General features: G+C 45.7%; 5 protein-coding genes and 3 long non-coding RNA genes across 9 annotated transcripts in view; 7 read left to right on the top strand and 1 right to left on the bottom strand.

Annotated features, from left to right (window-relative positions):
* Ms4a8 (membrane spanning 4-domains A8) overlaps positions 1-5365 on the top strand; it is a 15145-nt gene extending 9780 nt beyond the window's left edge. Inside the window, exons 4-7 of the mRNA XM_076560007.1 lie at positions 659-718; positions 1522-1659; positions 4215-4328; positions 4920-5365. Coding sequence (XP_076416122.1) covers positions 659-718; positions 1522-1659; positions 4215-4328; positions 4920-5027 — 420 coding nt within the window. The 3' untranslated portion in view covers positions 5028-5365. The remainder of the gene's footprint in view (positions 1-658; positions 719-1521; positions 1660-4214; positions 4329-4919) is intronic.
* A 6076-nt stretch (positions 5366-11441) lies between these two features.
* LOC102916998 (uncharacterized) lies at positions 11442-14093 on the top strand. The gene is made up of 3 exons (XR_443174.4): positions 11442-11587; positions 13292-13399; positions 13594-14093. It is a non-coding gene; the product is annotated as an uncharacterized LOC102916998 (long non-coding RNA).
* A 5256-nt stretch (positions 14094-19349) lies between these two features.
* LOC102917301 (uncharacterized) lies at positions 19350-22702 on the top strand. Its single transcript, XR_443175.4, has 3 exons — positions 19350-19567; positions 21992-22086; positions 22224-22702. It is a non-coding gene; the product is annotated as an uncharacterized LOC102917301 (long non-coding RNA).
* Positions 22703-31233: 8531 nt separating this feature from the next.
* Ms4a18 (membrane spanning 4-domains A18) lies at positions 31234-82157 on the top strand. Of its 2 annotated transcripts, none has more exons than XM_042261020.2 (8): positions 31234-31407; positions 53091-53143; positions 57701-58105; positions 60391-60504; positions 64279-64335; positions 77495-77605; positions 78825-78938; positions 81534-82157. In XM_042261020.2, exons 3-8 carry the CDS (start codon positions 57713-57715, stop codon positions 81957-81959), a joined length of 1215 nt encoding a protein of 404 aa, XP_042116954.1. In that variant the 5' UTR covers positions 31234-31407; positions 53091-53143; positions 57701-57712; the 3' UTR covers positions 81960-82157. The 2 variants fall into 2 exon arrangements, with proteins under 2 accessions (XP_042116954.1, XP_076416099.1); XM_076559984.1 differs by having other exon boundaries at positions 31269-31407; positions 57704-58105.
* A 10333-nt stretch (positions 82158-92490) lies between these two features.
* Positions 92491-94603, bottom strand: LOC121822434 (uncharacterized). The gene is made up of 3 exons (XR_013047478.1): positions 94170-94603; positions 93803-94081; positions 92491-93082 (listed from the first exon to the last, which is right to left on the bottom strand). It is a non-coding gene; the product is annotated as an uncharacterized LOC121822434 (long non-coding RNA).
* On the top strand, positions 94339-101433 carry Ms4a15 (membrane spanning 4-domains A15). Its single transcript, XM_015987306.3, has 7 exons — positions 94339-94575; positions 96363-96485; positions 98363-98419; positions 99038-99130; positions 99479-99592; positions 100407-100547; positions 101169-101433. The coding sequence occupies exons 1-6, from the start codon at positions 94351-94353 to the stop codon at positions 100521-100523; spliced, it is 729 nt and encodes a 242-aa protein (XP_015842792.3). The 5' UTR covers positions 94339-94350; the 3' UTR covers positions 100524-100547; positions 101169-101433.
* A 2782-nt stretch (positions 101434-104215) lies between these two features.
* Positions 104216-125882, top strand: Ms4a10 (membrane spanning 4-domains A10). The gene is made up of 8 exons (XM_076559950.1): positions 104216-104329; positions 118059-118275; positions 118593-118712; positions 119680-119736; positions 121261-121392; positions 122388-122498; positions 123063-123156; positions 125772-125882. Exons 2-8 carry the CDS (start codon positions 118099-118101, stop codon positions 125780-125782), a joined length of 702 nt encoding a protein of 233 aa, XP_076416065.1. The 5' UTR covers positions 104216-104329; positions 118059-118098; the 3' UTR covers positions 125783-125882.
* A 16608-nt stretch (positions 125883-142490) lies between these two features.
* The window catches only part of Ccdc86 (coiled-coil domain containing 86), a 5454-nt gene continuing 4593 nt past the window's right edge, over positions 142491-143351 (top strand). Inside the window, exon 1 of the mRNA XM_006993827.4 lies at positions 142491-143260. Coding sequence (XP_006993889.1) covers positions 142545-143260 — 716 coding nt within the window. The 5' untranslated portion in view covers positions 142491-142544. The remainder of the gene's footprint in view (positions 143261-143351) is intronic.

Genomic DNA, 143351 nt, shown 5'->3' with positions numbered 1-143351 from the left:
TTATCACACTGGGCAAACAATGGCAAGTGATCCCTCAGCCACATTGCCTGCAGAGCACCAATATTGGCAAGAAATTCTCCCTTTGTGTGATGCTCAGCATCTGAGACTCGCATTCATTATCATCTACATGACTGAACAGAGCCCATTCAGGCATGCAACAGGAAAGACTAATGCTGAACTCCTACCTGAACACCCAGAGAAGTCAGCACCCTTTTCCTCTTCCCTCCATGAATCCTGATATAGACCCTGGAAAGTCACAGATGGTGAAGATGTGTAAACAAACAGCAGGAGATGGGGTAACATCAATTGAGTACTATGAACAAGACACAGTACATATGAGGCATAAGTTACAACAATGATACCTAAAAAGATATGAATGTCCACATTTTTTCAGATGAGGCAACAAAGACTTGGGTTATTAACTCACCAAAGATCATGTAAGTTTCAAACTAGACTTTAAAACGTGTTCGGGTGAATCCTAAAGTCCTGATTATCCTATCACTGTCCCTTAGCCAGTCAGCACACACACGTTTTCTACCGTTGTAGAGCTGGGGTCCCCATAAGTAAGTCTGTATGTGAGAGACTATCTGTTCTCAGAATCAGATTCCTAAGGAATATGATGCCTAACTCATGGTAAGTTCCCAATCTTGTGTACAAGTTTATCATTTCAGGATCTCTTTCCGTGGCGGCAGAGAATCAGCCCAATTCTTCTTGCCTGGTAAGTCACATTCTGAAGCTGTCTGTCCCAGCTCGGGACCTATAGTGTTGCAGTGAGGAATAAGACTGACAAGCAATCCTTCCCTTAGTCTTGCACCACCAAGACAGACCTAGGGCACTCGCCTGCACACTATCCCTTGTATACAGGCACAGACTACACACACACACACACACACACACACACACACACACACACACACACACACGGGTGTGGGGGGTAGGACAATGTCAGGATGGGAAGAAAGATGGAGGGAGAGAGGACTAGCTTGCATAGGAGGCCTTCACAGGAGGAGACACAAAGCTCCCATTGTCTCAGGACACACTACACAGAGTATGCCCATAGCACATAGAGCAGGTTTCCAGCCATTCCTGCAGGGGCCAGTAAAGGTCCTAGCGCCTGCTTCACTAAGAAATCTAGAAACGGAACTCTGAAGAGCCATGTGGAAAGAGCTTTTGTGCTTTGTCCCTAGCAATGGACCAGTGTACTAGCTCTGCTTCCTTGATGAGCAGGTTACCCAGCGTAACTGTCTCCTAGTGATCAGGATCCTACAGTCAGATGAGCTGTATTGGAAAACATTCAGAAAGGAAAGTTTAACATATCTAGACATACCTTTCTGTACATTGTCCAGACTCATAAAGTGCTTCTGGCCACTAAACTATGACTTTGATAAATGATTACCATGGTGAAGAGGATGTGCGGTCTAATTCAGCACGGTACAAATGGGGGAGGGTTGCTGGCTGAATCTGCACGCCTCAGCTATACTCAACGTCCTCTCCCACCTTGACCCTGTGTGTCTCCTCCAGTTGAATGGCAGCGTGGGCTTGAACATCTTCAGCGCCATCTGTTCAGCAGTGGGCATCATACTCCTCATCACAGATATGAGTATCTCGGGAACATATGTTTACCCCAATGACTACCCTTACTACTACTACAGCAGCACGGTGAGTGTCCTCAACCACTGAGCTATGTTCAGACCATGCCAGAAAGAGCCTGGCAAACCAAGACTTCCCGCTGAGCACTGGAAGAAAAGGAAATGCTTTTAGTGTCAGGACAGGGTTTAAAGCCCTCCGCTGTAGCCTTTCCTCAGCTTTCACTGCCTTTGTAAAACAGTGCCTGCCTTGTAGCACTGGAAAAACTCAACGTGATGATGCACAAAACTTTAGTAGCCCTCCACAGTTCCAGCCTTCCTGCCTGCTGTGTAGACCAGGGTTCGACAAACATTTTTTTCCTCCTTTGAAAACTCCTTTCTGTTTAGTTTAGTTTTTTAGTTTTCTATTCAAAGTGCTGGGTTTCATCATTATGCATACCTGTCATCCTCCTTTGTCCTCAGTTGTTCCCTTCCCTACTGTCCCTTTCCGCCCCCCTCCACCTCCAGCTGGTTCACTCTCTTCCCCTCAGTTAGTCCAAGCTCTGCCTGCTTTTCTCTTTTTTTAATTGTTTAAAGACTTATTTATTTTATTCTATGTGTACAAATGTTTTGCCTACATGTATGTCTGTGTACCACATGTATGCCTGGTACCCACTGAGGTCAAAAGAGGGCCTTGGATGCCCTGGAGCTGAAGTTACAGATAGTTATGAGCCACCATGTGGATGATAGGAACTGAACCCAAGTCCTCAGCAAAAGCAGCCAGTAATGTTAACCACTGAAACATCTCTCCATCCCCCACCTCCCTTATGATGTTTTCCTCCCTTCTCAGGATCCCCCACTTCTAGTGTTATGGCCTACAAAACACACACACACACACACACACACACACACACACACACACACATTAAAATCTAGATTCCACATATGAGAGAAAACATGAAGCATTCATCTTTCTGAACCTGCTTATTTCTCTTATCATAATGCCTTACAGTTGCATCCATTTTCTTGCAAATATCAGGATGTTAACAAGATTGGGCCCTGTGACAGCGTCATAAGGGGAACCTAGGATTGCCAAACCCTAACAAACGTTTTCGGCAGAGCCAGATGGGCTTTTAGGCTTTGCAGGACATACAAGTCCTGTCACAATACAGCAGGCCTTTAGCATCCACAGAAAACAGCACATGAACAAGCATGGCCAGACAAGAGCAGAATCAGCTCTGACAACTGTCACCTGCCCGCCTGCACTAGCAACCAGCACCGTCTAACAGAAATAGAATGTGGGCTGCATATGTAATTCTTTGCCACACTGAAAACTGCGACTATTTTTATTAAATTTTTCGGTAGCATACACTACTGAAAGACAAAGTTATGGCTGGAGGAGGGACTACAGAGACAGGCACTGAGGCGGGTTCTTTGTTTACTCCAGCCACTCCAGGGGGACTCAGCTCCAGGTCTCAGTAGATGAGGGAGTCCAGAAAGAGTGGTTATTGCACTGGCAGACAGACAGACAGACAGACAGACAGGCGGCAGCATGGTAAAGACTTTGGGGATAGTTCAGGCCCACACAGCAGAGTAGAGGTCCAGTCTTATAGGTCGAGGAAGGGAGGAGGCTGTGGTCCACAGCACAGGCCTGCCACAAAAGGAGCTGGGGGGGGGGGGGGGGGTTGCATTGCCAAGGAGGAGGAAGGATTCTTCTAATGTGGGACTTGGATGTGGGAAAAATGAGGGGCATTTAGTTAAGGTGCAGTAAGGGTCGGGCTATTTTCTTTTTGCGTAGTGACCCTTTGAAGTCCAGGTTGTTTTACGCTAATAACACATCTCAGTTTGGGCCTCAGCACTAATCTAGTACTCCGCAGCCACAGGGACTGTGTGACCGAACTAAATGGGCAGATTCGGGCACGTTCTGTCAAGCTGCCAATGGACCACAGCCTCACCCAGCAGACCAAGTCCTCCCCGCTCCCTCTCCCCCCTCCTCTCTTCTACACTATGTCCTCCGTTTTCTTAGAGGTTTTCTATCAGCACAAAAGCACGCTTTTGTTTTTCCCATCTCATAAAGTAGCTCCATCCTTCAGTTGCTGGAGACAAAACCATGAAGGAGCCATTGACCCCTCTCTCACACCTCGCAGCTGGTTTCTTAAGGAATCCAGGTGGTTCTTTGGGAATGCATCCAGAATCCAGCCATGTTTCCCACATTGTTTCCCACTGTAGAGGGGGTCCTAGCCACCGCATCTCTCATCTCAGTCTGTGCCCCTGCCCCTGTTCCTGCCCCCCACCCCCTGACACCCTGGCTTCCTCAAAGCTCTCTTTGGCATGGCATCCAGCCTGATGCCTTTGGCACACAAGGTCATGTGTATTCTTGACTCAACTCATTTTATTAAGAAATTACCCCGATGCAATCTTTTTTGGCATTTCCTTAACCAATAACCCTTCTTCCCCTAAAGGCTGCTACATTGGATGATAAAATAACCATTTTCTACCCACAGTTTAGCCTCACAAAGACCTAGGAGACATTGGTCCCTATAAGGCTAGGGGAGGGAGACTTTGCCAAGGCCACCCAGATGCTCCATTGCAGAATCTTGTCAAACTCATAGCCCAGCCCTGATGCCCTCAGATTTCTTCTGATTGCAGACAATAGGCATGGCTCTTTCTGGTGTACTGCTCATCTTCTGCATCTTGGAGCTCTCCATCGCAAGTGTGTCTTCCCACTTTGGCTGCCAAGTGGCCTGCTGTCAGTCCAACAATGTGAGTCCTGGGGCTCCTTTGTGGGTGGAACTATACCCTGAGATGATAGAAAACTCACAGGGTCTCTGTGAATTTTGTTCCTGCTCAAGAGGAAGAAGTGGAAGAATATCTACAAGTCCCAATGTTTGTCTTTAACTTGCCTTTATTACTGAGGCACCTGAGTCTACTCTCTGTTGTTATCGCTAGGCTGGGTAATTTGTAAAATAAAGAGGTTTACTTGCCTCTCAATTCCAGTGGCCGGAGTATCTAAACAGCATTGCCCTAGAGTACTTCTGAGTACTCTCTGCCTGGTTATAACACAGCAGAGAAGGAAAAGAAGAGTGGCCTAGTTGAGAAAGATTTAAGCATGTGTGGTGGCCTTGCTTTATCACAACATCCTCTGGTGAAAACTAGCCCTCTCCCTGAGTCAAGAATAAACCCATTCATGAAAGTGGTACCCACAGCCTGATCGCCACCCCTCAGACCTCACCTCTTACCGGCCCCACCACCTCAGCCACTCAGTGCTGGAGTGTAGGCTTCCAGCAATGAACCTCCAGAGGACTGCTCTAGCACTGGTGAAGTGTGCATCTGCTGTATGCCTTTGTTTTTCAGGTGGATGTGGTCATTCCAAATGTCTACACAACAAACCCAGTGGTCTTCCCAGAACCTTCGAACCCAATACCAAGTTATTCCAGTGCAGTTCAAGACTCAAATAGGTGAAGCTGAAGATTCTAGAAGAATCTTTCACTGAGACCAAGTGACATCCTCCCTTGCCTAGGCTCCTATAAAACCAGGTTCTGCCTTTTCTGACAAACTGAGCGAAATGTCTCTCTTACTGCTTACACTGTGGACTTGTGCTTCACCTCACTCCAGCAAGTCCTGATGGCTATCTACTAGAGTAAGGTGGGAGATTGAAATGGATTAAACAAAGATGTCCTCCCAAGACAGGTGCATCTGTATGGTGACAGCCATCTCTACGCCAGTCTTGGTGTGCACACATCCATGTACTCCCTGCCTAAAATAGTTTTCATAATAGAGAAATAGTTATCTCATCACTCAAACTTCCCTCTGTCAATCATTCAATCATTTAATAAATATATATTGAGCATCAGAAATGCCCAAGGTATGAACATGACATAGTTCTTGACCTCATGGATAAGCAAACTGCTGGCCTCAGAAGAAAATTAAATAACTCTGAGCTGGGCAGTGGTGGCTTAGGAGGCAGAGGCAGGCAGATCTCTGTGAGTTTGAGGCCAGCCCAGGCTACAGAGTGAATTCCAGGAAAGGCTCCAAAGCTATACAGAGAAACCCTGTCTCAAAAAAAGGAAAAGAAAAGAAAAGAAAACAACTCTATTTTTTGCTAATCTAGAGCAGTATGCAGGGGGAGAAAACACAAAAAAAACACAGAGGTGGATATGATTTATTCTGTCGGTGATGCAACAAGGAATGAGGAAGCAAAGAATTGGGAGACCTCTATAGAGGGTCAGCCCCTAAAATTGCTGGTGTCTTTGTATACTGGCACCACTGAGTTCAGTAAGTTGAGTTTCATATGACTTTTAGGGGTACAATATTTAGCCTATAAGATAGACCATGTAAAGTCTGCTAATATGATTTCAGATATCATTTATAAGAAACCAGCACATAAGTTGGGGGTTTCAGTTTCCAATAATGAGGGATGGGATCAGCAATATTAAAAGATGAGTTGTGAAAATTGCCAGCAGCAGGGGGGTTACTATAGCATCTGCTAGGTAGGAACCAGGGGTGATGCTAAACACCCAGCAACCACAGGACATCCCCAGAGCAAAGAAGGCTCTGGCCCAAAATGGCAACCATGCTAAGATTGAGAAATAAAACTCATTTTTTGAGGAGAAAACAACAACAACAATTATCTCAAAGGGCCGTGAAAGACTAGTTCTTCCAAACACACAATTTTTTTTTAGTTCCATAAGTATTTATTCCACTACTTAGGTTTCTGAGAGATAGTTACACAGAAGGTCTATTAATCCCTGGGCTCCTGGAGGACCGGCATGGATTGCTAGCGTGCCCTCCTAGTATGTTAAAAATTAAGGGCAATGAAGATAACAGTGGTGATTAGATTCAGTGCTCTGGCCTGGAACTAGTCCCTTAACTTCTCTGCAGGAAGTGCCTTCCTTTGTTAAATCAGGATAATGAGACTCCCCTGCTGTTGTGTGGTGAGACCAATTAGCTACTGTCTTGGAAGGATTCAGACCCATAAACACATTGTAATCTATTCAGAGCTGAAAAGCTGGTTGATGAGGACTTTGTGAATGTCAGTCCATAAAACCAAAAAGAAAGCAAGCATGTAAGTTTGCCTACAAACACACAATTTTACAGACCCAGGTTTCCTTCCTATATCCACAACAAAAACAATTAAAACCGAACAGATGGGAGAATCTACATTTCTTCAGTTGGGCCAGGCATGAAAGATATACATAAACCTGATGAGGTTCAGGATGCACCACCCCAAAATGTGTCATCAGGCACTTGAGAAAACCTGTAAGCAGGAAGAAGGTCATCCTCACCTTCCCTTGTCCATCCCCCTGAACATGGAGCTCACTCAAGGACCCTGTGGACCCCTAGAGGAAAGGCATCCTGCTGTCTGAAGACAGAGAGAAGACATTAGGCAAACAGGCCATGCTAAGCTCACCTGTTCATCACCTTAGATCACCCTTTTTTAATTGTTTTAAGATGTTATTTATTTTTATTTACGGGGTGTTTTGTCTTTATGTGTGTGCAGCATATGCATACCATGCCTGCAGATACCACAAGAGGGCATTAGATCTCCTAGAACTGGAGTTACAGCTGGTTATGAGCCACCATGTGGGCATTGGGAGTTGATTCTTAGTCCTCTGGAAGAGCAGCCAATGCTCTTATCCACTGAGCCATCGCACCAGCCCCCAGAAGGTTTTTTTTTTTTTCAAACCCAGTTCATGACTATCCACATCTCCAACACACCAGGCACAGAAATAGCCACAAATTCTCCCATCATCTTGTCTTTGCTTCCCTACAAAGGTCAAGAGAAAGAATCATAGTAAGTAGATACATATGCTTTTCCCTTGTTCTGTCTTATTTCAGAGGCTTCATCCATGAACCTAGTGATGGGACATGCAAAGATATTTGTTGATGTAACCAACCGTCTTATTAAATAAGAAACACAGAAACAATGTAAAAGAGAGAGCCGAGAAGTCAGAGCTCAGAGCTAAAATCTCACCCTTCCTCCTGCTGTCCCAGCTTCGCGAAAAGAGACCTACTTCCTGTCGGTTCGTTTTTTTAAAGTATGTTGTTCTGCCTTCTCATTGGTTGTAAACCCAAACACATGACTGCCTCGTCACTGTCTGAATGTACAGCCCCCTAGGTCTTAAAGGCATATGTCTCCAATGCTGGCTGTATCCCTGAACACACAGAGATCTTATGGGATTAAAGGCGTGTGCCACCACCGCCACACTCTTGCTATGGCTCTAATAGCTCTGACCCTGAACACACAGATATCTATGGGATTAAAGGCGTGTGCCACCACCGCCACACTCTTGCTATGGCTCTAATAGCTCTGACTCCCAGACAACTTTATTTATTAACATACAATCAAAATAATAATTCAGTACAATTAGATTATCACCACAGATATTTCTCCTCCCACCAACTGATAAAAACTAATTATCTTCTTACTAAATTTTTATTTTGGAAAATGGCTATTTTTCACTAAAGACGCTTATCTACACTGACAGGAAGTGTTTTTAATTCAACAGCTAACAAACATATCATAGACATCTCTGCTTCATTTATTAAATGGTAAATATTAACAGATAGAATCCTCATAAGCTCTTTTAGAGTCTTTCATTGATTTCCTCCAATGCAAAGACGTCCTGAGTTCCTAGAGTTAGAATACACTCACCTGCTGTGTAATCCCTATCTCAGGGACCCATGAGAGCCCCCAGTACCCAAAGAACGAGTCTCCATTCAGAAGCCCCACAATCCTGTCTAAGAGCCATTCACTCCTTCTCCCCACAGCACGCAACCTTGGTCCTCCAGCCAGACTCAACAGCTCATGGGTAAAGTCCACTAGACTTGGTCATTTGCTCACTCATTACACAATCACCAAATACCTGTGTGGGAGGCCGGCCTCCCACCTTTTAAAGGGTTCCTATGAGGAGGAAAGAGGGATAAGAAACTTTTAGATAGAAAGATAGTTAAGAGGAGAAAGACAGAAATACAGGATAGCTTCAGGAGGACCTGGATCAAAACCCAGCAGTCCCTTCTGCCTCTTCCAAAGGGATTTTTTATAACAATGCCAAGGGGCAGAGCAAAAGACCTCCCCCTTGCTAGATCAAAGCACACTGCACAGCCAAGTGTAGACCCTTTCAAACACCTGGTGACCGTGTTCATGGTCAAATCATACCCTTAAGCAACCCTTCTAGGTAAAGCAAGCTCAGATTCTCTGACCCTGAGGAAGTTCTCACTAGGAAACCTCTGTGGGTCTCTACATACCTGTCCATGCAGATGGCAACCAGGCCCCACTCCTAAGTGCTCAAAGGCTGATAAGAAGGAGTAACATGTATGGCAGCTGTGGTTTGAGGACACAGGACAGGTCAAAGACCTTAGGACAGAATATGTGGAGGGAACAAGATTATGGGAAATGCACCCTCCTCTGATCCCAGTGACTGGCCGGAGTGTAGAGGGTGGAAGTGAAAGCTGACTGTTCTCCATAATCATGCGGGAAGAACGTGGGAAGCAGCTCTGCAGAGGCACCACTGAGACCACAAGTGGGAAAACAAAGCAAGTCAGAGAAAAGGCCACAAGCATGCGAGGAGACCAGGTTACCGAGAAGAGAAAGCCTGCTCCAGTTCTCTGTGACAGAAACAGGCAAGGGACCAAGATCTGTGTTGAGTGACAGCTGTGTTGATTTGCCACCTGTCAACTTGGTGACCTCCACCTGTCTTGGTTTTTGTTGTTGTTGTTGTTGTTTTTTTTGTCCTGTTGCACTGAAGAGACACCACGACCAAAGCAGCTTAAATAAATAAATAAATAAATAAATAAATAAATAAATAAATAAATAAATAAAAGCGTTTAATTTGGGGGTTCACAGGTTCATAGAGTTATACTCTGTGATCATCATAGTGGGGAGCATGGCAGCAAACAGGCAGACATGGCACTGGAGCAGTAGTTAAGAGTGTACATCCTGACTCAAAAGTTGGAAGCAGAGAGAAGAGAAAGAGAGGCAGAGAGAGAGAGAGAGAGAGAGAGAGAGAGAGAGAGAGAGAGAGAGAGAGAGCAGGGAATGCTGTGGTTTTGAAACCACAAAGGCTACCCCCCAGTGACACACCTCCTCCAACAAGGACAAACCCCTTAATCCTTCCCAAACAGTTCTACCAACCAAGGACCAAAAATTCAATTCAAATATATGAACCTGTGGGGGAGGACATTCTCATTCAAACCACCACACCCTCTGGACAGTTTTGCTTTGCTGAGTAAAACTTTAGAAAAATCAGGAAGGAAATCTCCAAAGTCAAATCAAAAAAAAAAAATTGAGATATGACTTTCTAATTTTAAATTTATTTATGAATAAATAAAAAGCAGAATTACAATTTGGGACACACTTGTGCAGCCCATGGTAGCCTAGGATGTTGGTAATGAAGATATTTTATGAGAACAGAGAAGTCTATCCTAGTTCTAGTAGGGGGGAAAAAGGTCACTGGAATTTTTGGTACTTTCCTCAAGCTGGTGAGCTAAAAATAAAAATAAGTATGTGCCGGGCGGTGGTGGCGCACACCTTTAATCCCAGCACTCGGGAGGCAGAGGCAGGCGGATCTCTGTGAGTTCGAGGCCAGCCTGGTCTCCAAAACGAGTTCCAGGAAAGGCCAAAGCTACAAAAAAAAAAAAAAAAAAAAAAAAAAGTATGGACAAATACAATGTAAATCTGCTCTTGTATCCCTGGGAAGCACTAATGACCTAAGAGCTGAGAAACTCCTCACAGGAACATTGACATGTTGATAACATCTGACAATTAGGAGCCTGAAAGCTCCGGGCAAGGCCAACAGACCAATCTCCACTGTTGTTGACAAGAGCTCCCCAATGCCCCGCCCCATAGAATCTTCCACCCTAGAAGTCCCTTCTCTGCCCTTTAAAAACGCCCAAACCCTCTGTGCCTCAGTGCACAGGCTCCACACCTGGAGAGTCTGACGGCCTCCATTGTTCCGATGAGAGCACAGTCTGCCTCTGCTGAGGGTTGCCTCTGCTCCCTTTTAACCTCCGTCAACCCCGATCTAACATGTCAGGTGGATGTGCCAGCAGTGGCTGCTGCCCTGTCACTAAGTGACCAGGATTTTCACAAACTCTCTCTGAGCTTTCAAGGGCCACAGTAACAAAGTGACAAGAAAAGGATAGCTTACTAAATGGATGGCCCCTCAGTTCCGGAGGTTGGAAGTCTGATCTCAGGCAAGTCTGATCTTGTATCAGCAAGGCTGGGTCCTTCCGAGGACTGTGAGGAGACTCTCCTCTGGGCTTCTCCTAGCCTCCGGCTCATGGCAATATCTAGTGTGTTCCAGCACTACTCCAGTTCTCCCCTGCACCTTCAAATGGTATACCCTCCCTGTGCTCACCTCTGCAAGTTCTTTAACTTCGACCCACAATGCAAACACAGGTGATGCACATGTGAGAATAAGCCTGAAGCCACACCCTAGAAAGCCCTGGAGAATATCCACTGACATGTGTAGTCATGTTACTTGTACAATAAATTGGTATGTGGATTAAAGAATTTAAATATGGCCGGGCGGTGGTGGCGCACGCCTTTAATCCCAGCACTCGGGAGGCAGAGTCAGGCGGATCTCTGTGAGTTTGAGGCCAGCCTGGACTACCAAGTGAGTCCCAGGAAAGGCACAAAGCTACACAGAGAAACCCTGTCTCAAAAAGTCAAAAAAAAAAAAAAAGAATTTAAATATGTCTATTTATTTCTATAGCCAAAGATGAAGCAAATTGTCTCAGGTTAGCACTGTACTCTTTACCAAGCAAGAAATTCCTTAGGTGGGAAACAGCTATTTGAGAATGTGTTCGGGGATTTTTCTGTTTGCTTATGGGATAAGCCAACTAACTGCACAGACTGTTCTCAGACCGGGGATATTTTGGTCCATGTTAACTTAACAAATGATTGTTCCAAAGCAGTTCAAAGGGAAAGGGAAAGTGAAAGTGACTTTCTCAAATATATATAGAAACCCAAGAAGACCAGCAACAGTCTGGCTGTCAACCAAGGCTGCAAGATGACGGTGGTAAGTACCTCTTGATCTATAAGGGGAAATCTATAGTGGGTGAGCTGGCCGGTTTACTGGTCTTGGAGGGAATGAGTATCAGCTTCCATTTTTGAAAGCTTGTATGAAGTTTATTATTTCTGTGTCTGCTTTTCCAGGAAAAGAGTTCTTGTGGGGTAGGTATGTCCCAACTGAGTCCACAGAGCTTGAACCCAAGCCTGTGATATAGGGAAGAAAAGGCACTAGATTGGCATATGAAGCTCCTGATCCCCCAGGAGCTGTGAGATTCTCTCTCTCTCTCTCTCTCTCTCTCTCTCTCTCTCTCTGTCTCTCTCTCTCTCTGTCTCTCTCTCTCTTTCTCTCTCTCTGTCTCTCTCTCTTTCTCTCTCTGTCTCTCTCTCTCTCTCTGTCTCTCTCTCTCTCTTTCTCTCTCTCTGTCTCTCTCTCTCTTTCTCTCTCTCTGTCTCTCTCTCTCTTTCTCTCTCTCTGTCTCTCTCTTTCTCTCTCTCTCTCTGTCTCTCTCTCTGTCTCTCTCTCTCTTTCTCTCTCTCTCTGTCTCTCTCTCTCTGTCTCTCTCTCTCTGTCTCTCTCTCTCTTTCTCTCTCTCTCTCTCTCTCTCTCTCTCTCATTGGAATTTCTGGAGAGAACTGAGCAAAGGACTTAAGCATAGGTTGCTCCTGGTTCCTCTTCTTTGGGGATCACTTCACTGACTCTTTTTCTCAATCCAAAGAGAGGCCTCACTTCCTTCCCCTTTTCAAAATATCTCTGTGGGATAGACTTGTAAACGATCTAGGTTTCTCTAGATGCTCAGAGCAACGGCAGAGGCTTGTATTTGAGCCAGAAAACTCCCCTCTGCTGAAGCCGAGGTGCCCTGTCTGGAGCTGAAATCATCCTCTCCCCGGGGAGGTGTTTGGTGAAGGTCCTGCTCTCTCTGTGTTCTCTTCATGTTGGCCTTGCTTCCCCCAATGTTGCTCATGGAACCTCTTTCCTCTAACCACCTCGCTTTCTGTCTGTTCTTGTCCATAGCCTCACATCCTACTCACTCTTACCCAGAGAAGCCACTCTGTTTCACTCTAGAAACGAGAGCTGTCGGGCTCTAAACGTCTAGATTTGCCTACCAGTCCCAAATAGACCAACTAAACAAAGTAATAGTGAAAGGTAGAAAAGGTGTATTCATTGTGACCTGACTAAGAAGCAGAGCAAAGGATGACTGGCCCCCATCCAGATCTATCTCTCAGTTCCTAACATGTTAGGTTTAACTGGAAAGCCAGAGGTATACATAGCTAAGCATTTCTAATCAAGTTGTGGCCCCACCCACCATCACTGCCTCAGCTCTGGGCCTTCTGCAAGGCAGTCTGAAAAGTTGTCAGTAGGCGACCTCCTTCTGGATGGCATCACCTTTCCAGCCTTTTCCTTTTCTGTGAGTACAAGACCACACCCTCAGGCCTCCCTCTCTATCTGAGCAACCTGCCAAGGTGCTTGCCTCACATAAAGATGGTTCCTCTTCTTTACAGAGGCACTAGATATAAGGGAGTAAGTAGCTGTTCCTTTTCATTTGTCCTGGAGACTCTCAAAGACCCAGAGAGACTTTTACCTATGGGCCTGAGAGAGGATGTGAGAGTTCCCAAAGCCATAGAGGTGACCCATTGCAAAGTCACAGTTTATGCTCAGACATTCCTGCATCCAGATCAGCCTTCATGTCCTCTCCATTCACTCTATTTCCAGGTCTCTGGGATAATGGTTTTTGGTGGTTTACTCCTCTTATGCTTAGTGCTGTTTGTTCAGAGCTCTTCTAGGAATGGCTGTTCATTCACCTACAATCAAACCACTGAAGTGAGTCCTGAGGCTCTCTGGGGAGGGGGGAAGGGGAGAAAGATACTCCTTAAGAGGGTGGTCTCTAGAAGGGACTTCCTGTTTCTGGCTCTCTGTCCAGAGGCAGGAAGAGTCATACAGTGTCTGAGTCCTACAAGTTTGCACATCCTTCTTGCATCTTTATTACTAAAGCTCTCTGTGCCTGTGTTTCCTAGGTACATATTTCCCGGTCCCCAATCACCATAGCAAACATGGAGGACAACTCAAATGAAGAGAGATACCAACAGGATCATTCCAGAGAGATCGAGCATTCTAAGCAAGACTAAAGATTAAAATGAATCATCTCCCTTCCAGATGTACATCATTCCGCTTCTTCCTTTCCTAAAACCCTAGGGAGATATCTCTCACAGTAAGTGCATTCAAGGGTACAGGTGAAGCTCAGAAGTAGACCCTTGCCTTGCCTGTATTAGGGTAAATGAACCCTAACAACATGATATTCTTTAGCTCAGCCCTGCCAGTCTTCACTAAGAAGATGAAAATTCAGCTGGTATTCATGCATTATGTATTGTCAGCATCCATGTGCATGGTTTCATATATATACCATGTATTTGGCTTTCTGCTTGTGAACTTGTAAAACAGAAAAACAACTACCTAGTCATCCAATTTTATTCTTGTTATCATTCATTCACCTAATAAATATGGATTGAGCACCTGATATGTGTGAGGCTCTGTTCATAGAAGAGAAGAGGGTGATACTAGGTGCTGTGATGTAGTCCTCGACTTCCAGAAACTTGTGGCTTCTGCAGAGATACTTTGTAAACAGTTCTCTCTTACACAAAACAGCATGGGGGAGGGAAAGAATGAACACAGTGACAGTGACGGATGTGGCTTCTTCTGGTGTTGATACAGTAGGGGATGAGGAAAGCACAGAGCCAAGCTAGCCAGCTAAAGAAGCAGCATTTGAGTGAGTCATTTAAGGCCAGGGATGGGAACTTCCCTGGAGCTTCACATTTGGAAGGGCTCTAGGGAGAGAAAGCATCAGAATGATCACTTAAACGTTATTCTTGTGAAGTCTGTGAGCGATCTGGACCGCTAGAGCAGCACTGAGGTCAAAGAACAAAGCTTCACTGAAACGGGAACTGCCAGGCTATCTCCAAGAGAAGGAAGAGCAGCCCCACCAAAAGGGAGTTTGGATTGTTACAGGATGCTTTAAATTGAGTGGGAGGATGGCAGGAGAACATTGGGGGAAAGAAACTTCTGTAAACAAAAGAAGAAAAGGAACTGTCCAAAGCGGAAATGTTTAGAGGAGCTCTCCGGTCATGAAGATAGCAGGATGCAACTCCAGCCAGGGAAGCAGGTGGACTAACTACAGCCCTTCACTTCTTCCTCAGCTCCTCCAAAACCCTAGTCTTATCCCCAGTTCCTAGCAGAACACCTGCTGAAGCCTCCCTCCCCCAACCCACCCCTTTTGAATAGATCACACTGATCTGCCTCTCCAAACTCCCTTCCCCCTACTTTATCCCAGCCTCCAACTCCAACCCGCATTCCTTGGGCCCCAGCATGCCACTGCAGCCAGCTAAGCAGGTAGTCTGACTGTAGATCTTCACCTCTCCCTCCATCCTCCAAATCCAGCTCCTCCACCCCCCCCACCCCCTCCCAGTCTCATCCTAGCTCTGTAGCAGACCACCTGCTTGGGCCTCTCCTCACTCTCTGCTCCCATTCCTAGGAAACCCCTGCTTCCTCCCTCCAGTGGACCCCCTCATTCCCACCCCTCCTAACCCATACCCATTTCTAAGTATCAGCTTGCAATACTTAGAAACACATTTTACCTGGAGCCCCTGGTGGGCAAACCTATCAGGATCCCAAAACAATTTCCTATCAGGAAACACATAGTCACCACACTCTCCTAAGAACCAGAGAGGGCAAAGAAACCGAGGAGCAAAACACCCACTTACAAAGACAAAACTAGATTTCGGCACCTAAAACTATAATCCTCCCAAACCCAGACACCTAGATGTCAACATGTATTGAGAGCCACTGGTAGCAAAAGTCCATGAGAGTATACAGCAGTGACAACTAGTGTTCAGAAGGTCAACCTATCAGAACTAAGGGTTCTGTTAGAGGAAACCATCACGCAAGGCGTTTTGGAATTACTGCCTTTTGAATGAACTGGCTGTCTCTTGTTGTAAACTTCTTGTGCAATAACAGCTATGATTCTCCCCATTTACTGTGCATATCCATGTTATGTGTATATGTACTCTCACGATTGCATCTCAATCTTGGGCACAGCTTTCCCTATACATTGGAGTAATTGGACAACTGTCCCCAGCTGCGTTTATTTTTCATTAACATAAATCTGTCCAGGGCCATTCTCCAGACAAAAGTATTTCAGCAAAGATACCTTTTTCCAAGGACAAAACTGCATCTCTAATCTTTCAGCATTTACACCATATCTGGCTCCAGTTTTTTTGTTTGTTTGTTTGTTTGTTTGTTTGTTTGTTTTTTTAAGACCTTTAGAAATTCGAGCAACACAAGTCCACCACCAGCTTCCCCTTGTTCAAGCCCAGTGATACTGTCTGGGTCAAACAGATAGCCAAAGGGGCTCTGAAACCAACTTGGAAAGGACCCTACATGCTAATTCCCTCCACTTCTATGGTCATGAAGGCAGTGGCATTATGTTACAGCCCACCACACCCAGGAAGGCAGTGGCATTATGTCACAGACCCGATGATAGATTCACAACACGCCCCCACAGTTGGGCATGTCCGGTGGACCTAGACACTTCCACCTAGCCAGTTCCAAGTCAAAATAGCCAGTTCCAAGTTAAAATAGCCAGTTCCAAGTCAAAATAGCCATTTCCAGGTCAAGGCGTCTCGCGTGACCAGGACCCTGTGGCTTTGCATGGTTGCATAAGAGCATGCAACGCAACCATGTGATCTATGTGCATGCGTGGAGTAGCCACACGGACCTGTGTACACCTGCACTACCCAGCCTTTAAAAGCCGGCACCATATTCCCGGCTTCCTTCTTCTTCCCCATGCACATATCTCTTTAACAGGCCTGAGTATCCCTGTCTTTCTCTCTTATCTTAATAAAACTCTTGTTAGTGGATTCTGTTGTGTTTCGTGACATTTCCTCACAGGGTAAGAGTGCCGCCAAATAACTAACACCCACCACACCCAGGATGTCAGTGGCATTATTTCACAGTCCACCACACCCAGGTCAACAAAGCAGAAGCCACTGATGATGATGATGCCAAACGGACTATCTCCAGACTGTGGCCATCAAAATGAGGGTTTCCCTGGGCCCTGGCCCTGCACTCCCTGCCTCTGCCTCCTCCCGAGTCTTGTGTACAAGAGTACAGGGTCATAGCCCAACCCCCACCACCCTCAGGTCCAGACCTGGGAACCAAGGAGGAAGACAGACACGGGAGGTGACAGCTAGTGTGACTGCAGACCAGCAACCCATATTCCATCTTGACCATTGCTCGCTGATGCCCGCTTAAATGTCTGATTGTATTGGAGAAAGATGTGAGAGTTTGTCTTTTGAGAAAAGAATTCAGAGTTTAAAATTCTACCCATGCCCTGAGCCTGGGCTCCCTAGTTGCCAAGAACAAGGGAGTGTTCCCATTGCAAAAACTGGGATTGTGTCCAGGAAAGGCACAAAGCTACGCAGAGAAACCCTGTCTCGAAAAAACAAAAACAAAAAAAAAAAAAAAAAAAAACTGGGATTGTGAAATAGAGACTTCCTGGAAACACACAGATGAATACATAGAAAGAGAGAGAGAAAACTCCCTCCCAAGAAATACACAATAGGAAAATGTAATCCAATGGCCATAAAATTAGAGGTCTAGAAATCCTTAAGAAAGATGGGGCAGAACGCAGAATGTTTTTCTCACAAGGTGGCCCTCTAGAAAGAATTGCATAAACTATGATAAGTGAAAGCACTTGAAAGCGAGAACGTGAAGGTCATGCCCTAGCAAGTTCCCATCATCTCATGGTAAAAACAAAGGCCTGGGAAGAATATTCTTGGCTCTTTTCCCATGACCAAAGACGGTAGGTCATAACACCATGTGAAGTCCCTCACTGTACCTGTATTTTCTTAAGCTAACTGTAAACGACAAGCGTTGTCTTGTTCGTGGTGTCTCTTCACAATAGAATGGTGACTAGGACTGCATCTGGGATGGTTAATCTTTGTTTTCAGTTCGACAGGATTTAGACTCAGCTAGCAGATAGTTATTCCTCCAGCGGAGTCTGTGCAAGTGTTTCCAAAAAGGGTTTAAGTAAGGAAGAAAATACAGTGTAATTCTGGGTAGAGTCATCCCATGGGATTGGAGGCCTAGATGGACTAAAAGAAGAAAAAGACGAGCAGCAGAGTGCCAGCACACACCCTCTGCATCCTGAGCCACCCACATGTGAGCACTAAACTGACCGTTGGCTACACTAACTTAAAAGATTAACCTGTACCTGCGCTCGAGAATCAATAATGGAATTCAAATACTCATTTCTCTGCTTCACTAACCAGAGGTAAAACTGATACAGGATGAAGTGGGAAGACAAGAAAATGTCCCTGGAGTAATGTTTATTTTGCATGATTTATCGTCCTTGATCCATATAAAATAAACATATATCTTGTCACTATTGAAATGGGCTCATTTTTCTACTGGTATAAATTGCTGATACATAATACATTTTCTTGTCAACACTGTTATACATTTTGGTATTATAACATTAACTGTGTTACAGGGAATGGCAAGTGATGAGGACACTAGGAAAGGCAACTATTCAGTTGCTTGACTTTTAAAATGTCTAGTAAGTGCATATGGTGGCTATTTATTTTAACTTATGTGTGTACTCTGTACAGTATTTGTCTTTTGAGAAAATTACAAGACAACCTGAACCCATAAATTGCTTCCTGTCATCTTCTGACGTTTTAACTTAAATATGTGACTTAACTGATACCGTTCCATCTTCCTGTACTTAAGTGGAGAATTTTGTTTTTAACCACAGATTTATACCAAGACTGAGATATTTTGCTAAAATATACACAGATATGTATTTGTTTCCTGTTGTTTATATTTCAGGCTTTTGCTAACTTAGCCTGCCGTTTGGACAGTCTTGCCATTTGGAACCTTGGTCTTATGATTATTGGTCTTGATTAAATGGTTAATTTATTATTGTATATATGCTTGTATATCAGAATAGCTGTAATAACTAGCACTATTCAACAAATTTATTTTTTTAATTCAACAAATTTATTAAAGGTCTAAAATTTTTATTTTTGTCAATGTTATAGATTTATCCTTCTGAGTTAAAGCTTCTAAATTTTGCTTTAAAAGTAGAAGCTGGGGCTGGAACAATGGCTCAGTGGTTAAGAGCACTAGCTGGCCTTCCAGAGGGGTTTGAGTCCCAGCATCCACATGGCAACTCACAATAGCCTGTAACTCCAGTTCCAGGAGGACCCAATGCCTTCTTCTAACCTCCAAGAGCACTGCATGCACATGGTGCACAGACATACAGTCAAGCAAATGCTTGTACACACACACTCACAAAGAATTAAATAATGTTTATTCGTGTAGTTTCTGTGTTGCACCCATGTGTACACATGTACACTTTATCTACTTTGTATGCAAAGGGGACTATTTGCCATGGCGCATGTGTGAATGTCAAAAGACCATTTTTGAGAGTCAGTTATGTCCTTCAATCATGCAGATCCCAGGGATCAAATCCAAGTTGTCAGGCCTAGCGAGGAGTAGTTTTACCCACTAAGTCAGCTCAGGAAAGGCTGAAAATTTCATGAGTAAACAAAACCAATGAAGCAAGTAGCTTTGAGCTGATATAAACAGGAAAGAATGAAACCAAACCACAGCTATTTCCTTTAAATGCTTCTATTAGAGAAAAACAAAACTGAAACTCAGAGCCAAAAAGAAATTGGAGATGAGCCAAAAATGTCAGTCCTCCACATGCAACCGAGCAAGTGGTTTCACTTTGCCTTCATGTTCTTTATATATATAAAGACTTCCCTTGGTCTGGTATCATCAGCACTTTCTACTTTTTAGTTTGGTGTTCTACAATTCAGGAATTGATTCTATTCAGTTAAACTTCTTCAAAATCTTGCTTTATCCTAAATTCTTCAGAACGTAAAAGAGCCAAGCAGGAGATCAGTGGGTGCCACCTTCAGGATGCTTTCTGTAAGTCTCTTGATTTACAAGGGGAAGTCTCAGTGGAATGGCTGCCCTTGGGAGGGATTCAGTCCAGTTTGCTGTTCTTAGGAAGAGAGAATGCATGCATACGATTTCAAAACTTGTATGAAAATGCAGCTACTGTGCAGAGGTGAGATTCCCTTGGGAGACAATGATGTTTTTGCAGAGTGGCTATCTCCCTGTGTCCACAGAGCTGGATTATGGTCTGGGGTATAGGAAGGGGAGACACTGATGGCTCAAGGGGGGCTGGGTCTTGCTCTAGAAGTTGTACCTGTCGTTGAACTCTCTGTGTCCCCTGGAATGGCAATGTACAGCCAGCCACAGCCTCTTCCTGGTCCATCCTGGTCCCTCTTCTGTGTCGCTGCTCCCCACACTTCCTGAAGCTTGCCCTGCCACACAGAAACACACTCACACACCACAATCCTCTCCACACACATAAGAACACCACACACACACACACACACACACACACACAATTTTAAAACAGATTCAGATGAGAACTTTGGAGACAAGAGAAATTTACCAACATTAGAAAAAAAAGAACACAAGGCAGGAAGGCAAGCTGAAGATCTTGGTAGCTGCTGAGACAAAGGGTGTGGAAAAAGAGAAAGGGACATGATACACTTGATAAAGTACATTAGAAACACACCTGGAAAACAGAAGCAGGTACCCAGGGCCTCTGGTCTTTACATTTACACTTATGTACAGATTTGACCTCCTCTCAAGTCACATCATAGTTTTAGGGTACAAGCCTGGGCCCAGGTAGTCCTGACAAGTTAAGCTGGACTACTGTCTTCAAGATGTCAGTTAAAGAGACAATTGTGAAATGAAGAGAAAGATTTCTTCAACATGGCTACACTGAGTAGAAGAACAAATAAAGAGATCCAGCAGCTGCTGCCACCACCACTACCACCACCACCAAGTCCGTCTTTCAATTTCACTTGAGATTTATATTTAAATAGAGTATCTCTCTTTGGAATATTTTCACTCCTTCCAGGCAGATGCCTTGGGCACATAAATGACACTCCAGCTTTTCGGGCCAATCAAAGAGGAAATTAATAATCTTTTTTTTTTTTTTTTTTTTGCTTTGTTTTGTTTTGTTTTGTTTTGAACTTGTAGTAGCCTAAAAGTTTCACTGTGTAGCCTAGAACTCAGAATTGTGTTTGGGACAGACTAATCATTACTCATTGCAGTCCGTTTACCTTTCAGTTTTGTTAGCTTTCAGCCAGGAGAGAATAACTGAACAGCATCGATTACTATCAGTTTACCTTACAGCTTTGTTGACCTCTGCCATTAATTCATCTTTACCTTGCGTTAGTAACAAACAGCCTTCAGCTCTTTAGTACTTGCTGAGATCCAGTTCGGGTGTATTTCTAATCTAGCCGTGGAAGCCCAGTGCTTGAATATGCCTCATAAACAACTTGGAGAGCTTTCATTATTGCACTTGAAATCTGCTCTCTCTCATTTTCTTCTAGTTCCCTATCTAGCAGGGTATTGCCGGTAACTGGTCATGCCATTTGTCTCCAAGGAAACTGACATATCGTCAGTGGTTCCTGTGGCTTCAAAGAGCACCTCCCTTGCCTTCCTGCCTGCCTAGATTCAGGGCCACACCCCTGGCTCCCTCCTCTGCTGAGTTAGTTCAATTTAGGAATCACTTCACTGGATGTTTTTCACCAGCCAAAGAGAAGCCTCGCTTCTTCCTGCTCTCCCCACCAAAATGTCACTGTCCTAGGGAAGCAGACGGCCTCAGGACCTGGCTTTATCTGGAGGCTCAGAGCAACAGTAGAGGTTTACATCAGGACCAGAAAACCACACACCACTGAAGATGTGGCACTTAACTGTAGTTGGAAGTCTCCCCTCCCCCAGGACACTTTTTCTGCTGGCCTTTTTCCCTTGTGATGCTCATACCTCCTTTTCCCTGTATCTCACTTTTCTCTGTTCTTTTTTTAAATATTCATTTATTATTATGTATACAGTGTTCTGCCTGCACCAGATCTCATTAGAGATGGTTGTGAGACACCACAGAGTTGCTGGAAACTGAATTCAGGACCTCTGGAAGGGCAGCCAGTGCTCTTAACCTCTGAGCCATCTCACACAGCACAAATACTATTCACTTCCTACACAGAGCACTTTCACTGTCTCACTGACGGCAGACTACACCTCTCCACCTGATCAAACTACCAAACTATGTGCCTGAGCAGTGGCTCCTCTTCCTTAGAACACCCCTGATACTGAGAGGTAAAATAAAAACTCTTTTCCACCCACACTGGATCCTCTTAAAGACTCAGACATTTTCCCCAATGCAACTGAGAAATAATGGAGGACTTCCCAAAGCTATAGAGACAGATTCAAAACTAAATTTGTTGGTGTCCAAACTTGCTTTCATGTCTTCTCTGCTCATTCTGCTTCCAGGGCACAGGAATACTTGGGGGTGGACTGACGTATATCTTCGTAGCTGCTGTTTACTTTCTGTTCAAGTCCCTGGCCAGGACTGGTGATACCCCTAGGTGAGTGTAGTTTAAAGGGGGGTCTTCCTGTTTCTCTACTCTGTACAGAAGCAGATAGAGTCACACGGTGGCTAATCCCTCTGAGCATAACCTTCCTCCTGTCACTCAATGTTCCTTCTGGTGTCTGTGTTTTCCAGGGAAACAGGTCCTGACCATGGCTCACATGGAGCCCAGAAGACATATGGAAGACATTCAAAGAAAAATTAAGTAAAAACTACCACATAATTAAACAAGTCTAAAGATTCTAGAAGCATCTCTCACTGGAACCCAGAGCAGTCCTCCTCCTTCTGGGCTTTCCTAGCCCAGGATCTCCCTTCCTTACAAATGAGGAAATAACTTACCCACTGCCTGCACCTTGAATCTTGTAATATGATTCACTTTGATAAATCACTTGACCAAATAAATAGGAATTTAATATGTATTTTAACCAACAGGTCTTCCCAAGGCATTTATTTTTTTCCCAATATATTTATAAATTGGTGGTGTGGAGCCTATAAATTAGCCTTAGTGTACACATAAACATGTATATATGAGATTTTGTGGGTTGGAAGAATAAATATCTAGAAATGTGATCTGTAATCACTTATTTACTTAATAAATATTTATTGAAAGCTTATTTCATATGTTAAAAGCTCTTTTCATGTCAGGAGTTGGGTAAATATTGTGAAGAAGATGACATTGGGGGTGGCTTGGGAAAGAGGGCTGGGGTGGGAGGAGGGAAGAGGGGGTTCTGTGGATAGCATGAGGAGTGAGTAGAGAATTTCTTAATAAAGAAAAATAAAATAAAATAAAAGATGACATTGTCCTGGATCTCAAGGAATATGGGCCTCTGCAAAGGGGACACGACATGTATAGTCAGCTGTTCATCACCATAACAAAACTCATGACATAGCCTAGTTATGAGGAAGAGAAATCTACTTCACACACAATTTGGAGATTCAAAAGTATGGCACCTCTATCTACTCAGCTCTAAGGAAGACATTTCAGCAAATGGAAGACAGTAGTGGTGGAAGCTCTCATTCAGGTGCACCCCAACTTGTCAGTCCAGGAGCAGAGGAGGGCCGGCGGGACCAGACTAGCTCTTTTCATAACTACCTTGAAGTGTTAGAGCTTTGGAGGGAAAGGCTTCCCCAGTGGATGTGTTACAGCTCTGAGTGGGAAGGTTTCCCCAACGGAAGTGTGACAACCCTAAAGAGAAAGGTATTCTGGAAGTCAGCAGCCAAGGAATATAATGCCACACAACAAACCTCACACAAGAGATTTGGGAGAGACACGAAAGGGTGGCTGCCTCTGCTCAGGGGAGAAGCAGCAAAGAACCAAGCAGGAGGCAGGCTTTGAATGGGGTGTCTTGGGGAGCAGAGTTGTCCAGGGTGGCCTAGGAATAGAGGGATTTTGTGGCTTGATTTTAGGGCAGACTCAGGGATTGGTGGGATTTTATGGCCTGATCTTGAGCTTTTTTTTTTTTCCCCTGTAGGGTAAGGCCTGGCCACTCTCCCACCTCAGGGTCTGGAAACCACTGCTATGGCCATTAGAGAAGTCTAAGCTAAGAGGGTGGGGCATAGCTATTTTCACCTCGAGGGGTTAATACTACCCTCTTGTACAACTACCAAAGGAGTCACACGAAGAATACCTAATGCCATAAAGGACCTAAAGACCTTCCACCAAGCCATTAGACCCAAAGATTCCACACTTTCCTCCAGGACAGGGCTACAAGACTAAAGTTTGAGGGAAAATCTAGCATATCCATTTTTACAAATAGTTTTATTACACAGCAGCTGCAGCCATTGATTTTTCCCTGGCTCCTTTCTTAATACAACAGCAGAGTCCAACACCAGGCATCCTCTTTCATTTCTGTTAGGTGATAAAAATACCTGACAAAAACTACTTAGATCTCCCTATCTCAATTAGTCTATGAGATAATACTCCACAGACATGCCCAGAGGCCAGTCTCCCAGGAGATTCCAGATCTCATCAAGCTTGCAACTGAGACAAACAATCACACTATCTTATTACCACCTGATAGAAAATTGTTTATCAAGTCTTCTGTTGCATAGTTTAAGATGACATTTCATAATAAGCCAGATTTTTTAATTAATTATTTTTGAGATAATAATATAATTATATCACTGTCCCCTTCTCTGCCTCCAAACCCTCCCATATTTCCCTCCTTGCTCTCTTTCAAACTCCTCTTTTGGAGGAAGGGAACTGAGCAGAAGCGTACATCACTCTATGCTTCCTGACAGTAGATGTGATGCGACCAGCCACCTCAAGCTCCTGCTGCCTTGACATCCCTGCCATAATGGACTGTACCCTGGAACTTTAATCCAGAATAATCCCTTGTCCCTTGGGGGAAGAAAACTACTTAGGGAGAGAAATGTTATTTTAGCCCCCAATTCCAGGCTACAGTCCATCACTGCAGAGAAATCAAGGCAGCAGGAACTTGAAGCAGCTGATCACAGAACATCCACAGTAGTCAAGAGCAGAGAGAAACTATCGCACCATGCTCATGCCTTCGTTTGCTTGTTTGTTTTCAGCACAGTTTCTTCACTTTTGTACAGTTCAGGAACTACTGCCTAGGGAATGCTACTGCCCACAGTGTCTGGGTCTTCTCATGTCAATTAACTAATTGAGACAATTATCCACAGACATGCCCATAAGCCACCCAATGAAGACAACTCTTCACTGAAATTCTCCTCTCAGGTGATTCTAGGTTGTGTCAAGTTGACATTTTTAAAGCTAAAATCACAGCAGGACAGAGACTATACAACCCAAAAAAGCCTAGAATGTTTATTATTGGACTGTTTCCAGAAAAAACTCCCCTAACATGGAAGATCAATGCCAACAATGTTGATGGTAACATCCCTATCCTTCTATACCAGGGTCATGTTGCTCCAATTTCACTCATTCTCAGTGCAAAGGGGAGGTCTATGATCCACACCTGCCCCAATCCCTGCTCTTCCCCTGATGATCATGCAGAGGTTTCCTCCTAGAGACATTAAGACATACAGTCATGGTACAGGGATGCCACAAGAATGATGATGCTCAGAAGGCTTCTGTTGAATGTCTGGACTAAGTGATGGCAAGGGGAAACACAGGAAGAGTTGAGGCATGGTTCAACTCATGAGGTAAGAGCTTTGAGACTTAATAGGTACATTAAGCTCTATAGAAAGACCTGAGGAAGGCATTGAGCACAATGTCAAGGTGAGAGTCATTTACCTAAGTGGTGTTGCTAAAATTCTTTCCCATTGATGGAGAGACAAATTTGAAATTAAGAGCACTTACTGCTCTTGAAGAGGACCCTGGTTCAATTCCCAGCATCCACATAGCTCACAACCATCTGTAACTCCTCCATAGGCTCCTGCCTGCATGTGATGTATATATACATATATTCAGGCACACACACACACACATACACACACACACACACACTTCTCACATAAAATAAACTCTTTTTTTTAATAAAATTCCTTACCTGGCAGAAATGTAAACAATGTCTACCTCCCCTTCTAATGTCCTAATGATAAACTAAGGTAAAATTCCATGAATGCCCATTCTGGGTAACTAATGAGTTTACTGGGCTTACTAATAGAGCAATGAGTAAGGGATTACTAACAGGACTATGTGTAGCTTTAAAGCAGCCACACTGGAAGGTCTGCACCAAGATAGATGCTGATTCCCCATGGCCTCATACACCTGCTTTCTAGCCATTCCCAGCCTATATGCTGCTGTGGGTGTCGCTCTACATAAATAAAACACTGATGGCCAGTGACCAGACAGGATGTATAGGCAGGACAAGGAGAGAGGAGAATTGGGGAAACAGGAAGAAGGAGGGAGAGACTGCAGCCACCGCCAGGGCAAGCAGCATGTAAAGATGCCGGTAAGCCACCAGCCACGTGGCAAGGTATAGATTTATAGAAATGGGTTAATTTAAGATATAAGAACAGTTAGCAAGAAGCCTGCCACAGCCATACAGTTTATAAGTAATATAAGCGTCTGAGTGATTATTTTATACGTGGATTGTGGGACTGCGGGACTTGGTGGAACCTGGAGAGAAGCCCTCCAGCAACAATATACCCTATCCTCTCCCCAAGGCCAAAGGTAATAAGGGTATATTTGCATACAAGTGATTCAGAAATAGTGGCTGGATACTCAGGTAAGGGTCCTATGACCCTCCCTGTCCCTTCTTCTAAGAAGGAAGTTCTACAGTCAACAAGCCCAACTGCAATGATCTTTTGTGAGCAGGCCCAGATGAACCCCTGAAGATGATGTGTAGTGGGTAGCTGTTCTGTCTATGACCTTGAAGCACCAGCTCTAGAGATGCAGCAGGTAACTGCTCTACCTGCCTATGACCTTGAAGTCCATGCCCCTGGGGTGTGGCCTCTTGATGACCCTTAAGACCTGAGATGCACATAAGCAATCTCCTCCTCGCTCTCTTAGTGGGATTTGGATGTGGGACTGACTCAAGTGGCTAGAAGAGCGTGAGATTTTGCCCCAGCATTTCAGAACCTGAGACAATTATGTTCTGTACAGTGAGTTTTTCTCCCCTAATAAATTCCTTTGCCCTTTAAGCAGACTCTATGGATTTCTCACTTTATCTGGCAATTTATAATTTACCATTATATGGATGGTATCTTATTAACTGATCCGAAATCAGATACTTTAGAAAGCATGTTTGAAGAAGTAAAGAGTGTTTTACCTTTCTGGGGATTATAAATTGCTCCTGATATACTTAGGATATATAAGATAGATCTACAAAAAAATTAGACTCCAAAAGGTACAACTCAGGAGAGATCAATTGCAGAATCTTAATGATTTTCAAAAATTGTTAGGAAGCATTTCCAACTTACAGACTATCTTTGGAATACCTGAAGATGGACTAGTAAATTTGGCCAATACCCTAAAAGGGGACAAGGACGTAAATAGTCCAAGAGAATTATCAAATGAAGCTGAGAAGGAATTGGCTCGAATAAAAAAGAAAATACGAGAGGTACATGTGGATCATGTGAATCCAGAACTTAACTGCATTCTGGTCATATACCCCTCCAGACACTTCCCCACAGGGATTTTGATGCAGAGGGAAGATATTATATTGGAATGGATATTTCTACCATATAAACCTAGTAAGAAGTTAAAGGTTTATGTGGAAAAGATCTCTGATTTGATTCTAATAGGAAAATTAAGACTTCATCAATTGACAGGAATGGACCCAGCAGAAATTGTAGTACCTTTAACTAAAGAGGAAATCTCCTCTTTATGGAAAGATAATGAATATTGGCAAAGAGCCTACAGTAACTTTTTGGTAGAGATTAACAATTGTTATCCCAAAACAAGAAAATAGAATTCATAAAAAGAACTGAATGGGTCGTTCCTCACATTGTATGGCAAATAACAATCTCTGGAGTCCCCATATTCTATTCTGATGCAAATAAACCAGGCAGGATATAAATCAGGAGATTTAAATAAAATGGTTCAAAGTCCCTACAGTTCTGTATAAATGGCAGAACTGTATGACGTTCTTATGGTACTAATGGACTTCACGGAACCTCTCAATATAGTTACTGACTCTTAATATTCAGAGAGTTGTTTTACATATCAAAACTGCTGAATTTATTCCTGATAATACAGAATTAACTTCACTATTTATACAATTTCAGAAAATCATCAGAAATAGGGAACATTATATATATATATATATATATATATATATATATATATATATCACATATCAGATTCCATATGGGTCTGCCAGGTCCTCTAGCACAAGATAATGATGAGAGTGATTGGTTATTAATAGGTATTGTGCTAGAAGCCTCAGAATTTCATAAGAAACACAATGTAAATAGCAAAGGTTTAAAAAGGGACTTTTCCATAACTTGGCAACAAGCCAAGAAAATTGTAAAAAAATAAAAAAAAAATCCTACTTTTTCTTTCTATAACCAAATTCTATTCCCTGCAAGAAGCTATCCTAAAGGTCTACAAAGAAATGAAATTTGGCAGATGAGTGTGTTTCATTTTGCAGAATTTGGAAGATTAAAATATGTGCACCACTTCCACTGCTTTCCCCTCCCTCCCTGTTCTAGCTTAACCATCCCGTTCCCTTATGTATGGGGATAGAGAGAAACCCGGTGCTAGGGAAGTTGCCAGGAATCCCCAAGGATGACCCCAGCCTGGACTACTAGAAATAGTGGAGAGGGTGTCTGAACTGAACTGGCTTACCCCAGCGATCAAATCGGTGAATACCCTAACTGTCATCACAGAGCTTTTTTCCAATGATTCGTGGAAGCAGATGCAGAGATCCACAGCCAATCACTAGACAGAGCTCCAGGAGTCCAATCAAAGAGAAAGAAGAGGGATTCTATGAGCAAGTGCATCAGGATCATGATGGGGAAACATGCAGGGATGACCAAAACCACACTAGAGGGAACTCATGAAAGTTGGATCAATGGCTGTAGAGTCTGCATGGGACTGGACTAGGCCCTCTGCGTGGCAAGATAGTTATGTAGCTTGATCTGCTTGGGAGGCCCCCTGGCAGTAGGATTAGAATCCATCTCTAGTGCATGAGAAAGCTTTGTGGAGCCCACTACCTATGATGGGACACCTCATGAAGCCTTGAAGCAGGGGGAAGGGCTTGGACTTGCCTCTACTGGATGTGCCTCTCCATGGGAGGCCTTGCCTTATTGTGGGGGGAGTGGGGCTGGGTTAAGAGGGAGAGGCTGGGGGGCAGGAGGAGGGAAGAGGGGGATCTTTGATTGGTGTGTAAAATAAATGAAAAAGTTTTCTTTGACAACTATTCAGGATTTCAATGGGCAACTCATGAGTTCTGAAAAGGCTGATTCTGTAATTACACACCTATTAGAAGTTATGGCCATCATGGGAATACCTATACAAATTAAGACTGGCAATGGTCCAGCATATGTCTCAATAAAATGAGACAGTTTGTTGCTTGTTACAATATAAAGCATATTATAGGTATACCACACACTCCCACAGGCCAAGCAGTCATAGAAAGATCTGCTCAAACTTTAAAGGATATGCTAAATCAACAAAAAGAGGTAACAATGACCCCTAGAAATAGAGTACATAATGCTTTATTAACCTTGAATTTTCTCAATGCTAATGAGAAAGGAATAACAGCTATGGAAAGACATTGGACAAGAGAAAAAAAAACTCCTGAGCTAAACCAACTAGTTTACTTCAAAGATGTATTGATTTTGGAATGGAAATCAGGATATGTCATATGTTGGGAAAGAAGTTTTGCTTTTGTTTCTGCAGAAGAGGAAAAGCTATGGATACCAACAAAATAATAAAAATTCTATTTGAACAGAAAAAAACCCTTGATGAGGAGAAGTAACAGCTCATCCACTGTGGTGACAACTCTACAAGCTGTAAGAAAAACTCAACAAACAAGGGTCAGGGCAGGGTTATGTTTTTTGTCTTTACAGGATAATAGAAATACCTGTCTACAAGAAATCATAAGGCTTTGGACACCTAGACATCTACAACAGAAGGAAAGGACCTATTGGCACCAATAGTCTCTATAGTGTAATATCTTAATGCCTAACTTCTATGTCTCTTTAACTCTAGAATAGTTGTGGTCCTGATTCAATTATAAATCAAGCTAGCTTTGGAGTTGGAATATGGCTCTCTCCTTCTCTAAATACAAGCAATCTCTGAAGTTCCCAGGAAAAAGATGGGACCCCATAACAACAATTATACCTGGTCCAAAATGATGCCATTGTACCTAAGAATGTTACTCAATGATTGGCTTTGGACTACAAACTCTTCAGGACAGTTCCAAGATGAGATGGACCATCATATTACACTTCTAGCCAGAACCTCAGATAACTTTACCCATTACTCTGAGACTGGCTACAAACATTACAGCTAGTCCTATTAAGATTTAACCATTTAGCTTTCTTACAGGATCCCACAGAGATACTGTCACCCCCTAAACAGCAGGAAGCAATTTTTTTAAAAAAAAATGATGTCCCCCTCTCCCAAAAGTTTTCATTTCCCTCGGGGTTATGGATAAGTTGTTATAGGGTTGGGGGTAGAACAACAAAAATTAGAAGCCAGGCGGTAGTGGTGCATGCCTTTAATCCCAGCACTTGGGAGGCAGAACCAGGCAGATCTCTGTGAGTTCAAGACCAGCCTAGTCTACAGAGTGAGATCCAGGACAGGCACTAAAGCTACACAGAGAAACCTTGTCTCAAAAAAACAAAAAAAAAAAAGAATAAATAAAAAAAATAAAAAATAAAAATTAGACTCAGGATTCTTTTTTGGAAAAGAAAAAAGGGGAGTAGATAGGAATAGTTTATTAGGGTAGATTTTTTTTTTTTTTTTTTTTTTTGGTTTTTCGAGACAGGGTTTCTCTGTGTAGCTTTGCGCCTTTCCTGGAACTCACTTGGTAGCCCAGGCTGGCCTCGAACTCACAGAGATCCGCCTGGCTCTGCCTCCCGAGTGCTGGGATTAAAGGCGTGCGCCACCACCGCCCGGCTAGGGTAGATTTTTTTATCTACTAGTAAACTAATTTAGCAAACTCTCAGCCTTAGATAATTTACACTGATATGGATTCTTATATATTGATACAAATGTAAACCATTTCATATTCATATTTAAGATAATTTGTATATTGATACAAATTCAAAACTATAATCATATTGTACATATGTTCCTACTATTTGAAATATTTTATATATGATACAAGTGTAAAATTATATCTATCATACTGTATTATGTTCTACCTCTGTTTGGGATATTTTATATATTGATACATATTAAGGATATTGTTATCAAATTGTACTATATATTTAATACTCTGTTTAAGGTATTTTGTATATTGTCACAATTTTGAGGTCCTTGTCCTTATACTGTACATCTGTTTACAGATTGGTTACCTTGTTAATGTGAAGCCTTAGTCCTTAGGTTATTTAGGTAGATAAGACTTATAGAACTATAGTCACCAATGTTTATAATATCTATAGTTATGTTAGTTAGGTTTTCCAGATTTACAGAAACATATGTCAGATGGATAGGTAAACTTCAAACACTTCATAGACCTAGAGAATATGGCATCTAAATGTTTTGATAACTCAGAATTCTGTTAACATGAGACACAATTGCTCCTGGCAACACCAATCTACTCCTGAGAGAATGTTGGGCTTCTAAGACACTCCATTTGGAAGTTTGTCTTCTTATTGGCACAAAATGGCCTGCTGGGCAAAGAACCACCCTTACCTCAACTGCTGACAGTATGAATGCTGTCCTTTCCAGACGAGCAGGACACAAGGAAAAGTGACTACTGAACCTTGCCAAGACACAGTAAGATGGTCTTTCAAAATTCCTGCTTCTGAAAATGGTCTGACAGATATTCTAGGTCATAGCCAAACTGGATGCCCCAATGGTGTTGAGAAACTTTAGGTGATTGTCCAGGGTGCCAGCTGTCTTTGTCTATTCTTGCAAAATTTTTGGAAATTGTTTGCTTGCATTTTCTGTTTTCTCAGGTATTTTATGTTCCTTCTCAGTTCTTTGATGGGGTTAAAGACTAGATAGTTACAGTTATGATCCTCTCATATCTTAGCTAAGATCATTTCAGATACGAAAGTTATATTTTTTACAGATAGGCCAGCTATTGGAGTTATCTCTGTAACATGCCATTTACCTATGTTCTGGATATCTCTGGATTTTAGTATGTGTCTCTTGTTTGATGTTTTTCTTGCTGGTTGTGTTTCTATTTTTGATTACGTTATTACCTTTACCCTTTCCTGGGCAATACTTGATAATTGTTCCTATTGTATATAGTTTTATATTAGGTTAGAACTTTCTTATTTAGACAAAAGGGGGAGATGTAGTGGATAGCTGTTCTGTCTATGACCTTGAAGCACCACCCCTAGAGAAGCAGCAGCTCTGCCTGCCTTATGACCTTGAAGTCCATGCCCCTGGGGCGTGGCCTCTCGGCAACCCTTAAGATCTGGGATGCACATAGGCAGTCTCCTCTTCACTCCCTCATGGGACTTGCATGCAGGACTGATTCAAACAGCTAGAACAGCGTGAGACTTTGCCCTAGCATTCTAGAACCTGAGACAATTCTGTTCTGTACAGTGAGTTTTTCTCCCCTAATAAATTCCCTTGCCCTTTAAGCAGATGCTGTGGATTTCTCACTTTGATGATGGCTCAGATAGTCTTGTACAATATAGATGGGGGAGGATGGAGTAAAAAGATTTCAGGAGAAAAGCCCAAGACTTAGTAATATTTCCCTCAAGAACTTACAGAAGCACAGAATTCAGAGTATTTCCAGATCTTAAAGGTAGCATAGTCTAGATATTTGTTCTTAAATATCCTTGAAAACTAGTCCTGAATTTACCATTTCAGCACCACCTCGCAGGCTGTTAGACGTGAAAAGTCATTGGCCTCACCCAGGCCTACAGACACAGGAATGTGGAGGGTCCATTTGACCAGGAACTGAGGCTAACAATTGGTATGTAGGACCTCATAAAACTAAAAAGCTCCACACGACTAAGGAATCAACTGAAGAAGAGGAAGGCCACAGAATGGAAGAGAATCTCTGCCAGCTATACATCTGACAGAGGATTAATATAAATATATTTATATTATAATAATGTAAATTATTATAATACAAATATAAATTATATTATATTTCAAATAATTAAACTAAAGAGCCAAAAAAAAAAAACCAACAAACTCTTTTTTAAAAAATGAGCTTGGAATCTGAACAGAGAGTTCTCAAAAGAAGAAATAAAATGACTGAGAAATATTTCAAAAACTGTTCATCATCCCTAGCAATCAGGGAAATGCAAATCAAAACAACTTTGAAATTTCATCTTATCCCAGTCATGCCAAGAATCAAGAAGACAACTGACAGTAAATAAATAAATAAACAAATAAATAAATAAGTATTGGAAGGGATTTGGGAACAAAGGAACCCTTGTTTACTATTGGTAGGATTGAAAATTGGTCTAGCAAATCAGTATAGGGAACCCTCAAAAAGCCAAAACATAAGTCTACCAAATGATCCAGCAATATAGCTCTTTGGTATATGCTCCAAGTACTTACTCCACATCCTACTCCACAGATACTCAGCCATGTTCATTGCTGCTCTGTTCACAATAGCTAGGAAATGGAAACAACCTAAATGCCCTTCAAGTGAAAAGTGGACAATGAAAATGTGGTGGGTATACCCTATGGAATCCTGTTTAGCTTTAAATAAAAACGAAACCATGAACTTTGCAGGTAAATGGATAGAACTAGAAAAGATCAGAGTGAGTGAGGTGACCCAGACCCAGAGAGACGAACGTTTCATGTCCTCACTCATCTGAGGTTCCTAGGCCCAGCTCTTCAGATGTGAATACACAGCCTGGATTAACTGTAGAAACCAGGACAGTGAAAAGGGACCACTGCCAGAGTAAGGAGGTGGTATCACAAGTGGTCTGACTGGGGAGATGGGGTAAGCTAGGGAAGTCTAACAAGATCTAATAAGGGAAAGATAAATACCAAGGAAGAAGGAAGGAAAAATAACTAAGGATGTCTAAAAAGTCATAAGGGATCATATAATCTATTCACTTAAAATTGCATATAATACGATACTCTCTGTGTGTGTGTGTGTGTGTGTGTGTGTGTGTGTGTGTGTGTGTGTGTGTGTGTGTGTAGTTTAAATGAAGTTTTTCTCATCTGGGCTGACATTGCCTCCCCCAAGAGCCATAGGTATGAGAGACCACCTTTTGAATTGCCAGTCAGGGTTATCCAAGAGACTCCCAAAACATAGGCTATTGATGTTGCCCTTGACTGCCTCCCAGGGGTGAAAGGTAAATCCTTACTGCTGAAGACACCATATTCTTCAGACATAGGACCCAAAGAATTTAAGCTGAATCTAACCTAAAATTTTCCTCCCTTAAGACTATCTTTCATGGTAGCCAGGTGGTGGTGGCACATACCTTTAATCCCAGCTCTTGAGAGGCAGAGACAGGCAGATCTCTGTGAGTTTGAGGCCAGCCTGGTCTACAAAGTAAGTTCCAGGGCAGCCAGAGCTACATAGAGAAACCCTTCCTTGAAAAACAAACAAACAAACAAAAAAAAAGACTGTCTTTCATGGACCAAAAGGTTCCATGCAAGTTTCCTAGGAAGAGAAGCAACTAATAGTTCTACCCAGCTAAGATGCCTACAAAGTACAACAATGATCTATAGCTGGAGTTTTCTCCAGTCCTGCCTGGCCCATGGTCAGGACAAATCTCTCTCACCCGCCAGTCTCGCAGCCGCTTAGACCCAACCAAGTAAACACACAGACTTATATTGCTTACAAACTATATGGCCGCAGCAGGCTTCTTGTTATCTAGTTCTTTTTTTTTTTTAAGATTTATTTGTTTTTATATGATTGCTGTATCTGCATGTACACTTTTATGCCAGAAGAGGGCATCAGATCCCAATAGAGATGGTTGTGAGACACTAAGTGCTTGCTGGGAATTGAACTCAGCACCTCTGGAAGAGCAGCCAGTGCTCTTAACCTCTGAGCCATCTCTCCAGCCCATTATCTAGTTCTTATATCTTAATTTAACCCATATCTATTAGTCTATAAGTTGCCACGTGGCTTGTGGCTTACTGGTACCTTACATCTCACTTTTCATGGTGGCAGCTGGCAGTGTCTCCTGACTCAGCCTTCCTGTTCCCAGAATTCTCCTCTCTGCTTGTCCCGCCTGTACTTACTGCCTGGCTATTAGTCAATCAGCATTTTATTTATACAGAGCAATATCCACAGCAATGATCAACATGGCACGACAACCCTGAGTGTAACAGGGGTGCACAATGATGCCTACAAACCACAACAAAAACCAACATGGCACCACAACCCTAAGAGTGTAACAGGGGTACACTATGATGCCTATAAACCACAACAAAGACCAACATGGCACCACAACCCTAAGAGTGTAACAGGGGTACACATACCTTGGCGGTAACCAAGAACCCTCCCTCTAAGTGGACTTATGACCCACTCAATAAGAGGGAAATCATGCTGGCACAGGAAACCTAGTCAACTACCCAAAGCTACTGAAGTGTGGATCTTAAAGGAGAATCTACAACCACCAATTTACTAAACCAGCACAATTTCTAGCTACATTCTAAATATCTGTCCTTAGACCCATAGGTAAGTATAGGTGTCCCCTCATCAAAGAAATGTTTCCTTTTGGCAGATAGAGACTACTGCAGAAAACCACAATCAAAATGCACAGAGCAAGTGATTTGTGTGCTGCCCAGCCTCAACTGATACATCTGCAACATGATTCTTATGCCTGAGGCTCAGGGGTCATTGTGGAAGAACCAAATGAACTTTTTTCTGTAATAGTATGTCTCCTAGAAATGTCAGGGAAGATACACCCATGCAGTCTCACTAACATGGCTGCCTAAACAAGACCTGAACAGGTATCACACCAACAGACAGGCTAGCATGGAAAGGGGAAAGCTCATAGGGCCTCAACCCTACACAAAAACTATAAAGCAGCTAAGGAGAGCTCAGAGTGGGAGAAATAGTCTTCCCCAGGGAAGAGAATGCCAATTGATTATCCAGTACCAAGTTATCAAGCCTGAAATCATATGTGTACAAGTAATACTATATGGACTGAGCAGGTGTGTGTGTGTGTGTGTGTGTGTGTGTGTGTGTGTGTGTGTGTGTGTGTGTGAGAGACAATATAACAATTTGAGAAAAGAAGGCCATGAATTTGAGAGAGATCCAGGGGTTGGGGAATACATGGGAAAGATTAGAGGGAGGAAAGGGAAGGGAGGAAAATGATGTATTTGTCTTAGTTACTGTTCTATTGCTGAAAGGAAACACCATGATCAAGGCAACTTATAAAAGAAATCATTTAATTAGGGGCTTGCTTACAGTTTCAGAGGGCTAGGCCATGATCATAGTGGTGAGAAACATGGCAGCAGGCAGGCAGGCATAGCACTGGAGCAGTAACTGAGAGCTAATTTGCAGACGGGGGGGGGGGGGGGGGGGGGCCGGCCCCGGGGGGGGGGGGGGGGCTGGGTCTGATGTGGCCTTTTGAAACCTCAAAGCCTACCTCCAGTTAAACGCCTCCTCCAACAAGGCCATTCCTTCTAATTCTTCCTAAACAGTTCCGCTAACTGGGATCAAACATTCAAACATATGAACCTACAGGAGCCATTCTAGCTCAAACCACAACAGTAATTATACTTTATTTTCAAAAATGAAACTCCAGGAATGGGGCCCCACCATCTGTCCTGTGCCAAGCCTCCTGGCTATTCTACTGCAACTCAAGTTTAGGAACCATTGCTAGAACTTGTGGAAGTGGCCAACCATTGACTGGTCTAACCTGAGGCCCATGATACAAGAGGGAGCCCATGCCTGATACCGTGTGGATGGCCAGGAGCCAGAGTCAGGGCAGCCCAGGATGGATCCAAATACAACTGGCAAAAAAAAAAGTCAATGAAATGATTCCTAATGATATTCTGCTATACTCGGAGACTGGTGCCTAGCCCAACTGTCTTCAGAGAGGCTTCACCCAGCAACTAATGGGAGTAAGTGCAGAGATTCACAACCAAACAGTAGGCAAATCCAGAGGAACCCCACAGAAGAGGAGGAGGAAGGATTGTAAGAGCCAGATGGATTGAGGGCACTGGGAGAACACCACCCACAGAATCAACTAAGCAGGACTCATAGGGACTCACAGAGACTGAAGTGACAATCATGGACCCTAAGCTAGGTCCCCTGCATATAAGTTATGGCTGTGTAGCTGGGTGTTCTTGTGGGACTCCTAACAGTCGGAGTAGGAGTGTCTCTCACTGTTTTGCCTGTTCTTGGGACCCTTTTCCTCCTACTGGGTCACTTCATCCAGCTTGATATGAGGGTTTGTCTTATTATAATTTGTTGTACCATGTTCAGTGGATATCCCTGGGAGGTCTGCTCTTCTTCTTTTTTTCTTTCTTTTTTCTTTTTGGGAAAGAGAGGAGGAGCGATCTGGTGGAGAGAAAATGGGTGGATGAGAGGAGTGGGGAGGGAGAGGAAATTGCAGCTGGGTTGTAATATATGTAAAAAAATTAAAATAAAAAACCACTGCTAAGCCATTTTATTTCATTTTAAGCACATGTATCATTTGGGTACCTTAAAAGTACATAAGTCTTCAAAGACTTAGTCCTCAGGTTGACACTGTCAGGAGAGTCTGAACCTTTGAGATCGCAGCCTTGTAAAAGATCCTTATATCACTGGTGGTATGACCTCAAAGAGGATTTGGAGGCCCTGGCCCCTTCTTCCTCCTTTGCTTCATAGAACCACCACATGCTCTCCACCACTGCAGTGTGGCATGCCCATCAAATGCCTGAGTGAATGCTCCCACCCAGTCTTGAACTGGAATCTCCAAAACTGTAAGTGAACAATCTTTATCTTTCTATAATTAGTTACCTCAGGAACTTCATTGACTAGCACAAACACCTCCCAATACAATGCCGTATGCTGTACTGTGTGTCAGCCTTCACCATCCTGTGGTGACTCTGCTGAGAAGCTCTTCCTAAGAATGGACTAACTCAAAAAGAACATCCAGAGGAGACATTTCTCAAGGTGTCAAATGGTAGTGCATTAGTCTACTTTTGTTGGTGTTATTACTTTCACCAAATACCTACAGCAGAATAGTTAATTTAAAAGAAGAAAGGAATTTATCTTTACTGTACTGCATAATGGCAGAAATGTATGCATGCGTGTGTGTGTGTGTGTGTGTGTGTGTGTGTGTGTGTGTGTGTGTGCGCGCGCGTGCGCGCGCGCGCATTCTCTCTGCTGTTCCATATAAGGCTACAAGAATTGAAGCATAAGAGCCCCACCCTAATGACCTAACAAACCATTTTCTAATCTTTCCACCTTTATACTCTGCAGACACTCCTGGCACCTCTAAACTCTCACATCAATTCGGGGGACAAATCAAATTCAAACCTTAGTAGAGAAATTTTAAAATGGCCCTTCACCTTTAGACTTGAAGAATTGGGATGTTGGATAAGAGTCTGGCACAGCCCATCTGTTTCCTATCAGCCTCTGTTAGACTCAGTCCATCAACTTTCCTTTGATTGGTCTTTCTCTCACATGCTAGTGTCAAGTACGTTTTTATGTCTCATAAAGTTAAATCAACAACCAGGAGTCAATAGAGGCTATACAACTGCAGAGAGCAATAAAGGCTGGAGAAGTAAGGTTAAAGTTCACTTGGATAAGAGGAAAATAAAATGGCATGAAGGACATCTCTGTGTCAGTCAAAACTGCTAGATGCATCACACATGATCTACTAATGCTGTCCTCCTGGTGTGTTTAGTGCAGACATCTGTATGTTTGTTTTAATGTTTATGTGGTTTATAAGAAAATACCCACAAGCCAGGTGTGGCAGAACACACCTTTAATCCCAGCAACTCAGGAGGCAGGCGGATCTCTGAGAGCAAGGCTAGCCTTGTCTACAGAGCGAGTTCTAAGACATCCAGAACAACATTTGAGACTTTGTCTCAAAAAAAAATAAATTTTTTAAATGACTGCAAATGAGTATTTTAATGTATTAGAGAGAGAGAGTGTGTGTGTGTGTGTGTGTGTTTATTTGGCTCCTGATTCTGACAGCTGGAAGATTTAGACAGGAGCATCTGGTGAGAGTCCCCTGTGTTCATCACACTCTAACATCATGAGAAAAGAGAGAAAGTAAACCACTAGGAGATGCAGTCTCAAGCCTTTATATCAAGCTACTTTCTCAGGAGCTTGTCCATCCCCACGATATCTAAGCAACTCCAAAAGACTAGCACTAAATCCTTCACAAAGGGGGCCACGACCCAGTCACGTTCTACAAGCCACACCTCTCAAAGGTCTCACCACCGCTCAATATCACAACAGTGGATGCAAGCTTCCAGCACGCGAACCTTTAGGGGGAAATCATATCTACACCATAGCAGTTTCCAATAAGTACCTGATCAATTAACTCAATGCTCTAGAAAACCAAGTAATTAACATTTTTTGATTCACTACCTACCATGTTATTTCTATTCAGTGTACTTTTGCCTGTTATATCACTTCATATTAAACACAGAGGAGAATTATCAATTCTGTAAGGACAAGAAATAGGAAAAAATCAGGGATCATCAAGGTTTAGTGATTTGCCATAGTGCACCTGCCAGTAATTCGTGTGTTCTAGTTCGCTTTTTTGTTACTGAAATAAAATGCTGGTCAAAAGCAACTTGGAAGCAGCCAGTTACAAGTCTAACTTCCCCTGAGGCATCAGAGGCCACTGGAGGCACAGATACCACATGCACAGATTGGAGAAAGAATCAACATCTGTATTTTTAATTACCTCAACCCAGATGAGTAGACAGCAGTGGAAGAATACATTAAACAATATAAAAAGCAATATGACACCACCAGAACCTAGCAGTTCTACAACAGCATGACCTGAACACCCCAACACAGATGAAGCACAAGAAAATGACCTAAAAAACAACTTTATGGAGATGATAGAGGCCCTTAAAGAGGAAATTTAAAATTCCCTTAAATAAATGGAGTAAAAGACAATCAAAAAATTAGAAAAAATCAATAAATCTGCTAAAGAGAGCCAAGAAAAAACAATAAAACAGGTAAAGGAAACAGTTCAAGACTTGAAAATTGAAATAGAGGCAATAAAAAAAACACAAACTGAGGGAATTCTGGAAATGGAAAATCTGGGTAAATGAACAGGAACTACAGATGCAAGCATAATCAACAGAATAAAAGAGATGGAAAAAAGAATCTCAGGCATTGAAGATACTATAGAGGAAATGGATTCATTGGTCAAAGAAAATGTTAAATCCAACAAATTCTTAACACAAAACATCCACAAAATCTGGAACACCATGAAAAGACCAAATCTAAGAATAATAGGGATAAAAGAAGAATTCCAGCTCAAAGGTACAGAGAATATTCAACAAAATCATAGGAAAAAACTTTCCCAACCTAAGGAAGGACATGACTATGAAGATACAAGAAGCTTACAGAACACCAAATAGACTGGACAGAAAAAAAAAGCCCCTTGCAACATAATAATCAAAACACTAAACATACAGAATAAAGAAAAATATTAACAGCTGCACAGCTGCAAAGGAAAAAAAACAAGTTGCATATAAATGCAGACTTATCAGAATTACACCTGACTTCTCAATAGAGATTATGAAATCCAGAAGGTCCTAAACAGACATTTTGCAGACACTAAGAGACCACAGATGCCAGCTGAGATTACTATGCCCAGCAAAACTTTCAATCACTTTAGATAGAGAAAACAAAATGTTCCATGACAAAACCAGATTTAAACAATACCTATCACAAAACCAGCCCTTCAGAAAAGTACTAGAAGGAAAGCTCTAACCCAAGGAAGTTAGCTACACCCACGAAAACACAGGCAATAGATAATGCCACACCAGCAAAACCCAAAGGCCAGGCGGTGGTGGTGGTGGTGGTGGTGGTGGTGGTGGTGGTGGTGGTGGTGGTGGTGGTGCACGCCTTTAATCCCAGCACTTGGGAGACAGAGGCAGGCGGATCTTTGTGAGTTCGAGGCCAGCCTGGTCTACAGAGCGAGATCCAGGAAAGGCACAAAACTACACAGAGAAACCCTGTCTCAAATAACCAAAACCAAAAACAAACAAAAAACAAAAGCAAACCCCAAAGAAGGGAAACATACACACACTACCAAAACAACAAAAACAAAAACAAAAAATAAGAGGAATTAACATTCATTGGTCACTAATATCTCTTAATATCAGTGGACTCAATTCACCTATAAAAAGACACATGCTAGCAGAATGAGTACAAAAACAGAATGCATCCTTCTGCTGCATACAAGAAACACACCTCAACTTCAAAGACAGACATTACCTCAGAGTAAAGGGTTGGGAAAAGATTTCCAATCAAATGGACTTAAGAAACAAGCTGGTGTAACTATCCTAATATCTAAAAAATAGATTTCAAACTAAAATTAATCAAAAGAGATGGAGAAAGACATTTTATATTCGTCACAGGAAAAATCCATCAAGATGATGTCTCAATTCTGAACATTTATGCCCAAATACAAGAACACTCACATTTGTAAAAGCAACATTACTAAAGCTTAGATCACACATCAAACCTCACACACTAATAGTGGGAGACTTCAACATCCTACTCTCATCAATGGACAGATCTGCCACACAGAAACATTACAGAGAAATAAGGGAACTAACAGATGTTATGACTCAAATGGACTTAAAAGACATCTATAGAATATTTCACCTAAACACAAAAGAATATACTTTCTTCTCAGGACCTCATGGAACCTTTTCTCAAATTGACCACATACTCAGTCACAAAACAAATCTTAACAGATACAAAAAAAAATTGTAATAACTCCCTGTATCTTATCAGATCACCATGGCTTAAAGTTAGAATTCAACAAGTACACAAATTACAGAAAGCCTACTCTTGTATAATATTAGAGGAACCAATCTCAATATTATACATCCCAGGGGCTCAGGAGAGAGAACTACTGACGGCGAGGACTATTATCAGGAAATATAATCTCAGCACACCGAGTTCTATAGTCCACTTGCTTTAATTCCTCTGGCATAACATCCTTTATACACAGCTTCAGTTCTGTTCTCATGTCTAGCTCCTTTCTTGCCTGATTTCTCTCTATATTTATCTACTGTCCCCTCTATGTTCTATCTTAATTCCTTTGTCTAGTTCTGCCCCTTCTAGGTTCTCATCCATCTTGTTCCTTCCCATATCATCTCCTCTCCCGTCTCCTTCTCTCTCATCTGGCTCTTCCTCATCTTCCATCTCGTTCCTCTAGTACTCTGCTGTAGCCCTTCAATCTACTTCTCTCCCATCTCAGTTTGTTCCTCTCAAGTTCTTACCCATCTAGTTCTTCCATTCTCTTCTCTCCTCTCTGTCCTCTGCTTTACAGTTATATATCTCTCCAAAATCACAATCCTCCCCTCCACCCAGGATACTCAGCCTGAACTTCCTCAGGCAGTGATTGTCCACTATCAGGATCAAATGGAGGGTTGATAAGAATTACAAAGAGGGGCACGAGTTGTTAATTACCATTTGTGACCCAAAGGGGAAGTGACTAATGAATTAGCTAAAGGCTAAATATGGGTAATATCTAAGAAGAGGGATCTTACGTGCACAACTATAATCTTAAATGTGTTTGGTAAAGGATGTTAAAAATCTATAAATTGCCGGGCGTGGTGGCACACGCCTTTAATCCCAGCACTTGGGAGGCAGAGGCAGGCGGATCTCTGTGAGTTCGAGGCCAGCCTGGGCTACCAAGTGAGCTCCAGGAAAGGCGCAAAGCTACACAGAGAAACCCTGTCTCAAAAAAAAAAAAAAAAAACCCAAAAAAAAAATCTATAAGTTGCTAGGTCAATGGGAGAAAATAAAACTGTCTTCTTTTTTCCTGTGGCTCCTATCTGTCCAAGCTGTCTGCCGTTTTTCTGCAGGGTGGGGGAAAGTGTGCTCAGTCTCTAGGCAACCTGTGTACAGCTAGATGCCCCTGGTGATAGTTAAAGGGAAATCTGGAACTGGAGGTAAGATTTTAGAAAGGAGGAAGTTAAGTTTAATTAGCACATCCACCAGGCCTTCTCAAACAGGTAGCCTGGATGCTTAAGTCTGTTCTTAGAGAGTACAGAGGTATCTCTGATAAGGTACTTTCCTCCATCCGGTGATGGACCTGGCCGGATGCTACCAATAATGATAATTACAGGGAGGCTTGAACTGGGAGTTCTGGCTGAGCATAGCTGTTAGCACAGAAGTTTATCTAAATATTCCTAGAAGTGGTTAGGTAAGTAGTTAGAGGTCTATAAAGTTAGTAAGGCTGTAAGAAAGGAGGGGTCTGAGCTAAATTGTGTAAAGCTATTACTTAATGTCTACCTGACCTAGGCGGTGTCCCCTTGTGGAATTTACCTTAAGTCAGGAGACTCGCCTGTGGGTTGTTATCACTGTTAATCCTCGGAAATTGGGTGACCACCTGGGTGATGTCTCCTTTAGTCCTTGAAAGTGGCTAGGGGAGATATCTGATTCCAGAGAAAGCCTTTCCTGAGGCTGTTCTCCAAATGCCTGGAATGTGTATGTCTAGAGAGTGATCAGTCCACATTGTTAGCCCTTCTTAGGGAAAAATCAATTGGGAAAACTATGAAGGAACACATGATTTTCATAACAGAATACAGCTGATATATAACAAGCCAAGTAACACCAAAAACTCCTTGGGATTTGGCTTCCTCTGGAGGAATTCCCTGATTCCTCCAGGTAGTGACTTTGTCATAACCAGCTGAGTTCTTATGATATTCCTGCGGCCCACAGCAGCCTACAAACTCATGGAAACTGAACAACTCTCAACTGACTCACCACTGGATCAAGGAAGAAATAAAGAAAGAAATTAAAAACTTCCTAGAACTCAATGAAAATGAATACCCAAATTTATGGGACATTTTTAAAGCAGTGCTAAGAGGAAAGTTCATAGCACTAAATGCCCACATAAAGAATTTGGAGAAATCTCACACTAGCAACTTAACAGCATATCTGAAGCACTAGAACAAAAAAGAAAGAAAGAGAGAAAGAAAGATCACTCAGGAGGAATAGACAACAGGAAAAATCAAATTGAAGGCTGAAATCAATAAAATAGAAACAAACAAAATAATACAAAGAATCAATGAAACAAAGAGTTGGTTCTTTGACAAAAATCAGCAAGATAGACAAACCCTTATCCAAACTAACCAAAAGGTAGAGAGAAAGAATATCAAAATTAACAAAATCAGAAATGAAAAGGGGGACATAACAACAGACACTGAGGAAATCCAGAGAATCATCAGGTCATACTTCAAAAACTGTACTCCACAAAACTGGAAAATCTGAAGGAAATGGACAGTTTTCTGGATAGGTACCATATACTAAAATCAAGACCAGATAAACAATTTACATATACCTATAACCCCTAAAGAAATAGAAGCAGTCATTAAAAGTCTCCAAACCAAAAAAAGCCTAGAACCAGATGGTTTCAGCATAGAATTCTACCAGAATTTCAAAGAAGAGCTACTACCAATACTCTTCAAATTGTTCCACGCAATAGAAACAGAAGGAACATTACCAAACTCTTTTAATGAGGCTACAGTTACCCTGATACCAAAACTACACAAAGATGCAACAAAGAAATAGAACTACAGACCAATCTCCCTCATGAACATTGATGCAAAATTACTCAATAAAATACTGGCAAACCAAATCCAAGAATACATCAAAAAATTCATCCACCATAATCAAGTAGGCTTCATCCCAGAGATACAGGGATGGTTCAACATATGAAAATCTGTCAATGTAATCCACCATATAAGCAAACTGAAAGAAAAAAAAAACAAACACATGATCATCTCACTAGATGCTGAAAAAGCCTTCAACAAAATCCAACACCCCTTCATGATAATGGTCTTGGAGAGATCAGGAATACAAGGAACACACCTAAACATCATAAAGGCAATTTACAGCAAGCCAACAGCCATCATCAAATGGAGAGAAACTCAAAGTGATACCACTAAAATCAGAAACAAGACAAGGCTGTTCACTATCTCCATATTTATTCAATATGGTACTCCAAGTTCTAACTAGAGCAATAAGACAACAAAAGGAGATCAAGGGGATACACATTGGAAAGGAAGATGTCAAACTTTCACTATTTGCAGACGATATGATAGTATACATAAGTGACCCAAAAATTCTACCAGGGAACCCTACAGCTGACAGCAGTTGATCTTCAGTCAAGATCATGATGGGGAAACCCACAGAGACAGCTGACCCAAGCTAGGGGAAGCTCATGGACTCTGATTGGACAGCTGGGGAGCCTGCAGGGAACCGAACCAGACCCTCTGAATGTGGGGACAGTTGCTTGGTCTGCTTGTGACGCTCCTGGCAGTGGGACTTGGATTTATCCCTGGTGCAGGAACTGGCTTTTTGGAGCCCACTCCCTATGGTGGCATTACCCAGCCTTGATGCAGCAGGGAGGGGCTTGGGCCTGCCTCAGCTTGATATTCCAGACCTTGTTGACTCCCCATGGGAGGCCTTACCCTCTCTGAGGAATGGATGGGGGGATGTGGGGGGTGGAGTGAAAGGAGGGAAGGGTGGGAGAACTGTGGTTGGTATGCAAAATGAAAAAAAATTAAAATAAAATAATATATTTTTTTAAAAAGCAACTTGGAGAGAAAGAGATTTATTTGACTTACAGTTTATAACCCATCAATGAGGGAAGGCCAGGCAGGAACTTAAAGAAGGAACCACAAAGGAACACTGCTTACTGAGTTGATTCCTCTGGTTTTCTAGGCCACTTTTCTTGTACAGCCCAGGCCCACCTGCCTAGGGATGGCACTGCCCACAGTGGGCTGGGCCCTCCTGTATCAATTAGCAATGAAGAACTGTCCCCCTCCACCACCACCACCACCACCACCACCACCACCACCACCACCCCCTCCAACATGTCCACACACTACTCTGATGGAAGCAATTCCTCAGTGGAGATTCCCTCTTTCCCACATGACCTATTTGTGTCAAGCTGGCAAAAACTAGCCAGCACATGGTGAAACTGTATTTGAATTCACATCTTCTTCCTCTACAGTCCAGGCTGTGTGACTCATGTGTCCTGTCACTTCTACAGTGCTGATCGATCACAAGGGAAAAACATGACAGCAATGATGATAATAAGGTCATTCATTAAGAAATTTTAGCAACTTTACATTCAAAACATTTTCAGGATAATCACTCCACATCTACTCCCCCTAGGCCTAGACTACCTACTTTTCCAACTTAGGTTATTTCAGCAGCCTCAAATAGTCTCCCAGACTTTTTTGCTTTTCCCTTCATAAACCCAGAAGTCACCTACATTTATTCTTTGCCTCCCCTAAGATTCCATCTTAAATAAATCCATCAATGGAGAGATGATTTGGTGGTTAAAAGTACTTGTTGCTCTTGCAGAAGAGCCAAGTTAAATTTTCAGCACCTACATGATGGCTCACAACCATGTGTAACTCCAGTTCCAGAGGATCTGATGCCCTCTTCTGACCTCTGCAGGCACTAGGCATACATGCAGTGCACAAACATATCTGCAGGCAAAACATTCATACACATAAAATGAATATATCTTTTAAACATGTAAAAAAATCATTGATTTACATCTAATCGTGTCAGTCCCTAATTCAGTAGCCTCCTATAGATCTTTCTAATTCATAGTCATAAAAACCAAAGACCCTCCAATGATAGCCAGACCCCTGCAGTCAGACCTCCCTGGGCTCCTCCAGTCAGTTCTGTTCTCCTCTGCTGAGCCTGACTTCCATCTTGCTAGCTGCTCCACCTCAGGGAAACCTTCCCACTGCCATTTCCTTCTGCCAAGAATGTTCCTCCATACTCACCCACAGACTTCCCTCCATACACTATTATTAGCACATACTCATTGTACAAAGTCATGGGTTTCATAATGACATTTTTATTCAAGTATATTGTGTACTCTGGCCATATTCATCCCCATTACCCTCTCCTGTCCTACCTCCCTCTAATTATATTCTTTTCCCAAAGTCCACATTCTACTTTTATGTCATCTATATGATATATAAAATACAGATTTGAATATGTAAGACAATGTATTTAATATAAATTCCAACTATAAAAGAAAATGTGACATTTAGCTTTCTGAGTTTGGCTTATTCCACTTAGTGCAACAATCTCTAGTTCCATCCATTTTCCTTCAGATGACATAGTTTCTTTCTTCCTTAAGGCTGAATTGTGTACACACCATATTTTATTTATTCATTCATCTGTTGATGAGAACTAGCCTGGTTAGCTTAGATTGTCAATCTGACAAAGCCTAGAGTCATCTGAGAGGATAGACTCAATTGAGAAATTGCCGTATTGACCTGTGGATATATCTGTCTTAGTCAGTGCCCTATTGCTGTGAAAAGACACCATGACCAAAAAAACTCGTATAACTGAAAGCATTTAGTGGGTCTTGTTTACAGTTTCAGAGGTTTAGTCCATTATCATCATGGCAGGAAGCATGGTGGCATGCTGGCAGACATGGTGCTGGAGAAGGAGCAGAGAGTTCTACACATAGATCCACAGGCAACAGGAAGAAAGAGACCCTGGGCCTATCTTGAGCACTTGACAGTGCCAAAGCCCACCCCTAGTGACACATTTCCTCCAACAAGGCCACATCTTTTAATCCCTGTCAAGTAGTGCCACTCCCTAATGACCAAGCATTCAAATATATGAGCCTATAGGGGCCATTCTTGCTGGTGGCCATGTCAGAGGAGCAATAGATGGCAGTGGACTTCAGTATGTCAGCCCACCAAGAAGTGAATCCCTGATGGGTGAATCTCAGATAGGCAAGGCCTGAGACCACAGACTCCAGAATGTCTTTAGCTTCTGCTGTGCCTTCACACGCTTGCTGCTGCAATCTTTCTCTGGTATCTGGTATGATGTGAATGGTTGTGGGGAGATTCCTACTGCCTGTAATGTAGTGTGTTTATCTCATGGAAACATCCCGTTCTACTGGGCATTTTTACCTGTGGATTATTATGAAAATGATTTCTTCCTAAGCTGTACTGTCTAATTGATAATAATAATGTTAGTTTAAATAGAGTTTTGAAGCTGGGCGGTGGTGGGCACACGCCTTTAGTCCCAGTGCTCAAGAGGCAGAGGCAGGCAGATCTCTGTAAGTTTGAGGCCAGCCTGGTCTCCAAAGCGAGTTCCAGGAAAGGCGCAAAGCTACACAGAGAAACCCTGTCTTAAAAAAAAAATAGAGTTTTGATAATAAAAAATAAAACACGCAAGTGTCACACAGCTAGAACACATGAGTTTCTATTGAGGAGCTGTATAGACTGTGGCTTGGGCTAATGATTAAGAAAAAGAATTGAGTCTCAGTAGCCAAGTTAGCTTAAATTCTTTTAACTTTAATGTGGGAAGTGTGTTCACAGGTTTCAGAGTGCATCACAGCTGAAACAAAGCTTTGAAAATAGCTTAAAGTTAAACTAAGATGTTTTTGTTAAATAGCTTTGAGGTGAAAAACTCAAGAAGACAATCTACAGTTTTAGAAAGGCACATAGCTGAGTGAGGAACTCGTTAAGGTCAGGGGACAAGAACAAAGCAGCCCAATTATCATTAGCTGACATGCCTTTCTTTCTGGGATTGGTTGATGACCAAAAGTGATAATTAATTCCTTGTACTCATTTCTGCCCTCAGTCTTCTGATATAAAAAACTATTGATGAGTGGGTATGTACCCTAAAGATTTAAAGTAGAGCTGACTGATTGTTTCTCATGTATAAAACTTTCAGTTTGTGATTCCTTTAAGATTCCTTACGATAACCTTTCAAGATAAGTAATAAAGTGATTGGTCCTTTCTTTGTAACTGCAAAACACAGCTTGCCAGTAAAAAAAAAAAAAAAAAAAAAAAAATACCTTGCTCGCCTACACTGTTAATTCATAACAGGTTGCTAGGATATGAATGTACACGAGTTCTTGGGATAAAATGTTTAATCATGTAAGGGACATGCAAAACTTGCTGGGTTTTTTTACTTATATTCACTTGAAAAATAGAATGTAACCACACTGTAATTTTTATACTGCCTGAAAGATTTTGCTAGGGTATATAAGCTGTAAGGGAAAGAATAAAAAAGAACAAGGAGTTAGAAGGAAAACATCAAGAGAGACAGAAGGAACATTTCTGGATAGAGATAAGAAAAGAGAAAAAGAACACAGAAGAAGAATAAAAGAAGGAAATCAAGAGTGTCTTTTTTGCTGCAGAATAATCCTTCTGTACACTATAAATATGTATTACTATCATTGGTTAATAAAAAGCTGACAGGCCGGTAGCCTGACAGGAAGTTAAGAGGGAAAGCCAAACTGAGAATGATGGGAAGAAGGAGGGCGGAGTCAGAGAAGTTGCCAGCAGACATCGACAGAGCAGGAGATGAATGTGCCATGCTAATAAAGGTAATGCCACACGGCAGAGGATAAATAAGGAATATGGATTAACTTAAAATGTAAGAGCTATGCCAGGAGCCATCCCCCAGCAGTGGACAGGTCCCAGCAGAGGATGTAAGGAGTCGGCGGGGGAAGGAGGTGAGCCAGGCCATGGCAGCGACAAAAATCTTGCAGCCTGACTCTCTCTCTAGCAGCCAGAGTGCTTTTTTATTTATACAGAACTTATTAATCAAAGATGGATTCTTGTTGTTCCAAAACACAGATCATATCACTTTTGGTTTTGGATATGTGTTTGGTTTTTTATCCATCTTTTTGTCATCATTGGTAACTTATGACAGAATAGATTTCTCATTTTCAGTCATTTTCCCTCAGGTTTTGACATCATTGGTGAACAGAGTTATCATCTTTACTTATTAACCCATAGCCCAATTTTTAAGAATCTAGAGGCATATGATAGCCTGTTCTCAGGCTGGTGGCTTTGGTTGCTTCAAGGATGCTAGACCAATACAAAATCTTCAAGCCAGCCCAGGCATATTGCTATGTCCCAAGCAAGTGTACTATTAACTCTTAAAGGTCAGAATGCCCAACAAAAATCATTAGGCCAAAATTGTTGCAGTTATTATTCAAATTCTGACATGGTAACTTCAGCTAATCTAACTTTGTTGTATGTACATGTCACGTAATTGTCTGAGTATATAATGGGAAGAGGCTTGCAATCTGATCTGTAACCACCTCCTCTAGCCCAGTGAATCTTGTTAACCTTTTTAAGTTTACTTTGTTTTGATCATCTTGTTCCTGAGTAAGTACAGGAGTTTTGAAAATGTCTCATAGCCTCATTAAGAGACCTCTGGCTTCTTTATGTGTGTCACAATCTCCAAAGCATAAGGAAGACCTTCCAGTAGATAAGGATATCTCCCTAAAAGTGGGAGGGGTAGTATGTTCAGGACTTTCCTGGGGAAGCTTAGAAGCAATATTCCTTGGAGAAGGCATAAATGGTTCATATGAAATTTCCATCAATCCAATATCCTCAAATTGTACAGATATTAAAAGTCTCCCAAGCATGCAACAGGTGGAGATGAAAACCAAAGGTGGCCCGGCAGCCATCATGTAGCTCAGCTTTGCTGGATCTTGGTCAAGCAGCTGTGCTGGCCTTTAACTTTTACAGTTCCCATCAGATATGGCTGTGCTAGAGCTAGTTAGTAATAAGATAAGCCTGAGCTATTGGCCAAGCATTTACAATTAGTATAAGCTTCTGTGTGGTGATTTGGGATCTGGCAGGTGGGAAAGAAACATCCATCTACACTTTTTCCCTTAACCCCCTCAGATAAAAAAAAGTCATAGTACGCCTGGCCAACTCTGTGGATTTCCCTATGAACCCTGTGCTGCTAGAGGCTGGCCCCCAGGCAGCAAAAACATTGTGACTCAAACCATCACAATATTTGTGGGAATATTGTCTTGATTATTAATTGTTATGAGTGTACAGCCCACTGTGGGCAGTACCATTCTCTGGGCAGATAGCCCTGGGCTGTATAAGAAATCTAGCTGAGCCTAAGGCCACACAGCCACCAGGCAGCATTCCTCTGTGGCGTCTGCTGTTCTTCCTTGGCTGAGAGTGTGTTCCTTTGTCAGAGTTAAGGCTTCAAGGAATAGCAAGCATGCCTGCCTTCAAGTTCTAGTTTGAGTTCCTGCTCTGACTTCCCTCACTGATGAATGGTGATCTGGAAGTATAAGCCAAATAAACACTTTCCTTCCCTAAGTTGATTTTGATCAGAGTATTTTATCACAGCAACGAAAGTGAAACTGGACCAGGAACCTAGGCTGATCCCTAAGTTAGTACTGTGGATGGTACTACAGTGAAGCATAGTTTGTTTTAAGGAGGCAGCAGATCCCATGGGTGACAACTTCTTTGGATTTTTGAAGCATGACAAATAAATCCTCATCCCACCCCAGGGACTGGCCAGGTGGGGCAGATGAAAGAGAGAGCTAACTGTTCTCCCCAATAGTGTGAGGAGAATGTGGAGATACTGGGGGAAGCTCTGCAAACATGCCAGGGACCCTGGGATCAGAAGAAAGGGGAGGTGGGGGGGAGAGAGGCTTAGAAGCACAAGGGAAGACCAGGATCCTAAGAAGAAAGACCTGCCCCAGTTCCATGGAAGAACGAGCAGGGGATTGGAGGCATCAGTAGCTCTCTATGCAGAGTGAATCTCTCTGCTGTCCTACCCTGCCCACCCCAGGTCCCACACACAGCCACATGGTGTAATTTGATGAGTAAAGCTTTGAGGAAATCCAGACAGGGAGTTCTTGTTTCCTGAGGCTAACACAACCAAATACCACAAACTGAATGGCTTGTGAATGAAGTGCCCATGCAAAGCCTAGTTCTCACCTCAAAGGTGATTAGTTTTTTATTGTAGATATGAGGGAAAGTACAGCCAGAGACATCTGGAAGAGTCTAGAGCAGAAAGAGAAAGTAGGAGACTGAACACAGCCAGCAGACTGAACCAGGCCATTGTAGGGGGGTTAGGTGGGGAAGCTGAAAAGGAGAAGAAGAGAAAGGGGACAGGAAAGGGGGAACCCAGAGAGCACATGGTTGAAATGGCAGGTTTTTATAGGAACCAGCAGCTGGGGGAAGGGAAAGGATGCTCCTCCTGGGCTGGAGAAGTTTAGGGGGCGGGATAAGCACAGCTAGGACTCAGTAACAGGGGCTTTCCATGCAGAGAGAGCCTAGAGGCCAGCGGGAGCTTTGGTGTGCTAATAGCGCCACAGTTGGCCATTTGGCACAGGTTTCTTCTGTACCTGATGATAAATTCAACCCAGATAGGGGTTTTCTCCAGTGGCATCTCCCTGGGTATGCTAACCACAACTCAGGGCAGGCCCCACACCCAGGAGTAGCTGGCCAACACAAAACTAACTCGGTTATATTTTTGTAAACTTTTTGTCTCATTTTGCCCAGTTGGGGCATTTATTGTCTTACTGGTCTTTTATTTGTATATATTTGTTTTTCCTTTTTTGTGTGTTTGTTTTCTTTTAAGAGAGAAAGAGATAAAGGATATAAAGTTGGATGGGTAGGGTGGTGGGGAGGATCTGGGAGGGACTGTGAGACAAAAAAAAAATGATCACAATATATTGTCTGAGGGGAAAATCTATAAACAGAAAGGAATAAAAAAGGGGAAACTAAAAGGTCAAAACTCAAGATCAAAATCCCCTACTTTACAATCAGGCGCTAACTGCCTGGAGCCTGGCCAGGCTTGGGATCTCTTAAACAAATAACTACAGCCTCAGAGCCCTGGTGCCTGGCCCTGAATGGCTGGTCTTGGAAAAGATGAGAGGTGTTGTAAAATTACTACCCGACAAGACAATAAACTGCCAACCTACAATCTCTTCCAATGTAATGCCACACAAATGACCCAAGGCAAGGACAGATAACTTCTCTGAACTGTCATAAAAAGTGCCATTCCCCATTGGGGGTGCAATTTGCTCTCTCTCCTCCTCCCCCTTCCCCCTCTCTCTCCCCACCTTCTCTTTCTCTCCTCCTTCCCTACCTTTCCCTCCATGTTTCTGTTCACAGTGTATGTTCTTTATTAAAACATTTGTATCAGTTCTTGTCTGGTGAATACTTCTACACAGACACATACCATGCCCTGGACTCATGGTTGCTGGCACAACATAGATCTGCTTTTCAGAAGGACACCATCCGTGCTGGTTAGGTCCCATCCTGATCACTTCATTTTAACTTAATTCCTTTTTTATAAGGTCCCAAGCTCCAAGTGCAATACCATTCTGACATTCTGCATGTGACACTTTCCCAAAAGCAGACTTTGGAAGGAACCCTCCCACAGAATTTTATTCTAGACAAGGCCATAAAAACTCTGAGGGGCAGCAGATAAACTAACATGGGAGCCTAACATTACATTTATTGGTTCTCAGTGGTGCTTCAAGGAGGACTTTGGTGCTTGAAAGAGAAACCTAACATTTCTGCCCTTGTGTTTTTTAATTTCCAAGGCAGCTGCAGAAACTGCCAGAGCCTAAAGGAGACAGACTTGCCAGGACTCAAGGTAAGACTTCTGAATATTCTTTCACAGGGTCTTGACAGAACTTGGACCCTATCAAGAGGGGCCCAAGACCTAGACAAAACCTGGAAAGGTTCTTTAGGAGCTGCAGGAGTTGGGGGTCCCCTACAGACTAATACAAACAGTAATAGGTCCAGCGGATATTGTTGGCTCCCAGGGTCCGTGGAAGAGTCTACCAACCAGCTGAGGATTCTAATCTGAGGGATATTCAATGAATCTAAGCACACTGAGTTCTTTAGTCCATTCACTTTATTCTTCTAAGTCAATTCTTTCTACACAGTTTCTTTTCTGCTCTCTTATTTAGCTCCTCTTGGTTCCTTCTGCTCTCAGTCCCTTCTGCTGTTCTCTCCTCATTCTACCTAGTTCTTTCCATCTCCGTCCTCATCTTTGGTCTTCTCCATCCATCCTCCCAGTGCCCTCAGAGAACCAGTATATATACCCACACAGTAGTTCTTTGGTAAAGCAATGTGAGGCTTGAAGTTTTCAGGGTCGCAGAGAGAGGTGATAAGGACCCACCCATAAAGCATTAATTGTCAGCTTCCAATTACAACCCAAAAGGGGAGTGACTAAAGGGGAGTTCTCTGGTAGGGGCAACTAAAGGCTAAGATCATTAAGGAATTTATGTGCTCAAACTAGAATCTAGAAATGGCTAGGTAGAATGTTAGGGGTCAATAAGTCACAAGAAAGTAAACTGTCTTTGGTGCCACTTTTCCCACTCATCCCAGCTGCAGCTGCTTTCTGATAGGGAAGGGGATATATGTTAGGTGGCTAAGCAACCTGTGTCAGAGCATGTAGTAGTTGGTTAGTAAAAGCACTTTCACTCAGAGTAATTGCTGAGGAGAAAATCTAAGAATAGCACCTGGCTGAGGAGGAGTAAAAACTTAATTTGCACAAGAAAGAAACTTGGCACCTATCACCTGCCTGGCCTTGTAGGCAATCTCCTTGGGTCAGTGGGAAGTAACTGCCTTAACTCAGTATCTAGCAAATGGCTAAAACTTCATCCCAGGAATGTGAGCAGTAAATCTCTTAAATTAGGGTCTTGTGTAAATAACCCAGGTTGAAGGTAAGGAGTTGAGGATTTAATTGTTAGTGGTTCTTTTCTCTATCTGTGAGATGAGCTAATGTTTATCTATGTGCAGTTTTGTCCTTGGAAAAAGGTATCTTTGCTGAAATACTTTTGTCTGGAGAATGGCCCTAGCCAGATATATGTTAATGAAAAATAAACACAGCTGGGGCAGTTGTCCAATTACCCCAAGTATATAGGGAAAGCTGTGCCCAAGATTGAGATGCAATCATGAGATTACATGTACACTAACATGGAGATGCACGGTAAATGGGGAGAATCATAGCTGTTATTGCACAAGAAGTTTACAACAAGAGACAGCCAGTTCATTCAAAAGGCAGTAATTCCACACCGCCTTGCGTGATGGTTTCCTCTAACAAACCCTTAGTTCTGATAGGTTGGCCTTCTGAACACTAGTTGTCACTGCTGTATACTCTCATGGACTTTTGCTACCAGCGGCTCTCAATAATAGTGCACTGAAGCATGGTGGGAGCTCACAACAACCCAACCTCAGAGACTGTTGCTTGGCCACCTGGCGGGCTGCTGAAGAGTCAGAACAGGTTCCTGGAACTATTTCTCCCTCTGCCTGAGCAAAACAATCCCAGGAAAGAAGGCTGGGCACAGTGGGGGCTGGGGGGTGGGGGCTTTCCGGCTGACTTCTCCCTGAGTCCATCTGTTAAATGCATTGTGGTCAGGTTTGTTTAGGACCTCAGCCAAGAACTAGTAGGAAAGATCAACCTTCTCTGCTCCCACGTTTTTCTATCAGGTCCTCTAGAGCACAGCCTAGGGCTTAGTTATCTGTGTGCCATGTCTGTAATGATACTGTTCTTCACACACTGAACAACAGGAAACCTTCTCTGAAAAAAGTGGGGGGAAGACAGAGCTAACCCATCTTCCCATGGCATGGAACAGAGGGTAGTATTCAGCATAGCATTTATTTTGAAAGAGAGACAGACAGATATTCCATGCAAACCATTCGTATCTCAGTTTCAGGCTGGGGCTACAGCTCCATTAGCAGAATGCCTGCCTAGAATGCACAAAGCCCTGGGTTTGACACATGCACCCTCAGCTCCACATAAACTGGGCGTGGTAGTGCACGACTAGAGTCCCAACACTTGGGAGGTGGAGGCAGGAGGATCCTTAGCTACATAACAAGTTCAAGGATAGCTGGAGCCACATGAGACCCTGTCTCAAAAGCAAACCTCAGCTTCAGTATTTTCTGCATGGCTATGTTCAGGTTAGCTAACCTCTCTGACTCTCAGTTCATCTACAAAATATCCATAGTAATAGTATGTGGCTAGAGGAATTGCTTCATATCTCTAGGGCTGTGAGATGTAAACATCTACGGTTGCTATAGTTGTTGCTATCAGCCACCTCCCTGGAAAACTTGGGGTTCCTGGGAAAAAGCAAGGGATGCTCAAGGTTGAGAAGTGGCACATGATGCTTGCCACAGTATGTTCCCATAGCTAAACAGTCTCGGTTTGTGTCACCCAACAGACACAGCATTCCTCTGTAGAAGTTAAAACATAGTGTTATGGAAATAACCCTGGGTTCTAAGTTCACTCCTGTGAGCTATGCTATTAGTCATCCCCCCTCAGTGCCTTGGTCCCCGAGGGACTTACTGGAGAGATGGGGGATATGGAGATGAGACAGACATCATGGGGACTTCCTTGGCTGTCAGGTGTCGGACCAACGATGGGTGTTTCTCTTGCTCATGTCTTTAACTGGGTGCTGAGAACTGAACCCAGGGCCTCCCGTGCACCAAGCAGTGCTGCCACCAAGGCTCATTTCCAGAGCTTTTCACTTTTATGTGATTTTAATTGTGAGACAGAATTTCATCAAGTGGCCCAAATTGTCTGGAAATTACTCTGTAATGCAAGTAAGTCTTGAATTTGCAATCCTCCTGCCTCGGGCTCCTGAGGAGCTAGCACTGTGGCCTGTCCAGACCCTACTTAACAGGTATTTCATTGCTGTTGTTGTCTTCTTGGATTAGCTTCAAGACAGGGTCTCATGTATCCCAGATTGGCCTCATTGTCACTACGTGGCAGAGGATGACCTTGAACTTTTGAATGACCTGTTTTCCCCTCCCAAGTGTTGGGACCCTAAGCATGTGCTGCCACACCCAGTTTCTTTGGTGCTGGGGTTTTCTTTTGTGCATGTTTGGCAAGCATTCTACCAACCAGGGAGTCTTTCTGTGCTACTGGGGTGTCTCAAACTTTGCCAACATCAGCGTCACCTAGGAGGCACAGTAGAAGACAAACTGGGGGTGTCTGGAAAGTGAATTGAGGTTTTGCCAAGTGATGCAGGCACTGCTAACCTAGAGACCACACTTGAAGATCCATTTGACTAAATACTGGAAATAAAATAGCTTAGAGTCTAGGGACAGTAGGGTTTAGAGAATAGCCTTTTTGTTATGGATGGCTGCTAAGAGTGCTTTCCTGTGCTGGAAGTGAAATCACCAAGGATATCGACATCTACCTTTCACAGATGAGAAACAGAGCTAATGTTCTTGCACCTGCAGGTTATAAAAAAGCAGAAACTGAGAAGCCTGTGGGTTCACCATCTGGGTGATTAGTAGTAAACAGTGCCGGTCCATCGGCCAGCACTAGGGTCAGGCTGATGTCAGCCTTGCGGGGTGTTTTCCTCCCTCTGGGACCTGCTAGCACTGTGGAGCACTGGAATGAATTTACTTGTATTTGTCACCTAGAGTGGCCAGATAGCTTCCCACTTGCATATTGCTAGAATCTGGTTCACAATATTTTGTGCTGTAGCATTTGACATCCTGCCAACAAGGAGTGTACAGTTTATGTGCAATAAGATTAAACAGGAGTGAATGCTGACCGGTGAGGATTTTCCCTCATCTAAATGGGCAATATTTCTACCTAAGTCTTTAATGTACTAAGGAGGCTGCCTGCCTCCTGCCACACATCTTTCCTCATCAGCACAGGAAAGTTAAGATATCCTCCAGAGCTACCTTATCAGAGGTCAAGTGGGGACCATGGCCACATTGTTCTCATCCAGTAGCCTCAAACACTGAAGATGGAAACCTTGTGCTATGAAGGGTTAGGCTACCCTCAGACTCTCCAGTCTCCTAGAAATAGCAGTTAAAATATAGATGAGCATAAACCAACAAAGTGTCCACGTGGTTCAATTCTCAGTACCCACATGGCAGCTTACAACCATCTGTAACCCCTGTTCCAAGGGAGCTGACACCCTCTTCTCACTTCTTCAGGTACCAGGCACACACATGATGCACAGAAATACATAAAAGCAAAACCTATGTACATAAAAAAAGTTAAATAATTTTTAAGAGACCTAGATTTTCAAGCAGTAGGCCCTGCTCATTTGAATATTGTATCCCCAAAAACATGTACTCCCAGGAAACAAAGATACTTAACTTGCATTTTAGTAAAGACATCAATAGACATAAGATGGATTGTTGATTTATCAGTGGAAATTGCATCTTGTGTGTTTTGTAGCAGCTCTACATCATGAACAATGAGGAGAGTGTGTCTGCTGTTAATAACCCAGATAATGCCCATGTCACCGAGCCTCCATATGCTATGACCCCTGGAAGCCAGAAGAAGCCTTTGGAAAGGAATACTTACCAGGCACCAGCAAAAATGCTCCGCTTTACAGGGAGTGGAAACTTACAGAACCCATACTGTGTGGTCCAGCATCCAGCTGGAATGACAGGCTTGCAGGCCCAGCCCACTCGGATACCATACTCAGGGGGAACGGCTAATGTGCAATGCTCACCAGAAATAACAACTGCCCCAGGGCCAGCAAAGACAGCAAGCCATCTACAGTGGAACATGTCCTCTATGTCCTGTTCTGAATTTAATCCCAAGAAAGTCATAAATGAAGAAGTCAGAACATTAGGGGTGAGTCTGATGTCATCTCTCCAGCTTTGTAAGCCCATCTCTGATGCCTCTGGGCTCAGAGGGCAAAGGAGGGTAGCAGCTTCTAAAGGCTAGGTCTGGCTGGGACAACCCTACAAATGGCAGTCCCACCCTGTGTTCCTCTGTCCCCCAGTTCATTCCATGGGCTTTTAGGGAGGCTATAAAATTGACCAGCTATCCCTTTCCTAGCTGTCAGGGGCGAGGATCAACAACACTTTCACTAAAAAAGACTATTAACCCAGGCAAGTGGGTTAGAGCCTCAGCGGCTGCCTCTCTATCATAAGATCTAGTAAGCTCCTCTATATCCTATGAGCTCTGAGGTTGCTGATTTCCTCTTCCACCAGGGGTATTCCTGCCTCTTTCCTGTATCTTCTAGCTTCATTTGACACCTTGAAAAGATCAACTTCGTTCTATTTTTTGAGGCAGAAACAAGGTCAGCCCTGTGTTCCACCAGATGCTAGCCAACTCCTAGTGAGATGCCTGGCTCATAGCCAGTTCTCCATCTCAGTGCCCTCACTCACTCACTCAGCATGGAGAACACTCTATGAGGAGACAGAGTCAGAGATGACCAAGACATGGTCCTCAAAGACCAAGAGGGGGGATTTATTTCATAGTAGCTATTATAAACTGTACCTTCTGGCAATCTCCATGAAGACATCTGCATAGCTTTGGCATTCAAACAGTACAGATGATCCAGCATCCTTTGAGTGGTTGTGACCCTCCTAGAGGAAAGAGGACCAGGGCAGGTTCAGGAAGGAGACAAACTCATTGAAACCCTGTTCTACAAGAGGGGTGGACAAGATCATGATGGGAAAAACCAAGAGACAGCTGGCCCAAGCTAGTGGGAGCCCACAGACTCTGGACTGACAGCTGGGGAGCCTGCATAGGACCACACTAGGCCCCTTGAATGAGGGTGACAGATGTGTGGCTTGAACTGTTTGTGAGTCCCCTGGCAATCAGACCAGAATTCATCCCGAGTACATGAACTAGCTTTTTTAGAGCCCATTCCCTAGGGTGCCATGCCTTACTCATCCTTGATGCAGGGCGGGGGGCTTGGGCCTGCCCCAACTTGGTATGCCAGCCTATGTTGAATACCCAAGGGAGGCCTTACCCCCTATGAGGAGTGGGTGAAGGTGGGATGGAGGGAGGTGGCGGGGGGGGGGGGGGGGGGGGGGGGCGGTGGGGGAGGGGGAGAAAGGGAGGGAGGGGGAACAGTGGGTGGTATGTAAAATGAAAAAACTTTAAATAAACAAGTAAACCTAAAAAAAGAAAGAAAGAAAGAAAAAGAAACCCTGCTCTAGTAGGGATATGGCTAGCCTATGTGCTGCAAGGCTTCATATATGTCAGAAGCTTTGTCTCTAGTGTGGTGATGTTGAAAGATACCAGAGAGGCCCTGAGAGATAGGGCCTAGTGGGAGGTATAGGTCCCTGGGCTAGTCCTCATAGAGTCTTGATAGCACTCATGGGAACAAGACTAGCCCCAACCCTCTGGCTCTCTGTCTCACTATATAATCTCTCCCTCTTGCATGTACTCTCATCACAATACGATTTACCACACAGTGACACAGCCAAGGGAGCCCTCACCAGAGCCAGCCTTATGCAGCTTAAACCAACAGTTCCAAAATTGTGACCTAAATAAACTCTTTTTTTTTTTTTCAAATGACCCAGCATTTGGTATTTTGTTTCAGCAATAGTAAATGAGCTAATACATACCCAACCCCTCCCTCTTTGCCTATCTGCAGAAATAGATAAGTTGATTGGGCAAAGACCAGAGAGCATTGTTTGTATCCCCAATTTATCAGAGCCACCTCTTAGACTAAAGTCTGCAAAACTGTCTCAGCAATCCCAATGCTGATCCCAAGCACCAAAGGAGATTTTAATTGTACGTGGGAAGATGATGTGGTGATGGTACATAGACATCGTAATTCTGAATTATGCTTTTTATCCTACTAATACCAGTGAATGTGTGTTAGTTCTGGCGGCCAACTATTTGAAGGCTTTTGGAAATCCAAGTTCAAAAGAAACTGCTCTGAACCGTCTTACCTTTTTTATTACCCAGGCTACACACTGGTCCCACCTGGGGAGCTTTAAAACACCTGGAACAGACCCCACCCAGAGATATTGGTCTAGTCCAGAAGTTGGCCTAGGTGAACCCCAGTACCAATCCTACCTCAAGTGGCTCTGAGCACAGGTGGGCTGATAGTGTAACTCAGCAGCCTGCAGCCCAGCTCGGCTCTCTCACTTATTTGCTCCCTGCTCTCCCCACAGGGCATCCAGATCATCATTGGCCTACTTCATATTGTGTCTGCATTCAACCCTGAACTATACAGGAATACTACTGTGCTGGGGTTATCAGGGTACCTGGTCTGGGGAGGACTGTCTGTGAGTACAAGGCCATGTGGCCTCCTTTCTAGGTGATCAGAGGGACCTAGGGGGGAAGGGGGGAAAAGACCCTTGAACCTTACCCCCAGTCATGTAACCCTTACAGCTTTGAAGTCTGCAGGCGCTGCTGAGGACTGAAGAGCCCACCTGCACCCTGGCAACACCACTCTTTGCCTACAAGGAGGTTTCAGCTGCAAACATTCATTACCATATCGTTATCAGAGTTTTTAAGGTCAGAGCCTGGGTTATGGCCACACTAACAAGCCAGCCTCTACCACCCACCCTTAATGAGCCAACTGAAGAGACAGGTCATAACAAAAAAGAAAAGAGAGATGATGAATTCACCGTGGCCACAGTGAGAAGAGGAACAAATAAAGAGACCCAGTGACACCTCCCCCAAATCCATCTTTGGGTTTTAAGTAGAAGATAAGGAGTACACATAACTAAGCAGTTATGGTCAGGGTGTGGTCCTATCCGTCACTGACCCATCATTGCCTCAGCTCCAAAGTGAGCCTGACAAGTTGGCAGAGGCAAGCTTTTCCTCCGGCTGGCACCAAGCTTTAGCCTGTCTCTTCCTCCAGCATCAGATGCTTAGAGCAATATTAATCCCTGGTGTGCATTGTCTTGATACCCTAAGTATCAAGTATATATATAAGTTAGAGTCTACAGAGTTTCATGTTGTACACAGCATCTGCTCCCATTCATAAGAGCACTGCAAAATTTCCAGGAATTAGTTAAGCAAGTTGTCCAATCATTTGGCGATAGGAAACTGTCAACAGTCATGATAAAGGCCTTCCCCTACTGTGTAGAGACCTCACCAGCAGGTGGCAGACATTTGCAAGCACAGCCCCGTGTACATGAAAGCCAGGGGAATAGGAGAAACATTCAGAAGGACAGTGACGGTCTCTTGAGGGGCTTAACTTGGAGGTTAAGGTGCAGCTCACTCAGGGTCACACAAAACTTCCACTGACTCAGCGACTCCTTACTAGCAAACTTGGATGAAATTCACAGGCAATAAAGGATGAGCTTAAGAGGAGTTTTTTTATAGCAAGATTTTAAAAATCAGGAAAAAAGCAGAGCCTTCAAGCCTGGATTGCCAGGAAAAGGGAGAGGTACATCCAACAACAGGAAAAGCCTGGTGAGCTGCTGGTCTAGGGTCTTTCGTACGGCAGAAACTGGGCAAAGACTGAGATCGTGCCTGCTGAGATAGGTTAATCTTCTAGGCCCATCAAGGGGCAGGCTAACTGGGATCTTGGAATGTTGTTCTGACATATCCAGGCAGCTGTGTCACGAAAAAGCTCATGCCCACATGAGTGATGACTCCCAAAACCTACATCCCCTGAACTACTCACAAAACTTGAAGACACTCCACTAAAGAGTTTCTTCTCCTCCAGCAAGTGGCTTTTAAAAAATTTTTTTCAGACAATATATTTGATCATGGTCCCCCCCCCCAATTTCTCCAAGATCCTCCCCACCTCCCTTACCCACTCAACTTCAAAATGCTCACCTCTCTCTCTCTCAAAAAACAAACCATAAAAATGAAAATCAAAACACAAAATGCCAAAAAGGAAACAAAAAGGCTCCCACCCCCGCCAAAAAAAAAAAAAAAAGAGTTTGTTTTGTGTTGGCCACTCCTCCTGTACATAGGGACTCCCTGAGGTGTGGTTGGTACACCCAGTGAGACTTCACTGGGGAACACTGATTTTCCCTGTACCGACAGGTAGCAACTACAAATAGCTTCTTTGTTAAGGCTGGGACTCCATGTCCACTCCCCCTTCTCAGTGCAGAGATCCCTCCTGCCTTGAACCTGTGTCCTTTGAGTGTGTCCGTAGTCTCTGCAAGTTCACATGTGCCTCAGACCGGCCGTACCTGGAGGACACTGTTTCCTTGAGGTCCTCCATCCTCTCTGGCTCTTACGATCTTTCTGCCTCCTCTTCCACAAAGGTCCCTGAGCCTTGAAGGGAGGAGGGCTCTGATGATGTCCCAGCGAAGGCTGAGTGCTCCAAAGCCTCTCACGCTCTGCACATTGTCCAGTTTGGATCTCTGTGTTAACTTCCATCTACTGCAAGAAAAAGCTTCTCTGATGAGGGTTAACTGAGGCTCTGATCTATGGATTTACAGTATGTCATTAGGAGTCATATTGCTCTTTTCCTTTAGCAGAATAATAGCAGATTTTCCCCTTAGGCCCATGGCCTATCCTTTCTTTCCCCCCAGCAATTGTTAACTGCTAAGCTTTTCAGAGCTTGTGTTTTTCGGGGCTCCCTGAGCCATGACACCCACACATATACACACTTAAATTAGATATTTTTTAATTTGTATGACTGTTTTACATTATTCCCTAATTATTTTTCCTTGCTTGTATGAATAAGTTTTGAAGCACATTCTCAAACTGCTCATTGATGGTTATGACTATGTAGTTGACATTTTCCTTTCTCTCTTTCTTTAAGAAAAAAAAAAGATTTATTTATTTATTATGTATACAATGTTCTGCCTGCATGTATCTCTACAGGCCAGAAGAGGGCACCAGATTTCATTACAGGTAGTTGTGAGCCACCATGTGGTTGCTGGGAATTGAACTCAGGACCTCTGGAAGACCCGTCAGTGTTCTTAACCTCTGAGTCATCTCTCCAGCCCCCATTTCTTTCTTTCTTTCTTTTCTTTCTTTTTTTTCTTTTTTTTTTTTTCTTTTTTGAGACAGGGTCTCACTAGGTAGCAGCCCTTGGCTAGCCTGGAATTCACTATAAACCAGGTTGGCCATGAACTAACAGAGATCAACCTGCCTTGGCATCACTCCCCCAGCTAAACAATTGACATCTGCACACTGATGCTGTATCTGGGGAAATAACTATACTGTCTTATTAATCCTAGTAACTTTCAGAGCTGCTGGAATTTCTGGGCAGGCTCTCATGTCATCGACCAGCGAAGGCACCACTGAAGCACAGACGGTTCTGTTCCACTCTCTTGTCATATCAGCTGGCTTTGGGGCCCCTCCTGAGGGCCTGGGTCTCAGTCTCTGAACTCAGTGATCTAGGAGGAACTTATTTTTTTTTAGGATTTCGGACCATCCAGTTCAGAGCTCCCTCCTGACTGTACAAGGGTAGTATACTTGGCCATTTAGAAGCGTTTCATCTCAGTGATTTTAGGGATTTAGGGATTTCATCCCTAAAGAAAGAAAGAAAGGACCATGGGTGTGGCTCAGTGGTAAAGTATTTGCCCGGCACTTACAAGGGCCTGGGCTCTATCCTCAGAAGTATAAAATAAAGCAATGGGAGTAGGAACTGTTGTTACTACAATAGTCATTTTACAGATGAGAGGGAACCAGCTTCAGCAGTAATTCAGTGAGATCAACTCTGTGAAAACAGTTTGTTTTTACTCTTGTTAGGACTCTTAAGCTGGTCTAGGAGCACAGCTAGATGAATTAGTGAAGTTATGAAACAGGAGCCCCAATGTCGTCTCTCCCAGCCTCAGTACAATGACCACCATGCTACCCTGCCCCTAACTTCCCAGGCTAAGATCATATTCAAGAATAGGACAGTATCAGAGTGAATGAGTTTGAACAATGGCATGGCCCACTGTGAGCTTGAGGAGACCTAGTCAGCAGTGGTAATAATGAATGACTTAGGGCATCCTACGTGACCTGTAGGAATCCGAGTGCCACGTACATAGTACTCAAAGTTTGGGACCGTGACAATGTCAAGAGGAAGCTCACAGATTTACATGCCTGGGAAACGAGATGTTTGGAAATTAAAGACACTTTTTTTTATGTCTATTTAGTTTATCATCTCTGGATTCCTCTCAGTCTGGGCTGCAAAGGACCCCAGAAGCTGCCTGGTAAGTCACGATGCCATTTCTTTGATGACCCATGAGTCTTAAAGCAGTAGAGTTGGCCCTAAGGACCATTCATTTGACTGAATAAATATTTATTTTACATAACTGGCCATGAAATTTAAACTGCGGGGCCCTACTGTTAATGCAATCTGTTTCACAACCTCAATGGGAACTCCCTTTTTCTTGGCAACTAGGGAGCCCAGGCTCAGGGCATGGGTAGAATTTTAAACTCTGAATTCTTATCTCAAAAGACAAGCTCTCACATCTTTCTCCAATACAATCAGACATTTAAGCGGGCATCAGCGAGCAATGGTCAAGATGGAATATGGGTTGCTGGTCTGCAGTCACGCTAGCTGTTACCTCCCGTGTCTGTCTTCCTCCTTGGTTCCCAGGTCTGGACCTGAGGGTGGTGGGGATGGGCTATGACCCTGTACTCTTGTACACAAGACTCGGGAGGAGGCAAAGAGGCAGGGAGTGCAGGGCCAGGGCCCAGGGAAACCCTCATTTTGATGGCCACAGTCTGGAGATAGTCCGTTTGGCATCATCATCATCAGTGGCTTTTGCTTTCTTGACCTGGGAGTGGTGGGTCTGTGACATAATGCCACTGTCTTCCTGGGTGTGGTGGGCTGTGACATAATGCCACTCCCTTTGTGACCATAGAAGTGAAGGGAATCAGCATGTAGGGTCCTTTCCAAGTTGGTTTCAGAGCCCCTTTGGCTATCTGTTTGACCCAGACAGTATCACTGGGCTTGAACAAGGGGAAGCTGGTGGTGGACTTGGAGGTCGGCTGAGTCTCTCTGATAGTCCACTGGATAGCCTTTATGAAGGATTGGAAGGCCTGTAGTGACTTGGAAAAAGGAATGGTTAGAGAGTCTTTCCAACTGCTGGTCTCTGAACTGGGGAAGCAGTGGAGAAGGCCTTCCAAACATAATCTCATAGGGGATGAATCCCTCCCTAAGGGTGTTGCAGTGAGCCCACGACCCAAAACAAAATGAAGGAAGGAGGTCTAGCTCCCCTTCACTGAACTATAAGAGAGTTTGGTTAGGGCTGTTTGTTTGTTTGTTTGTTAAATGTCCTGTTTATTCATTTTACCTGCCCAGAATTATGAGGTCTATATGCACAAAGAAGTTTCCAAACTCTACCTAAAGCTTTAGATATTACCTAGAAGATTTTGGCTATGAAATCCAGGCCATTGTCACACCACATTGCTAGAGAGAGGCCAAATTGGGGGACTAGTTCCTAGAGAAGCTTTTTAGCTACTATTTGATGAGTTTTAGTCTGGGTGAGGAACGCTTCTACCCATCTGGAAAAGATATGTATAGAAACTAGCATGTACTTGATGTATCCTCCTCCCCGTGCAGGCCAGATCTCTGTGAAGTCTGTTTTCCCAGAGTTCGCTGGGGTGTTGGCCTCTCATTTGGACCCCTTCCTGGGTAAGGGCTCTCAGTTTTGCATTTGCTTGAGCATAAAACTGGCATTTGACTGAGATATCCCATGCCAGGCTGTCCAGTCTAGGTATAACACACCTTGGCTTGAGCAACTCAAAGTTCTGTGGACCCCAGATGAGTAGCCTGAGGAAGACCAGTTACCAGAATCTTAATGGTTGTTTCTTGGAGAATGATCTTTCCCTCTGGTGTTCTCCACCAACTTGTGGGTTCAAGCTGTCCTTTTTTATTGCTTTCATCCTCTATTTCCTCTTGGCTGTGCCATGTAGTCTCAGGTCAAGGTATATCACAGGAATTCAACAGAATATCAATAGGCACCACTGGCCTTAGGACCACATTTCTGGCAGCCAGATGAGTGGCTCTACCTCCTGCCTCAGGGGAGTCATCTTTTTAATGTCCTTGGCAGTGGAAGATAGCAGTTTATAGGGGAAGCCACATAGCCTCTAGGAGGACCAAGATTTTTTTTCTGTTTCCAATGTCCTCTCCCCTGGTGATGAGAAGCCCTGTTTCTCTACAGATCATACGTGGACATGGGTGGTAGTAGAAGCAGATTGGCCAGTTCTGTTCTCTGGGCTGAGGTACCTGCTTTGGGACCAAATAATTTCATTTAAAATAATTACTGCAGCCCCATGAACCTGGTTTCATCTTTAATTAAGCTTCCCCCGTCCGTGTAGAGCATTGCATCAGGGTCTTTCAGAGGGCTATCACCTGGAGACAGTCATGGGTGAGCACCTGCTGGTCATTATCAGTCAAGAGAGTAGCATGAGTGATAGTGATGGGTTTTTCAAACAATACTCGAGGACGGTCCAGGAGAGGGACTTGCTATTGGTTCACACAGGCATTAGACAGCCAGAGTTCTGGTATTCCTTGGAGGAGGGCCTTAGCTGTGGCAGGGGGTTGGGGAGGGATGCTGTGAGTGTAAGTCTGACCAGAGTTAACTTGTTTGCTTGTTTTCACTAGACTAGCAGTAGCTACCATAGCTCTTAGACAGATGGTCCATCCTGGGCCTACAGGGGCCAATCATTTGGACAGGCATGTCAAAGGTGTTTCTGTGGCCCCAAAGTTTGGGTTAAAACCCCTTTTGCAATGCTTTTGTTTCCTGGACAAACAGATGAAAGGGTTTTGAAAGATCTGGAAGTGCTAAGGATGGAGCCAAAGTCAGGGCTGTTTTTAAAGCCCCAAAAGCCTGTTGCTCAGTCTCAATCCAGATTAGAGGCTCAATGCACCCCTTGTTCTGGTGTACAGAAGCTTTTCCATTTCCTCAAACCTGCTACACAGGGACATCAATACATAGGCACACCTTGGAACACTCAAACCTGTCTCTCAGTCTTTGGAGTTGGGATTTGAAGGATGGCAGCAATCCTACTCTGAGACAGGCCCCTTTTGCCTCCCCCTAACTGGTAACCAAGATAGGTAGCCTCTGATGTTAATAAATAAATAAATAAATAAATAAATAAATAAATAAATAAATAAATAAATAAAAATAAATAAATAAATAAAAAAGTTGGGCTTTCTTATCCAACACTCTGTAGCCCACAGTCTGTACCTCTTACAGCAGTCCCTCAGTGGCCCTTTTACAATATATTTTAGGTTTAGGTTTGGTTTTTTTTTGGGGGGGGGAGTGTTTTGTTTTGTTTTGTTTTGTTTTGTTTTAGTTTTAGAGGTTAGAAGGAAGTTATCAACATATTGTGAAAGTATGGTCCCAGGAAACCTCTGACAGAAGGACAGGAGATCAACACTTAGTGTCTCATCAAACAGAGCTAAAGAATTTTTAAATCCTTGGGACAACCTGGTCTAGGTAAGCTGCCCACTGTAACCTCCTCTGGGTCTGTACATTGAAAGCAAAGATTGGTTGACTTACCTCTGCCAATGGAAGGCTGAAGAATGCATCTTTCAAGACCAAGATAGTATACACCTGTTTCTCTAGAAGACTCAGACTCATGAGAGTGCATGGGTTTGTGAGGTAGATGGTCTTGACCTGCTTATCTCTTTCCTTAGATCCTGAACAAATCTATAATTAGAGGTCCCAGGCTTCTTCACAGGCAGGAGGGGTGTGTTCCAGGGTGACTGGCAGGGTACCAGGATGCCTGTCTCCCTAAGTTAGGCAATATGGACTGTTATTGCCTGTTTTCCCTCCTTTTGTCTAAAAAGAAAGATTTTAACTCTAACATAGCATAACTACATACAACAAAAACAGTTATCAAGTAAGAATTAATTTATAATATTCAGTCTAATTATATTTAACAAATTCAGAGAAAGCATTTTACCATTCCTCTTAGTGACTCCAAAGTTTTATACATAATTTACTTTCTATCATAACTAAAGAAAATTGCAACTATTACTATCTATAGTCTTCAACTCTTATAAAAGACCAGAAGGATGTAATATTATCTAGCAACAGAGACATTTGGCTGCTTGGACAGTCATCCAAAGTTCCTCTGCAACGTTGGGACATCTATCTTCAGCCTACAGGCCTAGAGTATCTGGCAGACTTTTCTATGAAGTAGGAATTTTGGAATGTCCTGTAGTTGGAAGGTTTCTCCAGTCCCACCAGGTCCCTGCATTCCCACTGCCTGCTTATAAAAATAATCACTCAGAAGCTTATATTAATTATAACTGCTTGGCCTCTAGCTCAGGCTTATTACTGATTAGCTCTTATACTTAAATTAACCCATAATTCTTATCTATGTTTAGTGGCTTGGTACTTTTTCTTAGTTCTGCCTTGTCATCTTGCTTCCTTTGTGTCTGGCTAGCCACTCCTGACTCAGCCCTTTCTCTTCCCCAAATTCTCCTTGTCTGCTTGCCCCACTTATACTTCCTGCCTGGCTACTGGCCAATCAGCATTTTATTAAATCAGTATACAAAAGCATTATCCCACAGCACTGTCCTGCCTTGTTTTGGCAAAATTCATCAGTCACTTTCCTCTGTATCCAGCAGAATATCTGATAGACTCTTCTGTGAATCAAGATTTTGAAGGACTGTCCTGACTTGTTTTGGCAAACTTCAATAGTCACTTTCCTGTGGGTCCTGAATGTCTAGGCTGCACAGCACATTGTCAGCAGGCAAAAGCAAGAACAATTTCTTTGCCCATTGGCTAACCTTGCAACAATGAATGCAAACTCCATAAGGAATTTATTCAATGCCCATCATTTCTGAAGTAAATTGATACTGCCAGTAAGAGATGTGTCTCATTGTCATGAAAAACTTTATGTTAACAAAACATTCTAAATACCATTATTCTGTAGGTCTTTGAAAGACCATCTATCTATCTAAAATATATCTCTATATGATCTGGAAAGCATACCTAACATATCTACAATTTTGATTGTTATAAGTGACTAACCGCTAACCCATTTCCTGATTATCCTATATAGTTTATAATAACAGCTTTCAAAAACTAGAATTTTACCTTACATTTTTAAATAAACTGCACAGGTATAATACCTCAAACAAGAATAGAAACATATATACAATATGTTGTAACAAATATAACCTTAAATTTTTATCAATATACAAAAATCCTTTAAATAAGAGTAGAAACGTATATATATACATATATATGTATATATATACAGTGTAACAAAAAAATAACTTTAAATTTGTATCAATATACTATATTCTCCTTAATGATAACAAACATCCATAACCCACCAAATAACCAAAAACCACCCACACCCTTCTTGGGAATGTAAGCATCGTGTTCTCCACACTGCTTCCTGCTATCTGTGGATGAAGTATCTTTAGGGTCCCAGAGAGAAAATTTGAGATAATGACCAAGTCCTGGGAAGGCCAGCAGTAGCCTTTGCTGATAGATATCACATGTCCAGTTTCAGGAGGTCTTGCCTGATCAAACCTGATCCATATTAACCCTGAATCAATAGCCTTTCAACTTCTGTGGGACCAAAACTCCAAAGCATTTTTTATTTCCATTTGAAAAATACATTTTCGACTTCTTTTTTAAAGTTAAGATAGCCATAAAGAATCTAGGTTGGTTCAGTTTTGCAGTCCTGTCCACAAGCCCATGTCTGCCAGCAGCTGTTGTTTGATTGTCAACATTCAAAAAATTCAAAATCAACACAGTACTACACAGGATCCAGACTCCCTGTGTATTTCCCATCCTGCATGGCTTTTTCCTTTTACTCTCTCTTTAAAGGCTTCTTTTTATAAACTACTCATTTTTTTCTATGACTATACCCTCTTTCTTTTCTTAAGCCTACACACATTATTAAACATACTGTGACCTATTTAGAGGTTTTTCCATCTGGATATCTTTTACTGCGTATCTCTAGTCTTTTTTTTTTTGACCTCACAAGCAAACTTTAGACTCCATATGACCTCTCAGCTGGCTCTGCCTGCTCCTCGAGTCGTGAAAACCTAAAACTCACTGCCAGGTTGGAGGTTTGGTTGGAGGTTCACGAGCAAGAACTTCATTAAACCTTCCTAGCTATAGAAGCTGGTACCTGCATTGACACAGGTGGTTTTTACTTAGGTTGCTGTTTTTATTTAGTGCTGCTGGCTGAACAGTGGTACCTCTTAAAGGAGCCATGTCCTTTTTCTTTTATATATTTTTTTTTAAAGCTTTCTTGGGCACTATGGAAATTTGAGGCCCACATTGGGCACCAAATTATTGTTGCTTGTTTTATTGCTCTTTGCCTTTTTGAGGGCCTGCCACCCACCTCCCAAATAAATCACACATGGAGGCTTATCCTTAATTATAGATGCCAAGCCTTAGGTTGGCTTGTTTCTTGCCAGCTTTTCTTAACTTAAATTATTCCATCTATCTTTTGCCTCTGGGCTTTTATCTTTTTCTATTTCCATATATCTTTCTTTCTTACCCTGTTGTTGGTTGTATAGCTGGGAGCCTGGCCCCTTGAGTCCTTTTCCTGCTCTGGCCCCTTCTTTTTTCCTCCCAGATTTCTCCTTCTATTTATCCTCTCTGCCCGTCAGCCCTGCCTATTTCTCTCTCCTGCCTCACTATTGGCCATTCAGCTCTTTATTAGACCATCAGGTGTTTTAGACAGGCAAAGTAACACAGCATCACAGAGTTAAATAAATGCAACATAAACAAAAATAACACACCTTAAAATAATTAATTCCACATCAATGGACTGCAATTTCCCTTTTTGTTTCCAGGGTCATCTGGTATTGTTTAATCTAGATAGAAGTAGTTGAACTGGTTAGTTGAACAATTATAGGAACTTGGGGTTGGGCCAGTCCTGGGAGGTTGGTTTCTGCCCATACTCCCAGGGAATCTTTGTTTTAAATCTGAGAGATAGTCTAACTGTATCTTTAATTGGGGACAGGACTTTCAGATAGGAGACATTGTTCTGCAAAAGGCAGGACACCAAAATTTTGCTGGGTATCTGTAAGTCTAACTACATCTCATCATCAGAGGGTGACAATGGCTTTTAGTTTATGCAAAAGGTTTCATCTCTCAATTGGCTCCCTATTGTTAAACACCTTTTCATCTACCTCCAGCAACTGGGACCTACTTATATCTTTAACTTTTTCTAACTTTTCTAACTTTTTTCTAATATTGGGTGACAAAGGCAATTTCTTTTAGCAGCTGTCTTTAATCCTTCCTTTAAAAAAAGGGGGGGGGGCTAGTGAAAATTGTTTAAAGTACCCTTGGCCAGTGTTAGACAGAGGGGAAAATCTGTTCTTCCTGGACTGCATTGTCTGGCAGCAATCCTCACACCTAACCCAGAGGCAGTTTTTCTGCTTTTCTCAGAGAATGGTGGGTTTTGAGTTTTCCAATTATATGAATCACTGATTGAAAGGGAACATAATTTCCTCTTTTCTCACCAGGCACAGGCCTGGGGAATCTCTTTCCTTTCCCCAGGACTACTTAGAGCAAGCAGGGTAGGGAATGGAGGAAGTTTACAACTTGGGGAACTATTTCTCCCTCGATGTGTGCATTCTGCTGAGATGGCAGGGGCCGCTGGATGAGAGGCCTCCTCCCCACCTCCACACATGGTCTAGGAGTCAAACAACAAAACAAGAGAGTGCTCTGGGAGTGAGACAGGCAGAGATTTTGGCGTTTCACTGGGCAACATGGCGGAGCTAAAAGGATTCAGATCCCCAACAAAAGGTCACAAGTCTTAAGCATGGGGCAGGGGGTCACACACCAGAGAAAGCCACTGGTCAATACAAGGAAACAGAACTGACAGAAACACATAGACACACACACACAGAGGCACATAGTAAAGACAACCAAGATGGCCACCACACACTCCTACACCTGAACAGACTGGGGGAGTCCAGTGATCTCACATAGACCCCAGACACTGAATCAGCAGCCATGCCCAGCCTTTCTTTTGTGTCCTAAACAGAAGGCCCCCTAACCAGGGTTACCTCCAGAGGTGACAAATCAGATAACACTTTTTGAAGGAAGTTTAGATGGGGTGTCAGAGAGGCCCAGACCACTGCAAGCTACAAGACACTGAGTTTCTAGCACAAGGTTGGGTTCTTTCCACAGGACGTTTCATGATAGGGGCAGAAAATGGGGAGGAGGGGTTTGAATTAAAGATGGCTCCAGCTGAGACAAGATGGAGGAATCTTTGCCCTGTCACAAGAGGAAAGTCAGGCTTTGCCTCAAATCACACAGGGAATATGAGACAGAGTTGGGATTTAAGTCCAGAATTCTCTGGTTCCGAAGCTATGCTGAAATCCATTGCATTTGCTACTGCTACATAATGAATCAGATCTCAAAACAAAATAAAAAACAAACAAAAAGCATTTAGCAATTTGGAAAAGCCATGAAAATTTGCTGTGCAATAACCTAGGAGTGTTCTGTATTAAACAGAAAGCCAGACCTGGGCAGAATGGGGATGAACATGTGTTTCAGTCATCTCCCCAAGGTATTTCCTACTTTTCTCATTAGCTGGACATAAACAAGTATATCTGGAACAACTGTAGCCCCGACCCTAAGGTATAGGTCCCTTGGTCCCCTTGTACCTTTGAAGTAGTATTCCTCATCTCAACAGCCAGAGAAGAGCATGGTTGTCCATTGACCTGAGCTGCAACCTTATGGAGCATTAGCATAAATGGTTCCAGGACCCCCTTTCCCTTATTTCCTCTACGTGGCTTCTGTGTTTAAGGAAAGCGGTAGATGAAGGGCAGGGTTATTCACAAAAGCATTTCCAGATTCCTAGTCCCTGGTCTGCAAGTCCAGTTTCTGCTACCTGGGTCTGTCTTACAAAAGGAGCACCCCCTCGACTCCCCAACATCACGTCATCTCACATTGTCCTTGAAATGAATGATAAACAGAGCTGGTTACGGTGCTGTTACCACGTGGAAAGGTCACGGTCACGACAGAACCCAGTATCAGTATTCAGAGCTTTATTAGGAGGAATGGGGGGAAGGGAAAGGAGAACCAGGCCTGGGGAGGAAAGCATGTGCAGAGAGAGGGAAGAGGTGGGGAGAAGGGGGGTCTGCATCTGGCTTTTTAAAGGTTCCCGGTGAACATGCATAGGCAGGCTTATAGAGCTACACCATGCATGCGCTGATTGCGTGACCATGCCTCGTGCACGTAGTCGCCAGCACACACTGATGACATAAGACACAAGACCCTTTGCTTAACTCCTGAACTGTGCATGTGTGGCCATGCAGCTGGACTAAGGGCAGAATTCTAACATTCCAGACTTTTTGCTTATAAAAAAGCGAGTGAACAGGAATAGGGGCATTATTTCTCCCAGAAAAACTGCTTCCAGCTGACTTGGTGAGCATCGGTTGGCTCTTGGCGGGGAGGGAAGGGGCCTTCTGAGGTAAACAGGCATCCTGGGATGGTGGGCTGTCCTCTGCTGTCTCAGAGATGTTCATCTTTCTTGGCTTGGCACTCTGGGTGCTTTTGTGTCTGACAGGATGCTCCAGGAAGGTTTGGATTTGGCACTTATCTTGAAGTAGATCTGACCTGTCCAGATGGACTTAAGCTGGTTTCTGGAGCTTGGGAAAAATTTTGAACATATTAAGAAGCAGCCATGAGAAAATTAAAGTCTTGGGCTGGTGACCATTGTAGTGTTTGGTACTCTGCTTGTACTGGTTAGCGTTAATGAGAGAGACAGAGAGATTGGAACATGTTTTTAATTTTTTAACCTGAGATAAACTTTATCAGAGACAGATTATTTTAAGGCACCTGTTTCCTTTACTAGTTTAGCATCCAGGAGACACAGGTGATCAATTGTTGAGAGCATTTAACAGTAATAGATGGTTATATTAAAGTCTGTTTTTGTAGAGCCCAGACACTTTTGGGTCTGGGGGTATAAATGTCTTTTAACTGTTACAGTTTCTTACTTGATGATCCCTGGACTCCAGCTCTGTGGTGGTCCTGTACCATTAGCTGAGCAGTGAGTTAGAACAGGGAACTGGGAAGAGAAAAGCTTGTGGCGCATGAGAACTTATTTCTTTGGAATTAGGGACAAGGTAGAGAGCAGGGTCCTGTCTGTGCATGAGGAGGAGAAGCACTGTGACAGGTCTGGAGTGAGGCACATGGAGGGAGCAATGAAATGAAAGCTCCTATCTTAGCTGGAAAATCTTTTCCCATTAAGTAACCCTGAAAGTACAATTAAGTCTGGTGAGGTGGGTAAGGTTGTCTTCTCTACCCCAACAATAGGGAAACGAGGAGAGGTGGGACCACAGGACTGAGTAAGTGGCTCTGGTATCCAGGAGGAAAGAAATGGATTGCTTCTATGCTGCATTCTGGGTTCCCTGCAAGCCATAGCCAAGCCTAGAGGTCTGCTGGAGGTCTTAGTTTGATGCTCCCATGCCCCTTGGTGCCTGGTGCAGTCAGCTGACCAGTTGTCTCTCTAGGTGGCACTTTGAACAAGGCTCAGTTGATAGCCTGGCAGGGTATGTACTAGCCCGTGTGGCCTTTTTTTCCCCCACACTTAAAACAGGGACCCAGCGGCTTTCATGAGTCAGTCAGACAGCGTGTGTCAGCACTTGGCAATTCTGTTCTTGGGCTTTTCCATCTCTCCCCTGGTATACCTTAAATGCCACAGCTGAAACTTCTGCCTGTGGGGTCAGGAGCCTTGCTCTCTAGATGCTTAAGGTTTAGCCCTTATATCAGGGAGGTCTGGAAGATGAGACAGATTTTATTCCATGTCTTGAAAAAAAAATTTTTGGTAATCTGTTGGCTTGAGGACAGCTTTAGGAAGACCCACCAGGAGGCAGGCTGTAAACTGATCTCCGGCTAAAGAGCCATCCTGATTACTGTGATCCCCATGTGGGTCCTTATCGTAAACTTATTTGCAAGCATCCTAGCCTGCTTTCAGACCCATCTGTGCTTCTCAGGGCAGCTTGAGAATGAGTGGGAGGAGTTAAGATGAGAGCCAAGGTTGGGCAGAAGTGGCCCACCCAATACTGGAGATCCCACCCAATACCAGAGAGCCTGCCCAATAATAAGAGGAGAGTGGAAGTCAGATAGGCAGAAGTGGTTGCACATGGCAGAGAAAGCATCAGAAATGGAGAGGAGAAGGGTTCAGGGCTTAGGTAGAAAGCTTGGGGATAAGGTAATTCTTTTCATTTGCCCATTCACTGGCAGAAGTTAGATAATTCCCGTGAAATATCGGGTTTGAAGCTGCTGTTACACAGCCAAATTTACTGGTATCTGGGGATATTTAAGACATTTGTCAGAGGAGGAATGGAACCATGAGAAGGAAGCCCCCATGTCCCATGCCTGCAGCTGAGAGAGAAAAAATTAAAATAACAAACAGGATCCCCAGGCTCCTATTTCAAGCATCCTTGAGAATAGGTAGTCTGTGGACCAGAATTAACAGCACAAATTACCCAATCATCATCATGAAAAGGGCAAAGGCTGGGGAGTATGTAGCGGAGGACCCCCCGGGGCCCAGACAGCATCCAAAACTTCATCAAGATTGAATGTGTCATGGTACGCAGCCGAGGACCCCCTGGGGGTCCGGTGCAAGGAATATAGCTCAGGCTACAGTCGTGGGAAGTGGCGGGGGACTCACTAATCTAGGCAGCACATGTGCAGAGCAGTCCAGTGACTGGGCAAATGAAAAAAGCAGAGTGGGCGGTTGTAGGTCCAATGAACTTCTGTATAGGTTTCCAACGCTCAGCCCCAAATGCAAAGAGGTTGGAATGGTCTATTCGAGTCTTCGGCACCAATAAAAGGAACAGTAAACAGCGCTGGTTATGGCACTGGCTACCTCGTGGAAAGGTCACAGTCATGACAGAACCCAGTATCAGTATTCAGAGCTTTATTTAGGAGGAATGGGGGAAGGGAGAGGAGAACCAGGCCTGGTGAGGAAAGCACGTGCAGAGAGAGGGAAGATGTGGGGGGAGAGAGAGAGGATGGGGTCTGCGTCCGGCTTTTTAAGGGTTCCCAGTGAACACGCACAGGCGGGCTTACGGAGCTACACCACGCATGCACTGATTGTGTGACCACACCGCACACGCATAGTCACCAATGCACCCTGATAACATAAGACACAAGGTCCTTTGCTTAACTCCTGAACTGCACATGTGTGGTCATGCAACTGTAGTAAGGGCAGAATTCTAACAGCCCTTCAATGTCCCAACAAGACTGGTCAACCACCACCTACATCCTCTGGAAAACCATTACCCTTGCCAAGCAAGAGGTGTGGCATTGCTGGGCCTCTCCAGACTCCATCTTGCTCGGATGTCTGACTTCTCATTGAAATCTCTGCTTCATTTTCTGTGCCTGACAGCTGCCCCAGACTCAGCCCAGATATGACATGTTGAGTCTTCTTTATTTTCTTCCCCAGAACCCCACTAAAGGAAGCAGACTGAGTAGAGATAAGCAGTAAACAGTTAAAGCTTGTTGACATCTCAACATGGTGAAGCAGAGCCCTCACATCTGAACATCTTCCCCAGCCAAACTTGCCAACCCAGGCTCCAGCCCCAGGCTCACAAATCTTAAATAGTCTTATTAATAAAAACAAACCCAGAGCCAGGTATTGGGGTGAATGCTGAAAGATCAGAGAAACAGAACAAGTCACATCCAACCTTACCTTGCCAACTTCTCAGCTGACCCTGTTTCCTCAGACTGGAAGCCTCTGAGTCCTCATCCGAGTGGATCTCAGCTAAACTGCTGCTCAAAAGCCTAAAAGCTTAAAAAGCCTAAACGTTCCTAGTTCCTAGTCTTCATGCCTTATATACTTTTCTGCTTCCTGCCATCACTTCCTGGGAATAAAGGTGTGTGTCATCATGCCTGGATATTTACAATGTGGCCTTGAACTCACAGAGATCCAGATGGCTCTCTGCCTCCGGAATGCTAGGATTAAAGACTAAAGATGTGTGCTACCACTGCCTAACCTCTATGTTTAATATTGTGGCTGTTTTGTTCTCTGACCCCCAGATAAATTTATTGGGGTGCACAATTGCACAATATATCAACCACACCTTATCTTCTTACTGTCTCTTCTCAGGGCAAGCTTGGTGTCCCTGCTTCTTCTGCAGAGCAGGCCAGCAACCTCACCTTGCCTCCAAACAGCCTTCCAAATCTCATTGCCTCCCTCGGCTGCTTAGCCAGGTGTTGATATTCTCCCAATGGGTGATTCCTGCCCTAAAGAGACATGGCATGAGCAATCAGTATCTCACGACCCCAGGGTAAACTAACAGGCTTCTGCTCCAACCAGCCTGGCCCTCTCCTTTCTGCCCTGCTCCTCTTGTCCTACGTCCTGGGTCATCCCAAATGCTGAGCTGTGACATTCCCCTCCCTTTGTGTCCTTCAGGTGAGCACCAACATCGGCATGAATGTCATCAGTTCCATCTTCTCCCTTTTGGGCGTCATTATTATCGTTGTAGATCTGTGTGTTTCCAACGCTGATGTTAATTCACTGACGGTGAGCATTACAGCTGATGGGTCTCAACACTTCTTCAGATTAAGAGAGCTTACATGATTGTTTCTTGAGCAGGAAGGAATTGCAACAGAATTCCATCCTAGTATGATCCATAAATTATATAACTTCCTCCAAAATCCTGCAATTGCTAAGACAATCACAATGTTCCTCACACCAAGTGATGACTCTGAGATTAAGAGGCAAACGGTCTCGGGGTGGAGATATGGTTGTTTGTCTCAAGCTGCGACCTGGTCCTCTTTCAGGACTAATCAAGCAGACCAAGGAAACCTGGCAGAGCAAGAGACCTAACTACAGGGATGAGGACAGTCCCCAAAAGGAAAGCATTCCCTGTAGGCCCCAGAAGAAGCCTAGTCTAACTGACAGAAGTTGGCCTTGACAGGACATGGCAGGAACCTAGGCAAGGTTGTTGGCATCTGAGTCCAGCCCTAGGCAACAGGATGAACTGACAAAGAAGTAGAACAGAAATTTAAGATTCCAATAGGCCTGAAGCCAGATCCTGGGGTCCCATCATCTGCTGGAGGAGAAGAGTGGGGAGGAGAAGTGCTCCTAGAACTCTGCCTCCACAATGCGCAATGTAAGGCCACAGCAGGAAGCACACTGAGGGTGGTCCTGCGCTCAAAGCTCTCATTCAGGCAAGACCCCAGAGATCAAGCTAAGACGGCCAAAGCCAAGCAGAGCTGATGATACATCCCCACTGGTACATCACCAACCCACAGTAAGGACCCCAGCCCCTCATATAGGTTCACAGTCAGGGTACTTGTTAGGGCACATCACAGTTAGGGGTCATCTCAGAAGTAAACTTTAAAACAAGTAGTTTTGTAGAGAGAAGAAGTAAACATGAACTCAGGGCCAAGAATCTAGGATACTTACACACCAACCCTTACTAGTCATCAATGGAAGACTTCCCTCCAGAGGATTGTTTGAGCTTCAAGCTTGTGGTATAAACAGTAAAGTGGGCTCCTGGGGCCGTGAAAGTCCACAGTAAAGAAATGCAGTGGCTGACAGGTGGAAGTTGAGGGGCACTGAATGGATGTGGCAAAGGTGTGTAAAGGTAGCATCTACACCAAAACGCCGCATACAGAGGGGACCTCCAGTATTCCAGATGAGGCATACGGCATTGACTTTAGGAGAGCTACAAATGTAGACTGTCATCCAGTCAACCCTGAAGACTGAAACGCCTCCATTTCCTCTCTGCCCCTAGGGTTGTCTGAAGGCAATCTCTGGGGGTCTCCTCCCCTTTGCCCTCCTGGAATTCATCATCACCTGTATGATCTCACATTTTGGGTGCCAGGCTGCCTGCTGGACTGATTTTAAGGTGAGTGTTGGACTTTATTCCAGGAATCAGAGCCTACTCTGGGGAGGTTTAGCAAGAGGTGACTAGAGTTTGAGAAAAGTGAGGAGTGAATGGGGTGCATCAGGTAAGTTTTGGTGAATAGCAAACTACCTCAAAACCAAATACCTTCAAATAGCAAGCATTTACTTTGGGGGTCACATATCAAATATTTATATTACAATTCATAACAGTAGCAAAATTACAGTTATAAAGTAGCAACAAAATAATTTTATGGTTGGAGGTCACCACAACACGAGGTACAGTATTAAAGGGCCCAAGCATTAGGTTGAGAACCACTGATTTATTTGGTCCTTGGTTCTGAGTATCATCTACTTGTATGGTGATACATGACTTGCTCTTCAACTCATCTCAGATGGATTCAATCTTCTAAAAAAAAAAAAAAAGCAAACCATGTTTATCCCCCATCCCAGGAGTCCCAAATATCCCATCCAATTCCATCACCATGCTTGAAGTCCACAGTCCAGTTTTGGAATAGAATATGGATCTTCTTTACACAGCAACCTAGAAACTAAAAATATCTGGGGGCTGAGAATGTAGGCTGAGAGTTTGGTTGGCATACAAGAAACCCTGGATTTGATCTCTAGTATTGCATGAACTAGGCATGGTAGTATACACCTGTAATCCCAGAACTTAGGAGGTGGAGGCAGGAAAATCAGAAATTCAATGTCATCCTTAGCTACTTAGCAAGTTTGAGGCCAATCTGGACTACATGAGACTCTGTCTCAAAAAAAAAAAAAAAAAAAAAAAACAATAATAATAAAAACAAGTTCTGTCAACATACCCAACAGAGTCTAGTGAGACAAGAACCAGATAAGTCAAATATTCTCTCCCATTCAATAGAGAAAGACCTTATGAGAGGCTCAGGATGGTCACTGCTCCATAAAATTCTAAAATCCTACGGAGCAGTCTAGAGATATGGCTCAGTGGTAAAAAGCACTGACTAAAGGACCCAGGTTCAATTCCCAGCACCCACATGGCAGCTCACAACTGCCTGTAACTCCAATCCCAAGAGATCTGATGTTCCCTTCTGCACTCTGCAGGCACAGGCACGCACATAGTGCACAGTCATGAGTGCAGGCAAAACACCCATCCACACCAAATAAAGTAAATTTTTTATTTAATCCTGAGAAGTAATATGACCCCCATGGGGGCAGAGAATGTTCCTTGGTTAGGAATCAGTTCGGCTTTGAGGAAGGACCCGCCATTCCTTTGTCCTGCTTCCTGGATGTGTCTCCCTAACCCACTGTTCCCCGCGGTCTTGACCTCTAGTCTCTTGGCTACTGTCAACAACACTTTCCCTTTCTCATAAGAAAGAGTCCACCTTTCCATATTTGGAGAGATGGGCAATTACTTCATCATATTTGTACTTTGAGTAATACCAGTTCCTATTTAGTGGGCTTTTTGCTAGTGCAAGTCCCTCAAAATCTCTGGGAATGCTTTGTGCACCAGATTATGGCTTTTGCAACTTGACAAAAGCCTCATCTTTGCTTGTGTTCTAAACAGACCTCTCTCTAAATCTACCAACACCCATTTTGAGATCAGGCCTCTCCAGGACCAAGCCCATAAGATTTTTAGAAGCTTTTCAGTGTAGGCAAGGGGCCTCACTAAAGGCTGGAGACACGGTTCGTTCAGTCAGTAAAGTGCTGGCTGTCCAAGCATAAGGACCTGAGTTCAGATCCCCCAGCACTCATATCAAGAGGCAGGTTCTGCAGCATATGTCTGTGACCCCAGCACTGGCGGTCAGGGGAGGTGGAACAAAGACAGGCAGATGGAGCTCATTGGCCAGCTGATCCAGACAATCATTGAGCTCCAGTGATTCAGTGAGAGACCCTGTCGCAAAAATAAAGTGGAGAGCAGCTGAGGAAGACACACGGTGTCAATCTCTGGCCTCCACACATGTGTACACACAGTCACATGTACACTCATGCACTTGTGCACACACACACATAAATAGATACACAGTCTTACTTAGCACAGGGTTGTATAGACACAGTCCTTTCTGTGTGGGTCTAATCCTAACTTGACACTGTTGTTAGGCTTAAATTTTACTTTAAATATCATTTATCCATTGGTAACTTCAGAAATCCAGTCCTAAGATGTAATAGCTCATACAACAGGCACTTAGTTCATGAGCCTCTGGTCCTCACAGCAGGCAGTTCTAATCTGCTGGGATTGCTGAGTTGACAGTTGGTTGCTGAGATACCCAGTGGTTGGGGGATCTTGCATAGACACACACATGTGTCTGGCAGTTAGAAAGCTGGTTGTGAATAGGGGGAAAAAAACTGGGCCACTTATTATTGGTCAGGTCACTCCTGCCTGCTTTCTGTTCCAATGAGCGGCAAGAAAGATCAAGCCATAGTAGGCAAATATGCCATGGGCCTCTGCTTATACCCCCATTACTATTATCTCCTTAGCCAAAGAAAGTCATGTGACTAAGCCCAGCATCAACGAGAGAGGGTCTACCCCAGGCATGGAAAGGGGAAGGGAAAGAAGTTACTACCTTTCTTGAAGTTCACTACAGAGGACACTGATGCGCTCCTGTCCTTTGTCTTTCAGAACATCTCAACCATGTTCAGTAACAACACAGTCAACACGTCCAGTGGATGTATCAACATGACCAATGGACCTGTCAATACGACTGATAGACCTGTCAACATGACCAATAGACCTGTTTATACGACCAATGGACCTGTCAATACGACTGATAGACGTGTCAAAATGACCAATAGACCTGTCTATATGACCAATGGACCTGCCTATACGACTGATAGACCTGTCAACATGACCAATAGGCCTGTCTATACGACCGATGGACCTGTCTATACGACCAATGGACCTGTCTCTACAACCGAGGGACCTGTCAACATGACCAATGGACCTGTCAACAGCACCAGTCCAGACAGTGACACCAACATCCCAGTCCCCAGTAATGCTCCCCCTGGACACTCATACAAAGATAGAGATGGTCTTGACCAGCAATAGCTGACAGAATACCCATTTCAATGACATGGAAGTACCTCTGCAATGGTAGCTTTGCTTCCACATGAAACAACTGAGACCTTGACCCTGGCATAACCACTAGGCCAAGATGAACACCCATTTTTCCCTCCTCTTCACTCTTAAGCTTCCCTTTGGTTTGCTATTAATGTGCTTTTTTAATTCATAAATGTCTCCCTTTGACTCTAGGTGTCTTTTAACTTGAACAAACTGCATCCGAGGGTATGTTTTTTCCATTCTGTTGTTCCACATGTATGCTTACTATTGAGAAGTCAACTCGAAAGTGGTGGACAGGCCAACTGCCAGCTCCGCCTCTAGTTGTCCCCCCCCCCCTCTAATCCTGAAAGGTGACTTCCCCCACCCGAGGGACATGGGAGCAGTGCAGAAAGCATGCACGGCCCAACCCTGGCGTGTGTCCCCAGCACTCCTGGGTGTGTGGGAGACAGCACATGGACACCAGACTGCCTGCTGGAACTGTTAACAAGCAAGCCACCCAAGCCCAAGAAAAGGCTGTCTGGGTTAAGCAATGGGAGAGATGCAAATTTAAAACCCTGTATTACTTATACAAAGGGCTCTCTAATGGGGCCTTTCAGACCACAGTCGCCCCTCACTGCTCTCCAGCCCCCTCTTCTGTCCTTCTGTCTTGTCCCAGAATCCTTGCAATTGGACAACATGGACATGGTCCTGGTGCCATTCAACAGCATGACCATGGCTCCTTTCAGATCCCCAAGGCTGTTTCCAGCTGAAGAATCTACAAAGACCCAAGAGCCTTTCTTTCGCTGGCGTGACCCCGGCTCCTGGCACTGCTTCATGAAGTGCCTATGTTTAAGCATTTCTTTTTATTTCATGTGTGTGTGCGTATGTGTTTGATGTATACATGGGCACATATTGGTGCAAGGATGTGTATGAGTGTGCTTGTACATGTATGGACGGACATGCATGTAGAGGACAATTTCAGATGTTGTTTCTCAGGTACTCTCCTCCTCTTCCTTCTTCTCTTCCTCTCCCTCCTCCTTGAGACAGAAGCTTTTTACTGGCCTGGAACTCACCAAGTAGACTAGGCTAGCAAGTCTAATCTGCCTGTTACATCTCCCCAGGCCTAGGACAACAATCACGCGCCATCATGCTGGACTTTATTTTTAACATGGACTCTGGGGACCAAACTCAGGTCTTGGTATTTGTAAAGCAAGCACTTTGCCAACTGTCTCTTCAGCCCTCGAGCATCTCCTTTCCACCTGCAATAAGGAAGGGCGACAAGGGCAAAAAAATAAGAAGATTCAAAAACTTCCGTTTTGCGGTAGCCACTAGCCTGAAGCTCCCCACAGTCACAACTCTGGTGACACATCACATGACAGTGCCATAGTCTTTACAAATGGGGTTCTTAAGTCCACTCAAATGCATTCTAGTACAGTGATCACAGTACTAGGATGTAAAGGGCAGTGGGCAGCCAACATGTGAACAGTGTGCCTCTCTCTACTGCACAGTCCACAGAGACTGAACGTCCAACAATAATTAGAGAGACATCCTCGGCCCATCTCTCACAAGAGGAAACTGGGACTCAGAGGGAAGAGGCTCCGTTTTGCCCTGTTGCTATGACAAACACCATGGCCAAAAGCAACTTGGGAGGGGAATGGTTTTATTTTGGTTTACAGCTCCTGGTTCATCACAGAAGGAAATCAGGGCAGGAATCTGGAGGCAGGAACCATGTAGGAATGCGGTTCCCTGGCTTGTTCCCTGGCTGCTTCCCAGGCTGGCCTCAAATCCCTTGTAGCTGAGGATGACCTTGAACTCCTGATCTTCCTGCCTCCGTCTCCTAAGTACTAGGGTGACAGGGATGTGCCACCATGCCTGACTCCGTTCCTGTTCTGAAATTTCGGTGTCCCATAGGGGGAAGGGAAATCTCTCTCTTCTCTCGCCTCTGAAGTTTCCAGAGTCTTTCAAGTCAGCAGACAGTAGACAGGTTAACAGGTGAAAATATATTCAGATGTATTAGGTGCCTGTCATAGAATCTCACAAATTCCCGGGAAGAAGAGCTAGATGAGGCTTGGAGGGGAGGGCCAGCAAAGGGCTGAGGAGAGTGAAGGAAGGGTGCAGGCAGGACGAGGGTCTCAATGCAGGAACACAGATAAAGTTTCTCTTTATCTAATAATAAAGTTATTATTAGTGGCTAATAAAAGTTGTAGGCAATGGCTTGTGACAGCCTGTGGTTTTGGCCTTCAGTGAGTGTCCTATGATATTACTCCCCCCCCCCCCCCGATGAGATGAGGGCACAACTCATAGCAATGATAAGGAAGAAGAGATTTTTTTTACTCCTTGAGAGGAGCATGCCACCCAGTTCCCAAATGAATCACACACGGAGGCTTATTCTTAATTATAAATGCCCGGTCTTAGTTTGGCTTGTTTCTAGCCAGCTTTTCTTAACTAATTATCCTGGCTACCTTTTGCCTCTGGGCTTTTACCTTTCTCTCTTCCTGTATTTCTTTTCTTCCATGACTGGCTGTGTGACTGGGTGGCTGGCCCCTGGCATCCTCCTCTCCTTGTTCTCTTGCTTTTTCTTCTTTTCCTCACAGATTTCTATTTATCCTCTCTGCCTGCCAGCCCTGCCTATCCTTTTTCCTGCCTCACTATTGGCCCTTCAGCTCTTTATTAGACCAATCAGGTGTTTTAGACAGGCAAAGTAACACAGGTTCACAGAGTTAAACAGGTGCAACATAAAAGAATGCAACACATCTTTGCATCATTAAACAAATGTTCCATAGCATAAAGAAATGTAACACATCTTAAAATAATATTCTACAACAAAGAGGGTGAGAGACACAGGAGGGCTGAAGGTCAGAGACCTTGGTTCTTCCTTAGCTCAGAGATTAGCATGCCAACAAGCTATGCTCTGGGATGTCTCTTTCCTAAGCCCCAGACAGTGCCTATGGTTGCTGGTCTTAGATGATCAGGCTACCCCCAAAGATTATCCCAGGAGATTTGGACATGGGGAAAGAGACATCAAGATTAACATGAGAAGCCAGTGGGCAGAGACTGGGAACCTCCCTACCCAGGCTACAGGTAAGGAACAGAGCAGCACCGTATACCCATGACAAATGTGGGTAAAGATAGGTTCTAAGCAAATGACCTATAAAGGGCCCTGATATTAGACTGCTCGACACTTTTGAGCCTCTGAGCTGTCCCAGGTGTCTATCCAACATCATTCTCAGAAGAACCTTTCTCTTACTAATAGCTGTCCCTGTCTATCAATAGCCATGTGTCCCTGGTCTAACTCCTCACTCAGGGATCTAAGTCTAGAAATCTTATCACGTGCCCTCTAGACTCAAACCTATGCCTATAACAAAGAGGCGGACCCTCGGCTACATCACAGAGAACATTCATTTTGTTCCCAGTCTACCATTTCCTGGCCAGGTCTGGTCTGACCTGGACTTGGCAGAACTATCTCATGCACGTGTGTTCAGTGGAAGGCCAGCTCCACAGCCTTGTCAACCATGGCTGCATGTGTGGGGCCTCACCGGGGACAACGGGTGATGTCACGTACATTATCCTCCAGCAGGGAAGACAGGCATGTCCAGGGCTAGGTGCAGAGCTCCCAGTCTCCTGCGTCTCAGGTTGCGACTGATCACTCCCACTTCCTGTTGGCACAGGAAGTCACAGGGCAGCCCAGTTTTGAGGACTTGGGAGAGCAATTCTAACCCTCCCTCTCTCCAGGTGTAGAGACACACTGGCCTGAGGACTAAGGCCATTTTTACATTCAACCTGCCACACTGATCTTTCCCAGGGTTATCTGAGAGCTGGCCCAGGCCTGTCCCCAGGATGACTTGAGCCCATAGGTCCTACCCAATCATGTGGCTTTCTCAATTGCCTCACAAGATGTTCTGTGAGATCCTGAACCCAGAAACCCACAGGCCAAGTACTTGAAGGACACTGTGTATACAAACATACACACATACTAACACATGTTCACATGAATGTTCATGCTTAGACCCTCTGCCACCTGTCATCGGAATGCTGTGAGTCTCCTGGACCCCTTGTCTAACTGTGGTCAAACCTGGGTGGACAGAACACAGGCAGCCTGCTCAGTCCTCTCAGGGCATCTCAGTGGGGTGAAAGTCTTATGGGTCCCCATCCCAGCTCTGATGCCAGTAGTGGTGCCAAGTGATCCACTTTCCTCTTGGGTCTTGAGGTTCCCTTCCAGAGACTGAAGCAAGAGAATGGGATACTCTCGGGCCCTTTGGAGGCCAGTGACCACACAAGTGGCTGCCTCTGGCCCCCACCTCTGGGAGACAGGTGGAAGCCTCTGAACCGGGAAGGAGAGAGAACCTACCAGAGGCGCAGCTCCCAAGCAGTGATTTCCAAGCCCCACACGAATAGCAAGGTTTTCACAGGATAATGTGTGAATGTGGGAGCGCAGAGGCAGAGGGGAGCCAGGAGCCCGCACAGCAGCCGTGGCAAGCCGGTGAGTACCCCCACTGTCCTTCTAGAAAGACCACCCAGGGAACATAATAAGAGAAGAGATGGGTGTTTGTGGGGTCCCCCAGAGAGGGAGAAAGAAAGAGGTCATTGATGGGAACCCACCTGGCACTAAGATTGGGAAGGAAGATCTCAGGGCCCCCCATTCCAGCTCAGGGCAATGAGAGACAAGGGGGGAGGGGTATCTGTCTTCTCTCCTCAAACCCAGGGCCGGGGACTTCAGGGAGACAATCACCCCCCCCCCAAGAAGTAGAGACTCCCTTTCTCCAGAAGCCAACTCGTTAGAAGTTTAACCTAGACAGGTGATTCCAAAGCAAACACAGGTGTCCTGCCTGTCCCTTCTCTGGGGGGAGGAGAAGGACCTGACGAGGGTCACTGCTAGAAAACTCTTTTGGGCAAATACTATGTCATTTGCAAATGGGAAGCATTCGTCGGGGGAAAAGAAGAGGCTGTCCCTGCTGCCCAGATGCAGTGGCAGGAGCACCAGAGCACAGCAGAAGGCCATGGGGTGGGGGAAATGACAGCGAGAGCTGCATCTGGTGGCATCACTTCTGGGACTATCGGGCAGGCGTGGGCTGTCCTGGCAAAGCTGAGATTGGAGACAAGATGCCTGGTGCCACAGGGCCAGGCAAGTTCTCTCCTGGTCTGAGAAATGGCTGCAGACCCAGGATGTATATGTAGAAATCTTAGAAGCCCGAAACCTCACCCCCACTACTATACATTCACTTCTGTGATATGTGGGGAAACTGAGGCCCAGAGAGACCAAGCCATTTGCCCTAATTCACTCAGCTACTTCCTCTCACCAGATAATGACATGCGTTCTTACCAGCCTGAGTGCAGGATCTGTGACTTAACTACAAAGCAAAGATGTATTCGCATACATTTCATCCCAGGGTCCCCACCCCTTCCAGCTGCCAACACCTCCCCAAAAAGCAGCTTCAACTGGGAAATAAGCAAAGCTGCTTTGGGACCTGGGTGGAAGAAGAGGCTGTCTAGAGACACTCCCAAGATAAGTGCTGGCTACCCAAGAGTGTTCCAGGGGCGTGCTGGGGCAGCCCACCACTACAGGTCCCCCTGCCATGGAGGCTATTAACAGCTGAAGCCCAGGAGGAGTGAAAGCCTCCTCCATACCAGTCACGGGGCCAGACATTGCTAGGTGGTCATTATTCTCTTGTGGAGTGTTGATGGCTCTGTTTTGTTTTACGGTTTCAGTCAAGCCTAAGGCAGTGTGCTCTGTGAATGCTAGCTCTTTTGTATTTGGATATCGGTTCTTTGCTATAGGGTGTGAATCAAATGTTGATTTCTGTACTGCAAATAGGTATCTATTTCTAAGTAAAACTGCTTACATTATTTTTTAAAGATTCATGGCGATTATAGCAGGGTGACACTTTGGCAGTCCTGTGGCTTTTCCAGCCACTCTCAAGCCAAATAGCAGCAATTTAGTAGTTAGCAATTAGCCTGACTGGTCTTGTGTTGTGTCGTATCGGGACCTGGGGCTGCTGCTCTGCCCAGGTACAGCAGGTAAGAAGGGTGTTGGATGGCTCTCATCTTTTCTTGCTCTCTGTTCCCCCCTCCCGCCCCTCCCCCACCCCCTCCCACCCCCGGTACACACAGTAGTGACATCTCTGAGGACAAAGAGGACAGGGACCGTGCTGGGTGCTTTGTGAGTTGGTGTCACCCTCCCTGAGATAGGCACTTCTCTAAAAGGGTGTCTCTACAGAGACTCACCCATTACAAGGGTCTCTCTCCTGGGCATCTCTCTGCCAAAGAGCTCTTGCCCAGCCTCGGAATCCACGGTCCAGTGAAAAGAAGCTACATGGGGCTTTCTCCCAGCGGGTTCCTCAAGGAAGCCTCTCTGCCATGGTAAAAAGACAACCAAAGAAGTGTCCCCCACCCCCTTCCTGTGCAGTGTCAAATCTGCTTCCAACCCTGGGAGGAGGGTATAAAAACCAGCCCACAGCTTCTCAGCCACCTGCCTTTGGCAAGTCCCCCGACACCCTAGGTGACATCACTCACTTCAGAGTCTGTTCGCTGTGACCAACACATCAGCCTTCCAGGTCCATGACTTGCCCTACTTACTTCTGCAAAATGGCCTGCATAACATCTCCTTCCCAGGGCTGCCCTAAAGACTGTAGGAGAGCTCTTTATAAACTGTTAAGGGTTTTGCATGAAGGGCTATTATTACTACATCTCATTCAGCAGTTGATAATCAGCACGGTTGTCCTGGATGTCATGAGTTTCCAGGCAGCTGTTCCCTTAAGGCAGGCTGGAGTGGCTTTCCTTCCTACCTTCCTATGCATATATGAGTGGCGGGATATGCTGGCTGATTGTTAGCAAGAAAGAGGGGAGCACTGAGGTAGAGTCACCTGGAATACCACAGATGGATTAGTCACTGGCGGGGAGGGGAATGTGTGAATCTCGGGACCTGTGTCATGTATTCCTGCTTGGGTTTGCCACTTTACCCTGCCGAGGGTGCAAAGCCTATTTCTGTAGGTGTTTCTCTTCCCCCTGAGGATCACGGGGCTCTGTGTTTGATCGCATTTCTCACCACCTACCTGAGAGAGATGCTATTAATGACGCAAGTGCTCCCTGCTGGGTGGCTTGCGTCCTGTGGGAGCCGAGAGTTCTTCTAACCCCAGAAAATGTTCCCAGTACACATATGACTGACTCATCATGGCCCTCAGACATGATCCTCACCTGTCCCCAGTGAAATGATAACTATGAAAGCAAGTGTGTCCTTTTTAGCCTAAAATTCTACCTTTTCTGACTCAGGTGTTAACTGTCCTTAGTACTTTTTAAATGTCCTTACTTAGGGAAGTGTTGCCGTGGCAGGCTCACTCAGCCCCCTCTGGTTTTTATTTGATCACCTGTGAATACTGAAGGGTGTTGGATGGCTCTCATCTTTAATAATAATGGCTCTCATATATAAGTGTGTGTGTGTGTGTGTGTGTGTGTGTGTGTGTGTGTGTGTGTGTGTGTGTGTTGTGTTTCTGGAGGATTAATGGTCAGAAGAAGCTAAATTATGCTTCAGGGACACATAGTTTAGTGTTTATGTATGTGTGCATGTGTATGTATATATGCAATGTGCATGTGTGTGAGTACATGTACAAGTGTGCACACACACATGTAGAGGCCAGAGGACAACCTCGGATATCATTCCTCAGGTACCATCCACCTAGTTTTTTCAGACAGGGTCTCTTGCTAGCCTACAGCTAGCCAATTTGTCCAGACAGGTGAGCCATCAAGCCCTAGGGATCTGCATGGCTCTGTCGCCCCAGAACTGGGATTCTAAGGACTCCACCATGCCCAGCATTTTTATGTCATGGCTTGCTATCCCCCATCCCCATCTTAGTGTCATAAGACAGCAAAGAGTGGTCTCTTCCTCCTGCTACATAGCCCTGAAGACATTACTCACTTGGGAACCCAGGCAGATAAAGTGGACTCTGTCTGCAAGCTGGCTAGTTACTATGACAATGAGGAAAGACCCTCCACAGTGAACTGGACCGGTCACTCTTTCCTTAGCTCAGAAGTTGTGAATTTGGTTTTAACCAAAACAAGTCACATGACCACACCAACCTTCAAGGCACCCAGAATATAATAGCTAAAACAAGTGGACAAATGACAGAGACTGCCCCTGGAGGCAGCAGTGAGGGACAGCTGCAGGCTGGGACACGGACAGACTTGGACTTGAATCCTTGCCCTCAAATTCACTAGCGGAGTTACCTTAAGCATGTCCCTTCTCTGCTGCAAGCCTCAGTCATCACACCAAGATGATAAACTGTGGAAATTATCAGGTCACTGAGGAGGGACCTGGGGCAGGGTGGAGCTGGGGCCTTGTGAATAGTTCAGAGAGTTTCAAATGTCAAGAATGATCTAGAATGGATAACAACACTGCTTTGAAACAAGCATACCACAGCCCTTTGCCAGTTTCTAAGACTATTCTGGTCCATTTTGACTTCTGGTCCTCTCTGCCAACCTCTGAGATGAGGTGAGCAGCTCATCTAGCTATAACAAATGCCTGGGGTGATCTGCATATAAAGACAACAGGTTTGTTTCCGGCTCAGTCCATGTTTAGTTGCCCCTGTGTTTTGAGCCTGTGGGGAGGTAGGGCATGATAGCCAGAGTATGTGGCTAGTAAGCCAAGAAGAAGCCAAGATCCCAAACCCCCTTCAAGGACACACCCCGGCCCCCGGGACCAAAGGACCCTCCACCAGCCTCTGTCCCTTGCATGTTCAATGTGGCTCATGTGCCTGACCTTTTGGTCTCAAGCTGGTTCTGAAAAATTGTGGGATCTTTAAGAGAGAATCTCTCTGGAGAAAGTGGCTTGTTGGGGCGAGGGCTTGAGGTCAGCAGCCTGGCCCTGCTTCCTGCCCACTTGATACTTCCTCACTAGAGGAGTGCTGCAGCCAGACACCTCACCCTCCTGCCACCGTGCCTTCCCCAACACAACAGACAGTGTTCCCTTGAACTCTAAGCCTAAATAAACCTGCTTGCTTTAACATGTTTACTTTTCAGTATTTAGTCACAGAAGTAAGAAATTTAAGTAATACAAGGTTCTGTCACCTGGCAGTCATATCATCCTGGGGACCCAGTCTTCGTTTAACCTGCAGGCCTTTGAGGGATATTCAAAACCCAAACTCTAGCCACAGTCACCACAGCCATCTTTACCGTCATTGTACAGAAATATTTGGTAGCTTGATGTATTTTCCTTCTTACTCTGAACCACAGAAATTAATGTAAACGTCATTTAAAGCATCAAGTAAATTCCGGTGACCATTTACTATGATCCAGGCAGTGTTCTGACACTGAAGTTGGAAAACTCCAGCCCACCAATTGGATCCAGCCCATCTGTTCATGTCAATAAAGCTTTATTGAAACACAGCCCCACCTATTTATGCATTCATTGCCTGTGTCTGGTTCACACTACAGCAGAGGCATCTCCTACTTGGAACAGAAACTACTTGACCAAAGCCCAAAATCTTACTAGCTGAGTGTCTGCAGGGAATGTTGGCCGGTGCTGTCCTACACAGTGTTTGTGTCTGCTAAGCATCATTTCAGTGTGAGGGTGTGGAAACTGGAGCCCCAACTGAGTCCCATCATGTGGGAAGTAATAGCACTATTCCTAGACCCTTGATATCACATGTTGGCCACCCAGCTTTTGCTGGAAGAATTCCTTGAAGTCCTTGAAGATGTCAAGTGACTTCTGCACTCTTGCTGTGGGGTTGTTGTTTAATAACACTATTTACCTGAAACATGTTCTTTTTTTGCATGTGTGTGCATACATACATATCTGTATGTCTGTGTGCACATGTATATGCATGCTTATGCATGTGCATCTGTGTGCATGCACGTGTGTGCACATACGTATGTGCATGTATGTAAGTTCATGCATGTGCATGTGTGTGGAGGCCAGAGGTTCACTCTGGGTGTCACTCCACCTTGGAGGTAGAATAGACAACTACCTTGTTTTCTGAGAAAGAGTCTCTCATTGGTCTGGAGATCATCAAGTAGGCTGGACTAGCAGGCCAGAGAACCCCAAGGGTCCAACTGATTGTATCTCCCCAGCATTGGGATCACAAGTGTGTGCCCCCATAGCCAGCTTTTTATATGGGTTTCTGGGATTCGAACTCCAGTAGGTCCTCATGTGTGTGCAGCAAGCATTTACCAACTGAGCTGTCTCCCCCAACCCATGAAACATTTTATTAATCGCCTACAGTGGAGAGAAAATGCTCATGCCAGCAGATGTCACCCTGTGCTTCCTCTGCCATTCCCTTGGAGGTACTCCAGCCACTGGGACCTGCTTCCCTCTTTGTGGGGACTCAGCTATGCCTCTCGAAGGCAGTCCCAGCAGGACACCGCACTTTACAGTCACCAGTGTGGACCAGGCCCATCACAGAGTGAATGGCCCAGAGGACACACATGTGGCAAGCCCCATCTGCCAGGATAAAGATGCACATCTACTGAGGTCCCCCACAGACCCCCCGGGGAATGGGCTGTGTCAAGGGCCTGCTGCTCTAGAAGCACAGACACATTTGTGTTTCTCACAGTACTAGAATTTATTGACTAACAATAAATTTACAGTCAGTTTCATTTGCTGCAATTTGCCATAGCTAGCTCTTGAAAAACTCAGGTGCTTTTATTCTGATACTAAGAATTAGTGTTAACTCTCAAGTCACACATTATACACCTCAGTGTGTGTGTGTGTGAGTGTGTGTGTGTGCGATTTACAGGTTACAGAGTATACAAAAGGACAGAGAGGCCACAGCACAGTTTAAGAAAGTCTTACCAGAGGCAGCAAGCTATTAGAGACACAAAAGTTCGCTGCATTGGTTAGATACGATATTAAGGGCTGGGGGTGCTGCAGAGACACATGCAGAAGTGCAGGGCTGCTGCAGACAAAGAGACAGACTGGCGGTAGCTTCAGGAGGCTGTATCAAGCACTGGCGACAGAGCTGAGCTGAAGCCCACAATCTGCCTGTTGGTTCTGTGGCACACACATTGGGTGGTCCGATGCCAGGTCAGTGGGGCCGTCACCACTGCAGGGCTGGTGGCTTCTTTAGAGGGTCCAGGTGGTACTTTTCATCCACAGGAGTAAATTGTTTGTGCCTCGTGGGTGGCACTGGGCAGGAGGCGGTTACCTACATGGACAGTGAGACAGAGTCACCTTGTCCCATTGTTTGAATGAGAGCATCCAAACGCTGCCTTTCAAACGGAGTCACCCAGGGCAGAGCAGAGCCCAAAGCCACTCCTTTACACAATATGGAGTTACTTAGAGCATAGCACAGCCTGATTATCCACAAGCTGTGCAGTCCACGAGCGGCAATGTCTCATGAACACAAACCGCAGTCCTCAAAGCAGTGGGTAAATACATATTCATGCACTGAATATATAAGGTTTGACAACAAACTTCAAGTGAAGAGGTTGAAATGATTCCCTGTGCAAATCACGGCCTTTACCAGGCCTATAATGAAACAGGTCTGATGCCCTTACCAGGACTCTTTGGGTCAGGAAACTGAGGCAGGAGGAAGTGACCGCCGTGCCCTGTCTCATAGCAGCTACATGGACCAGGGTTCAAATCCTGCCTTCGTCACAGAGCTGTGACTTGGACTGCTGGGTTCTTCACCATGTGTGAAAGCCAGCAAGGAGGGTGACTGTTTTAATGTCACATAATCCACTAGATTAGTAACTGCAGCACCCTGGGAAGCTGCTGCCCAACATCAGCGTACCCCAGAGTGTTTTCCCAGGCCACCCACACCTCAGGTTTCCACAGTTCGTGTTTATCTTGGCCACAGTAGTGGTTATTCCTCGGGTAGTCAAAGGGAGCAGGATGTGTTGCCCCGGGGTAATTATGTACCCACCGTCAACAGATGCAGTCTAGAGGAAGGAAGGGAGGGGTACATCCAGTCTGGTCCTTCTCTCCCCGTGAGTAAAACGGTACTTCAGCTAAGCTCCCCTTCCCAGAGCAGTGTGTCCGTGAGCACTCACTCACCCTCTCTGGAGAAAGGAAGATGTTTAAATACATGCTCCTCTCAAAGGTTCCACTTGGGCTGGAGATACGGCTCAGCAGCAGCTGGCTTGCCTCGCCTGTAGGCTGGGTTCCATGCCCAGCATTGAAAATAAAAAGTTCCTTCCATGTACTGTAGGAGAAATCAAGATCAGAGTCAAGAGTCAAAAAAGCCTAAGATTCAAGTCAAAAAAAAAAAAAAAAAAAGCCACGTCACTCACAGGAGCCTAATTCTCTTCTGTGAGTCTCTTCTCTCTCCCCAGCTCTAGTCGGGAATCTGGGCTCTTCTATCTCCGGGCCTCAGTAAGCAAGAGCAGGGAGCTGCGCCGTTTATCAAATGTGTAACCACCATCACTGCCTTGTTATCTCCTGAGCCTTCGTCCCCCAGGCTCTCCGAACACGATGTCCACACCTCCTGCCAGCAATGGCGTGTTTGTCGTCATCCCGCCCAGCAACGCCAGCGGCCTCCGCCCACCTCCAGCCATTCTGCCCACCTCCATGTGCCAACCTCCAGGGATCATGCAATTCGAAGAGTCGCCGCTGGGGGCGCAGGCGCCCAGGGCCACCCAGCCACCTGACCTTAGACCAATAGAGACCTTCTTGACTGGAGAGCCCAAGGCTTTAGGGGTAAGAGAAGCTCCCCCACGTGACCTGAGACAAAACTGCTGGGCAGGTAGTGAGCCTCGTGCTCAGCGGGAGGTAGGGGGTTGGGCGGGGACCACGACACGCAGGCAGGGGATAAATGTGAGAATTCATTTGTGCGCCAGGCAGACAAGGCTTCCCTTCCCCCTTGGAGCTCACCAGATAAACAGTAAACAAATGACCAGAACTCCATCGAGGAGTAAGAATGATGGATGCGGGACCGCAACACCAGCAAAGACAGAACGCTCTCTCTGGGGAGAGGACACTGACGCTAAATCCTGGGTGTTAAAGCCAGCCCAGCAAGAGCTGGATGGGTGGAAGGATGTGTGAAGGCTAGGATTGCCTAGACTGAAGAGCAGCAAACGCAAAGGCCCTGAGGTGGGGACGGGTGTGGCTTGTTGAAGGAAGATCTAGAATACTGACATAGCTGGAATGTAATGAACGAAGGGAGACCTGACGGGGGATGAGAATGAAATGGTAGGCAAAGCCAACCCCTGTGGAGCTGACAGTCCGTGAAGGGTGGCTTCCAAGCCCTTCTCTAATCTCAAACGGCCTTAGATAGTGGTCTCTAAGAAGGAATAAAATATAGGTGGTAGGTGGGTAAGTGGATAAGATAGATGCTAGATGATGAAAGACAGGTGATAGATGAATATAATTAAGAGGATAATATAGATGGGTGGATGATACAAAAATATGCTTGGTAGATGAGAGATGAATAAATAAGATAGGATAAGTATATAGGTCAGACTAATATATGATAGAATAGATAATATATAATAGGTGGTGATTGATAGATATGATAGATTAAAAAGTAAGTGATGGGGGCTGAGAGATGGCTCGGAGGTTAAGAGCACTGGCTGCTCTTCCAGAGGTCCTGAGTTCAATTCCCAGCAGCCACATGGTGGCTCACAACAATCTATAATAGGATCTGACACCCTCTTCTGGCATGCAGGCATAAGTGCAGAGCACTTGTACATAAAATATAAATAATTTTTAAAGGTGATGGATAAATAGGCATGTGAATTGCTAAAAACAAAAGCTTCAAATTTAATTGAGGATTTTTAGTGTACAACATAAAATGAGTTTCATAATGTGTTTATACTTGTGCATCATTGTTCTTTGCTCGTAATCAAAGTTTTTTCGGGCCAAGAACTCATGAAACCAGGCAGCCCTCAGAACCAAAAGAGGTTCAAGCCCCACCCAACAGAATGAGCAGTGAACTTTCACAGGCCAACATATGTAACATATCTAACTCAAACCTGCTGGAATGCAGAACTCCATCCTAAAAGCTGCATCAGGGTCAGTGGTGTGTAAGGTGACTGGGGACAGCGAATTAAAATAAGATATTGGCCGGGCGATGGTGGCACACATCTTTAATCCCAGCAGAGGATTAGAGGCAGAGGCAGGTGGATCTCTGTGAGTTCGAGGCCAGCCTGGTCTGCAGAGAGAGTTCCACGACAGCCAAGCCTACACAGAGAAAACCTGTCTCCAAAAACAAAAGACATTCTAAAATGAGACATTGCTTCTAGAACCCTGGAACCGCTTGACAACTACAGCCCCACTCACAAATTATGCATTGGCCTGGAGCTGCTGGTGGGCTGAGGAGAGCTTGTTCTATCTTGATGTAATGCTCTGGCCTCGGTTTAAGGAAATCAGAGATGACTCCCCACTAGCTTTGGGAAGCCAGACCTGCGGAGGTTGGCCGCTCTCCCGAGAGGCCCGCAGGGGGCGCTGTGGAGCTCAGTGGCCTGATCCCTCGCTGCCTCCCACAGACGGTGCAGATCTTGATCGGCCTCATCCACCTTGGCTTCGGCAGCGTCCTGCTCATGGTTCGCCGAGGCCACCTGGGGATGCTCTTCATTGAAGGTGGCGTCCCCTTCTGGGGAGGAGCTTGCGTGAGTGCGGGGTTGTCGTCCTACGATGGGGCGTGGTCCTGCCCAGATCACCTCGCCCTGCCCCACTTCCAACATTTTCCTGCTTTGCCCATCCTAGGTCAGGATCTAACTCGCCCCCCAGACTAACCTGGGTGTAACAGTTATCACTCACCCCTAACCTTCATCATAAACCTCAGCCTGGTTCACTCCCAGTAAACAGCCAGAAACTGTGAGGAGCAAGCAGGCCAGAGTCCTAATCACACCCGGGCTACCTGCGTCCTAACCCCGCATCCACACCCCACCAGCAAAAACCCTCAGTTCCCTCTGTAGGTCCCAGCCCTGACTGGGCTGATCTCCAGGCCTTCTCCCTGCCCTGCGTCCATTCCTCTGGCCGTACCCCACTGGAGAACCAAATCAGGGCTTCCTTGTCTGCTCCTAGGTGCCAAAGAGGAGTTTTCAAGGTGGTACTGCTGTCTGTGGCACTACCAAAAGTGCCAGTGCTCTGGTGGTGGGCAACCTCCAGCTACTTCCAGGAAGAGCAGGCTTTGGGGTCAGCTTAATGGGTCTACACTGAAGCCCCACTGTGTATGATGGTGGAGTCCCTTCTGTGTATCCCAGACTGTCTCGGCAAGAGCTCAGAAGCCCCTAAAGGCGGAGCTCAGAAGCCCCTAAGGGCGGAGCTCAGAGAGGCCACCGCTGCTGAAACTCCACAGCTAGAGCTGAATGGCTGGGAACAAATTTTAAGTCCTGGCTCTAATGGTCCGTAGTGGACCCACGCTGGAGGAAAAGGCTGGCAAGCAGGGTCTAAGAAGGCCCTGTCTCAGGAAGAAACAAAGGCAGCAGTCTTCTCTGGGCTCCCTCCTGCTTCAAGTTCTCTCGCAAAATGTGCCCCGTGCACATGGTAGGAGGGGGGGAAATAAATCAGAGCCTGCTTGTCGGGCTCAGGAGACAGCAGGGTCCTGAGGCCTGGGCAGGCCATGTGAAGCTCGGTATTCAGTCTTTATCTTAGAACTTCGCAGGGCTCGGGAGATCGTTCAGCGAGCAAAGCCCTTGCGTGGCAAGAACCAGGGCTTGAGTCATGTCTCCATCACCCTTGTCAACAGCCAACCTGGGCTTGTAATCCCAGGGCTGGAGAGATGGAGACAGGCAGCTCTCCCTGGGCGTCACTGGTCAGCCCCACCAAGTCCAGGTAAGAGCGTCTCAAGAAACAAAGCAGGCAGCTCCTGAGGAGGACTGACACCCAAGGCTGACCTTGGCCCACAGGTGTGAGTACACACACACACACACACACACACACACACACACACACACATGCCCTCACATCTGGGGCTGTTGCCCAATTGAATATCAGCCCCATGAGAAAAGGATATTATCCATTTTATCCAGCTCTATTATGTTTTGACACCTACCTGCTACTTGGTAAATATTTGATGAGTGACTATTTGAAGGTGCATGTCCTATGAGACTTTAGTAATATGATGTCAATGAAAATGCATACCTTGTAAACTATGGCTTGAGGTCTCAAGACAGAGGCCTCTTTTTTGTTGTTGTTTGTTTGTTTGTTTGTTTGTTTGTTTGAAACAGAGTCTCTATTTGTAGCTCTGACTGTCCTAGAATTCATTATGTAGACCAGGCAGGCTTTGAACTCACAGAGATTTGCTTGCCTCTGCCTCCCAAGTGCTGAGACTAAAGGCATGAGCCACACGCCAGAGGACAAAGGCCACTTACAGAAGACTAAGACACCCTTAGAAATATACCTGAGATGCCTGGCCAGAGTGCAGACAAGAAAGCTTATGGTTCTCTGCCTGTACCTCTGTCTTCTTGACTGAACCTAGGCATGATGTGTCTTGGTCAGTGTCCCGGTCAAAACCTCATTGGGCCCTCTCTTCCCCACACAGTTCATCATCTCTGGGTCCCTCTCGGTAGCAGCTGAGAAAAACCACACCAGTTGCCTGGTAAGTCTGAATGGAGACAGAGAATCAGGGGTGGGGATGGGGCCCACTCACCTGGGTGGCACCCAGGACCTGGCCCCCATCTGCCCACTCATTTGGTCCATTCAACAAGCATTTCGCGGGGATTTTCTAAGTGTCCGTGGAAGGAATTTAGACATCCCAATACAGACGGAAGAGATGGGACACTTGTAAAATGCCATCCAAAGTGGTAAGGGTCTAGAGATGAAGCCCTCACAGACATTCAGAGGATGCCATCAGGAAGGGTCCCCTGAAGAATAGCCACTAAGCTGTCTCAGTGGGTGGGCCTAGCCTGGGGGAACGGAAGTGGGGGGGGGCACCTGCTGCAAACCTGGCCCAGGAAAGCCACAAAGAGGGTCAAGTCTCCTCCCCAGCAGCTCCCAAGAGGATGAAGAAGCAAACGGAGGCATCGGGGCCTCTTCCTGGGGTCCCAGGGAAAGAGAAGAAAAAGAAGAGTGAGAAAAGAAAACCCAGCTACGTGCAGGGCTCATGGCCCCAACCCCAGGGCCACGGGAGGGAGGGTGCGGGAGGCTGGGCACAGTCAGCGGGCGCCTCTGGTCCTTTCTCCTCTTTGCCTCTTCTTGGTGCCTGTCCCTCCCACAGGTGAGGAGCAGCCTAGGGACCAACATCCTCAGTGCCGTGGCAGCCTTCGCTGGGACAGCCATTCTTCTCATGGACTTCGGTGTCACTAACTGGGTGCGGTGGCAGATGTCCCGAGAGATACTAAACCTAGAAGGATGATAAGGGCTGCAGGCAGGACTAGGGAAGACCCAATCAATCGTCCGCAGCCCTGGGCTGTTCCAGAGCCTGCTGCTCCAATAGATCTCACGCGTGTACTGACACCGTGGCCCTACCCCAAGATCGGGTGTGGGGGGGGGAAGGGAGATGAGGCCTGGTAGAATGGAAGGAGCGGGCCGGGGCTGGAGTCAGGTCGGCCGGATCCAGGCATACCTCTGCCTCTTGCCTGGGCAAGTTATTCTTGGTCCAGAGGGTCGCTTCACTTTTAAACTCGCGGTTTGACTTGACTGTGGTTTGGATCCCCAGGATGTGGGCAGGGGCTACCTTGCTGTATTGACCATCTTCACCATCCTGGAGTTCTTCATCGCTGTCATCGCCACCCACTTTGGGTGCCAAGCCACCCGCGCCCACACTAACGCAGTGAGTACTCTGACATCCTGTCTGGGAAGAGACTGAGCCTCCGGGCCCCTCCCACGTCCCCTTCGGGGCTGAGCTGTGATGAGCTTCCAGTAAGATGCTAGGGAACCCAAAGTTGTGAAATGGGACTATTCACCGCATGGCCACAGGGGGGCGCCAGCAGTAGCGGCAGAGCTGAGATCCTTCCGAAATTGGAGGACAGGGTTGGGGTGGGTGAGGGGCGCACCTCGCACAGAGGTGTCCACAGACTGTGAACAGGTGGGTAACTCGGAAAAGACAGCATGACTCGGTAGAAGTTAAATTCACTTTTCCTGGGGGAGGAGGGGAGGAGGAGGGGGCCAAAAAGAGGATGGGAAGAGGGGATACTGATAGCACAAAGGCTTGCCTGAGCAGGAAAATGCAGCCAGTGGCTAGCGGATGCCATTTAAAGTTGGAACGAGGCAGGGAGAGGGGGGCGGGGAGTGGGATGAGCTGGATTCAAGCACAGTGAAGGGCTACTAGTGTGGAAGCAGCCGGGGACCAGAGCTGTGGTTCAGGCAAGAGCTATAGAGCCCCGAACTCAGACGGGCTGTCCAGAGAGGAAACATCAACTCACTAGCCCCTAGAGAAATGAGATTTGTCTGCTTCTCTCGCTGCGGTGTGTCCAAGCCCTAGATCATAACTAACCCTAGATAATGTTTTCTGAAACGTTAAGCGATGCTTTTTTGTGAATGAGCATTCGGTACTAAGGCGCTGTTATCAGCATGCCCGCAGGGGGGCACTGTTGCAACACTCCCGCAGAGACACCCCAGGATTGGGGTTTTCTGTTTCTTTGCAGTCTGTGATTTTCCTACCCAACGCCTTCGGCACGGATTTCAACATCCCCAGCCCGGCAGTCTCTCCACCCCCTGCCTATGACAATGTGGCATATATGCCCAAGGAGTCATCGGAGTAGAAGATCGCAGCTCCTCTTCTCCAGGTTGGAGTCCAGGCTTCCCACTCTACCCAGCATCTCTCCACCCTCACCTTGTTCGTTCTGAGGCAGCCCTTCCCCAGCCAGGCCCTCCAAGTCACGTGCACTGTGTGTGATGGGTTCCTTCAGTTTCCCGTTTCCTCCAGTAGTGTCTTCCTAAAAAAGACATAAGACTGATGTCCAGGGCACCACCCCACCCCGAGTCCTGTCACCCGACATAGATGTCCCCAGGGCTCCTCTGTGCTGTCCTCTGCTCGTCGTGGGAAATCTTGGCATCACGGAGGTTTCACAGGTTTGCCTTCTAGAAGGTCATTAAGCACGGAGAACTCAGAATGTTCCAGAATAGACTGGCGTTTCAGAGGCTCTGGCCCTACCACAGAGCAAGGCAGTGGGCCTTACCTCCAGGCTCCTGGTCCCCATGACCAGTTCTGTCTGTTGTCATTTACTGTTACATCTTTGGGTTTTCATTTTCCCACCTGGAAACTGAAGTGCTAAACTACATAACCACAAGGCCGATCCAGCACCCCTGGGGTCCTTGGGTCTAAGCCAGGTATTGCCCCCCTCCCTTCCGGAACCCCTTTTTTTAATAGGACATTGGTATTGACTCTGGCCCTTCCCACATACTAGGACAGAAGGTTGTAGAGGAGACTGACTGACTCTTGGACCCAGGTCATCAACAACAGGTGCACAGAGAAAATCGCCTCACTGACGCTCCTGAATCCATACCCCAACCCTGCCTGAAAAGCAAAGGTGTCCCTGAGAGTTACCATGGGAACAGAGCTGGGTCCCAACAGGAAGAAGACACCTTCAGCCCAGTGTTCGTAGGCCCTGGCTTATGGTTTGTTCCATCCATACTGTGGAGAAAAATAAACAGCGTGGCTTGGATTTTGAGTTGGTCTCACTGTGATGGCTTTTGCTTTCTAAGCTTGAGGTCTTCTGAGGGCTGTTCATGGTTAATCAGAGGTTTGGGTAAGTATCCCACTAAGAGCAGGCAGGAGGTAACTTCTTGCAGCCGGGGACATCTCCATGCCTTGACTTCGATGATGAGCTCGTGGGTAATGTGTGCACAGGCACTTGCGCATATGAAAATGAACTAAAGTGCAGGCAGGGGACATGGGTCAGTGGGTCAGAACCTGAGTCTGGATGTTCAGCATGCACGTAAGAAGCTGGGCACAGTGGCATGTGTCCGTAATCCCAGCACTGAGGTGGCAAAGACAGGGAGAAGACTGGGGCTTGCTTGGCCAACCAATATGGCTGAATCTGTGAAATCCTTAAAAATAAAAGAGAGAGATTTATTTATTCACAGTTCTGGAGATTGAAGATCAAAAGGTCGCATATGGCAGCAGCCTTCCTGCAGAGTCTAAAGGTGGCACAAAGCATCACATGTCAAAAGACAAAAAGATCATGCATGTATTCCAATCTATCTCCTTTTCTAATAGAGCCACTAAGATTCAGTTATAGGGGCCTCACTCTGATGCCCTTCTAATCCTAATCCCATTCCAAAGGCTTTGCTACCCCTCAGCACCACTGTCCGCTTGAGTTTCTGATCACTCACAAAAAGGATGGTACTTCAGCACGGGGACCTTGAAGGGGCACTCTCACTGCTTCCCAGGGGCTCACTCCTAGCTCCCTATTTGGTCAGTTCCACAGTTATTGAGACTGTACTTGATAATCAGAGGGGGTGGGACATGGAAACTCTTGGCTTTATTCCTTTGATGAAGTCAAGTTCCACCCAGAGCAGGTAGGAAATATTTTTAAAAGCTGGATTCTTATTTATTTCTTTAAATATTGATAGCTTTGCCTGATCTTAAACTTCACACAAATGGAGTTATACAGTGTGTGTATTTCTTTGTGTCTGTCTCCTTTTACTGAATAAAATATGTTAGCCATTTGTCCATAACATCATATATTTCCATTTTATTGTTTTTAATAGTTTTGTAAACATTTTGTTTTATTCTACCACTTTCATTGACTTACCTGTTGTTGATGGACAACTAGGTTAGTGCTACTTTGAGATATCATCAATAAAGCAACTTTCTTGAACACATGAAAAGAGAAAAACAAGATGAAGAACAACTGAGGAAGACACCCAACACTGACCTCTGGCTTCAACATATACATGTGTGCATGCTCCCACATACACACAAACGTACACCACACACACACCCACACGAGAGATGTGCCCACAAATAAACCGCACACATATACACACAACCCAACTGGATATGCTGCATGCACTTTAATATGTGTTATTACCTCCACTTTTAAAAACTGGAGCGAAGATAAATAGGAAAAGCACAGGAGTTAGCTAGTTCTGCATGCTACAGACTGGACAACTTGAAGCCACACACATTCACTGTCTCGCCACAGCAAGATCCAGACGTGCCTTTGATGGGTTCTCTTTGAGTCACATAGGCTGCAAGCTTGGTGGCAGCTGGACTTCACTCTCAGGGCTTGCTGTTACTTGTGGTCACATGACCATAGTTTTAAACCCATATCTTTTTCAAATAAGCACTAACATGCTTACAAAGATGACAGTATATCTGAGTCTTCCTTATCACCAGAGATCAAAGTCAACCAAGACCTAAGGATGGCCCTAGTTCCCTTTGGGAGGGACACAAGGAGGGTCATTGTTAGAATTCTGCCCTCCTCACTCCAGCTGCAGTTCAGGAGTTAAGCAAAGGGTCTTGTGTCTTACGTCATCAGTGTGCACTAGTGATTATGTACCCGCCACCATGGTCATGCAATCTGCGCATGCCTGGCGTAGTTCTGTAAGCCCACCTGCGCCTTAAAGAGCCATGACTCAGACACCACCCTCTCTCTCTGTTCTGTTCTCTCTCCCCCAAAACCATCTTTCTCTCTGCTCTCCGCACGTTCGTCTCCCCCAGGCCTGGTTCTTCTGCCCCCACCCCTCTTCCTCCTAATAAAGCTCTGATAGTAGGTAATTGTGGCCATGCCTCGTGACCTCTCTGCACAGTAACCAGCACCAGTAACCAGTGCCGCTTATCATTCTTACAGTCATAATACTAATCTCTCTACTGTGTTGATTCTTGGACTTGCAAAAAATTGAAAAGATTCTTTCAGAAGCAAATAAGATGACTCAACAGCTAAAGTTACTGCACAACCTGGCAATATCAGTTCAATCCTGAGCACGCGTGTAAAGGTGGGAAGAAAGAGCAAATTTCACAAAATTATCCACACACACACACACACACACACACACACACACCAGCAGCAGGGGTGCCCCCCCCTGCCGCCGCCGCACACACACATCAATCACACACACACACACACACACACACACACACACACACACACACACACACCACAGCAACAGGGGTGCCCCCCCCCCGCCACACACACACATCAATCACACACACACACATCAAATGCACACAAATAAAAATTTTGAAAATTTCAATAATCAAATCACTCAACTGCTAACTCCCCCCACACACACATGACAAATGCCTCTTCCATCAGTTCTGCTCCATAAACTGTCTGAACTGTCCACGTTGCAACATTAACTGTCTTCGATGTTGAAGGGAGACATAGGCAGAGGACTCAGATTTTCACCTGCTTGGTTTTGGAAGCCGGGTGGTTTTAAAGGATCTCGTGCCCACAGGCAGCTCTGTACAGCTAGGAGTGTAAACAAGGGGCGGGTCCTGGGAGGAAGAGATCCAAAGTCTAAAGCCGTAAAGATGTTCTGATTTCCTCCTGTGACTCTGCTGAGGCAGCTCTGGATGAGAAAGCACGGCTGAAGCCCACAGCACAGGTCCCTGGGCCAGGTGAGTACCCCTGCTCCACAGCAGAAACAAACACGGGGGGGGGGGGGTCATCGGGGCCTCATGTGGGGTTCAACCTCGACACAAAAGACCAGCCTCTGTGCTAGTCAGTCACCTAGCTGCGAGCTCTAGGTGAGTGGCTGTAACTTGACCCTCCAGAAGGGAGCAGGGGTGACTGTCTATCAAACAGCAGCGGCAGCAGCTGGGGAACAGATGCTCCATGCTATAGAGCCCTGGGAAGCAGGGTTACCATCAGCCTCTCTCCAGGGAGGAATCTGCTGCCTGCCCAGTCAACTACCAATTGGAGATCCTGAGAGCTGAGGGGAGTGTCACCCCTTCCTTCTAATTCTGGTGACCTCAAACACACAGAGAGACAGATTTGAGAAAGCAAAGGGAGAAAGGGACTTGTGGAAGTCCACTTTCCCAGAACCACCCTTGACATCGAGTGCCTAGCCCTGAGGCCCTGAGAAAGGTTGCTTCTCACACACCTGGGCTCCTTCTGAACTAACATAACTGAAAACCACATCTTCTTAGGCTGGCAGCCAGCACGCTGTGACGCCATACCCCTGGTCCTGCCTTTCTCTGCCTGACATGCCCATACACACATCTACATACATACACATCTATGCACACATATTACATACACATATACATGCATACGCATGTAAACACTCATTGCCCTCTCTGTTCTCTTGACTTCGTCTGCACCATCTAATTAGGGTCACATTCAGAGCAAGGTTTTCTCAGCCTTCCAACCCAGACCTCCCGTGGACAGATTTTACCCATTCCAACACATGGTCCTTGGTGTCCAGCTCATTGCTCTGCAGAGTCCTGAAGGGCAGTGTGGGCTCCCAGTTCACTTTCTCCACATACCAGGTCCTCTCCCCTCTCCACAACCTTCCCAGCCAGCAGGAGCCCTTCCCAGCCAGCAGGAGCCCTTCCCAGCCAGCAGGAGCCCTTCCCAGCCAGCAGAAGCCCTTCCCAGCCAGCAGGAGCCCTTCCCAGCCAGCAGGAGCCCTTCCCAGCCAGCAGGAGCCCTTCCCAGCTCTGAGCAGGAGTCAGACGGAGGCAACTGTTGAACGGGTGTGGGTTCCCTCAGGTCTGTGGGAAGACACATTAAGGATAAATTTTTAGCCTTTCCAGCTGCAGAGGGACCCAGCCTCTCCTGGACTGAGACACCTTCCCTTAGCCAAGGGCCTTTTTATTGTTCTCCAGTTTACACTTTCAGCAAGCTGATTTACATATCCCTAAAACATCCTAATTAAGCTTCCAAAGGAACAATGCCAAATGCAAATTCTCAGTTAAGGAATACCACAGTAGGCCGAATTTCTCAGGCAAGATTCACTTAGAAGGCAATAAGAAACCCAAGTAACTGAGAAGCAGAAGGTGGATTAAGGCTAGGATTAAGAGCAGGTGTAGCTCTGTGGGAATTCTCCCACAGGCAATGAACTTCCCACTCCTGGGGCTTAGAATGGGATCTGTCTTAACAGAGAACCAGACAAAGGTCGGGTGAGAGTCTAGGTGTAGGGCAGGTGGGTGGTATCACCGGCTTTTATTGCTACCTCTTCAGCCCCACAGCCCAGCCTCGAGGCAGGCACTGATGTTCCTGTGTGACCATAGAAACAGGCTTAGATGCTGAGATGCAGTAGTAGAGCCAGGGTTGGGCCTAGCTTGCCTGCTTGGAAGATTCATGTTCTGGCCCACTGAGGGGCTGAAGGGTCCTCCCAGCTCTGCTCTGCCTCCCAGAGCCTAAGGGAAAAGGGTCCAGAAAGTCCAAGGTTGAGTATAAATCACCAAGACCCTTGGGGTCCCTGAGATACCAGACAGTTGGGTCTATGGGCCCTTAGCTGGCTGAGGAGCCTGGGAAAGGGGACAAGTAAAGAAATTCTCCCTCATCCTGCCTGTCCACTTTCACCCCAAGGCAGCTCTGCTCCAGCCCTGGAGTCCTGGAGGCAAGGTGGACAGGGCACAAGCATTCTAGAGGTCTGTAGCCAACAACAGCTTTAACTGTTGGACTCCTAGGGAAATCTTTGAGAGGAGGGTTGTGGTGTGAGGAGAGAGAGGCACTATTGAGGAGGCTAGCAGCCTGGTGTGGTGGTCTGAATAAGAATGACCCTGATAGGATCATATACGTGGATACTTAGTCACCAGGATGTAGCACTATTTGAAAGGATTGGAAGGATTAGGAGATGTGGCCTTGTTGGAGGAAGTGTGTCACTGGGGGTGGGCTTTGAGGTTTCAAAAGCCCATGCCAGGCCCAGTCTCTCTCTCTCTCTCTCTCTCTCTCTCTCTCTCTCTCTCTCTCTCTCTCTCTCTCTCTCTCTCTCTCTCCCCCCCACCCCCACTTCCTCCCACCTCTGGATCAGGATGTAAAGCTCTCAGCTACTTCTCCATACTTGCCACCCTGTTGTTATGCCCCTTGCCATGATGATAAGGAACTAAACTCTGAAACTACAAGCAAGCCCCCAATTAGATGCTTGTGTTAAGAGTTGCCTTTAACATGGTTTCTCTTCACAGCAATAGAACAGTAACTAAGATAAAAGTTGGTACCAGGGACTGGAATATTGCTGTGATGGGCCTGACCATACTGTCTGTTGAAGAAATATAGAAGACTCGGGAACTTTGAACTAGAAAAATGGTTGAATGCTTTGAGTATAGTTTCATGGGTCCTGGTGAAGCATGGAAAGCAGAGGTGCTGAGAGTGAGGTAGATGATGAGAGCTGATTCAAGAGGTTGCAAAAGGGAAGAATATAGTAATAAGTGGCCTAGAAACCATTCTTGATATTTTAGCAAAGAATGTGGCTGCCTTCTACCCTTGTCCTAAAAATCTGCATGGGGCTAAGTTGAAGAGTTTTGGATTAAAGGTGTTGGCAGAGATGATTCCAAGACAGGCTAGTGCTGGCGATGTCATGCGGTTATTAGCAATCACGCTTATACAGGTCTATAATGTAAAAGTATAAACCAGACAAAGAGAAACACAAAATATACAGTGTGAGAAGAAACAGAGTACTAGGGTAGGTGATGTTGGAGCCAAGTCCAGTGCTCAAGGAGATAGAAGATCCTGATAAATAGAACAAAAGGAGTAGTGATGTCAGAGCAAGACCCCAGCTAAGCTTCCAGCTTGTGAAAAAGAATTAAAGAAAAGCTTAAGCAGTGAAAGAGACCAACAACAACATAAAGCTGATGCCAACAAATGTAATTGAACAAGGGGGTCACATTCCAGCCCCATCAAGCAGCAGAACTTGTGAGTTTCGGCCACATGGTCCTGGCTTTAGAATCAAGGATACAGGAAGGGTGTTGTGGAATCTCCCTCCATGGCTCAGAGAAGCCACTCATGTAGCCAAGCATGTGTTAGGGGTATCCCTGCATAGATCCCCAGAGAGGCCATTGAGTGAAGCTATGAAGATAAAGCCTGGATTGCCTTGGAGACCTCAAGATGGAGATGCCAGAGTCATGGGACATCTGTCTGCCAAGAAGAGTTGCAGTCTTGCCATGAGTCATCCCCAGGGTGAACAGGTCCCAGCAGACAATGTAAGGAGTTGGTAAAGGAAGGAGGTGAGCCAGGCCACAGTGGTGGTGAGACTCTTGCAGCCTAACTGACTAGCAGCCAGAGTGCTTCTTTATTTATATAGAATTTAGTAAACAGGGATAGATCCATGTTGTTCCAAAACATAGATCATATCATTTTTGTTTTGGGACATGTGTTTCACTTCCTTTGCTCATCGCTTAGTCATCATTGATAAACTATAATAGAACAGAGTTATCTTCTCCAATCATCTTACCTCATTTTAGCATCATTGATAAACAGTTATCTTTTATAACCATTTTTACTCATTAACCCCATAACTCAGTTTTTAAGAATCTAAAGTTGTACGTCAGCCTGTTCTCAGGCTAGTAGTTCTGGTTGCCTTAAGGATGCTAGACCAAAACAAAACCTTCAAGCCAGCCCGGGCATATTGCTGTTGCAGGAATCCTAAATGGTCTTATAATAAAAACCCAGAGCCAGATATTGGGATAAATATTGAGAGATCAGAGAGAAAAAGGAACAAGCCACAGCCACTTCTCACCTTGTCAACTCCTCCACAAATCCTCAGACTGAATGCCTCTGAGTCTTCAGCTGAAAGGGTTTCTCATTCCTGTCTCCTCAAGCCTTACATGCCTTTCTCTGCCCAGCCATTTCACTTTCTGTCTCAACCTTCCTAGTGCTGGGATTAATGCCATGTGTGCTTCCCAAATACTGGGGTTAAAGGTGTGTGCCACCACTGCCTGGCTCTGTTTCTTTCCTAGACTGGATCAATCTCATGTAGCCTAGTGGGGCCTTGAACTCACAGAGACCCAGACAGATCTTTGCTTCCTGAGTACTAGGATTAAAGATGTGTGCCACCACTGCCTGACCTCTATGTTTAATCTAGTGGCTGGCTCTGTCCTCTGATCCTCAGGCAAATTTTATTAGAGTACAACAAAATATCACCACATTTCTCCTTTTTTGTCTAAAATAATAAAGAAGGTAATAACTAATATAAGAAAAACTATATACAATAAATACAATAACTATATGTAATATATACAGTCAAGAACTACATTAACGATGTCCAGTCCATTAACATTTTACAAATTCAGAGAAAATAGTCCATTATTTATCATATATTGGTGAATCCAAAGTGTTGTACCTAATTCACTTTCTATCCCAGCTTGTATTTCCAACCAAAAATTATCTTTCAAATATACACTTTACACCTCTTTAGTAAATTCTCTTTCTGAATTTGTTAACAAGGAAAACTATAACTATAACTATCTAGTCTTCAGCTCTATTAGAGACCCAAGAAGGAAATATTACCTAAGTAAACAGGAAGTGCAGGCAAGTGACTTCCAAAAAATGTGAGAAATGACAGAAACAGCTGGCTGCCTGGACAATCACCCAGGTTTCCTCTGCAATGTTAGGGCATCCATCTTCAGCCTACAGGCCTCACATAACTGGTAGACTTTTCTGTGAAGCAGGATATTCTGAAGGGCCTTCCTACCTTGTCTTGGCAAGGTTCAGTCATCCTTTCTTTTGTGTCCTGCTTGTCTGTTTTGGACAGCATACTGTCAGCAGTCAAGGCAAGGGCATTTTCTTACCCAGTGGCTAACTTTTACCACAAAGAAAGTAAACTCCATAGGAGCTTCTTTGATGCCCATCATCTTCTCTGAAGTAGATTGGTGCTGCCAGGAGCAGATACATCTCATTATCATTAAAAAAAAGAAAGAAAGAAAGAATCTGTTATTAAAACAAATGCCAAATTCTGTAGATCTCTGAAGTGTTTGAAGATGACCTGTCTATCTAAAATATATCTCTGTTTGACCTTGAAAACATACCTAATGTGACTACAAATTTGATTGTAATGACTTCTGACTTGCATTTCTTCATTATCCTAGTTTGTAATAAGAACTTTCAAGGACTAGCAATTTGCATTACATTGATAAATGAACTGTTAAATACAATACCTTGAACAAGAGTAGAAATACATGTGCAATATGTTCCAACAAAAATAATCTCAACTTTGTATCAAAATACACAATTTATATACAATATACAAAAATCAAATCTAATCCAATATAAATATTTTATATTTAAAACTATATTTAAAGCTAGTAGTTGCTTTTTGAAAGTAGATTCAATAATCTACCTTTTTTTTTTTTTGGTTTTTTTTTTTTTTTTTTTGGTTTTTTTATTATTATTATTATTATTATTTTACAACACCATTCAGTTCAACATAATAGCCACAGAATCCCCTGTTCTCCCCCTCTCGCCCACCCCTCCCCCCAGCCCACCCCCCATTCCCACCTCCTCCAGATCAAGGTCTCCCCCGAGGACCGGGGTTGACCTGGTAGACTCAGTCCAGGCAGGTCCATTCCCCCCTCCCAGACCGAGCCAAGTGTCCCTGCATAAGTCCCAGGATTCAAACAGCCAACTCATGCAACGAGCCCAGGACCTGGCACCAATGCACAGCTGCCTAATAATCTACCTTTTATCATATTCATATTCTCACTTTTTTTTCAGAGTAGATATCCTATCATTTCTATATATTTTTTAGAGTAGATTTAATAATCTTCCTTTTATCTTATCATATCTATATCCTCTTTTTTTTTCAAAACAAGAACCCTAAATCTAATCTCCTTTGTAATCAAACACCTTAAATAGTGACAATTATCAATGTTCCCATTGAACAACCAAAAACTACCCACCCCACCTCTTGGGAATGTGAGCATCATGTTCTTAAATTTACTTCCTGCTGTCTGGGGCCTAAGACATCTTTAGGGAATGCTGAAAAGAAAAATTTTGGGTTAATTATCAAGTCCTGGGAGAAGTAGCTGTATCATTTGTTGTCCAGTCTCTGCATAATGGGAAAGTGCAGGGCTTGTCTCAAGTCTCAAGTCCTTGCTGGAGTAGTCTGTGAGACTGGATCATCTCAGCTAGCCATCTTGAAACTGTCCTGAGCACTTTGTAGTCCAAAGCTGATCTCTGGGTGGTGTTTGTCAGCTTAATGACATTATCATAGTCCATGTAGAATCATTATTGTGGGATCCCATCTTCTTTTTGGAGACTTCAGAGATTGCATTAGGCCAGATTATTCCTTTTCTTGGTGATTTTTTCAAAGTAGTTTTCCATTCTTCTTTGGATGCTTATTTGTCCAAAGGTCTTTAAATTCCTCAAGATGGTTGTTTTTCTTTTCCTGGAATGACAAAAACAAAACCCTGCCCAAACCCTAACTTTGGGGAGATTCCAAATCTAATCTTTATCCATTTTGATTTATCGGTTCACCCTAGTTGTTTTTTTGTTTGTTTGTTTGTTTGTTTTTCCTCTGCTGTAGCTGCTCTATTGTCCAGAGCAGTCTGGTTTCTTACAATAGGCATTAGGTTCTTTAATTGCTCTGGGAAGGAGTTTCCTCCAAGATAACAGGAAAGGACTGAATAGAATTTGACATGAGGGCCTGAGAGAGGCTCCTCAGGACATTTCCTGACAGCAAAGGCAAAGGATTACCTTGTCTGTCCCTTGTTGATCTACACTCAATAATCCAATGTCTGCCTTTGCCACACCTTCTGCATAACCCAGAAAGGAGGGGAGTTCTGTTGGGATTATTCCTTGAAAAAAACATTGTTTCTAGGAATGCCCTGTTTACAGTCCCTTCTTAAGTAACCTTGTTTACCACAATTGAAACATCTAACATTACTATTTTTCTTCAGACCTCTTGAAATCACCTCTCCTATCCAATCATCATCATGGTCATGAGATTCAGTATTAATTGTATATCAGATCCATTCCTCCAAGGGTGCTGATCTTGCCTTTAATGACCTAATTACCCGTTTGCATTGTGCATTAGCATTTTCAAAAAGCCAGAGATTCAATTATTATTTGTCCAGCTTCTGAATTTGGTATCATTCTACTTACTGCTGAAGATAGCCTTTGTTAAGAAGTCTATGACATTTTCTTTTGGGCCCTGTATAACTTTAGTAAATGACTCAGTTTTCTTTCCTACTTCTTCAATTCTGTCCCAAGAATTCAAGGCTGCTGTGGCATAAAGCCAGGGTGTGGTCATCATATAAAGATTGTTTTTGTATATCCAGCATAATCATCCTCCCAAAGAAGTTGATCTTGGGAGATTTCAAGACCTCTAGCCCTACTCTATTCATTGTTCAATGATCTTAGCCTCATCCTCCCACCAGGTCCTCCATTGTAATTAGGGACCAGTTTCCAAGACAGCTGTAACCAAATCTTTCCAGTCTTGAGGGATAATTCTATTACAAGTTGACCACAAATTTAACATCTGCTTCACATATAGTGAGTGCATGCCATATGAGACCATAGCTTCTTTGAATCTCCTCAAATCTAACATTTGCACATGAGTCCAATCAGCTTGTACACAGTCTTAGGGATATCTATAATTTGGTAGTACTTGTAAGGTTACTGGAAAAATTAAGGTTGACTCTTTGAAAGCCTTAGGCTGTTTCTCTGTAACCTTATAATGCAATGCTGAAATTGGTTCTCTTTTAAATTCCTCTGTCTGGGTCTGAATATCTCTATAATCTGTATTAATTAGTTTTTCTAAGACTTTTATCTTGGCATTCATATCAACCAACTTGGCACTCATATAAACCAATTTTTTTAGGGATAAAATAAGAATGATAATGTTTATACATATATGTTAAACATATAATGTTTATACAAACCGATAATGTTTATAATTGACATTACATCAATCCTATATAAGTTAATTATCCTCTCATTTAATTGTTCCGTTTTCAGATTGTCTAGTGTATTATCAAATAGAAACCATACTCCTCCCATTATTAATAGTGTTTTCCCTTTTTTTTTTAAAAGTGGAGAAAAAAAACTCTGTCTTTTTTTTTTAAACTAACTCCCCCTTTTAAGAAATCCCAATTGACTCACCAAATCTGCTGACATGATGACTCAGATGACGGTAAAGTGAGGCAGCTACCTAGTGTGGCAGCAGCTGGAGCAGAGGGTCCAGTGAACTCCAGAAGGAAGAAACTAAAGAGCTAGCTGTCTGTACGAAGAGTCGGGGGAGGGGGGGGCAGGACATGAGAAAGCTGCTAATTCCAGCATGTTTGGAGTCTGAGCCTGGGCCTGGGCCTAGGCCTAAGCCTGGGCCTGGGCCTTTAGGGTCAGCCCAGGCAGGGGTGAAGACTCTGGTTACATGCAGCTCTGGCCTGAGCCAATGGCTGCAAAGCCACAGGCAAGCAGCTTTTTCATGAATTCATGCCCCCAAAAGTTGGATGCCAGTTTGTTGCATGAATCCTAAATGGTCTTATTATAAAAACCCGGAGCCACGTATTAGAGTAAATGCTGAAAGATCAGAGGAAACAAACCACAGCCACTTCTCGCCTCGCCAACTCCTCAGCCAAAAAGAGTCTGAGGGTTCGTGGAGACAGGGTCTTCTCTTTTCCACTGAGGAGCTGGCGAGGTGAAAAGTGACTGTGGTTTGTTTCCTCTGACCTTTCAGCATTTACCCCAATATCTGGCTCCGGGTTTTTATAATAAGACCATTTAGGATTCGTGCAACATATTGCTATGTCCCAAGCAGTGTATTATTAACTCTTTTTTTTTTTTCTGGAGCTGAGGACCGAACCCAGGGCCTTGTGCTTGCTAGGCAAGCGCTCTACCACTGAGCTAAATCCCCAACCCCTATTAACTCTTAATGGCAAGAGTGTCCAAGAAAAATCCTTAGGCCAAAGTTGCTGCAGTTATTATTTAAATTCTGGCATAATAATGTTTACATTTTATATCTTTATAGAATTTGTTTATATGTCTAATCCTGGCATTCTGTTGTTCTTGGTCATGTGACACCATAGTGGCTCTGCTTGTGCTAGTTTTTCTAAGAAAGGGAGGTCCTGACGTCTCATTCTTATAACATCTTTTACATCATTCTTTGCCCAAAATATAAGTTTCTGTGTAGGGTGGAGGTAACTTCAGCTAATCTAACTGTGTTGCTGTATATGCCATGTAATTGTCTGAGTGTATAGTGGGAAGAGACTTGCAATCTGATCTGTGGCCAACTCTTCTAGCCCAGTGAATCTTATTGACCTTATTAAGTTACTTTGTTTTGATTATCTTGTTCCTGGGTAAATACAGGGACAGATGTTTCAAGAATGTCTCATAGCCTCATAAAGAGATCTCTGGCTTCTTTTTTTTTTCTTTCTTTCTTTCTCCCTCCCCCACCACCACCCCACCCCATCCCACCCCCGCAGCTGAGGACCAAACCCAGGGCCTTGCCACTCTACCACTGAGCTAAATCCCCAACCCCTGCCTCTGGCTTCTTTATGTGTCACAACCTCCAAGGCATAAGGAAGACCTTCCAGTAGATAAGGATATCTCCCTAAAAGTGGAAGGGGTGGTATGTTCAGGACTTTCCTGGGGAAGCTTGGAAGCAGTACTCATGGGAGAAGGCATAAATGATTCATAAGAAATTTCCCATAAATCCAATATCACCAAATTATACAAATATTAAAAGTCCCCCAAGCATGCAACAGGTGGAGATGAAAACCAAAGGTGGCCCGGCGGCCATCATGTGGCTCAGCTCTGCTGGATCTTGGTCAAGCAGCTGAGATGGCCCTTGACTTTTGCTCTTCCCATCAGATATGGCTGTGCCACAGACTGGGTGTAGAACCAGCCCAAGAGAGAGAACTATGTTGTAGTCAACAAAGCTGAAAGGAGTTGGGAGATCTGAAGTGTGCTTTGTTATCAGACATGAAGATGCAGAGTTTGAAGTTTGCCCAGCCAGTTTTCAGTCTTGTTTTGGTCCAGTATTTCCTCCCTTTGCTCCCTTTGCTCCCTTTCCTCCCTTCTGAAATGGCAATGTGTACTCTGTGCCACTGTATGTTGGAAGCATGTGAACTGCGTTTTGATTTTGATTTTATAGGTGGTTATGGTTTAGAGATTCCCATGTGTCTCAGAAGAGACTTTGAACTCTCGACTTTTAAACAGTGTTGAGACTGTGAAAGACTAAGGGGACTTTTGAAGTTGAGCTAAATGCATTTTGCACTATGATGTGGCTATAAGCCTACGGTGGCCAGGGAGTGAAATGCAGTGGTTTGAATAAGAATGTTCCCACATAGGCTTATGTATTTGAATGGTCAGTCACCAAGGAGTGGTGCTATTTGAAAGGATTGGGAGGTGTGATATTGTTGGAGGAACTGTGTCACTGGGGGTGGGCTTTGAGGTTTCCAAAGGCCATGCCAGACCAAGTCTCTCTCTCTCTCTCTCTCTCTCTCTCTCTCTCTCTCTCTCTCTCTCTCTCTCTCTCTCTCTCTCTCATCAGGATAGACAGCTCTCAGCTACTTCTCCAGTGCCACGTGTGCCAACCATGCTGCCATGCTCTTGGCCATGATGATAATGCACTAATATCTGAAACTGTAAGCCAGCCCCCAATTAATGCTCTCATTTATAAGAGTTACTGTAGCATGAATCTTAAAAGGTCTTAATAAAAACAAACCCAGAGCCAGGTATTGGGGTGAATGCTGAAAGATCAGAGAAACAGAACCAGCCACAGCTGACCTCACTTTGCCAGTTCCTCAGCTGATCTTGTTCCCTCAAACTGGAAGCCTCTGTGTCCTCATCCAAAAGGATCTCAGCTGAACTGCTGCTAGAAGCCTAAAAGCTTAACAAGACTCTTATTTCCTGGTCCTCATGCCTTATATACCTTATATACCTTTCTGCTTCCTGCCATCACTTCCTGGGATTAAAGGCATGTGTCACCATGCCTGGCTGTTCCAGTGTGGCTTTGAACTCACAGAGATCCAGGTGGATCTCTGCCTCTGGAATGCTAGAATTAAAGGTGTGTGCTACCATACCTAACCTCTATGTTCAACATTGTGGTTGCTCTGTTCTCTGACCCCCAGATAAGTTTATTAGGGTGCACAATATGTTGGGGAACACAATACCACCTTTGTCATGGTGTCTTTTTGCAGCAATTGAATAGTGATGAAGACACCTGGGAAAGGGGACAGGCTAAGGTCTCAAGTTCATGTCTAGGGAAGTGGGCGATTTCACAAGGAGGGTCAGATTGGGAGCTACACATGGAAGTCAAAAGTCTGTGTTTTTCAGGACAGTGATAGTGATCTCCTAGCTGTGTGGCCCTTATCTTAAGGACATGGCTCAGTCAGCAGCCTGTGTTTTACAGAGCAGCGATGACAACCTCTTAATGGCGAGGCCCTTATCTTAAGGCCATGACTCTGGAATGAGAGTGAATTCTAGAGCCTGGAAATGAAAAACTGGAAAAAGACAGGCAGGATGGAGTCACCATGAGCAATGGTCTGCTGATAACATACCCTTCATCTTGGCAAGTGGCAAGGGACTTCATAACCCACAACCCTTCCCCTCTGCTGTCTAAGGTCTGCCCCCTCCAGCCCCTCCCCCTCAAGAGCACACCAAGTTCCTCTTAGCATCTCTCCATTCCAATTTCAAGTTTGAAATAAGCCCTGAGAGCCGAGCCGAGCCCCCAGCCCCCAGTCCCCAGTCCCCAGCCCCCAGCCCCCAGCCCTCAGCCCTCAGCCCCCAGCCCCCAGCCCCCAGCCCCCAGCCCCACTGTGATGCACCATGGAAACACCAACAGGAGGGAACAGATGCCCAAAAACCTAGAACCAGAGGTTTGGAAGTTTGTCATTTAGCCCAAAGCAGACCCTACAGAATATCAATTGCACAGCATGGCTGGACTCTTATGAAGAAGATTCTATAACAAATTAAATGTAGAAAATATCCTTAGTATTAAAACAGAGAACATCCCTGCAAGAGTCCTCAGAGCCTTGAAAAAGTAAGAAGAAAGTGATGTGTTAGGTTTTCTAAATGTATTTAACCATGGACCCCTTTAAGGCAGGTCCATTAGGACCAGTGTTCCATATGATGTGCTTTGGGAAGGGATACTCTGTCCTCTTGAGTCTGATTCCTTATTGGATATCTGAACCATTTCCACTGCCATAGCTCCCACAAGCAAATGCCCAGGTAGAGACACCTCCCTATCCCCAGTGCCCAGATGATCATTGTCTTAGTTAGGGTCCCTATTGCTGTAAAGAGACACCATGACCATGGCAACTCTCAAAAGGAAAACATTTAATTGGGGCTAGCTAACAGTTCAGAGGTTTTGTCCATTGTCGTCATGGTTGGACATGGCAGCATGCAGGCAGACATGGTGCTGGAGAGGTAGCTCAGAGTTCTACATCTTGATCTGCAGGCAACAGCAGAAGACTGTGAGCCACACTGGGCATAGCTTGAGCATAAAGCCCATCCCCACACTTCCTCCAGCAAGGCCACACCTCCTAATAGTGCCACTCCCTATGGCCCAAGCATTCACAAACATGAGTCAATGGGGACCATTGCTATTCAAACTTCCCTCCTCTCCCTCATCTCCCCAAACCCAAAAGACATGGGCTTCACCACAGGACCATGGTTTGGTTCACCTTCTGTTGTCTCATTCTAAGCCACAGGATGGAAACTATTTACAAAATGCCCACATAAGCCAGGCCTCTGACCCCTAGATCCTGCCAGCCTGCAGCGTAGCCAGTGGGAGCTCTCTCTTTAAGTGTTTTTCTAATTATTCTTTATCAATTAAAAACTTGGGAGTCAGATATCAGGGTAAGCATCTGAATAATCAGAGAAGCTGTGGAGAAGCGACCAGTGACCTCCCATCTCTTTCGTTTCTCCATCCAAAGGGGTCAAGACCCTCTCTAAGCCCCACCCTACTACTTCCTGTCTCCCTATTTGTTCTCAGTCCTCCAAAACCTCTATGGTTAATTTTGAATATCTACTAGCTAGCTCTGCCCTCTGATTCAAAGCAAACTTTACTGTCAGAATGCAGTCAAAATATCGCAACACAACACTCTCTTATAGTGGGCATGAAGTTCATCTGCTCCTCATTTCCTGCCATCCCAGAGAGGCTGAGCACAGCAGCTAGCCCTCGTTCCCAGGTTCTAGATTATTCCAGTTTAAATCAAAGTCAATGGGCTTCCACTTTGTGAGTCCCCACTTGGCTTTGCACAGGGCCTTTTTCTGTGTGTACTTGTTACATGTGTGTGTTTCCTCACCCCTAGTAAAAGCCTTACTTAACGTCTGAAAACATACCAAGGTCAAAAGCTGCTGGGCAAGGCCTCCACGATCCAGGGGGCAGAGGTGACAGCGAGAGTCACAGCCAAGCCTCAGACACAAGCTGAACTCTGACGAGGCCTTCTCCTTGGCCCACAGCCAGGGTGCCCTGCCAGAGTCAGTGGCGGCACAAGCTCCCATGATGATTTCTAGCAGTGGCGCTGGGGAAATCTCTCAATGGCAGGACCTAGGACCTGCCCAGCCTGCGCAGAAAGTGGCCCAGCCCATGGAGAAAGGGACCAAGCCCCAGCATCCGGCTCCAAATGGGCACCTTGAGAAGCCCCTGGAGAGAAGTGTTCTTCTGCAGAAGCTGACTGTGAGTAGGGAGGAGACCCCCCAGGGAGGAAATTGAGGGAGGTGCCTCATTTACACTCATCCTAAAATCAAGCAATGGCAAGGGGAGGTTGGTGCTTTGTGGGGTGTGAACAGGGCCCAGGATACCGGCCCCATAGAGTCAGGGCAGGACAGTTACCCCAAGTGTGGTTTTGACGTCCCTACCTGTCACTACAGGCCTGGGGATGGGGTCCTTCCTTGATGACTAGGACACCTGAGAGGTGGGAAAGGAACTCACTACCACCAGTAGGTCAGGCACTGATGCCACCTCACTTCAGTTACGTCTGGCTTCCCACCCAGGTCTTTCACATCGCTATTGCTTTTGCACACCTGGCCTTTGGCGGTTACCTGCTCTCCACAGTTAAGAATCTGCACTTGGTGGTGCTGAAGTGCTGGTATCCACTCTGGGGAGCTGTCTCTGTAAGTAGGAGTCCAGATCAGTGGATTCAGGGGTACATGGGCCCTTAGGAGGCCCTGACATTGGAGGCTGGATACAGCCAAGAGTCACAAAGCAAATGCCCACCTTCCCCCTCTCTGCCCCATTCCCTCAGTCACACTAGACGTAGCTCCTTTCAGGGAGCACCTGTCACTCGTGGGCCCTGTGACCCTCCTTAAATTGAAGCATGTATGTTGGACAGGGAGATGAGCCAGTATGAGCTAGGCTCACAAGGATTCTGAGCATCCAGGCTATCTTAGTAGCCAAAGCAACCCTAGTGCCTTCTACCCCATCAGGTTCTTCCTGCAGCCACACACAGCTGTGATCCACAACTCTGTCCTCGGGACATCAGCCAGGATGAGAGACAATATGAGACACATGCATGCTGTTCCCCAGAGGCTCCATGCTCCTCCAGGACTCCAGGGCCCCCCAGCCCGGCCCTGAAAACCACCTTCACACTTAGCCCCAGCTCCATAGTGTTCTCTTGGGCAAATGTTTTCGCCCCATCTCTAGCTTCCCTCCATCCCCACCGCTCCAGGTTGGCCCTCCCACCACAGTGACGGGGCTTTCTACACATGAAGTGCCCATCACCCTATGGTCCCTGGGGTGAGCACACAGCAAAAGACTCAGCATACATGCAAAAGATAGATCCAAAACATCCTAGACCTCAGAGCCAGGAGCAATGTCCCCGCCAAGTGCGGAAGAAAGGTTGAGGGAGGGATGGTTACTGTGACCCCAGCTGTGGATCTACATGGGGACTAGAGGTTTGTGTCCTCTGTGGGTAAGCATGTTGAAGGGCAGAGCCTGGAGTAGGCTTGCTCTGTCCACGAAGTGGTGTTTTCTGCCCCCCGCCCCAGCCAGCAGGGGTTTGATTTCTCGAGAACGAAGGGGACTTTGTGGGTTTTGAAGTAGCTCGATTTCTCTCTTTTGACCATCACACCTGGTCTGCAGTGTCTCATTTCAGGGATCTTGGCAATGACAACAAGGACATTTCCCAAGACCTCTATGGTGAGCTGGCACCCTGAGATCTTTCCCTCAAATCTAGGGGGAAAGACAAGGGCATCTGTGTACAGGGACGACCAGGGCAAGTGGCCAGGAGCAAGCGCACTTCTTCAGAATGGAAGAGGACGTCTGAGAGGCTCCAGATGCAGACAGCTGGCTAGATTTGGCAGGGAAGAAGGGGAGCCCACCCAGAGCTCCTGGCTTCTCAGGCATGACTCCAGGCACCCACCCCTCCATCTAGATCAGACCTTGGCTCCTCTATTAGTTGCTTTTCTCTTTCTGTGACAAAACACCTGTTAGAAAGTGACTTATGGATCAAGAAGGTACAGTCCACTGTGGTGAGGAAGACTCGGCGGTGGGAGCGGGAGGCTGCTTCCTCACATCTGAGTGGATCAGAAACAGAGAGAAGAACGCTGGTGCCCATCTGACTCCTTTTTATTATTCAGTCTGGGCACCCCTTCCCCACCCACGGAATGGTGCCACCCACCTTTAGGGTGGGTCTCTCCTCATTAGTTAAACCTCTCTGGAATGCCTTCCCAGACACATCCAAAAATGTGTCTCCTCAGCGATTCCAAATCCACCCAAGTTAACTACGAAGACTAACCATTGCAGCTTCATTCCAAATCTATCAAGCTTCTTTCTTACTTATTTATCCTTTCACGATTTCATGTATCTGCATTGTATATGTATCATATATCTCCCCCACCATTTTATCCTCTCTTCTGCCTTCCCCCTCCCACGAAACCCTTTCTTCCTCCCTTCAAGTTCTCTTTCTTCTTTCATATCTTTTCTTTGTTTTTTGTTTTGTTTTGGGTTTGTGACCCACTGTGTTTTAATTAGTATTGTCTACATGAGCATGGGTGGGTGTTATTTACTGGAGCAAGGGCAAATCTAGCAAGTTTTGACTTCACTCATTATGTAGCCATCCAGCCCCTAAGCCAGGAACCTGAGGACCACCTGGCTCTGCATCCCTTCCCCCAAGTCCTAGGGCTGCTTCTAGATAACCCCTCAGCTCCACACCTTCTCCAGCCTACACCCTCTCTTAGCTCACCTCTATCCCCATCAACTCTGATCTGGGGGAGTCATCCCACACTATCTCCTCACAGCAGCCCAAGAGTTTGTTTTGGAGTATAAGCTTCTTGGGGGGAGGGGGGTAACCCAGCAGAGGCAGAAGAAACCTGGCAGAGACCTGCATGACAGGATGAAGGCCTGTTTCAGGAGCCCAGCAGGATAGATGGAGAGGAGGGGAGACCCTGGGGTATGAAGAGGCAAGACACCTCCATGCTCTTCCTGCCCTTCCCTGTGATGTCCTCTGGATGTTAGACTCTGACAGTTGGCCTACCTGACATAGGATGGCCATTGGGGAGAGTGTCATGATGCATCCTTCTTTCCTATAAGCCTCACGCATCTGGCATCAGCTCTTGGAAGGACCAGTCTCCAGGTGTGGGGGGAGGGTGTCACAGACCAAGTTCCTGGAAGGAGAGCCTTGAGTTGGATCACTAAACTCTAACATCTCACCTCTGCTTGCAGAAGGTACTGTGTGTGACAGGAAACATCATCAGCTTCTTGTGTGCGCTGGCAGGCCTCTTTGTCATTTCTAAGGACCTCTTTCTGGAGAGTCCTTTTCCATGGCCCATCTGGAGACCATACCCCAACAGCACAGTGAGTTCCCCTCCACTCATGATTCCTCTGATTCCAAGGAGGGAACAGCCTTGAGCTTGGCTGAAAAAAGCAATCAGGCCTCAGAAAACCTGTCCTGGAACCAGGCACTGCCAATCTGAACACATTCCTCCAGAGGCATGGTGGAAGCAGCATGCCTGACCTTCTCATGAGTCAACATCAGGAAACTGGACTGTGCTTCAAGTCACTATGTCCAGCTCTCCTTTTACACACGGGAAAATTGATGCCCAGAAAGAGGGGATGTCCTGCCTGGTGCTGAGCAGCAAAATGACTGCAAGACCACACCCTAGAACTGCTGATTCCACAGCTAAGGCACCTCCTCCCAACAGCCTGGTAGAGCTGGCTCAATCCACTTCGTTACCCCCATTTTATGGCAGTGATCACTGAGGTTCAGAAAGGATAATTCAGTGTCCAAAAGTCGCGCAGCAAGTCCGGGTACAGTGAAAACTTAAAGCTTTCTTTAAGCTCTCAACAGTGAGCCCAGTGCCCTTGCACTGTATCATGGATGCCTCTGCACCAGGAGGAAGCGCTGCCCCTCTAAGTTAGGTGCCAGGCTCCACCATGACACACAGCGAATACACACACAAGCTTCCCTGGTGAATGTCAGTAGCTTTGCCCCAGTGGTTCCCAGCTCACCCTTCCCCCCGCCCTGCTATAAAAACACCCTTTCTCTCTGGGCCTAGACAACCCCATCGGCTGAGCAGAGTTATCCAAATGGCCCATAGGCCCACTTCCAGTTCTCCCAGGGTCTTGGAAGACCCTCTGGTCCTCACACTTTGGGAAACACTCACCCAGGCCCCCTATCATCAAGCACTAGGCATGGAGCGTGATGGAAACAGCCCCAATCCCTCAGAGTCCCTCTCTACCCCCTCAGGGGAGCAGAAGCCCTGCTGCTTCTGTTGTGGATCTGCCCAGCAGACCCAGGTGACAGGCAGGTACCAAGGAAGGCCTGTCCTATCTCCTGCCACTTGCTGCAGGTCTATATCCAGAGACTGGAGCTGACCCTGCTCTGCTTCACCTTCCTGGAGATCTTCCTGGCGGGATCCACAGCCGTCATAGCCTGTAGGACAGAACGTCTGCATGCCGAGGTGAGGCCTTCCTGGAGACAAACCCTCAAGACATGGGGACGTTGGGCAGCAGAGAGCTCAGAAGGGACAGACAGCAGGCAGGGCTCACAGACTGAGTACTTAGGAGATATCGGGTCCTCTGTGGAACCCTGCATTAGTATCCATATAATTAATATAGCCATAGTGACACATATAAATGTAGCTTTACTTCATCTTCTCATCATCCTTTCAGGCAGGTATGTGCATCCCACTATACAGATAAGTAAACTGAGACTTAGAGAACTCACACCACCTTCTAAAGCTAGACCCAGCCCAGCCCACGTTGGGAATCCTAGCTGTGGGAGCTACTTGCCCATGGTCAACGGGACACTGGAGGTGGAACTCTAACTCAAACCCCACCAACTAATCCCATAGATCTTTCTCAATTAATGTTAGAGAGACAGTCACACATAGACCTCTGGAAGTTCCCTCATCAAGCCTCATGTGGACTTTGTGACTTCAAAAGTGACTCTGCCAAGACACACTTCGTAAATCGCTACTCGTACACGTGCTAGGCCAATGGGGACAGTAATTTCTCTTTGGCAGGACAAGGATGATACCCCTCTCGTTCCTGACGCACCTGTGGAACTTGAAGGTCTCTCGATGGGGCCACCACCAACTTATGAAAATGTGATTGAAGGTAACACACAAATGAGCAAAACTAAGAGGTGAAGGGGTCTTCAGCCTGGGCTCCCCAGACCTTCAGAAGTCACCGTGGTCACTTCTCCCTGGCACAGACAGGAGCCAGTTCCCCTGGAAAAGGGACAAACAGTGCTATTGTTAAAACAGTCCACCTAAGAGTGGGTGGTGGTCCCTTCCCCTACACCACCCACCCTAGACCCAGATATCTCAGAGTCTGAGTCAGCTGGCCAGAGCCTACTCTGCTGAATCAGAGTAGGACCAGATGCCCTCCTCGCCAGCCTCCGGAGTAGCTCTTGGGTAAGCCCTCCATGCCCTAGTGGGGTTGGACTTTCCTTTGGACCACCAGCTCACAAATAATGACACAGAGACTTATTAATTATGAAGGCTCAGCCTTAGCTTAGGCTTGTCCTACTAGCTCTTTCAACTTTTTTTAAAGATTTATTTATTTATTATGTCTATAGTGTTCTGCCTGAATGTATGCCTGCAGGCCAGGAGAGGGCACCAGATCTCATTATAAATAGTTGTGAGCCACCATGTGGATACAGGGAATTGAACTCAGGACCTCTGGAATTGCTGCCAGTGCTATTAACCTCTGAGCCATCTCTCCAGCCCCAGCTCTTATAACTTAAATTAACCCATTTATTTTAATTTACATTCTGTTGTGTGGCACATTACCTCATCTCTCTGTACTGCCCATGCTGCTCCCTCCACATCTGGCTGGTGACTCCACCTTTTCCCCAGAGTTCTCTCTCTGCCCAGAAGTCTTGCCTGTACCTCTTGCCTAGCTATTGGCTGTTCAGCTTTTATTACATCAATCACAGCAATACAGCCTCACACAGTGTACAAATAGCCCACAACACGCAGCCTCCCATCCACAGTGGGTGTACGATGGCTACCCATAGCTAGGGTGAATGGCCTAGGCTATTTTTAGGGTAATCATGAATCATAGGGTTTGGGGGCAGTCAGAAGGATGGCAAATCAAAAACCATACAAGGTCTCTGTTTCTGGGGCCTCAGTGTCTCCATCTATAAATGGAGGGGAAATAAGGACCATGATCTAGGAGGCTCCTGTAAGCTCAGAAATCTGAGATCAGAGGTGGAGTTCAAGATGAGATTCTAGTCTGGGAATTCTAAACCTGCTCATGCTGGTGGGCAAGCCATGGGAAGGCCCTGCCTTCCTTCCCTCCCAACCTTCAGTACTCAGAGGAACTCACTCGCCAAGCTGGCTTATTTATGGGCCACACTGGGTTCCTTCTGTTTCTTTAAGTTGATTTGTTTCTTATTTTAAGATGTCTCTTTTTAGCCATAAAAAAATTTTTTTTGATAACCAAAGTAATCCCCCCAAATAACAAACACGGTGAAACTAACCATCACCAGATTCTTGACCCCACTGCCCTGACCTCACCCGCCACTCACTCTGCTGCAGCCTCCCTAAGGCACCTTGGGATTCCCCAACACACAAACACATCCTACCTCTGGGCCACAGCCCTAACCCTTCCTCCCCTGGACCCTCCTCCCCCTCTGACACAGGCAAAGCTTGCTCTGAGTCTTTCCTAGGCCACCAGCTCTGGATCACTGCTGGCCTCAGTGACACTTTCCATCAACCTCCACTTCACACAGGCCCCGAGCACTGGAGAGAGTAGTCTAAGAATGTTCACTGGGAAGGGCTGGTGTAGCTCCACACTACGTCCTGCCCGCACTGATGATGCACAGGGGGTGGTAGCATGGCTCTGGCTCTCCAGAAAGGACATTTCAGTGAGGAGGTGGGGTCAGTACATTCAAAGGAATGCCATCAACATCAGCCCTCTTAGCTCAAGGGAACCCTGTCCTCCCAGCAGCCCATCTCCCACACAGCGAGGGCTCAGCACAGATAAACCCAGATTTTTCACTGGGTCCAGAGAGCACTCAGTCCTTGGTATTGGCTTGAAGGAAAGGCCAAGTGTCCCTGCACTCTGTTTGATTCTAAACATCATTGAATTGTAGTGACATGAGTCTATTTAAAGAAATGTATTATTTATTACATGTGCATGCTAAGAGTGGGTAGCTCAGTTAGTAGAGGGTTTTCCTAGCTGGGAAACAAGCAAAGCGGATCTCTTCACCTGACTCAGCTTGCAGAAAAGATGTGGATTTGAAGTCTGACTTCAGCTCCAGTTCCCACGGCCCTTGAACTTGGAATTCTGCTTTCCAACCTCATCAATCTTCTATGTTAGAAGAATCTTTGTGAATCGTCTCAGTTAACCTCATGTCACAGGATAAACTAAGGCCCAGATGGGTGATGCAGGCTCACTGAGTGTTACCCAGAAGGCGGCGTTGATGGGCATGAGGCTGGATCCCATGTCTGATGTTATTATCTCTCTGGTCCTGACTCCTCAGCCGTGTCCCAGCTGCTTCCTGGGGCCCTGAGAGCTGGAAGAAGACGTATTCTTGTGTCCAGCACCCATCCTAGCTCCCCAGCTCCCAAACCTATTGTTTCTCCAGTATGAGATTCGAGCCCCACTGCCACCCCGGGACATTAAGAGAAACCCCCAAACACGGGCCTCCTCCTCCAGCACTGAGGGTATTTCAGCACTGAGGCCAGTCATGGATGCCTAATGGTTATTCCTTTGTCCCACAGATAAAAACTGAATTCCTACAGTGGCAAATCCATCCTCACCTCCCTGTGGCTGGACTCCAGTGTAAGACAGGCATGACTCACACAAATAAATGTACAAGTGCCATAAAGAGAAACTGAAGTGTTTGAGAGTGTGATAGAAACAGAAGGGAAGTGAGTGGAGGTGTGTTAAGGGAGCCTACAGGTCCACCTGTCCAGGCTCTGCCAATTTTTTTCTTTTTCTTTTTCTATTTTGTGTGTGTGTGTGTGTGTGTGTGTGTGTGTGTGTGTGTGTGTGTGTATGTGTTTACATGTAGTGAGCATGTATGTGCATGCATGTTTGCATGTGGGGGGCATGTGGGAGGTATGCATGCATGTGTGTGCTTGTGGAGGCTATTGATGCTGGAAACCATCCTAGATCGAATGTGGAGCCTGAGGTTTATCCTTATTCTTCCTCCGTATTCATTGAAGCAGGACCTCTCAGTCTAACCCAGAGCTTGCCAATATGGCTATTCCCACTGGCCAGCCTGCTCTGGGAATCCTGTGTCACTCTGCCTTCTAAGCCTGGAATTACAGGTGAGTCACAGTGCCCACCCAGCATCTACATAGGTTCTGGGGATCTGTGCTGGCTAGTTTTATGTCATCTTGACACAAGCTAAAGTCACCTGAGAGGAAGGAACCTCAATTAAGAAAATGCATCCACAAGATTGGGCTGCAAGCCTGTAGGGCATTTTCTTAATTAATGATTAATGAAGGCCCAGCCCATTGTGGGTGATGCCATCCCTGAGTTAGTGGCCCTGGGTTCTACAAGAAACCAGGCTGAGCAAGCCATGTGGAGCAAGTCAGTAAGTACCTTCTGAGTTAGCTCGTGCCTCCCAAGTTTCTGACCTGTTTGAGTTCCTGTTCTGACTTCCTTCAATGATGTGCAGAAGTGTAAGCCAAATAAACCCTTTCCTCGTCATCTTGCTTTTTGGACATAGTGTTTCACTGCAGCAATAGAAACCCTAAGTCACAATCCAAGCTCCAATCCTCACCCTTATGTGCGGCAAGCACTTTAACCACTGAGTCATCTCCTCAGCCCTGCTAATTCTTTCTCCCAGAGACTTCTTCCCAGACAAGACCTAAATCCTCTCCTTCTCCTCCCTCACCACTCCCCGTGGCTGTGATCACTTCCTCCTGGTCGCTCTTTCCTCTAAACTCTCTTGGCGCCTGGCATTGATTCTGAAGCCAAGTGCTTTGAGTGTGTGAGGCCCCTGCCAAGGGCTGGACACTGTTACCCACCAGGGTTCGGCCAGGAAAAATATCCCTGGGGATCCATGCTGGGACTTAAGGAACTGGCACATGAGATTACAGAGCCTGGCAGAACAAGGGCAGGCAATCTGCAGAGAGGCAGTCTGGAGGACTGGAGCCACCACCCACAGGAGACTTCCTGAGTCTTAGAAGCCTCCATCCTCCTCCCTCCAGGAGGAAAGGTTTCTATGGGGAGGAGACCTTCAGAACAGAGGAGCCTTGGCTCTGTTTTGCATGCCTCTCCACAGAGGGAGTCAGGCCCATCTTGATTAGCTAAGAAAGTCTCTCTCACTTGGGCAGTTATAGACTTGATCCCAGCCCCAAAACATCTTCACAATAAAAGCCAGACTCTGATTGCCTGGGGAACTGGACTGTGGCAAGACTTCTCTCGAGAACCTGTGAACAAATATGTATTCACTCCAAACGGGAATCAATGACAAACCAAAGGAAGAAGCCCCCACCCAAGTAAAGCAGTGAGTGTGCTGGGGTCACCTGCAGGAGTGACTCAAAAGCAGCTGTGCCACCAGCGTGAGAGACACAGCTCGTAACAGCTGCATCCTTGGGACTCCCCATGCAAACCAACTTATCACCAGATCCGAGAGAGTGACTCCTACCCCAGGGACTGTGTGCTGCTTTATACCTCAGGGAGGGTCCTCAAGAGTCCCCTAACTCTGGATTCCCTGTGTGCTTCCTCGAGTCAGAAGAGCTTGCCACCTCCTTCAGGTAGGAACATTTAGGAAGAAAAGACACAACAAGAATCTTGCTGCGGTCACCTTTCAAAAGCCTATCATAGTCCCACAGAGACACAGCAGCAAGAGGCGGGAACCTACAGAGACTTACCTATGCAAGCTAGAGGGACGACTGGTCTTCAAACATCCCCACACTAAGCATTTGATTTCAGCCACTGGCGATCATTATTGAATCTTACTCTGGGCCAGACAGACACACACACACACACCCCCCTCAGGCAGAGGGAAGTTAAGTCATCCCCTCTTGGTCACATGGTTTAGATGAGAAATACCCTTGGTCCCCAGATGGTGGTGCTGTTTGGAGAGGTTCTGGAGATGGGCAGCCTTGCTAGCGGAAGTACGTCACTGGGGATGGGCTTTGAGACTACAAAATGTCCACCACGCCCAGTTCTCTTCCTGCTTCATGTTGCTGGTTAAAGACGTGAGCTCTCAGCTTCCTGTTCCTGCCTCCATGCCCGCTGCTCTGCTGCCTTCCTTTCCCTGATGGACTCTCATCCCTCGGGAACCCTCCACCAAAATAAAGTCTGTCTTCCATCAGCGACCACGGTTGGTGTTTCACCTCCGCAACAGAAAAGTAGACTAACACAGTCACGCACCAGACAGTGCTAGACCCGGGAATCCCACTTAGTCACAGGCTGGAGCCTGGACTCGAGATCATTCTGCCGTCTTACAATGGGCAGGTTTACAGTCTCGGGGAGTTCAGAAAGTCGGGAGCCTCGTGAGGAAACTCCCCAGGGTTAAAAGCCCCGGGAGAGGCCAGTCTTCCTTGGGTCTGCCCACAAGTTACACAGCACCAGCACCACCACCACCCCCCGACCGGGCATCTTTTATGAGTTGTGTCGCTCATGCTGGTTCCTGTATGCTGGAAGTGACTGAGCAGGGCATTGACATTCTCTCTTGGTCCTCAAGGATGTTTGGGGAAAGGCTTGTGGTTGGTAAAGATAGCATTCCTCGAGGGGCACATGATGAAACCCACGGTGCCAGAATCAGGGTGCAGAGCCTCATCTGACCCACGACCACTTCTGAGAGAGAAGTGAGCGGCTCCACAGGGAAGCTCTGGAGACTAAAGTAAGCACACGAGGCTGAATGTAGTGGTGTACACCTCTAATCCCAGTACTCAAGAGACAGAGGCAGGCAGATGTCTGTGAGTTTGAAGCCAACCTGGGAGTTCTAGGCTACACAGGGAGTTCTAGGCTAGCCAAGGCTATATAGTGAGACCCTGTCTCAAAAAAAAAAAAGTAAGCATAAAATCACCAGGGCTGGAGTGAGAAGCAGATGTGTAATTTGAGTCTTGGAATAGGGCTCCTAGTGAAGTATAAAGAAAGGCATGGCACAAGAGGACCAGGAAGCGATTACACCCTCCAAATACAGAAGACCCCATTACACAGAGGTTAGCACTCCACGTTAGCAGGTGAGATATAAACCACATAGTCAAAACCATCCTTGAAAGTCCCTTAGATTGGAACCGGGGAGATGACTCAGTCAGACTCCTAGCACCCATGAAAAAGCCAAGCACAGAGGCACTCATCTGTAACTCCGTCTCTGGGGAGGCAGAAACATGGAAATCCCAGTTATGCTGGAGTCACTAGCCAGCCAGCATAGCTCAGCCACTGAACTCAAGATTCGAAGAAAGACCATGTCTCAAATGATAAGGTGGAGAGTGATTGAGAAAAACAAAGTCAATCTCTAACCTGCACATGCACGTACACACACATGAATGCACACTTACATGCTGTCCTATTACTTTTCTATTGCTATGGTAAAAAAACATGGAAGGCAACTTGTAGCTGAAAGTTTTCCCGTGTCCTGCCCGGTCCTGCAGCCGCTTGGACCCAATTAAATACACAGAAGCTTGTATGACTTACAAACTGTATGGTCTATGGCAGGCCTCTTGCTAGCTAGTTCTTACATCTTAAATTAACCCATTTCTCTTAATCTGTGTTTTGCCGCATGTTCTGTGGCTTTACCTGTCTGCTGGCATGTTGCTTCTCCTTCAGTGGTGGCTGACATCTCTCCCCACCTTCTTCCTGTCTCTCTGCTTGGATGGATTTCCCACCTTCCTCTAAGCTGCCTTGCCATAAGCCAAACGGCTTTATTTATCAACCAATCAGATCAACACATATTCCCAGCATACAGAAAGACATCCCACAGCAGCAACTTATAAAAGAAAGAGTTTATTGAGGGCTTAGAGTTTCAGAGGGTGAGTCTACAGCCAGCATGGTAGGGAGCATGGTAGGGAGCATGGCAGCAGGCAGGCAAGCATGGTGCTGGAGCAGTAGCTAAGAGTTCACATCTCATCTACAAGACAGATAGAGCTAACTGGAAATGCTGGGGGGGGGTTGAAACCTCAAAGCCTGTCCCCCACCCCACCCCTGCCCAGTGATACAATCATCCAACAAGGCCACACCTCCTAATCCTTCCCAAACAGTTCCACTAACTGGGAACCAAGTATTCAAACATATGAGCCCATGTGGGGGCCATTCTCATTCAAACCACCACATATATGAGCACACAGAGCTCCCAATACACCCAGAGAGAGAGACAGGACAGAGAGAAACAGAGACAGAGAGAAGCCCTTAAATTTCAAAATGTCCCAGCATGTAAAAACCAAGCTGCTAAGGAAATAGCACATCTTTCCATTTCCCACTAGACTCACTCTGTTAGCTTCTAGAGAAGAAGTGGGAAAGGGTGACTGGTTATTTAAATGTTACTTTTCTTCCCCATCCCCAACCCTCTGGCTGGTTAGAAAGTCAGAAGGACAAGGCATGCATAGTCGAACCTGACAGAGTTCAGTGTCATCTGTGGGATCTGCTCTGAGTTGGTGTGACCAGGCTGAAATACAAGATAGAAATTGTCAGTGGTGAGGGGCCATGAAAGACATGAGGGCCCTGGGTAAGAGGTCCTCCTGGGACCTAAGTTTCCTGGGGAGCCTTTTAGAGACAAAGTCTCACCCACAGACCCTCCCTCCCTTCTGCAACTCCCATGTTTGGTAGGATATTTGGCTGTCACAACTAGAGGTACTACTTACTGGCATAGTGTAGACAGAGGCTTTTAGAGTCCTGGGGTTAAGGGGAGGAGGGGGTGTTCAAGAGAGAGGCACTGAGTCAAACTGTCTTTCCAGCAAGAGATTTCTTACCTTCGGCAGGCAGACAGGCAACGCAGCATAGGGAATGTCTGAAGCAGAGAGTTTCAGGCCCTCCAGCGTCCTCATGAAGAGGATTCAGAGAGGTGTTGTGTCACAGACAGTGGGTCCGAGGTCAGCTGACATCACCAGTAGACGAAGAGACTGTGTGTGTTCTTGTATTCCTGGCTGAGGTGGGTGGGCGTTTGAAGAGTCCCACAGACATTTCTGAATAAGGGACATCTAGAAGAACAACGGTCCTACCTAGCATGCAGTGAGACCGTGGTCACAGGTCCTATCTGTAACCTGTCTCCATGTAGAGCAGTGGTTCTCAATCTTCCTAATGCGGTGACTTTTTGGTACAGTTCCTCATGCTGTGGTGACCCCCCAACCACAAAATTATTTCAATGTTACTTCGTAACTGTAATTTCGCTACTGTTACGAATTACAGTGTAAATACTTTTTGGAGATAGAGGTTTGCTAAAGGGGTTGTGACCCACAAGTTGAAAACTACTGCTTCTAACGGGTCTGGAAGGGCCCATTCTTGGGGCTTCGGGGGAGAGCTGACTTGACAGTGTGTGAAAGTTGTGAGAGGGGAAAGACAGCTAATGTCACCACACTCAGAGTCACAGTCTGCACTCCAAGAATCCAGGTTCATCCACCTGTCCTCAAGAAGCCAAGTGTTTACGTGTGTGCCTGAATGTTTGTTTGTACATGTACTGTGTGCATGCAGGTGTCTGTGAATACCAGAAGAGGGCATCAAATCCCCTGGGACTGGAGTTTCAGGAGGTTGTGAACCGCCCAACATGGGTACTAGGAACCCAATCTGGGTCCTCTACAAGAGCAACAAGTGTTCTCAACTACTGAGCCAATTCCCCAGCCACTTGAGAAGCTCACTAAAACAGCCAAATTGGTAGTAAGAAGCAGAAAAGGGACATTAATTCAATGTGGCCACATTGGGGAAAAGGACAAAGAGATTCAGTGGCACCCCCCTCCAGCCCATCTCCAGGATAGGTCTATGTACAACTAAGCAGTCAGTCAGGGTTCTATCAGTGTCCAGGCAAAGTGGTCTGACAAGTTATTAGAAATGTGTAAACCGGGGCTGGAGAGATGGCTCAGTGGTTAAGAGCACTGGCTGCTCTTCCAGAGGACTCAGGTTCAATTCCCAGCACCCACATGGCAGCTCATAACTGTCTATAACACCAGCTCCAGGGGATTTGACACCCTCACATAGATATAACTTCAGGCAAAATAACAATGCACATAAAATAAGTAAATCATTTTTTAAAAAATAAAAAAAAAAGAAATGTGTAAACCACTCACACACAAAAAAAAAAAACTGGGCAGAATGGTGCCACCTTTAATCCCAGAATTTGGGAGGCAGAGGCAGGCTGATTTTTTGTGAGTTCAAGGCCAGCCTGGTCTACAGAGTGAGTTCCAGGGCACCCAGAGCTACATAGTGAGATCCTGTCTCCAAAGAAAAAAACAAAAAACTTAAATTCGTGAAATCACCTTTCTAGGAGACAAGTACCCTCCTCCCACACCCCATACCTTTTCCCTCTCTCAGCATGAGATTCCTAGGGAAATCCCCTCTTCTTGGAGTCCATTGTCTGAATAGTCTGACAGTCAAATTGAGAGGCACACATTATCTCCCTAGGATATCCTCATTTCTGCCAGGCTGTCCACACCAAGAAAAGTCTGTCTGGGTTCATGGGGTGGAAAATCTGGAGAAGTTCCCGCCTGGAAGCTTACACCTCCTTGCTGGCCCATCAGTCAGCTCAGGGACAAGCCTGGCACGGCACGTTCTTGCCTGTCCAATCTTATCCTTCACTCCTCCCACAGCCAGTGTCCTGCAGGAGTGCTCACCTTCAGGCAGGTTGAGTGACGTGCCAAGGAGGCACAGCTACTGATCTAATAACGTTTGCTCGGCCAGGAAAAGACCCAGTTCACATGAGAACGGATTTCTGAGTTTGATTTGGGTGGCTTCTCTGACCCTGTAGGTATTTCTAATGTTCTGACACTAGGTGGCACTCTATGTCCAGGTTTGCATTGATTATACAGTAGCCTTAGAGCCATGTGAAATAGAGGCTAACAGGTAAGGCTTTTTTGTGTGAATGCCATATCCCTGTTAACTTACAGCTAATAAATTCCTAGTCATCAATCTGGACTTGTCGGAGACATTTTTTGTGTTGTTGATGTTGTCTCCAACTAGAAACATCCACCCATGAAATTCACACAGCAGGTGCACAAAATACACAGACATTACGAAGGTAAGAGTGGTCCAGTGCTTGCCCGGGAGAGTGGTTGCTCCCCCCTCAAAGCCCTGTCCAGGAAATGGGGGCTTTAGTATCCCCAGGAGCTTGAAAGAAATTTAGTCTCAGCCTCTTCCCAAAGTAACTGCGTCTGTTTGCAATTTGACAGGAACTCCAGTTTCAGGGAATCTAGCACCCTCTTCTGCCTCCATGGGCACTGCACACACGCAGGCCAAACACTCATATACATAAAATAAAAATAAACCTTAAAAAATTGTAAAAGTTAAGGGAATTGATGAAACTTAAAAGGCTGAAGAAGCACAGAAAATTACAAGGCCCGCCAGGCCCCTTTCCCAGGCAGTATAAGCAGTAAGCAAAAACTTGGGAGAAGGAGACTCTTCTGGGGAGCTGCCTCCAGGTGGACAGGGAGCTCCAGGGATGCAGTTCTCATGAGTCATCACCTACGCTGGCATGGACCTTTTAGTGATGCAACTGCCTTCGAGTCACCCATGTCCCTAGAAGTAGATCCTCACCATGCTCCTGTATGCAACCCCAATAAACTCACTGGTGTCCCAAACTAGACTTGTGTGGGGTTCTCTTTTCCATTGTCATTAGTTCGTTGTCCAGGCCAAATAGACATCTGCTCGTGTCTCCCAGGAAAAGTCACACACCTGGCTCACAGCTGCTATCCCCATCAAGACTGAAGCTCCTATCTGGACAGTGAGTTCTGTAATCACTGAAGACCCTTGGAAAGTCACTCTGCAAACAGGAAGCACCAGAGGCTGCCACCAGGAGGCCAGCAGACAGTAGTATAGTCTCAGGCACTGAACGTGGGCACCTGAACCTGCTAGCAGGATCCCTGTTTTCCCTAGACCTCAGCAGATACCTATGAATCTGAGGTGGACTTGTGATTCATGCCCAGGAGGACCCACTCTGCACAAAGCTGCCCCAGAAAGGTAGGGGTTTGCAGAACTTGGAACATTGTGGGTCTGAAACTCCAAGCTGGATCTCGGCTTCCACTGACACACCTAACTCCACTACCTTGACTAATCCACTCTAGGCATTGGCTATGGCTTTGGGATACTCTGAAGTTACAAGTTGCTGGGATGTGGTAACCTCTGATATATGTCTCCTTTAGTTGAGTGGGGAGAGGGGAAGCCAATGTCCCTTTAATACAAATTATAACCCTCATTCTTTCTGTTCAACATGGCACTGTATGTGCACACACTACAGAACACTTTCCTCTCTTGGCTTTTATCCTGCTCTCCCCATTCACAAATCACAGAGCTGACTTACTGGAGGACAATAGGAAGACTTGTCCTAAATGTATTTTTACTGTTTTCCAGGTGTTGTGGTTGTGACTTTTCTTCTATGCTGTTCCCTCTGTCATTCTCTTTGAAAAAGATGACTTTTTTAAAAATACGTATATATGTGTGTATCTATGTGGGGTTATACACACATGAGTGCAAGACCTCTTGAAGGCCAGAAGAGGGCGTCAGATCCCCACAGGTACTGGTAAGCCACCCAACTTGGTACTAGGAACAGCTCAGGTCCTCTGCAGGGGCAGCATCTGTTCTTAACCACTAACCCATCTCTCCAGCCCCCAGGTAACGTTTTAGAAAATGTTTTAAAGGCTGATAGATTCCTTCTTGGCAAACGACCCTTTGCATATCACATCTGAGCTGCTCATTTAGACCTGGGCTGCCCACTGGTAAGTCCTGAGCCAGGTCATAAACTTGTATAGCACGTTATTAAGTCTGCCCACAGAGGTAGACACTGGGGCTAGAGAGGTCAGTCACTTTTCTTTCTGTGTAAGGAGATTATCTACTTTAGGAAAATAAAAACACTAATGTCCCAAAGAAGAGGGACACTGGGTGAGGTCTGCAGAGAGAAGCCTGAGCCACGAGAAACAACTTCTTGTAACTCCTCATCAACTTTCAGTGTTCCTCCTGCTCCATGGACCTGGAAGATGCCAAACCTCAATCAAGGGTCACACAATGCACACCAGGGTCTTCTCTCCTCAACTAGACTCAACAGAGCTCACAGTCAGCATCTCTTCTGTACACACGTGTGTGTAGTCCATGTTTCCAGTATATACCACCTATCGTATATACCACCTACAGTCCCAGGCTCAAAGTTAGGAATGACCTGAGGAATGGGGCATAGAATCAAACAGAACCATCTCCACTCCCACCTGGTAGATGATGAAGGGTGTTAGCAGCCTGTCTGGACTACCAAAGACAGTGCCAGTCTCTCCACATAGGGTGAGTTGAACTTCCTCACAACATGTCGGCTGAGTTCCAAGAGCCAGCATCCCATGAGAGCCAAGCAGAAGTACTCAGCGGTCCATGATCTAACCTCAGAAATATGTAACAACAGCGCCATTGTTCCATTAGCTGAGGCTATCCTAGAGTCTGAAGCACCTGAGGGCTGTCCAGGTCACACAATAAAAAGATCACATGGGTAGGAAGACAGTACCCAGGCCAGCTTTGGAAAACTCAGTCCTCAACACCTTTCCAGGAAAGTCTGTCTATGCAGAGTCATTTTAAAAGCAGAGAGCTAAAACCACACAGCAGAAAGTGATAACATCTGAGTGTTGTGTTATGTTAAGAAGCACAGAACAGAATAAAATATCACTCTGATTCATCTGTCCTTGTCTCTATAGGAAGCATGCTTTTATTTATTTAATTAATATAATTTAATTAACTTGTTCAAATATCCAAGCTGGCCTCCACCTCCTGGTCCTTCAGCCTTACCCATCAAGCCCGCCCCCACCTCCCGAGTGCTAGGATTACAGGCATGCACCACCATCTACCAGCTGAGAAGACCTGCAACTTCTGGCTTATTTACGAAGAACAGAAGCAGCCTGGGCTAGCGTGGGAACTTGCTCTAGCTTTAGATCAAGTGCCAGAGACACAAAGGCAGAGAGATGTGGGTAAAATCACACGTGTTTTGGAAGCAGAGCTCTCGATTCAAACCCTCACTGGACCACTGGCCAGCTTCTATCACTGCACCTCCGAAAGACAAGATTACCCTGAGAATTAGACGAGACCCACAAGCTACTCCAGACAGAATCCTGAGGGCTTCAGCTAGCAGTGAAACTGGGACATGTTCATGACTTTCTAATCTACCACAATAAAATACATTTTGATCAATATCGCTGAACATCTTGTTAGTGACATGCCTTTCTTTTTTTTCTTTTTTTTTTTTTTTCTTTTTTTTTTTTTTAGTTTTTCGAGACAGGGTTTCTCTGTGTAGCTTTGCGCCTTTCCTGGAACTCACTTGGTAGCCCAGGCTGGCCTCGAACTCACAGAGATCCACCTGCCTTTGCCTCCCGAGTGCTGGGATTAAAGGTGTGCGCCACCACCGCCTGGCAATGCCTTTCAATCTGCAAACAAATGGTGTTTGCAGAGGAAACAATCTGTCCGTTTCTATGACACCCTTCAGTAGATCAAGTCAGAGCATCTGGGATGCAGAATTATGATCACAGGGCACACAGTCAATCAGTTCCTGATGGGTAAGTACATGATGGGATAAATGGGTAAGTAAGTGATAGGGTGACAGTGAACTCTGGCCCTGCCCTGTGATCCTGTGAGCTCCATGGGCAGCCTTGTACCTAGGGTAGGATAAGACATTTGGAGGCTCCATGAAAACAGAAAAGATAGTTCACTGACTCAGAAAGACTCAGTTCACCCACTTGAGGCTGAATGCACCTCACTCTGAGTGAGATCTGGGGCTGGTCTGACTACTGCAATGTGAGCAGGCAGAGAGAACAGAGATTCCCAACACTAAATCAGGGACCAGTTTAATCTGTGGTTCATCTGTGGTTCACGGCTTTCATACTTGGTTCTGGGGTGCTCTTTCTTGGTCACCAAGTCAGTATCTCCAAGGGCTGGGGGTGTATGGTGCAGTGTTAAAACCCTTGCTTAGCATGTGTGAAACCCTGGGTTCCATTCCCAATATCACAAAAAGACAGCATCTCCAGAGGTTGCCATGGAGATGAGGCCACCATAGCAACTGAAAGGGACAACGGAAGTGGATATCATCACACTGGAGAAAATGGAGCTGTCAAGCAGCCAGATGTGGAGGAAATGAGAAGGGTAGCTAGTAAACAGGGAGGGGGAGGAGGGAAGTGACTTATCCTGAAACTCTGTCATTGGCCAGATCTTGGGAACTGAGAGTCTGAGTGTGTGCAACTCTGGGACATATTTACCTGTCTTTCTGACGAGTTCTCCTTTTATACTCAAGCCCCAGCCAACACCCTCTGGTAATGCGTACAGGGTCTGTCATTGTCCCATTCAAGCCCAGCCCCAGTAGTTTTGGTGGTGGTTCCCAGCTAGGTTGTTGGAGGCAGATCTCAGACTGAGGAGTCTAGGTTAAAGTCACATTTGAGTGACTGTCAGGAAGCCTCGTGGCCTCTCTGAGATCCCATTACCTCGCCTATTTACTGGGGAAACTCATTCCTGATCAGACGACCTCGGGGTTTTCAGATTCATGTTCTCCAGAGGTACCCCTAAATTAATAAAATTCCACGAACTCACAGACCATGCCTACCCGTTCCCCCAGTGTTTTTCTAGTATCAGGCACAGGGAAAATAACTAGTGCTTGGTGAATAATGCGATGATGGTGAACTCTGCCTCTGCACTGTGTGGAGGACGAAGAAGGCAGCCTCTTCAGGTTTTGTTCATCTCTTCCTCTGGGACATTGATCCTCAGGGTGTGGTCTGTGGACCACCACCACCAGCACTGCGATGACCACCAGCACCATCACCAGCAGCACCGGCACCAGCCCCTGAGAGTTTGGTAGACATCCAAAGCCACATCCCAAACGTACTGAATCCTAACATCTGGGCTTGGACACACCTTGCATTTGACTGATTCTCACTGCAGCTGGAGAAGCACTGTTGTTAGATACACTAGGAAGTGGATGGGATGGGATGGGATGGGATGGGATGGGATGGGATGGGATGGGATGGGATGGGATGGGATGGGAAGGGATGGGATGGGATGGGATGGGATGCCACCTTCTTAGGGTCCCTACTTCCACCTGCTCAGGTGTCACTGCTAGCCCCTTCTTTGACCTGTTCAGGGCAGGAAGCACGCTATGAAGGCTAGCAGGGCCTTAAGAGAGAAACTAGCTCCACCCACCCATACACAGACAAGCATCCCCCACCCTCTGCCAACCAGGGGATGGTGGCAGTGCTGCTTCCTGTTTCAGCAAAACCTCCAGATGCTCCAAGAGGGATCTGGAGACAAACTCTGCTTACTCTCCTCACCCTGAGCAGCAGGTACCAAAGAGCTTTGGAGAGGACCTTCCCTGCAGCTTCCCTGAACCCTGTGAATGCCCTGTGAGTGCCCTGCAGGCACAGCCCAATGGTCCTCCTCTCCTCCACTCCTGCCCTCCTCCCCCATCTCAAGAGTCAAAGGGAACGAGGGCTGAGATGAGCACTTTCGGTAAGAGCTGGCCCCTGTCCTGCTCGTGTTTCTGTGGAACCAATTCACACCTGAAAGCAGCTATTCACACCTGCCAAAAAAGGAGGGGGATTGAGGATTACATGATGAGCTAGACCCCAAAGAGGTCAAAACAACTCAACAGAAGTCCTACACTAGCCAGTCACGGTGATTCACATCTGTAGCAAACATTCAGGAGGGTGAGATAGGTGGATTGCCATGAGTTCCAGGCCAACCAAGACGGCTTCACGGGGTGGGAGGGGCAAGTGAAAAGGGGGGACAGGGAACAAAGAGAGGAGAGGAAGGGGAGGAGAGGCGAGGAAATCTTACAGTATCTAAAATAACTCCAGGAGACAGCTGGAGCCACATGGAGGGTTTCCACTGGAGGGCCACGCCAGGAAGAGCATGAGGGCAGGGTGCCAGTCACACTGCTGGGAGCCATGGAGCAGGGAGAGGATGAAGCCAGTGCTGAGTGCAGTCAGTTCTGGGGGAGGTGGGCAGGGAGGCCTGTGGAGAACCGGGGAACAGCTGGAGAGACGGGAGATTTCGGTCTGACTAAAAGGCGACTCTAGAAACGCGATAGGAAACACGTCTTTGAATATGTGAGCAGCAACCCCTGAGTAGCAGAGAGAAGACTGCCGCCAGGTGTGTGCGTGTGCAACCCTGTTCACTTTGCACAACCACCCTAGGAGGCAGGTGCGCTGCTCTTGCGGCTGACGGTCCCACCTGGCCTGTCTGACTCCGGGGGGCGGGGTCCCACCTGGCCTGTCTGACTCTGAAGCCTCTCAACTCAGCAAACCTCCCTGTTCTCCAGAAGGTACCCGGGGCACAGAAAGGATAAAGCTCTTGGCCGAAGCCAGGCAGCGAGTGACACTGTGAGCCAGGATTAGTCACAGAGCTGGAAGGTTTAGCTGCCTGGCAACTGCCCCTCCTGCAGACATTCCTGTTCCCGACTGCCCCTGGCCTATGCACTGGAGGGGCCGAGTGTCACACATGCCATGAAGTGCTGACTGAGCAAGACCTGGCTTATTTATGTAACCTGAGATCTGCTGACTGAAGGAAACCAGTGCCCACAGATGGACCCATGATATGGATCAGATACTCTCCTAGGCTTCAATCATCCACCCAATCAGGGCAGCACAGTTGAGATCTTAAATCTCCAGCACCAACTAAACACTTGCTGCCTACCAGGGGTCTCCTGGTATTTGTTTAGCCCCCTGGAGTGCCAAGCCAGGGGGATGACTGTCAATCCTAGTACAAAGGTCTGCACTGACAGATGCACAGAGGTACACACACACACACACACACACACACACACACACACACACACACGGGCACATGTGACTTATACAGGCAGCAGCACACAGCGATATGAATGCTTGAACCAAGAAACGAATATAGTCAGCCAGGTACTCTCTCACCTTGCCCTGGCAGAGGCAAATACCCATAAACAGAACACACACACACACACACACACACACACACACACACACACACTGGCACTGGAAGTTTGAAAGACAAGCTCACACAAACATACACAAAGAAATAGACAGATCTTCATTAGGCCCCTGCATCTCAGGTTCTGCCTGGAGATTCAAGGTGCAGGAGAACTTTGATACAGTAACAGATGTCAATGCTTGAGATGAGGATTTATATGTAAATAATCTGTTTCAAAGTGCCCGCCCCCCTCCTTAGAAGCAACCATAAATGAGTGGGAAAGTGAGCCAGGGAGAAGCCTGAGGGCATGTGAACTACCAGGTTACCTTCACAAAAGCCTGGGGCTGAACCCTGCCGAGGTCTCTGGGGAACACAAAAGCCCCTTCCTATCCTCTGGCTTAACGTGTGAAAGTAAGGGAGAAAGTGATTGCTCTGCAAATTTCAGGAGCCTCCCCTGACACCACACACACACACACACACACACACACACACACACACACACACACACACACACACGACAGTGGCAGGCTGGGCTCAAGAGGAACCTTGCATATGTATCAGAGGCACACTCAAAGCCCTCTGTTCAAAAGCCATCGCTCACGCACACAAGCTATCCTGGCAGGGACATAAAATTAGCCCTGGGTTATTTTAAGTAGACCTGGGATGTGATCTCATCAACATTTGCAAGTGATCCCTCCAGATAGAGGTAAGAGTCAGGAAGTAGGGGGAGCTGAGGCAGCCTGGAGCAGGAGTGGAGGCATATAGCTCCTCCACAGGCCCGGGCAACCACCGTGTGGGTCTGAGTATTGGACCATTCCAGCAGGGGCAGGAATTTGAGTAACCACACAGAACCTACTCCTTTGAGGATTGGGGGGGTAGGGGAGGGGGGAAGCTGGGAGAGTTAGTGCCTGAGCACCAACTCCCTGAAGCTGTCCTTGGATCAGGAGCATGAGAGCTGTGAGCCAGCAGAGGAACCAGGGAGGCAGGAACTGACATATAAAATTACAGCACATGGGTGCAACTGTTTCCCGTGCCATGGAGAGGCTGTGTTATTGCCTGCCCCTCGGGGTGCACTCAGGTTGACTCCATCGGTATGCATCTGAGACCATGGATGGCAAGAATTCCCCACCCACTTTCCACCCCGCAGGAACTTTTCATCTTCCTGGCCTCCTCCTGGGTTAGCATGTAACCACTCTGGCAGAAACGAAGGTGTTCTAAAGAGACACTTGGGTCTCTCAATCTGTCAGACAATCTGACCATCAGACAATGGACCCCAAAGAAATGGGGATTTCAAGCCGGGCGGTGGTGGCGCACGCCTTTAATCCCAGCACTCAGGAGGCAGAGCCAGGCGGATCTCTGTGAGTTCGAGGCCAGCCTGGTCTCCAGAGCGAGTTCCAGGAAAGGCGCAAAGCTACACAGAGAAACCCTGCCTCGAAAAACCAAAAAAAAAAAAAAAAAAAAAAAAAAAAGAGAGAGAGAGAGAGAGAAATGGGGATTTCCCCAGAATTCTCATGCTGGGAGAAGGAAAGGACACCAGCCAGGGGAGGAACTTGTCTCCTGGACAGAGATTTCATACAGTTCTAACACCTTGTCAGACCACTTCACAGGATGAGACTAAAACCCAGATAAAGATGGGTTCCTGGTGGGTGAGGTCACACCTTGACAGGGACTGCTTAGATGTGCTTATCCGTGGCCCTCTATCTAAATTTTTATCTCACTTCAGGACCCTGTGGACAGACTTGGGTGATTCACTGAATCTCTTTGTAACCCTACCCAGTATGACCACAATGAATACATCTTTTTCTAAAGCTTTCCACTTTTAATTCTGCTCTTTCAATAGGCTCACTGAGAACAAAGCAGCCAGACCTGACTTGGGGTACAGGTTGTGAGTCCCAACTTTGACAACAAGCAGTCAAGGCTTTCTGGGCCTCAGGCCTGACACTTTGCTTATTAATTAGTTTTGAAAGAAGAGAACCACTAACTGCAAACCTGAGCACGGAAGAGGAGAAGAGAGAGGCGGCAAGGGTGGGAACGTTTAACACAACTCGACTTAGATTGCCCGCTCATGGAGGCCCGAATACATCCTCCTTAGGAACACGGCGCAAAGCCTCTGTTACAAAAGAGAAAACTGAGACAGCGCAACGTTTGCGGGCCCGGCCGTTCCAGAGTTAACAGGATCATTCGGCCCTTTTGCCGACTTCTCCTCTCAGGGAAAAAAATAAAAAAGTGCCGCTACTTCTCTAGCACCTAGAAAACGCATTTTACAAAATAAAAAACAAAAAAAAACGGAAACCCAGCAACCAGACGCATTCAACGCGACACAACACGCATGCGTCTACTAAGCCCGGCCCCTAAGGGGCTGGCAGCCCTGCTTTTCCACCCCTCCCATCAGCACGGCGTCCTCACGAGTGCGCTTCCTGCCCGGTACGGAAGTGGGTGTGTCGACGTCATATGAAGGCGCCTGTGGTTCCGAATGCGACGGAGGCTACACGTGAGCCATGGATACGCCGCTGAGGCGCAGCCGGCGACTTGAAGGCCTAAGACCTCTGTCCCTAGAGACCCATCCTGACCCCGCAGTTTCTCGGGTAAGACGGGTCCTTGTAGAGTTCGAGTCGAACCCAGAAGAAACAAGCGAGCCCGAGTCTCCGGGAGTGCAGCCTCTGGACCTTGCGTCTCCCCAGCCCGAGCCGGAGACACCTCCGGGATCACCCTGTCTGAAACAGGATGCAGGTTTTGGGTCCCCCCAAAGGCAGCCAGAGCCTGATCCCGGGTCCCTTCAACCTCTGCAAGATCTGGGCCTGGTGCCACCTGCAGGACAGACAGAGTCGAGTCCGGAATCCCCCCAGCGAGAGGAGTCATCCAAATGCTCTGCCACACGGGGAGAACTGGACTCCCAGGTGGTCCACGCTAAGGAGGAGCTGGTCCCAGGATCCCCAGAGCCCTGCCCGGGCCAGCAGGCACCGGGTCCCGAGCCCTCTCGGCCAGTACAGGAGCTGACAGCCCGGGCACCCAGCTCCCTAGAGCGCCCGCAGGAACCAAGCAGGCTACCTCCGGCTGGCCAGACGGTGACAGGGGGTCTCAACACAAAGAAGCGAGTCATATCTTCTCCCCAGGCCCCGGCGCCCAAGAAATTGAAGGAGAAGGAGGAGCTTCCTGTAATCCCGAAGGGGAAGCCCAAATCCGGGCGTGTGTGGAAAGACCGCTCCAAGAAGAGGTAAAGTGGGGGGTGGGGCAGCATGGACGGTAGGTAGGGCTCTCTGTGTGTTTGGACCCCGCCTTTACCCGAATGCAATCCCAGGGTTGGA

The sequence above is a fragment of the Peromyscus maniculatus genome, chromosome 1 (assembly GCF_049852395.1).
Source record: "Peromyscus maniculatus bairdii isolate BWxNUB_F1_BW_parent chromosome 1, HU_Pman_BW_mat_3.1, whole genome shotgun sequence".
Lineage (NCBI taxonomy): Eukaryota > Metazoa > Chordata > Mammalia > Rodentia > Cricetidae > Peromyscus > Peromyscus maniculatus.
This window is presented reverse-complemented; position numbering and strand designations above follow the sequence as displayed.

Coding starts and splice junctions, on each gene's coding strand:
- Ms4a18 (XM_042261020.2), top strand. CDS start 57,713: ATGAACAATGAGGAGAGTGTGTCTGCTGTTAATAACCCAGATAATGCC. Junction 58,106..60,390: donor AAGAAGTCAGAACATTAGGG/GTGAGTCTGATG, acceptor CTCTCCCCACAG/GGCATCCAGATCATCATTGG. Junction 64,336..77,494: donor AGGACCCCAGAAGCTGCCTG/GTAAGTCACGAT, acceptor TGTGTCCTTCAG/GTGAGCACCAACATCGGCAT.
- Ms4a15 (XM_015987306.3), top strand. CDS start 94,351: ATGTCCACACCTCCTGCCAGCAATGGCGTGTTTGTCGTCATCCCGCCC. Junction 94,576..96,362: donor GAGAGCCCAAGGCTTTAGGG/GTAAGAGAAGCT, acceptor TGCCTCCCACAG/ACGGTGCAGATCTTGATCGG. Junction 96,486..98,362: donor CCTTCTGGGGAGGAGCTTGC/GTGAGTGCGGGG, acceptor TTCCCCACACAG/TTCATCATCTCTGGGTCCCT.
- Ms4a10 (XM_076559950.1), top strand. CDS start 118,099: ATGATGATTTCTAGCAGTGGCGCTGGGGAAATCTCTCAATGGCAGGAC. Junction 118,276..118,592: donor TTCTTCTGCAGAAGCTGACT/GTGAGTAGGGAG, acceptor CTTCCCACCCAG/GTCTTTCACATCGCTATTGC. Junction 122,499..123,062: donor CAGAACGTCTGCATGCCGAG/GTGAGGCCTTCC, acceptor TCTCTTTGGCAG/GACAAGGATGATACCCCTCT.